Source organism: Urocampus carinirostris, chromosome 14 (assembly GCF_059441175.1).
Source record: "Urocampus carinirostris isolate Australia breed hairy pipefish chromosome 14, RoL_Ucar_1.0, whole genome shotgun sequence".
Classification (NCBI taxonomy): Eukaryota; Metazoa; Chordata; class Actinopteri; order Syngnathiformes; family Syngnathidae; genus Urocampus; species Urocampus carinirostris.
This window is the reverse complement of record NC_142362.1, coordinates 18,318,515-18,452,715: the sequence shown is the minus strand read 5'-3', so window position 1 is coordinate 18,452,715 and position 134,201 is coordinate 18,318,515. Positions and strand designations below refer to the sequence as shown.

Below are 134,201 nucleotides of genomic sequence, written 5' to 3'. Positions count from 1 at the left end.
CATTTCTGCTTTAAACAAACTTATAGTATTGTTGTCTTTTAAAATATTGTTTAGACGGTTTGAGTGTGCTATAATATCCACCGCTTTTTATGTCAAAACTTGGCATGCATGTACTTGAAATGTTTTTATTAAGTTTGCAAGAGTCTTATTTACTTTTCATTGAATTGCTATTATCAAATAACATTTGGTTCAATATAACATAGTTAAACTTAAGTTAAAAAAAACAACATAATTGCTACTAGGGCCAAGAATCATTTCTATTTGAAAAGTCAGAGCCTTGGTGTTAAAATTCAACACTGAGTAGTTGAGGGTTCAAATATGACTTGTGCAGTACTAAACCTATACAATAAAATCAGTGTTCATTTAAAACTCGTCAAAATGTCCCAAAATGTTTGGTTTATTCTTGGATTTCAATCAAAGTATTTTAACATTTGAGACTTTTTTTTAATTCATAGTGCTTTTTTGTTTATTTATGTGACTAATTTAAAATATATTTCTTTATTTTTTTTATTTCATTTTTTTATTCATTAAGTGATTTATTCATTTAAATATATAAATAATTGGAATATAAATACAAAAATATAACAAGCGCAAAGTCCTTCGCTGCTCAAGGAGCCTTCAATGTGTAACAAGATCAAATGACATAACCTCATCGCCACAAAATTTATTTGACTACAAAAATATGAAAGCCACAAGTGATGCAATGCATATTGTACAATGTGACTTGAAATTTGCAAACAAAATTGTTTTTCCTCAGTGATTTAGGATGTAGTATGAGAATTGTCTCAATCCCTTGCCCGTCAATGCCAAGATCTTGACCAATTGCACTGAAAAATAACGGCGACCAAAAGATTGAGATGCTGTATCTGAGTCAGATCAGATAAGGAGGCTTCTCCCGCTACTGGTAACCACGGAAACCAGTACCCAGTTGAGTTCAGTTTTGCAAAACTGAACCCAGTAAATCTATTGAACTTGACCCCTACCCAAAAAAAAAAACGGCCTGTAAAGGGATGGGCGCCGCCAGGCTGTATTTGCCCAAGACACATCACAGAAAGTGGCCCCCTTACGACCTAAGTGGTTAAGGGATCCATGAACCGAGCGGTAAAAGTCTACTTTTATCAACTCAATTACAAAGTACACTTGAAAATAACCAGTGTTAAATGAACACTTTAAGAATTCACTTTTAAAACTACCCATCGAACAAACTGTTCTTATTTATACGGTGTTACATTAGCACTGGTGTCTAATTTCAGGAAATCACAATTTAAACAATGAAGTAATACTACAATTATTTTCCCTTTTTAAATATCTTACACGCAGCTCTAATTTATTGACCCTCTGAACATAAACGCAATAAAGCTGATTACACTTCAATTTGTGTAAAGCGGAAGCTCATCAATGTTAAATTATGATACATTTTTTTTGCAGGAGTATGTTAGAACCATCTTTAGTTTGCAAATAATCTTCTTAAAATAACATTAGTCTGAAAACGGGCTATTCATCATGTATTTACCGGTACTTTAATATGTGGCATCTTTAGTATGATGTAATTCATTTCGGATGTGATCATGACTATGAAACAATGACTATGGCGTGAAGGAAATACAATTTGAAATCACTTACCGTCTCTTTTTTTTTCTTCTAGGGGCCGGGTTTGGGGGGTTAGTTGGCGAAGCAAAAGCGCAACTTTTCCACGACGTCTCCAAAAAGTGCAAAATCCAATTCACGTCTTTCTACTTTTCTTTCCACGCGCAAGTGACGCGCTTGCGGGTTAAGGGCGCTTATATACCGGAGACAGAAGGGAGGGGTCCTGGGAGGAGTCCTGGGGGAGACTACAAGGCTGATTTTGTGTGAACATGTAAATGAGGGAGTCCTGAAGTGAGGAAGGAAGGGGCATCATCTTCTTGAGTGACATCACAGACTGGCTGTGATGAAATAACTCCGCCCACCACTAGGGAGCAGTGTTCTTGTTTCACCAGGTGAGCGACTGTGCGTGGGGCTACTCGGCAGATGCGGCCTGGTCATGAAAAGTAAAGTGTTTTGGACCATATTGGTGGGTTTCATGTGCCAGAGGAAGGTGTATGAAATTCGACCACTAGATCAAGTGAAAATTTATTTTTAAAGCACTATTCAGCTCTTTAATTTGCACTGTATAAAAACATTCAGTGTACAATCAAAGAAAAAGAGAAAAAAAACTCCTTTCCCCCCACCCGAAATCTCAGAACATCAAATACACTCAGATGTCGCCTTATTGTGCAATAGTTAAAAAACAAGGTAGAACACAAACTATGAGAAGAAAAATTGAAAAAAGGACAGAAAAAGAAGTGTAAGGTGTCATGTCCTGCACGGTTGTCCTGGCGACCAGCTGGCCCCGCCCCTTGACACCGGCTGAGACGCATTGAACTGATTGCTTGTGGAGTAATTAAACGCTCCTTTTGGGACTGCCCGTTGCCAGACCATTGCTTTACCTTGTTGAAGACCAGTTCATGCCTGTTTGATCGGAGTATTGCCTTTGAACCTGTTTTGTTTTGTATTGTCTTGTTTTTGGTCCGTTTGAGTGTTGCACAACTTTCCTTTCCTAATTAAAGTGAAAGATCGTCTACGCATATGAGTTCCGACTTCCTGCTTCTCGGTCCGTTTCCTGACAGTAAGGAAAATGATAACTAAAAATACACAGAAGAAAATGGGGAAATAGTAAAAAAGCAAAAGAGAAAAAAAAAGAAAGGAAAAAAAGAAAAAAGACAGAAAATAATAAAAACAAAGATATGGAAAGGAAGAAAAACGCAAAAAAAGAGAAAATGAAGGCTAAGAGAAAAAGAGGAAAAACTCACTTTGTGCAGTTTTTTTGCCCCACACCCACCACCAAGTCCCAAAAGGGGACTCGCTGTCAGTCTTGTTTGTTGGCCGGCGACAGTGCTTAAAACGAAACCAAATGACGCTTCAGCTCTTTGAGCGTAGAGTCAGGTGGTGGGGGGGTATATCTGGGTGGGTCTTTGTGCGGACAGCAACTATTAGGAGCTAATTAAGTGGCAGGCGGGTAACAAGGGGTGTGCAGTCAGCTCCCCATGCGAACGACCGGCTTACAAGCTCTTTACACGTTGTGACAAATTGAAAAGGTTCTGGCCCGGCTCAACCCATTCTTCCAGCCGACCCATCTGGCCAACCAGTGCTGAAAAGGAGGATTTGAAGGGGGGGTTAGTTTTGAGGACAGGGGGCGGTTTTTGGACTTTGTCAGTCTCAGAGCCTCGCCTCATTTCCACAGGCTGGGATTTGCTTTTGCCAAATGTTACAAATGTTTCCACAAGATGCTCTCTGATCCTGCCGGGTCACCGAGGTGGGGGGACATGCTACACGGGGATGAATATATTCTTAGGCCTATTCAATGACTGAAAGCAGCCCCCACACTGTGTTAGGCTAGCTCACGCTCTAATCTGCATTTACACATTAGCTAACAACTTGGCAGCACGCACGGTCTAGCTAGCGCCAAAGTTGGAGTAGATTCAGAAGACCATTCCATAACTGGACTAGACTTAAGTCTATTACATTATAGCAAGACTGCTATCAGAGGACCATTCCAGGCCTGGACCAAAACGGAAACATGAGCTTTGAGAAGCTAGTCTTGGTCTGCTTGGAGCAGTCAGGAGATCCGTTCAAAATGAAAATATATTTAAAAATCAGGCCTGACCCGATTGACTCTCTCAACTTGTACTGTCAGGGATTTTGCTCCTTAAGTGCCCATTGCTGTCTTCAAGTCAGCCTTAGCCTAATAGAAAAGATGGAAATCTTTCCACAGAGCAGACCAGCATCCGGTAACACCGTGTGCTATGCTGGGAAAACCCTTTAGAGAGTCATCAACACAGGTCACTCAATCATTGGCTGCTTTCTGCCCAGTCTGAAAAGATTCCACCCTTTTCAAATACATATTTTTTTCCTAAACAAAATAAGGTCTAAAAATTAAAATAGTAAACATTAAGAATCCATATGGAAATCAATACATTATTCGGTAACAAATTAATCCATAATCGGCTAGGCCTGCAGTTAAAGGGACGGTGTGTATCATTTAGCGCCTCCTAGTTGTAAAAATGTCTTCTATTTAAAAAATAATATTGATTTAAATAATTAGGAAAATACATGACCATTTATAGATGTGAATTTATTTTAAATAATAGTAGGGTGAGAAATTTCAATTAATTTTACATAACCTCACTGAGATGGAGAAGACATATTGTCTGCCATCTTGCTGCTACAGGTAACCCCCAAAAAACTGCAGAGGCTAAGCAAAAACAAATACAAGAAAAATGGTGCTTTATGGTCACGTTAAGTCTCTGTAGTTTTCATTCTTACTTGAGATTTTAAGCACTCTTTTTTGTTAGATGACAGAATACTACAGCATGGTCAAATGATACGCACTGTCCCTTTAAATTTCCTATTGAGGCGGGGGCCTCAAACAATCATTCACAGGGCTGTAAATGGCCCCCTAGGGCCGGGAATTTGAGACCCTTGCTCTACAGCAATGGCTGATTTATTTTTAAAACTTAATATTTTTTTTGTTTACATTGCCAGACACACTAAGACTTCATGCACAAACCACTTTACCATGTCTCTGCGTGCAAATTAAAATTGGTTTGTGTAATTATTTATAGTTGTTTCATTTTTTAGGTTTGCAGGTCCAGCTCAAATTCTGTGCAGTATTGTACGTTTTAATGACCTCATTTTGTTGTTTTTAAAATTTTGTTTAATATTCCTCTTAGTCGAACCTTCCTGTGTGGAGTTTGCATGTTCTCCCCGTGCTTGCGTGGGTTTCCTCCGGGCACTTTGGTTTTCTCCCACATTCCAAAAACGTGCATGTCAGGTTAGTTGTCGGGTTCAAACTGTCCTTAGGTGTGAATGAGGGAGTGACTTGTCTGTCTCTGTGTGCCGTGCGACTGGCTGGCAACCAGTTCAGGGTGTCCCCTGCCCACTGCCCGAAGATAGCTGGGATGGGCTCCAGCACCCCCGCGACTCTACTGAGGATAAGCGGTGCAGATAATGGATGGATGAATGGATTCCTCATAGTTTTGAATTGCTTCGAAGTAGTCTGTCGCCATGTATCCTTGTTATGACATTAAATAATAGTAAGAGCAGCATCTGGTTTTGTCAACTTTCACCAGGGGCAAAAATTTGTTTTAAAAGTGAACAAAAATAAGATGATTATTGATATTGACTGATATGAAATGCTTCATGGTGATCATTTTTGTCATATTGCCCCAGCCAAACTTATTGTAATTTTAATTCATCTTGGTACCGTTGACCAAACACTCCCCCGGGCCTTCCGTAGAGACCGTGAACAGTTCAACTTCCAAAGTCAGACCAGATGCAGGATTTCAAGTTTAGGATATGTTAGGGGGTTGGCAGTAATATCTAACTTCATTAAGCTCAAGAGTTTTCAGCTTTCAAGCTTTCACCTGATGGGCACAGGTGAGGTTAACAAACCTGAACACAATAAACCCTCTGAACCTGAACCTGTTGAGAGGTTTTTAACATCTGTGATCCTGTCTAGAAATGGGGTCTGATATCCTTGTCAACAGACCTGAGCAAATGGGAACAGGTTGGATATTCAGGTTTTGACAAACCTGAATCTTCCTGATCAGAATTTTGAGCGTTTTAATCAACTGTCGTCTAGAAAAAAGTTCTGATAGCTTTGCCAACAGACCCAACGATTGGGAGCTGTTTTTCTTTTGGCGAATGGAACGGTGTCTTCCAGTTTTTACTAAACTGAACCCAGTATATGTTTTGAACCTGATCTTGATTACAAACTTTCACTGATTGTGAAATCAGTTCTGATATCCTTGCCAACGGACCTGGCAACGAGAGTTGTCGTAAGGAAAAGGGGGGGGGGGTATTTTGGCAGGCGGATGGGTGTCTTGGAGGGTTCAGGGGTTATTAGCGTGGTGGGTGCGGGGGGGCGGTTACAAGGGGGCGTTTTGTGAAAGAGGTCGGAGGCGGTTCACATCATCAGCCCATTGAGGACGGCCCCTCCCCTGTTGTAAAACAAGCTCCTGTGGACCCCTGAACACAGGGGGTTTTGTGCCCCCCTACACGCAAGAAACATACCACCCAAAGTGCTGCCCCCCCACTCCAATTCAGGAGTCGGGGCCGGCATCACTGGCCAGCAACAGGTGGGGTTAATGGGAGCGCGGTGGGGGAAAGCGGGGGTCCGTAAAGAGGGCGGTACCACCGGTTTCCGTAACAAGGGGGGGGCTAATGGTAAGATTGATGGAAGAAGACAGCAGCACAAAACCGCTGGGCGGTGATGAAATGTAGAGGGGCGTAGCAGTGGGTGTGGCCGGGGGGGGCAACCTGAATGGCGTCTCGGACTCGCGTCCGAGTCACACGGATGCCGTCGGCGCCTCCTGGGAGGCTAATTAGCAGGGAGGTCTCGGCCCAAAAAGGACCGGGATGTGGGGTCAGTGATGACCACCTACCAAGAGCTCCCCTCCTCAGAAGAGCCCCTTTTGCTTAAAACGCTTTGCTACTGTAAAAAAAAAAAAATCTGCTTTTACACATTAACTCACAAGTTGGCAGCACACACATGCTAGCTCGGATAAGTTGGTTGTGCCATCCCCCCTGCCCTAACCTCCACTACATTTTGGAGTTCAGGTCGGCTAGTGGATGCGTTTTTGACTCAGTACACCAAGCACCAGGTCGCCGTGTCTGAAAAACTCTTGGGGCAAGATCTTGATCCTTGAGTCAAAGGAACAGTACTGCCAGGCCATTGACTCAAGATACTGGCCAGAACCCAAGCTGGCCCAGTAGAGGCTATTGTTGAGATAGAATAAAGTCAGAAGACGATTCCAGACCTGGACTACAGTCAGAAGACGATTCCAGACCTGAAGTACAGTCAGAGAACCATTACAAACCTTAACTAGTCAGAAGACCATTCAAGACTTGGACTACAGTCAGAAGATCGTTCCAGATTTGGACTACAGTCAGAGGACCATTCCAAACCTTAACTAGTCGGAAGACCATTCAAGACGTCAATGTTATAAATTGACTAGAGATATAAGACTCTTCAATATCTGGACTAGAGTCAGAAGACCATTCTAGACCTGGACTACAGTCAGAAGACCTCCCCAAACTGTTCCAGGCTGTAATTTGGAGGCTGACTGTCCTCTCACCTCAGTTGCCAGGACGACAATTAAGTGGAGGACCTGACTTGGAGAGCAAGGGGGGTTCTTCTAGCAGGGTGGTTTCTCCTTGAAATGTTGAGGACCCTTCAAGTGGACGCATAAATTGAATTTGACTCTTGTTCCCAATTAAACGACCACCACTTGCTTTCACCTGCGCACGGTTACTTTTTTATAGACCTGGGGGGCAGCAGCAGGTCCAAGGATGATTTTTTTTGTTATACTTTTTAAAGTGCATCTTCCGGCAGCTTTAAAATAGCACAACCTTTTTTTTTACTACCGTTCATTGTTAAGGAGATATGGGGACTTCATGGCTTTTGGAAGACCCTGTAGAAATGCGACAATTGACAAATATTTTAACCAAAGTGACTACACCTCCCAATCCCCAATAAAACCTAGCCCCTGTATCCACCCAACCCCTTTTACACCCCTCCTATTTCAAGACCTTTAGCTTTTCTGAGCTCGAAAAAAAAAGTTATTGGTCGGCTTGCCAACGTTAGCTTGTCTGCTTTAGTGAGCAGGTGCTAATGAGTGAGTCCCGGCGTAGGCGGCCCCCATAATGAGGTGGGGGGGCTCCGGAGGGACATCGGAGGAAGGGGGCAGGGAGGTTGGCTTGTTTATTTGTAGATTTTGGGCGTAATGAGCACACTGCCATTTAATAAACACTAATTAGCTAGCTAGCGCTGCCGCACACTGACTATTAGTGTACGACAAATCCGCGTTAACACCCGTGAAATAAACATGCTTACCTGTGCGCAACACACAGAGCTCAAAATAGCATTCCAACCTGCACGTTATTTCGTATTATATTTTTCAGGAAGTTGGCAAGCTACGTTAGCTAATTAGTTGGAGTGTTGGGCGGTGTAAGGGCGACTTGTCTTCTCCAGCGCTAATGCTAATGCTACTAAGGCTAAAGATGTTAGAGTCTTGATCTTATGGAGCACAACTTGTCCTCTCCAGGCCCACCAGCTGGCACCAATGCTTATGCTGCTATGCTATGTTGGAGTGAGTGAAGTGTGACCTGTCCTCTTCTGTAATGCTTGCTAGCACTAATGCTACACGGGTAAAGGCTGTTTGAGTCTTCATATTCTTTGGGGGCCATCTTCTCTTTTTCTGTCCTGCCAGTTAATGCTACTCAGGGTAAGGCTATTAAAGTGTTGATGTCTTTCGGAGGCTGACTTGTCTACTCCAGTCTCACTAGCTATGACTAATGCTAATGCTACTTGGCTAGGACTGTCAAAGGGAGGATGACTTGTCCTCTTTAGTACTGCCAGCTTATGCTAATGCTACTCAGGCTACAGTTGTTGGAGCTGTTGGACTTTAGAAGGCTGACTTTCCTCTCATGTCCTACCAGTTAGCACTAATGCTAATGTTACTTGAACTACCTGCAGTGTTCATTTTACCTCTGAAAAGTGATGGGTCCCCGGGATTCGCATGCTCAAAAATCTATGGGTCCCAACAGGGATTTATGGGTCCCCAAAATTTAGTGTTATTGCGGTTGAAATTGTTAATCGGTGACAAATATATAATATAAATCTATAAATTCATTCCATTTTAATCATCACAGTTACCGTATTTTCCGCACTATAAGGCGCACCTAAAAGTCTTAATTTTTTTCAAAAGCTGACCATGCACCTTATAATACAGTGCGCCTTATATATGGCTCAATATTAAATTCGCAAGGTCTCGCAACTTACGCAACAGCCGCCGACTCGATTTTCCCCCGAACCTGGAGTAACTCGCAGTGTATGCTGGGATTTATATACCGGCGTTTCATTGGCTAACCAATGTGTCAATCATTATTTGAATCGATCGCTATTGGCTAAAGTTATTCGGAGCCTCGGATTGGCTAGAGGGCCAAAACAAACCCTGCAATTGGCCAAAAAAGATGTGTCAATCATCCGTTAAATCGATCGCTATTGGCTGAAGTTATTCGGAGCCTCGGATACGCTAGAGGGCCAAAACAAACCCTGCAATTGGCCGAAAAAGATGTGTCAATCATCCGTTAAATCGATCGCTATTGGCTGAAGTTATTCGGAGCCTCAGATACGCTAGAGGGCCAAAACAAACCCTGCAATTGGCCGAAAAAGATGACTGAAAAGCAAGCTTGCTAAAGTACGCCATAAAGAAACATGTTTCATTAGTTTGTATTTGTTTTTACTCTCCTGGATTTACTACACTCACTCAAGACCATGATTGCGTATCATTATTGAACGTGAGAACTTAGGTGAGTTATGCGGCTTTATATTTTCCCGGTATCTTGTTTTAGAACGATCTTGATGTTGCTGTGATGAGTTGAGTGAATTAAACTCAATTCCAAGTGTTTATTGTCATATGCACAGTAAAGTTGCGAGCGAAAAAGAAAATAGAAACTAAGGAATGGTTGGCATTTCTTGAATCTCAAGACTTTAACCTTCCGAATGATATTTGAAATGATGCATTTGAGTGACATTGTACGGACACTGCATCCGCACATGTCTACGACACGTATTTGCTTCTTTGCAAGTTTTGGGAATATTAAGGGGGTAATCAGTTGGACTGAATCATCTGACTGTTTTGTTCACCTTTCCATTGTAGCGCCTTATAATCCGATGCGCCTTATCTATGGAAGATATAGGACCAAAAACTATTTTTTTGGGGGTGCGCCCTATAACCCGGTACGCCCTATAGTACAGAAAATACGGTAATTGGTAATACAAAGCTGTTATCACTTCAAATTTTTAAGTTCATCTACTCTTTGTGGTTTGCTGTCCGGCCATAGTTGTAAGGCTTTCTTAAGGTCCAATCCATTATCATCCTCCTCATAGCGTCACCAGGAATATAATTTAGTCCATTTTGGCAGAAAAGTCCTTTTCTTGCTAGGAGTATTCTTTTGTTTTTCTTTCGTTGAATCGTTCGCTTCAAAACACATGTTTTCCTTGCCTTCGCGGTCTTCTGAAGAATTTCTCCGCCATTTTTGCGTGCCGGAATTATTGCCGTTGTTACCACTTTCTGTGTCATGTTTCGATTTATTACCAACAGTGAAGAAATTACCAATTTTTTGTTGATTTGCACCTAATACCAACTGTTTTTTCGGAGGCATACTTCTTTTTCACTCGACAACCGCCACAACAATGACGTCATCTCGAAGCAACGAGATCTCCTTTGCCGAGATCGGCCCGAGACCAAAACAACAATGGCGGATGGTGGATCTGCCTGACGAAAAGTTTGGAGTGCGGTAAATCTTTGTAGAAAAAAAAAAAGTAATTGGGTAATAATGACAATTTGGTGTCAAAAACGTTGCATCCCGGGGATGCACGTTGATTTGACATTATGCGTCCCCAGCAAAAATGATGCGTCTAGGACGCAGGGACACGGGCAAATGAGAACATTGCTACCTGTTTCCTTCAACTTTCTGTTCTACTTTGGTCCTGACGTTTTTACGGTGGGTCGAGGGGTCACGCAGAGTCTTTTTTCTTCCCGGTTGCTCCCTGTTAGAAGATCAAACGTACCAAAATGGGGTTTTCATACCTTCCCGTCTGCACACCAAGTGCCACTTGCTAGCGTTAGCGTGACAACAACACGAAAGCGATAACACTCGCCCTTGTTGGCACAAGGCTAACGAACGAGTGAAATTAGGCTTTTAAGGTCTTCTTTTGTTGTCCACTTTCCGCTATGTAGGTTAATACCCGTCCGGCCCACGCTAGCAGACGCTAGCAGATGCTAGCAAGCAGACGGCGGCCGGTTGTCGGGCGCTTTCACCCAACGGTGGCCGAGACGGTCGTCGCCGAGAAGCGGGCCATTGTGGCTCATTAATTAACGAGCTATGCTAAACGGGGATTAGCATATTCATAAGGGGCCTTAGACATCTTTCACACACATTTTTTTTGTCTGCGTTTGTCGCCGATGTGCGCCAATTGTGCGCCGATTGTGCACTGCTCGCCCCATTAACTCATGCACCAGCACACACACACACACACACACACACATGCACACACAAATATGCAGATAACCACGAATGTGCACATGCAGACACCCATTCATACCCATATACCAACTCGCGAAAACGCACATGAACACGCAAATGTGAACACAAACATGTTCACACGTAAAAGTGCACACTCAAATATGCACGTGAACACAAACGTGCATATTGACGCAAACGTGCACATGCACACTCAGACATACATTGCTATACAAATACGCGAAAAAAAACAAATTTATACACAAATGTGAACACGTACACAAACAAACAAAAACTTTCAGACGCACGCAAAAATGCATGTAGACCAAGGGTCTCCAACGTGGCGCTCGCGTGCACCATTGGTGCCCCCTTAGGACTGCTGAGGTGCCCATGGCAAAGAAAGAGATACAGCGAGAGAGAAATAATAGAGAAATAAAAAGAGAGAAAGGAAGTTCTGAAAATAGCTCCCCAGTGCTGGCTCGTTGTGATTTTCTGGCAAAATTATTTTTTAGTGGTCGACCGAGTTGATTTAATTCTACTTCCTACGTTTTTCTCGTTTTCTCTTTCTTTCTTTCTTGGTTTTTTTCTTTCTTTTTCTGTTTCTTTTACCCTTTCTTTTCTCTCTGTCGTACTCCCCTTTCTATCTCTTTGTTTTTGTCTCTTGTTCTCACTTTTCTCTCTCCCTCTTTCACTCTCATTTTCTTACTTCTTTCTCTTTCTTTCTCTCTTTTTATTCTGTCTTTCTTTTTCTCTTTCCTTTTCTCTGCCTCTCACCTTCTTTCTGTCTTACTCTCTTTTTCTGTTTCTTTTACCCTTTCTTTCTCTTTCTTTACTCTCTCTCGTTCTCCCTTTTCTCTCTATCTCTTTGTTTTTGTCGCTTGTTCTCACTTTTCTCTCCCTCTTTCTTTCACTCTCTTTTTCTTCCTTTCTCTTTCTTTCTTTTTCTTTCTACTTTTCTTTCTCTCTTTTTCTCTTTCCCTCCCTCTCTTTCCCTCCCTCTCTTTCTCTTCCTCTTTTTCTTTTCTTCTTTCTTTCTCTCTTTCTTCTTTCAACAAATCACCTGGTCATAGCACAGTAACAACACAGTAAGTGTTGCAAGATAAGTTATTTTAGAATTGCCATACTGCAGTTGGTGACCTTATTGCTATTAAGTAGCAAAAAGAAGCTCTCTGCTTAAAAAAGGTTAGCGGCCCCTGATGTAAACCCACAAACACGCCTAAACACAAACGTGCTTACACAAGTTAACGCACACATGCTCAAAAAGAACTCAATTCAATTCAAACAAACATACGTCAACACAAAAATGTACACATTCACACGAGTGTGCAAAAAAACACGGCAACAGCAGACACGCGCTAAAACACGCCAACACGCGCAAACTCATTTCAACAAACAAACGTACACAAAAAGAAAACAAAGAAATCCAAACATACATTAACAAACAAACATACACGTTCACGCAAACGTGCACACACACGTGCACACACACACGCGCACAAAAACACTCGCCTCAATTTTCACAGTCCAAAAAACACGACACCCCTCCCTTTGAGAGACCCCCCCCCCCGGATTAAATTGGTGCTACTGGTGGCGGTGGCGTAGCGATTAGCATACTAGCACGTCGTTTTTATACGTCTTTATTGTCACTTAAACGGGACACGCACGTGCACGTGACCAGACAAGCGAGCAAAAACAAAGTCCCACTTGTGTTTAAGGGACACTGTGAAGACTAGTGCAAAACGAGCGCTAAAAAAGAATACAAACTACAGAGACTCAGTGACCATAATGCACCATTTTACTTGTCTTTCTTTCTGCCTAGCATTTTGAAACAAAAAAAAGAAAAAAAGTGAAGGAAAAGTGAAGGAAATGGAAACAGAAAAAAAAGAAAGGAAAAGAAAAATAAAGTAAAAATGACAAAAAAGGAAAAATGCAAAAGAAAAAATGAAACAGATTTTAAAAAGGAGATAAAGCTGGGAAGCAAAGGGAGAAAAATATGGAAAAGAAGAAGAGAAGAAAAAACAAAAAGAAAACGCAGAAAAAGGGAGGAAAAAATAAACATTAAAAATTTAAAGAATGAAGAAAAAAAAGAGAAAAAATAAAGGTTTTCCACAAGCAAAATGGCCAAGAGACGCATTTTTGTGGATCTGTTACGACAGCCATTTGGCATGTGTTAAGTATTGCTACTCGCCATACAAGCTAAAATAAAGATGTCATCTCGATATGGCGTTCGCCACCTCCAATATGGCCGATCACCACCAGGGATTGTATTCGTGGGATGAATACGCTCGCCATATTAGATGTGGAAAAAATGGCCTGGTTGTAATCCACGCCAAATCAAATATGTCATCTTAATGACTCATTTGCCTCACTGAGTTAATTGCCGATTGCCTCTTGTTTTCGTGGGACGGACACGGCCGCCATTTTGAATGGGGAAAGAATAGCAGGCTCGCAATCCAAGCGACATCAAAGACTTCACCTAGATGGCAAGTTTGCCACATCCAATATGGCTGATCGCCACTGGGTCTTTGAATGCGACGAATGGTGTCGCCTCACCTAAAGGGGAACAACAAGTCTTTTAGCTGTGCCGAGGTCACGAAATAAGACTTGTTTTCTCGTTTAACGACCTCCCCCAAGGAAAGCGGCCATTCAAGGCGCTAGCTCGTTAGCCGCCGAGCTGTCAATCATCCCTCTTGGCTCATTTGTGGCTTCCAAAAGTAACTTTTTTTTTGCATAACGAGCTTCTTAATTGAGTCGCACCCTCCGAGGACACCTGGCCGACTGACCGCCGCCTCATTAGCATGCTAATGCTGCGCTATTGTGTTAACAATAAGGGGAGGGGGGGGCAAATAAATGCGCAACGTCAAGTCGGCTGGTGCTGAAAAAAGGGCAAGTTGGGGGGGCATCTGCCAATCAATTGCTGTGACCCTAGCATAGAAATGGCTCACCATTACGACAGCGCCCTCTAAACCAGTGGTCGCAAACTGCGGCTTGTGGACCACATACAGCCCATCAAGCTTTTCCCAATCGCCCCACACAACTGAATTGGAAGAAATAGAATAACAATGTATTCAACCAGGGGAATAAAACTCGTTTTAGCTCGGGGGCCACATGGAAAATACATTCTCACAGGGCCAGACTAGTACGGAGAGAGGGGGGGAGGGAAAGAGGTGGAGAGGAAGAAAAAGATCAAGAAAATAGAAGAAGAAAAAGAGACAAATTGAGAGAACAAAAGACTTAGAAAGAGAGCAAGAGAAAGAAAGAGAAAAAGAGAAGGGAGTGAAAAAAAGAGAGAGCATGAAAAGGAAAAAAAGTAGAGAGAGAATCAAAAGTGAGAAAATAGAGAAAAACGAGAGAAGGAGCAAGAGAAGAAAAGAGAACAACATAAGGGCATGGAAAGAAAAGGATATGGAGAGAGAGAGAAGGACAAAGATAAAGTGAAAGGAGAAAAAGGCAGAATAAAAGATAGAGAGTGAGGGAGAAACAGAAAGAGAAAAGGGGAAAGAAAGAGAGAAGAAAAAAAGCAGGAGTGTAAGAAAGAAAAAGAAAGGGAGAGAGAGTGATAGAGAAAAAATAGAGAGAGAAAAAGAGAGAAAGGAAGAGATACGGTGAAAGTTAAAAAAAATAACAAGAGGAAAACAGTGAAAACTTCACAACGCGAGGAGAAAAGACAAAATAAAAGACAGAAAGAGACAGAGAGAGGAAAAAGAGGGGTAGAAAAACAAAAGAGTGAAAGAAAGTAAGAGGAGGAATAGAGAGAAATATAGACACCGCAAGAAAGAGGCAGTGCAAAAAATACAGCTCCGTTTGCTTTACCAGTGGCGCCTGGCTTTGGCGACAACAAGTGGACATATTTCAAACTGCAGCTCTTATTTATCTTGTGCTTCGCTGAGCATTGCCTCGTGGCCCCACGCTTGACACCACTGTATTTGTAGCTAAAAACTTACTACGGAAAAAAAAGTTTCGGTGCCACCCTTATGCCCAGGGTACCTTAACGTTTCTTTTATTGTATATTTTATTTCTCAAGATATTTGACATTTTTATTGTTTAATATCTCGTGCATCCATTCATTATGGTTGGTGTAAAGCAGGGCTGTCAAACTCATTTTAACTCGGGGGCCACACGATAGAACAAACATTCTGTCTGGGGCCGTACTTGTAGATTAAAGAGAAACAAAAAGAGAGATAAAGAAATAACAGAAAGAGGGGGGAGAGGGCAGGACAAAGAAAGAAAAAGAGAGAGAGGGAGAGAGCGTGAGAAACAAAAGAGAAAAAGTCGTGAGAGAGGGGAAAAAGAAAGGGAGAGGAAGAAAGAAATCCAAATAGAAATAGAAAGACAGACGGAGAGAAAAGAGAAAATAAAGCACAAAGGGTAGGAAGAGAGAAAAAGAAAAGAGAAAAGGAAAAAAGGAAGTTAGAGCAAAAGAGAGAAAGTACAAAAAAGCAACAAAGAAAGAGAAAAACAGAGACACGTTAGCTTGTCTGCAGAGAGAGAGAGAGAGAGAGAGAGAGAGAGAGAGAGAGAGAGAGAGAGAGAGAGAGAGAGAGAGAGAGAGAGAGAGAGAGAGAGAGAGAGAGAGAGAGAGAGAGAGAGAGAGAGAGAAAATTCAAGTACAGTGTCTTTGTTCGAGGCACCTGGCTTTGGCAACATCAAGTTGATATATTTCAACCTGCTGCTTGTTTTTCTCTTGCGCTTCTCTGACTGTTGTCTCGCGGGCCGGATTCAACTCCTTAGCGGGCTCGATCTGGCCCGCGGGCCGCCTGTTTAACACCTGTGGTGTAAAGTGTGAAGAAGAGGCGAGCCGTTTCTTTTTAAATGAAGGTGGAATAAGAAAGTTTGATGCGGTTGAGAAAATGGTCGGAACGTTTTTTTTGGGCCACTTTTTACCACGGAGGAGGAAGTCGCCTAACTCTTGAAGCGCATCTTCCAAAAGTAAGACAAACTTAACTTTATCTTTACAGAGCCTATTATTTTATGAAATGTTTATTTTTTAGGACAAAACAATACAGGTTACTTATACAAGCCTTAAACACACTTATTTAAACCATAAACATACAAAATATAGCACTGAAGCAACTTAAGAACAAATCCAACTTTCGAAATATCGTCCGGAATCTAACTCGTTTGTAGGTCGTGCAGCGTAGGTCTTTATCACTCACAATTATTTAAAATCATAAAACACATTTTAATGTCACACAGATACAACACAAGGAAATACAAAATACAGTTTGGAAATGTGGATTAAATTTATCAAGGCACAAAAAAATGAAAACCTTTCTGGCTCTATGTGAAAACGTTTTTACCCCCCTGAACCTAATGCAAGTTGGGTCAACTTTGGCAGCGATTATATAAGTTTAAAAATATTAGAAAGATAGATAGATAGATAGATAGATAGATAGATAGATAGATAGATAGATACTTTATTCATCCCCGTAGGGAAATTCACACTTCCAGCAGTCTACCCCGTTGTTTATTAACAGATGAACATGATGCCCTAGGGGTGCTTGTAGCGGAGTGGATGACGTCACGCCAGTCCAAAAGTTCGACATCCCTGCGGCAGATGGAAAACTTTTCTTTGTGAAAATCCAGGGATACACCACCTCGTGCTAGCAAGTCCGCCTCCTCTCCGATTCCCCCCGGCTTTCGTGTCTCTGGTTAGCGGCGTTGAAGCCGGATAGCTCCGGGTAGCTCCGGGTGGCTACACGTTAGCGTCCGGAATGCTAAACGTGAGCCACGTTTCCGCAAAACACAGCAACTGCGCTCCCTGTGCGCTTCGATGTTTTCCACCAGCACTCGATGATCTTATTGGAAGTGAGTTCGCATTTACCATGATTACGGATGGTACCAAAGACTTATAACGCCGCTAGCCGCTTAGCTAGCTCCGGCTCTTCTTCCACGATAGGCCCCTTCATCACGCCGGCACGAGAATTCAGGGCAAGGAGTTGATTCCTTGAATAAACGCATTTTATGTGCGCTAAAACCACAATACATACATGTTATAAAAATGATATATGAATATATTTTATAGTACAGGTTTATGATCCTTTGTTGGGACCAATGGGACCATGGCGATTTTATATGGTATGGGAAACAAAGCTTTTTATTTCTTAACGAAGGCTCCTCAACATTTTGCTCCTCAATGTCAGAATTTTTTTTCCCGTTGTGGGTGCGAGCACAAAAAATAAAGTAGTAATCCTCTCATCAGTATGCAGGGAGTAAATTGGGGGGGGGGGTTTGATTGAGTGTCCCCCCCCCTCTCGTACTTGAACAACTCCCAACTTGCTTCATCAGGTAGCTAGGCGGGATTGAGCCCCCCTCTCTAAAATCCCTGCCACATTGCAAGGTTCCAAGAAGTGCCACGTTCAAGTCCCGTGGGACAAAAGGGCCCCGGACTCGGGGGGTCAGTGGAGGGTCCGGCCCGACTTGATTGAGGGGACTCACTTGACACGATAACAATTAGCACTTCACAGAGCACATGGAGGAGAGATTAGCAGGCCCCCCCCCAAAAAATTGCATTTGTCCGGGGGCCGCACCCAAAACTCCATCATGCAGGGTTGTCCTATTCCTTGAAAAGTTTTAAAAGGCATTGAATTTATTATTCTGAAAATAAGTCCTTAATTGGCATTAAAATGTCTAAAATTTAATTTTCGAACGTTTTTCGTGAAATGTATCATTGTCCACATCCCAGGAGTACATTTTTTTTCAAGCATGTCTTTTTATAGAGCTACACCAGGAGTGTCCAAACTTTTCAGAAAAGGAGCCAGATCGGGTCGGCTGAAAATATGTGAGGCCCGACTTTTTAGCCTGGTGAATATTGACAATTTCCCGCTTCTTCCTAGGACACATTTTCTCGACAATTTTCATGACACAGTCTTTAATAAAATCAATACCTCATAACTCGCCTTTGTAGCTTCTCCATTTGGTTCGCATCGTATTGGGAAAAAGCACTGATGTTCCGTTAAAACAGCATCCAGTTGCTTCACCTTTTCACAGTGTTCATTTTCAGTTAGCTCATGGTAGTCAGTATGTTTGGTCTGGCAGTATTTCTATATTCTTTGAAAACAGCCACAGTCTCTTGGTAAATTAGGCAGACGTAGTTGTTTCGGATTTCGGTGAAAAAATATTCCAATTTCCACTGTCAACTTTTTTTTTTATTTACAGTTTGTCATGATTACCGATGTGAATCACCTGTGCCCACTCATTTGGCGCCAACCGCTGCAGGCTCTGATTGGCTCCCTGTCTATATTTAAACTCAGTCCTGTCACTCCCCTAATGTCAGTCTGTCTGCAAACCTTTTTTGACCCCGACTCCTGCCTGTCCCGTTTTGCTCCCGTTTGTCTCCGGTACAACCTGTTTTGACCCAGACCACGTCTGCTCTCCCGTCCCGGCTTACGACCCATTTTTGATCTTGACTACGTCTGCTCTCCCGTCCTGGCTTACGACTCGTTTCCGACCACGACCACGTTTTTGCTCTCCCTGTCCCGGCTACCGACCTGTTTTTCCGTCCCCGACACAGCCATCGCTCGCTACGGATCCACTTCCGTACTCGGATATCAATCCGAGTGCGAGAGCGACTTGCTTCCCGCGTCCAGCAAACACCGGATCCTCTTTCTTTCAATAAAACTTGTGGTAAACGTTACGCAATTGGGTCCTGACACAGTTGCTCTGTCGGAAACGGGGTGGGCTAAAATTCACACTGAAAGCCAAGGTGGCCATCATCAGGTGAAATGGTGAATTGTTTTTTTTGTTCTAATGTATTTTATACTGCGGTCAACCATATTAGCAGGCCACATTTTCCTAATTTTATGCCAGAGTACAAATATGACCTTGGGCGGTAAATGGCCCCTGGGCCGGACGTTGGACACACCTATGCTGAACTAAAATTGATAATGATAACAGCACATTATGTTTTTCAAAAAGGTTTTACACTGGACTAAAAAGTGTGTTTTTTTCCCCCACTTGGACTTAAATCTGATTTCGAAAGGGGTTATAAAGTCTTGAATTTGACTTTTCTTAAGCCAGGGGTGTCAAACTCATTTTAACTCCCTCCAGCTACCGGACTACCTGTGCGGAGTTTGTATGTTCTCTCGGGGGCCAGACTAGTAGATTAAAGTGAAAGAAAAAGAGAGATAAAGAAATAAGAGAAAGAGGGAGGGAAAAGGAGAGAGGGAGAGGGCGTGAGAAACAAAAGAGATAAAAAGAGAAGTTGTGAGAGAGGGGGAAAGAAAAGGAGAGGAAAAAAAGAAATCCAAAGAGAAATAGAAATACAGGAGAGAAAAGAGAAAAGAAAGCGCGAAGGGTAGGAGAAGAGAGAAAGAGAAAAGAGAAAAATGAAAAAAAGAAGTTAGAGCAAAATAAGTTAAAAAGACACAGAGAGAAAAAGACAAAGAGCAACAAAGGAAGAGAAAAAGAGAGACACCAAGAGTGAAAGAGACAGAGAGTGGGAGAAAAGGGGTGGAAAAGAGAGAGAGAGAGAGAGAGAGAGAGAAATAAGTACAATGTCTTTGTGAGAGGCACCTGGCTTTGGCAATATCAAGCTGACATATTTCAACCTGCAGCTTGTTTTTCTCTTGCGCTTCTCTGAGTGTTTGACACCTGTGCCTTAAGCTGTAGGATCTCTGATCGTCTTATCTTTTATCATATCTGCCTTCGGTTAACTTTCACTCGGTGATAAGTTAATAGTGCTTTTAATATTGGACACCTGCAAAGAAAAGTTCATAGAATGACACTTCCTTATTTTGACTATTATACGTAGCTCACTATTTCTTTTGCTATGCATTGTTTACATCAGGGGTGATTTTAGGTTCAGAGCTTTGGGGGTGCTCAGCACCCAGAGAGCCTCGCTGGTTAACGACATTTTTTACTTTTACTTAAAGCAGTCATGTCCAAAGTCTGGCCCGGGGCCAGTTACTGCCCGTGATATAATTTTTCTGTCCCACATTCTCTATCATAAAAGTAATAATATGTGGCCCGCCAGCAATGTTCCCTCTAATTTTCCACGGGTCTGAGCGTTCACAGAAAGTCGGGGAGCAACGTTTGAAACAACAGTGAGCAACAGCAATCCCAAGTGTGGCAACTAAGTCATTATCATACATGTCCAAAACTTGACATCACGTTACATCTTGCTGAGTTTCGGGCAATGCAAAATTATTTTTCTCTTTTGAATGAATTGACTCATGTACTATTGCAAAGGTTGTACGGCCTACAATTACAATTCTTTCACAAGATATCCATTTCTTTTTTTTTCCTGATATATTTTGTCGCATAATATTAACATTTTGGGGGGCTTATTTCGTCGGTTGCAAGATACAGAACTGTACTTAGTCACATTTTTTAGTGGAAGTACAATGTTGGCAACAAGATTCACTTGATACAATTGGAAATTATTTGAATGCAACAAAAACTTTTTCTTCTTTTTTCCTTTTTTTAAATTCCTTTAAAAAAAGTCTCATTGTGTTTATTTTTTCCGAGCTGTTACTTTTTTCTTTTTGTTCTCCATGTACTTTTTTCCTACGTTTCTTTCTTTTTTTCTGGCTTTTTTCCAAATTTTTCCTTCTTTTTTTCTCTTCCTTTTGTTTCTTTTTTTCCCAGCTTTTCACTACTTTTTCATTTTGGTATTTTTTTTTCTTTTTTGTTCTATTCCCCCCTTCTTTTAAGTCATTTGGTGCATAGTTTTACATAATATTTGGTCATGTTGGGATTAAAGAAGCAAAAACAACCCGAAGAGCCTTTTAGGACCCGAAAGAGCTGGTTCCTTTTAGTGAGCCGAGCCGAAGAAGCCGGTTCTCGACCAACTCTACTAACTTTACTCAACTTCGTTCTACTTCGACTCGACTTCAAAATACCGCATTTAGGACACGGCGTCAGGGGAACCCGTCTATTTTGACCTTCATGCACTGTAAACTTGACTTGAGTCGCTTCTTAATTAGTAATTTTGAGCCCTCATTTTTGTGCGCTGGCTAGATTTTCTTGTGCGCTGAGAATGTGCGAGCAGTGCGCAATTGCGCACGCGCGCAGCATAGAGTGAACAGTGCCCGCCAGTAATGTTCACCACAGTATAAAATGAATATGTACCACCTCAAAAATAATAATAATCACAATTTCGCCAGAGCCCTTTGAGACTCCTTGTGATTAAGGGTTATACGAATAAACTGGACTTGACTTAATATAAAAAAGAAAATAAGAATTAAAACCGGCTTGGTGAAAGTTTTTTCCCCATACCACATTAAAAAAACACACAAGACTGGCAAAAATATCAAGATTAGGGGATGTTGCAGTTATGGCTAACGGCTAAACAAGGGGTATCAAACATGTTGTCCGTGTGTCAGTTCAGCTCCACCAAGGGTTTTATTCCAACCCGCGAAAACGCCAAAAAGCACAAGAGAAAAATGAGCTGCAGTTTGAAATGTGTCCACTTGATGTTGACAAAGCCAAGCACCACTCGCAAGGCAATTGGATGGGTTTATTGCTTTCTCTCTCTCTCTCTCTCTCTCTCTCTCTCTCTCTCTCTCTCTCTCTCTCTCTCTCTCTCTCTCTCTCTCTATCTATCTCTCTTGCTCTCTCTTTATTTTTCTTTCTCCCATTTTTCCTCTCTCTTTCCCTTTTCCAGCCATCCATCCATTATCTGCACCACTTATCCTCAGTAGGGTCACAGGGGTGCTGGAGCCCATCCCAGCTATCGTCAGGGCAGTGGGCAGGGGACACCCTGAACTGGTTGCCAGCCAATCGCAGGGCACACAGGGACAGACAACTTGCTTTCTCTCTTTCATATTCTCTTATTTTCTCGTGTTCACACTTTTCTCTTTCTTTCTTTTCTCTTTGATTTCTTTCTTTCCTTTGCCCTTTTTTGTTCTCTCTTTTTTGTTCTCTCTTTCTCACTCTCTATCTCTCTCTCTCTCATCCCCTTAGACCGCTCAGCCATCCTGACAACTGGGGCTGTGTGAGAATCTTAGCTTATTTAAGGTTAACAAAACATCTGTGACGGGAAAATGTCCGTTTCCTAAACTCGGAAAAAAACAAACCGAAAAAATAATCGTTTGATAAACATGTCAGGATCGCGTTGGCTGTGCGCCCCGCAGGGCAGAGTCTCGATTTAGCTGATAGTGTTGGGAATTGCGTCTCTTTTTAGAGAAGCGGATTTTTAGGCTTGGCCCACTCAAAAGACCCTGCTCTTTCGGCTCCTAAACGGCTCTTCAGATTTCTTTTGTTGATTTAATCGATTCATTTCCAACTATTGTGTAATATTACGCATGACAGTATTTTAAAAGGGAGGAAATAAAGCACGAAATACAGAAATAAAAACAAAAACACAAGGATATTAAAATTTAAAAAAGACAAAAAAAAAAAAAAACAATAAATAAGAAATAAAAAAGCTGGGAGAAAGATAGAAGAAAAGCAAAAAAGAAGATGGTAAAAAATAAAAAGAGAAAATAAACAAGGTAAAAAAAACAATAGAAAAAAAGAAGGGTAAATGGAAAAAAAAGAGGGTAGGCGCATGGAGCTGTTACATTCTCAAACCACACAACGCTAGTCTTGAAGAGAGCTGACTCCTGTCGTTCACTTCAATTGAGCTGTTATGTTCATGAACTGCACATCACTAGGAGAAGAAAGCTGGTTCTTGTTGTTTGCTTCAAAGAGTCGGCTCATAGAGCCATGGCCGTCACAAACCACACATCACACTCTTGGAGAGAGCGAGCTCCCATAATTCATTTTAAAGAGTCAGCTCATGGAACTCCTCCATTCACAAACCACACATCACTAGTCTTGAAGGGAGCCGGCTCATGGAGCTATTATGTTTGCGAACTACATATCACCCTCCTGAAAGCAAGTGGCTCCTGTTGTTTAATTCAAAGAGCTGGCTCGTAGAGCCGTTTTGTTTGCCAACATCCCATTATTATCTTGATGAGAGCTGGATCTTGATTCCAAGAGTTGATTCTTAGACCACTACCTTTCCCAACAAGACATCATTATCTCGAAGGGAGCCGGATCATCATTAGTGGGTATTTGGCTCCTGTTGTTCACCCGAAAGAGCCGGCGATTAGAGCGGTTACGTTTACAAAACCACACATCACGGTCTTGAAAGAAGCTGCTCCCAGTGCTCCCGATAAAGAGTTGGCTCATTGAGTCGTTGACTTCATGAACCACACATCACTGGCTCTCATCATTCATTTCAAAGAGCTGAACAACACACTTCAAAGAGTTTGCTCATAGAGCGATTATGTTCGCAGTCAAGATATCGCTATCTCGAAGGGAGTCGGATCTTCATTGGTGGGTATTTGGCTCATGTTATTAACCTCAAACCACACATCATTGGCCTTGAAAGAAGCTGGTTCCCAGTTCTCCCTTCAAAGAGTTGGCTCATAGAGCCGTTGACTTCATGAACCACACAATGTCCTTTCAAAGAGCTGAACGACACATCACTTGTCTTGGAGACGGCTCCTGTCATTCACTTTAAAGAGATTACTAATAGAGCAATTATGTTCGCCGACAAGATATCAATATCTTGAAGGGAGTCAGATATTCATTGGTGGGTAGTTGGCTCCTGTTTTTAACCTCTAACCACTCATCGATGGTCTTAAAAGAAGCTGGCTCCCAGCGGTCAGTTCAAAGAGTTGGCTAATAAAGCCGTTGTGTTCACGAACCACACATCACTGTCTTACAAGGAGTTGGCTCTCGTCGTTCACTTAAAAGACCTGACTCATAGAGCCATTACGTTCGCCAAGAACCCATCACGATCTCGAAGGGAGCCGGCTCTTGATTGGCGGGGAGCCAGCTCCATTTGTTTACCCCAAAGGTTGTCTCATTTAGCCATTTCGTCCGCGAACGACACACAAAGACGGTCAAGCGGGCATGGCGACGATGTCAGAATTGGATCCTCGGCTGCTCGCTTGACGGCGGGCGATGTTGTTTTGGTCGCCCGCCTTCACCTTCACCCGCCCCGCCGCTGGCTGCCAGGATGCGTCGCCACCCCGAAAAGGAATTCCCCTCTTCGCTTCCTTTTCAGTGGCTTCCTCCATCCTCCCGCACCGAGGCGCCTCGGGGCCGCCTCGCCGCTGCTAAGCTAATAGCGTTAGCACGACTGGATAGCAAAACAAGGTGAGAGAAACTGCTGCACACACGTCACAAATGTCCTTAAAAAGACACTTAAAGGGCACACACAATTCGGAATGCATAGTTCTAGTCACTAATACAAAAATAGAACCGAATTCAAAGTGTCTTTCTTGCCATTGATGACAACGTAAGGGACATTGTTTACAACGTGAATACTACGATAAACAGGTCAGAAAAGATAAAGCAACTCTTACGAAAATAAAGGAATATTGTGATGAATAGACAATATTTCTAAGCTAATGCTTGGAGACTATGAAGGAGCGATCGTGCCATATGTAGGAATAGGTAGATAAATTCAATGTACAATAAATGCCACATAAATAAACAGAAACAACACTAAATCACGTAACACCTCACCATATGACATGAATGCAATTAATTCATTTAAGTCAAGTCATATTTATTTGTATAGCCCTTAATTACAAAGAGTCTCAAAGGGTTGCAAAGACCACAGATTATTGCAAACCACAGACTATTATGACACCATCCCCTGATCTAAAACCTACATGAGGGCAAATAATGCACAGATATTGTCAACATAAAATATAGGTTATTCATATGCTATAGAATAGAAGTGTGTTTTAAGTTTAGATTCAAACATTTCCACTGAGGTAGCAGATCGAATCTTAGGGGGAAGAGCATTCCACAGCACCGGGGCCCGAATGGAGAACGCTCTCGAACCTGGGGATTTCTTCATGGCTCTTGGGATCACTAGTAGAACAGCATTTTCAGAGCGAAGGGTCCGGACCGGAACATAGGGGGAATTAAATCTGAACGATATGAGGGAGCAAGTCCATGCATGATTTTGTATACTACCAACAGAACCTTAAAATCACACCTTAAGCTAAGAGGGAGCCAATGCAGGTTAGCTAAAATCGGGGTCACGTGATCAAATTTTCTCGTCTTAGTTAAAAGCCTCGCTGCAGCATTTTGTACCAGCTGAAGGCTCTTGATTTTGGACTTCGGGAGACCGGAGAGTCGTGCATTACAGTAATCGGACGGGAGGTAACAAACGAGTGAATTATGATCTCCGCATCCGACTGAGACAGCACAGGGCAAATTTTAGCAATGTTGCGAAGATGGAAGAAAGCTTTTCTTGTAATATTCTTAACGTGTGTTTGAAAGGACAGATCGGAGTCCAATATGACACCTACATTTTTGACTGAGTCACTCTGGGTGATATTACATTTGTCAATGTTCAGAGCAGTTTTTGAGAACAAGACACGACATTTAGATGGACCAATAACTAGCATTTCGGTCTTTTCAGAGTTAAGGCGCAAGAAGTTGAGTGACATCCATTCTTTTATCTCAGTGAGGCAGGCCTCCAAATTTCCAGTTTAGTGTGGCAGATTCCTCCATCGGAAGATATGGTTGAGTGTCATGCAATGTCGTATTTTTTGTGTATTTTGAGTTTATTTTGTCATTTCATTTGTAATACATTTGGGTTTTATTTTGTTGTGTATTTTGTCGTATATTTTATTGTGTGTTTTATCATTAGTTATTTCAGCTATTTTGTTGTGTATTCTGTCCTTTTTTTATTCATTTCAGCATTTTCGATGTGCTGTATTTTAGAATGGGGCACTAAAACATCCATCCCGACCCAGGCCCGCGGGAAATGAAGTTCTACCCAGCCCGAGTACGATCAATTAACCTGATTTTAAGGACAGAGCTCAAAGAAAACCTGAATTTTATGATTTTATTTGTGAGAAGTAGGGGTGATTTTCAATTTCCCGGCCTGGCTCGTGCTTAGGATTTTACCTTTAATTTTTTTCACAACAAAGTTTTATTCGAATGAGGAGGCAACCAAGTTGCCTTTTGTTTGATCAGTGATTAACATCGACTCCTCATGTTTTGCCTTCCTCTATCTGGAAGCAAGGCATTGCATAAGATTGGTGCACTCTTTGACAAACCAATTTGACCCGCCCCCTCGTTTTTGTTTGTTGTGACAAAATTCACGACCCTTGTCAAATGTGATTAGAAATGATAGAAGAATTTTGCATGATTTTTCTTGATTTTGTTGTCATTGTCAGTGATTGGGTGTATACCCTGCCCCTGGCCTGTGGCCCCACCCCCTGGAGTGCAAAGTTCACCACGCCTCATACCATCCCGCATACCATCACCGCTTTTGCCGGAAGTTTCCAGGATCTGCAAAAACGTTTTGGCTCTTCCCCCATTTGTGCTTTTGTGGTGAGTATTGCTTATTTATATTTATTTTTGTGTACTTGGAGCGGTTGTTGATCTCATATGCAAAAAGATAAGAGAAAATGTCTTGCAGCTCAACTTTCAGACGCTTACCATCAACATGAGTCGAAAGGTCGCCTAGCGTTCTTGTAGACTGCCCATCCACTCCCAGTCCAGGGAAAATGTTTTTTTCCGTGACTGCTCCAATCCAGAAAGATCAATTCTGCGATATGTAGAAATAAATATTTACAAGTAAATGCCATAGAAATGAGTGAACACATAAATTGATCACGTAATATCTAATTATCTGACATCAATGCATTTTATTAATTTATTTAGTTATTTATATATGCATTTTATCATTAATATTATCATTTATTTATTTTAGTATTTATTCTACCATGAATTTTGTCAAGTATTTTGCTGTGTGTTTTATTTTATTTTTGTATTCACTTTATTGTGTATTTTGTCTTGTATTTTGCAGTGTATTTCAGTATTTTGACATGTATTTTCTCGTGAATGTTGTCATTTGTTCCTGTGGTTTGCCATGTGTTTTTTTCATGTATTTTGTTGTGTCTTTTGTTATTTATTCAGGAAAACTGTGAAGTCCTTTTTTCCTGTATTTTGTCACATCAAAATGTTATTCAAATTTGGGGGTAGGTCAAATTGCCTGATATTTTTTGATCAACAAGTGCAATCCCTTTCTTTACTGATCAATGCAATAGGTGAAAGGCTCAGGCAACTGGGACACCTTTTAATTTAAATAACATTTTGTTGTGACAAATTACTCACAAAACAAAAATACATGAGAAAATTCATGATAAAATGTACCACAAAAACAGGACAAAAGAAGGACTGAAATAAATGCCCAAGCTTTTACCCTACTCGACTCAGTTACTTTTTGGAAGAAGTAGTGAGGAATTATTTTGAATTACTTTTTTTAAGTAACGTGCCCAACACTCATTATTTCGCCATTTATTTCTGCATATGGCAGTATTGCTCCTCCAAAGGTCACGCCCTCCGGCATTGACACCTTTTAACCAATCCATTGTCTCGCCCAGAAAAAAGGCTTAATGGCCTCAAATGACATCCAAACAAAAGGCAAATTTCTCATTTTCAAACGAAGATCATATGTCCTTTGTTGAGATCCTAAAGTCTACACCTTTATGAGTATAGAGGGGCCCCTCTTGATTTCAGCATACATTCGACATTCACTTTTCTAAAATACTTCTTTTTTCGACCTAAATTACAGCAAAATCCTAACCAAAATGGTATTTTTATTTATTTGTTTAACCTGTGACAATGCAAAAGTGAATGTACTTGAGGAGAAAGATGTCTTTGGTAATTGGGCAACGAGTGGGTTGAGGTTGGCATTGCTTGTGTGGATAACAACTTTTTCTCTTTTTTTTGACGTGACTGATCTGCAGACGGATGGCGGCGTGCAGACAAGCTAGCGCGCGAGCTAGCATGCAACAGCCTTGAGGGTGCTAATTAGAGCTCGGCATCGTAGTCCGTCCCCCAAACCTCTTCCCCTGTCCTCTGAGATGAGTTGGCTTAGCAGGTTGACTCCTCGTGGCCCCTCTTCCCGTTCGGGCCAAGGGGCCGACCACCAGGAGGGGCCCCCGCCTGCTGCAGACCCTGAGACCTGCCTCATGGTCTTCGATAACCACTGGAGACAAGTCAGTGCTTTACTACCATTACCATCCATTTTCTTCCTAGAAAAAAAGTCTTCAATTTCTTTCCTTTTCAGGGAGAAAGTAAGACGCAATTATTTATTCTGCTGGTACTTATTTGGGAAAAATAATTAATCTAGAACATGTTTTCTTCTAGAATAATTTTCTTTTTATGTTGATGCTGCATAATGAGAAAGTGACACTTGATTATCTAGCGCCATCTGCAACATGCCTTGATAGTTCTCTGACTTAAAGTTTCAGTTTTTGACAAGTTTATAGTTTCATGGACAGTCAGTAAAAAAGAATACAAGACCTCAATTCATTTTCAGCTTGCAATAACAGGAGAAGAATGTACAAAAAAAACATAAGATTTAGAACATCTGTCTCAAAGGACCAATTGTTAAGATAATAGTGAAACATACACTTAAAATAAGTAAAGAAGACATTAATTTTTAACTTGCAAATGGAACAGTAGTGGACTGTACAATTATTCATATCGATACAAACATTCTAACATGTTCTAAAAGTCCTCCCTCAGCCCTTCCAATGAAATCTCTTAGGTTACAAAATCAGATCTGCCCTAGAATGGCCAATGTTGACAATGATGTAAACAGTGTCAAGAGAAGAGTACAATATAATTATTTTTATTGTCATTTATACTAACACAGTGGGGCAGCACGGCGGCGCAGTGGTTAGCGCTTGTGCGGCACAGTTTATGTCATGGGAACCTGTCGTGAGTTCAAATCCAGCTCCAGACTTCCTGTGCGGAGTTTGTATGTTCTCCCCGTGCTTGCGTGGGTTTCCTCCGGGCACTCCAGTTTCCTCCCACGTTCCAAAAAACATGCATTTCAGGTGAATTGGCCGGTCCAAATTGTCCCTAGGTGTGAATGAGGGAGCGAGTGAGTTGTCTGTCCCTGTGTGCCCTGCGATTGGCTGGCAACCAGTTCAGGGTGTCCCCTGCCCACTGCCTGGAGATGGCTGGGATGGGCTCCAGCCCCCCCGTGACCCCAATGAGGATAAGCGGTACGGCTAATGAGACTAACACGGTGAAACATTGTGTGCAGCAGTATTAGACATTGCAGTCCAGGGTAAACAAGTAGTATTGTTAAATTAGATTAATAGATATATATTTTAAAGGCTTTGAGAGTAATAAAATGTACAATAACAGTAAGCAATGGTAGTCAAAATAACGAACAATCCTAGCAAAAGATTCTTTATCGAAAGCGAGCAAACACATTTTTTTTTTTTTAACTGATGATGAACATGAGTATGATTTGGATATTCCCTCAATCCTGTTTGTGCCGTCACTTCTGTTATTGTGGTTTAGTTACTTAGAGCATCAATTAGCTGGAAAAAAAGAAGCTAATGTGCTAAGTGTGTGCCCCGCCTTTCAGTTATCGCGCATCCTGGACCAGAAGGAGGCGTCGCCATCGCGTTCTACAGACGACCTGATTGCGGTGAGGAACCACACGGACCAGATGTTTTGCCTGCTGGCAGAAGAGCGTCCTCCTCCCGGCGGGGCTCCGACAGGGGGCCCCATCCTGCAGATGGTCGAGCGCGAACGGGTGCTTGAGCGCCTGCTCCTCTGGCACCTGCATCGGGCCTCCGACGTGGACAGCCTGGCGGCCCTGCTCAAGCTCTTTGAAATGCTGATCGGGCAGTCGCCGCAGGGTCTGTTGCACCGCTCTGCTGTCCTGCGCCCGCTGCTGGGCCTGGTGGAGGCCTGCGCCCAACCCCGGAAAGGATGCCCTCCTCCCCTGGAGAACAGCCTGGTGCTGCTCCTGAATCAGGTGGGCATTGTAGTATATTTAGGAAAAATATTATTTTCATCAATAATCTTAATTAGTTTTAAGAGGAGAACTTAATTTTGTTTTGAGTGTGTCTCTCCTTTGGAGCAGCACACCTGTTTCTTTGGATATTGATATCAGGAAAATGGCTGACAAACCTCATAATCTAAATTGTGGCTCAGCTCTCAATGTAACTGACTTCTTTCAAGGTTATTCATATGTAAATTAAGAAACACACATTCAAATGTTCAAAGACATTCGAAACACAACTCTTTGGACCAATGTTCCCTCTAATTTTCCACGGGTCTGAGCGTTCACACAAAGTCGGTGAGCAACACTTGAAACAACAGTGAGCAACAGCAACCCTAAGTGTGGCAAATAAATCATTATCAAACATGTCCAAAACTTGACATCACGTTAAATTTTTCCGGCAATGCGAAATTATTTAGTCGGTTGAACGATACACAACTGTATTTAATCACGTTTTTTTAGTGGACGTACAATGTTGGCAACAAGATTGACTTGGTATGATTGGAAATTATTTGAATGCAACACAAACTTTTTCTTCTTTTTCCCTGTTTTTTTTCTAATTTTTTTTTTAATTCCTTAAAAAAAATCTCATTGTGTTTATTTTTTCCTAGCTGTTACTTTTTTTCTTTTTGTTCTCTATTTACTTTTTTCCTTTGTTTCTCTTCTTTTTTCATTTTTTTTCTGAATTTTTCCTTCTTTTTTTCCCAGCTTTTTACTACTTTTTCATTTTGGTATTTTTTTTCTTTTTTGTTCTTTTCCCCAATCCTTTAAGTCATGTTGTGCATAATTTTGCATAATATTTGGTCATGTCGGGATGTAAGAAGCAAAAACAACCTGAAGAGCCGTTTAGGACCCGAAAGAGCCTGTTCCTTTTAGTGAGCCGGTTCTCGAAAAACTCTACTAACTTTACTCAACTTCGTTCTACTTCGACCTTGACTTCCAAATACAGCATTTAGAAGACAACGTCAGGGGAACCCTTGTATTTTTACCTTCATGCACTGTAACCTTGTCTTAATTAGCAATTTCGAGCTCTGATTTTTGTGAGCTGACTAAATTTTCTTGTGCTTTTAGGCTGGGTAGTGCGCAATTGCACACACACGCAGCTTAGAGGGAACATTGCGCTGGATAGATTTTCTTGTGCGCTGAGAATGTGCGGGCAGTGCACGATTGCGCACACGCACAGCTTAGAGGGAACATTACTTGGGACTAAAGAATAATGGAAAACAGAAAGAGAGAAAGATACACTGTGAAGAGGGAGGAAATTACTGATGAGTTTAAACTTTGGAAAACAAAACAACAACAAAAAGAACTTTTAAAGATAAATTTTCTGTGCAGAAAATGGAGTGTAGCAATTGTGGAGTCCAACGGACTGGCTTAGACCAGAATCACAGCATCTGTAGGCAAAACAAGCTATAGGTGACTTCTGGCAGCATGTGTTAGTAGTATTTACTATAAATTTGTTCACCCCTCGGCTTTCGGGCAAATATTTGATTCGGTCCTGTGTCTTTTTGACTTTCACATGCCCGTTTTACATCATGCTGACTTGTTTTCTGTCAGGTGTGCGCGAGCGTTTCCCGCGAGCCGGTGCTTTTAGAGACGCTCTTCAGTGCGGCGGAGCCAGGCTCATTAGAGTCGGGCCCGTCAGACCTCACAGTCTTCTCGCTGCTGGTGCCGTTCATCCACCGTGAAGGCGCCGTGGGCCAGCAAGCCCGCGACGCCCTGCTGCTGCTCATGGCTGCCTCCGCCACCAACGCCACCGTGGCGCGCTACATCGCCCACAATTCCTACTTCTGCCCCGTAAGTACTCATCGTGCTACCTCACCACCTCCACTTGATTCATTCAAATACCTCCCTGCCTTCCCCAGGTGTTAGCGACAGGCCTGAGCGCACTCTACTCGTCCCTGCCCCGCAAGATCTCAGCGTTGGGGGACGATTGGCACGCTTTGCGGCGTGAGGACTGGATGGGAGAGTCCTCACTGGCGCTCTTCATGAACTCACTGGAGTTTTGCAATGCCGTGGTGGAGGTGGCGCACCCTCTGGTGCGCCAGCATCTGCTGGACTACCTGCACAACGGATTCCTGGTGCCCGTGGTGGCTCCTGCCCTCCATAAGGTAGACCCATTAAAAGTGAGAGAGATCTTTGAGCTTAAACCAACAACCGGGTTCTTGAAGACTAGACTAGTAAATTGAGCACTTAACTGAAACATTAAATCTTAATGTAATTGTGAGCCTCTGAAAAGACCTCAAGTTCTCCAGCTAAGGCACACTTTTTATGCTATTCATTTACTTGTCTGGCCCCCGTCAAAATGTTTTTTTCTACCATGTGGCCCACAGCTTAAAATAAGTTTGACAGCGCTATTTTAACCCAATGCGGCCCACTGGTCATAAGCGTTCCTACCCCTCCTGCAGTTCCATAGCCTAGGTTCACACTGCAGGGAAATCTGTTTTTTTGTGCAAAAACACGACCTGTATTCGATCTGTTAAAGTCAGTCTAAACGGCACACATCCGCTCCTTTCACACCAGACCCAGGCCATTCTCATATGTGGTCCTGAACCAAAAACATACCTGATCTTTTGGAATGCGACTTCTGTGTGAACTTTCGAGATGCTTCAATAAAACTTGCACGTCATCGATAGGCGGTAAACATCACTAGTCTGCCTTCAACAAGGCGGGAGGAAACTGATGAATCAACAACGTCGGTGGAGTGTCATGAAATCACACATTCATGGAAGATGATAACTTGTTTATTTTCTAACTCTTGGAACAGCCAACATCACTTACAACTGTATTCACAACATGTTGCCTGACATTGCTTGAACAACAGTGGCGTTTATTGATAAAGCGATAGTATCCTCAGTTTAGTGGTAGTTACAAGATTTACATTCAAATCACACAACGTGGAGAGCATTCAATATGGGGAAAGCAAGGTTTGGATTTAATGTATTTTTCGGGGGACAACACTCCAACGTTAACATCCATAAGTAATTTCGCAAACATTCTTTTGCAAACTCTCACATTTATGTGTGCAGTCATCTACAGAGGAGATGATTGCCAGCACGGCCTACCTGGACCTTTTCCTGCGCAGCGTAAGCGAGACGGCTCTTCTCAAAACCTTCTTGCGCTTTATCCTGCTTCATCGTTTGGATGACGGCGACTCCGTTTTGGACACGCTTTTGGCACGCATCGCCGGCAACGCCAGGGTGAGGATTGGCTTATACCCAGCGCGCGGTGAAAGCATCTCATGTTAACTTGTCTGCGTTGTGCAGCTTTGCATGGTGTCGCTGAGCCTCTTCTGGACGCTCCTGTCCTTCCACTGCGAGGACGTCATGCTGCAGCTGGTCCTCAGGTAGGCACGTGCTGCCAAGGGTGGTGAGGGCAAGGCTTCTCACAGGTTCCTATGCCGTCCCCTAGGTACCTGCTGCCGTGCAGCCACGTCATGCTGAGTCAGCGCCGCGCCATCCGGCAAAACGACATGTACGGAAAATGCGCCGACAAGTTCCTGTCGCTCATCCCTGAGTGCTGCCGGACCACCACGCGAGACGAGGATATCGTCTTTAAAGTCAAAGGTGAGCACCCAAGTCTTGAAGATGCCACAATTTAGTAAATGTCCTAACTCGAGGCTGTTGCCAGGCAGCCACGCGGTAGTCGTATTGTTTTCAGGAGGAGCACATTGTGTTGTGTTTTGACCGCGCGATGATCACTTCATAAACTAATTTGAATCAAACAACTGGCGAGTCCTACATTGCCTCACAATCTACCCACACTGTTGTTGTGATCAACCGGCAGATCGCAATCGACATATTGGGTACCCCTGCCTTAACCCTAAACCCTCTAAACAGTGGGCTATCAACTGGTCTGACTTGAGGAGCTAAAATTCCACCATAAATACAAGCCACCACCCAATTTAAGAAAAAAAAATCTACTTTTTAAATGTATTAAATTAAAGGATCATGCAGTGTAAACCAGAGATAGTAGTATATAACAATTTAATGCAAAAATATTACCTTTAGGGAAATCCAAACATTTTACTTCCATAGCTTTGACTTTTAGATAATGAAATCCATCTCTTTTATTATTTGCAGTATGTGTTTTTGGCTGTACTTTTCTATGGTGTGTAACGGTTGGTGTCCACCTGTATCTGCAGGGCATTATTGGCATTTACTGTTCAAATGTCGGGAATACACTCAGGGTGGTGCAGAAGCAAAGCGCAGAGTCACAGATTAGTAGAGAAAGCGGTGCTCTTTTATGTAGGCTGGGAAAGTAGGGTTGCGAGGCCACAGTGGTGATCCAGGAGCCAGGCAAAAGGGGTGGTGTTCCTGTAAACAAACAAAAGGCTGATGCGAGATTGCTTGGCTTGACACGGAAGACAACAAACTAGCACAGAGCCAAGGGGACAGAGAGTTTAGATAGTGTTGAGGGAGAGTCGTAATAGGGAAGAACTGACCACGTCTGTGAGGAGAAAAATTCAACCCCAAATTAAGTGGCCAAATGAGAAAAGGTCGAGAGAGATATAAAGTGATCTACAGCGAAACAATACTACGAGTGCAGTTACTCATTTTCACCACCTGCCACATCAATTTAATGGCTGTCTCGAAGGGGCTTATGTAAATTATAAATGTACCTAGTCTTTAAGGTAAAGTAACTTTGAAGGTCTAACTTAAAATGTTATTAACAATACATTTATTTTTGAAAAGATACAGCATGTATGTTATTAACTTTATAAAAGAAAATCCTCGATTTTCGGGATATTTTCTAAATTCAAATCTTTGGCACATAATATGGAAACACTGCATTGCAGTGACGCTGAGCTGTCAGTCCACAGATTGTCGACAGGCATTGTGGGAACTGTAGTTTTTGGTCAGTTTTAAACCATGTATTCCCTTGTTGCTCAGCCACATTAAGCCCTAGCCTTTCACATAAAATGATGTGGTTGGCCACATCTGGCCCACACGCCATTAGTTTGACCCATGTGCACTATTGCTGTAACACTTTTAATGAATCTGTCTTTCTCCTGCCCATATTAGCCAACGCCAGCATTGAGTCGCCGGCGCCGCTCAAGCCCAGCACACCGTCGCGCTTGTCCTTTTTCATGCGCCAGCAAAGCGCCCCGGGGGTTCCCCTTGGCTCGGAGTCCCCACGCTCCGCCTCCCCAAGCGTCTCTGCGCACCCCCCACCAGAATTTCTCGCCTGGGATTCAGGCTACCTGGAATACCTCAAGGATGCCCGCCGTGCCATCGAGCTCAGCTCCTGGGCGTGTCGAAACTGGTCGGCACCCTACGACAGCGAAAACCCCTCCCCGGGCAGCGACCTGCTGCAAGCCCCTTCCCCGCCCCTTGCTGTGTCTTCCCAGCCCTCCACCCAGCAGAGGGCGGCGTTGGCCCGGGCCCAATGGAGCGCCTCCGACCACGACAGCGGCGAATGGGACGTCCACTTTGGCCAGAACGACTGCATCAGTCTCACGCCGCGCTCCAAAAAGAGAAGCCTTCGACTGGAAGCGGTGCCAAAACCTTTGCCCGCTCTGCGGCCCACCCCAAACAAGACGGCCTTGCACAACGGCACCGCCGGACCAGGCGAGGGGCCGGACCGGGACCAAGAGCTTGAGGCCAAGAAGGCCAAGCGCAATTCCGAGCGGCAAGAGACCAACGTCACTACCCCAACTGCGGTGGAGAATCTCATTCAAGAGATTCTGGAACAGTCTCCCGGCGACGGGGAGGGCATCAGCGTTGAGGCCTTTACCAGGGAGCTCAAGGAGCTGGAGGAGCAAGTCACACCACCCGCCAAGGCCTCAGAGGCGTTCCCGGGTCGACTCCACGAGGACCCGCCGGAGGAACTCCAGGATGAGGCTTCCCAGACGGTCGTCTGCAGTCCTGCCAGGCCTTTTCAACCGGCGCACGGAACATGTCACCCCTACACGGGTAAGAACCTGGCTGCGGCCCCGGTGTGAATCAGTGTAAGGGCGTGTTAATGAGAAACATTTGTTAGTTTCAGTTTCTAATATAGGAGAATAATTCATCTTAAATGCTGCTAAAAAAAAGACACATTAGGTCAGATGTAGTCTTGAATGATCTGGCCAGGAAAAGCAGCTGAAATTATTGGTGGAAGGCTAATATATACAAGATCCAGTTGTATATCAGTTTTACCAAGAGAAAATTAAAATCTCTGCACATCACCAAACTTGGAAAATCGGGGTGTTTTGAAGATCAGTGGTTTCATGACCGGTTATATAATTAACCAACTGCTCTCTTTTAAAAGAGCACTCATGGTTGACTGGTTTTCTCGACAATACTAGTTATTTCATTTAAAAATTAACTCTGTTATACCCAAAAGTGGTGCAATACTCCAAAAGTATATATTTAGTCACAAATAACCGTATATACTCGCACAGAAGCCGACTCCCTAAAACCTCTTTAAAACAGCCACATCAGAAAAGAAATATAAGAAAAGTTGTACATAAACCTATGGGGGAAGTGAACCCTTTAAATTTCTTGGCTTGTGCAATTTTGTTTGCAAACGAACACTTTGCAGACATTCAATTTTGGCTTTAAACTACTCAAAGATGTCCTCCATTTCTTGCTACTGTCCTAGACATTCTCTTTTTTTTCTTTAGTTATGATGTGTTGCAAAAATAGTTTGACCAAGGAAATGACTGAAATTCCGGCACACTTTAAAATTCTGTATTCACGTTTTACCCATTGATTTTCATTGTTCCTGTATAAGCCACGCCCTCTCCCCAAGCACTGCCTACTATTTGCTACGGGTGACACACAACCAAATATGTGTACATAAGCTGACCCCATGGTTTCTGTATTTGATTTTATAATTGTAAATTTGACCTAGATGCTCATATATACAGTAAGGAGAATATCTCCATTAGGAGAAATTCAGTGTTCTTGTACTCTGTGCTTGAGACAGCACCACCGTAACTCTAATAAGTTGTACTGTGTAGATTGTTATAAACATGACCACTCTTAGCTAATGACTAATGAAGTGTTTGTGACAATAAGATATCAGCGATGCAAAATTATTCAGCAGTTGAAGAAAATCACAATTCATGATCTGCATTTAATGAGCCACGCAGTAACGCTCCATGTAGCAACGACAGTTGAATGACATCCACCCATTATCTGCACCGCTTACCCTCACTAGGGTCGCTGGGGTGCTGGCGCCTATCCCAGCTGACTTTGGGCAGTGGGCAGAGGACTCTCCCAACTTGTTGCCAGCCAGTTGCAGGGCACACAAATACAGATAATCCACTTGGTCATTCACACCTAGGGACATTTTGGACGGGCCAATTAACCTGACATGCATGTTTTTGGAGTGTCGGAGGAAACTGGAGTGCCCGAAGGAAACCCACGCTAGCACGGGGAGAACATGCAAACTCATCACGAGGAGGCTGCAGTAGTTGGAATTGAACTCTGAACGTCCGCACCGTGGGGCTGCGTGCTAACTAACCAGCCGCCATGCAGTTGAATAACAAAATTTTTTTTTAAACGCATTATATTACTCATTACAGATAAAAAATGTATTTCCCAGAGCATATTCCTTCTTAATGTGTAAGTTCCAACACTGTAGGGCCGCAACTAATATCTAATTTATTAGTTGACTAATTATTGATTATTGAAATGATGATTTGAATAATTGAATAATTTTGAAAACATTTTGTTTAAATTTAGCATGAACTTGACTCAATGATGTGGCAAATGACAATAAACTCTAGAAAAATTGGTTCGATGACAAATGCATCTTTAATTAAACATACTGCAGATTTGTACATAAAAAACATTAAAAATCCCTATCTAAAACCAATTCGACACATTGCTCGGTCAGTAGAGATTTAGATCCATACTTAAACAAATGTTTTTTTTTCAGGGACAGGCTAATAAATGATGAAATAAAATCAAGCTAACGTGTTTTCTTCCTTGTAAACTAACAACAGGCTCATTAGCAGCAGTAGAACAATAAATACAACACATATGATGTGTATTTGGTCAAATATATTGAGTGGTCAACTGCAATGTCTGTAAAAGAAGAGCTTAACGATTCTCAACTGTCCAAATTGATGCTTTTAACAATTGACGTTTGTCTTACTGAGGCGAGTCAGACTGTGTTTCATTCAACTGAGTTACTGCTGTGATAAGCAAGGTCTGCTTTGCTAACTTTGTAAATAGTCCTTTAATCTATGCTAAATTGCTCCCAAAATATACAAGTTTTGGTCCTTAAGGTTGATGCCAATTTTGTATGTTAGCGCTGGAGACGGAGATGCTATTGCGCAAAAGTGACTTTCAGAAGATTAGAATTATGTGTGATGCCTCACACTTTTGGAAGAACCTGTGTATTGCAAGATCCATTGCAGCCTGGGCATTCAGGAAGGGTGATTACCTCATGTGAAAAATATTGACACACGTATTGATCAGATCTACAAATATATTTGCGATTTACTCAAGATCTAAAATTCATATGTCTTGATAAATGCACACACAGGATTAAAAATCTCATGTGGATTGCAGATAAATTTGTGGCTCTGCAAAATATATGCTTCACACTGGATTTCTTGTTTGAATGGTACTGGAAAAATGAGTTAATTGGCTGAGAAAGTTCTTGAAAGTGCTTCAATTTGGCTATAAAAAATGTGTAGCGGACAATGGAATTCAATCATATCTATTTTCGATTTTTCTTGACATTGTCGACTAATTTTTGCAGCTTTTGTAAGAAACTGCCGGCGTCCTTGATTCTGATATTGTTGCTTGATGATGTGTGCAGGTCCTCTGATGGCGGCACTGTTGTCCAAGATGGAGAACATGCCACATAATTCTTTGTATGTCAACATTTTGCTGACAGGCACGCTGGCACAGCTAGCGTGCTACCCACAACCTCTGCTGCGCTCCTTCCTGCTCAACACCAACATGGTCTTCCAGCCCAGCGTCAAGTCTCTCATCCAGGTCAGTACAAACTAGGGATCTACCGATATGGGTTTTTCAGGCCGCTACTGATTATTGGTATTGAGACCCCATTATCAGTCGACCTCTAGAAATAACTAGCTTGGACTAGCTGTGTCTGTGATAACAAAGACGTGCACATATTTACTACTGCGCCGAAAGAAAACGCCAACGAGGGCTACCTGTCGTAAAATGTGAGCCTTATGGGAAACCATATCGTGGAGGATAGTGCCATATAGCAACAGAGACGTGAGAAGTCGTTTTTGATTTTGTCATTGTTGGTTGCCCCAGTAACAACGCAAAATTGCATTTGCTTGTTCCTCGAAGATTAAAGGAATCTCCAGTCACTGAAAAATGATTCTGAGAAGGAATTTTATCGTGTTTGATATATAACTCCCTTTTCTGTTCAGTTTAGAAAAAAATAACCTAATTTAGAAATTGAGGACTCGATTTGTGAGTGAAAAAGTTGAAATATCATGAATATGCCAGAAATTGACTTAAATCTCTTTATTGACAATGATAACAAACATTCATAATGACATAGTGAACTTTGTTTGGGAAGAGATTAGACGTGCTCTTTTTGTTCTTTTTTCTTTTGTGGATTTTTAGGGGTTTTTTGGTAGGGTTTTTGGTAATTTTTGGGGTTTTTTGGCCCTTTATCCCTTTTCTGAGGGAATGTGATTTGGAGTGTGTTTATGGTCGTTTTTATTGTCTATTTTGGTGTTGGTTGGGGTTATTTTTTTTTTGTCGTTTTGGGCCTGTAGGTCTTTGTTTTTTGGATAAGTTTTTGGATATTTTTTTTGTCTTTTTTTTTTTTCCTTTTTTTTTTTAATTGTTGGTTTGTTTGTTTGTTTTGTCGGGATAAATAGGCAGAAATATTTACAAGATAAGTAAGTCAAAATACTGACTCAAGTCGTGTCCAACCTCAGGCTATGTAATATTTGAATTGTATTTGACACTGAGCTAAACCACCAAAAAAGAATTGTCACCAAAGGGGACGTGTTATTGAAGCCTTCATTTCCTTGCTGTATAGTGCAAACTGCAACAGTAGAATACAATGCATTGAAACTATTTGCCCCCAAAATTTGCGAAAGAGTACATACACAACCCAAGAACTATTGTTTCGCTACATTTTTTATCTTAAAGCTCAAATAAAAACAAAATACTTATGTATAAGACATCGAAATGAATTTATATTCACTATTAGCCTTGTATTATGTTTCAAATGCAGTAACTTATTTATTAAAGAAAAAGGATTGCCTTTAGGGCTTCACATGAATAACCTTGGCATAAAACAAGAACTCACTTCCCCTCTAGAAGAGCGTCTGAAACACTTTCATAAATGTCTTGGAAATGTGGAAAAGGCCAGCTTGCCGTTTTCCTCTTTTTGCCTCTGTTTTGAATAATACACACTGCCCTTTTACCTCTGCGTCCGCAGATCCTGGGCTCGGTAAAAAACCAAATCGAGGCCTTCGCCGCTTGCCACGAGGACTTCCCCGTCATGCTGAGGAAGGCCCAGATGTACTTGGCAGCCCGAGGGAAAATGGACTGGAGTGAGACCCCCGGGGGCGTGCCCCCCCTCAGACGATCGGATTCTCTTGGTAAGCCATGTTTTTCGGCGCCGTCCGGCTCTGGTGCAGATGAACAAAAGGAATCTAAAAGCATTTTTATGCCACATTTTGTCGTTGATGGCGACAAAATATCATCTGAAGTGAAGTGTATAGTTTATGTGCGAGTGCATGTTATACGTAAATAAATACGGTATACACCAGTGATGAGCAATCTACAGCCCGCTGAACAGAAATGGTCAAATTTGGCGTGTGTGCGTGCTTGCACACAGTATATATACATACACAGAGGTTCATCCTCTCAACAAAAAAATACATTTAATTTAAAAGTAGATTAAAATAATCTACGTAAAATCAAATGCTTTAATAAACAATAAAATAAAAATAGTATACATAAATAAAAGATTTAAGCTCATGTAGCACATTTAAAGCCCCACCACTTATCTTAATAGGCTCTGCAAGCAGTACAACAAGCCAACCCATGAACTCGAACAAAGGAGACATTGCATATTATAGCTGGTGTTCTAAGGGGAACATGCTTTTGATGTAAGGCCAGGGGTGCTCCTCCTCTTCAGTGTTTTCATCGTCGGTATCGTTAAGCAACATTTTCGATCTGTTTTATCCGTAAACAAAATTTCCACCGCTGAAGTTGAATTTGACGAGGCTGCTACGTTCGATTGGTTAACCATGGTAGAGCCTGGCGAATTTCTGCATCAAAATTAATGCACCTTAGCGGAGACAGACAGACGCATACTGACGTGGAGGGGATTTGTTAAGTAACGAAGAAACAACTTCAATTTTGCCTAATGTAGCAGAGTTAAAGTACCGTTTTTTTCTTCACAAATTTACTCAATTCAAAGTAAAAGTATAGGGATTTCAAAGTACTCCTAGAAGTACAAAATTTCCCATAACTTACTCAAGTAAATGTAACGGAGTAAGTGTGCTCCGTTACTACCCACCTCTGTATACATATATATATATAGACTCTGTATACTGTATACACCCCATTTTCACGGCCATAGTGTGCGTATGCAGATAATGAATGAATGAATGAACTACAGTAATACTGTAATATAGAAATACTACTACATTACTAAAGTAATACTACAAAGATGAAGATAAAGTTTTATTACAAAAATACTGTTATGGAAATATTACATAAATACTACAGACATACTACCAAAAAAACACTAGACATACTTCAAAAATACTTTTACATAAATACAAAAAAAAACAATAACAGTAATACTATAATGCAAAAGTATGTCACAAATACTACACAAAAACTACTTCTAAAGAATGATGACAGAAACACTTAAAAATGCAACAACACTAACACTACGAAAATGCTACTGACATACTACAACAATTGTACTATGGAAATGCCACGAAAATAATACAGGATTGCTAGGAAAATAAGACTGCAGAAATCTTACAAAAATACTCCAAAAACTGCTACAAAAATATTCAAAAATATTACTATAGAAATACTACAAAATAGTACTGAAGAAATGCTACAAAAAATATAAACATGCAGGTACAGTAAAATATAAATACTAAAGAAATACTTCAAAAATACTTCTACATAATTACTACACAAATACTACAGATATTCTACAAATATTCTACTATGGAAATACTACAAAAATAATGCAGACATTCTATGAAAATAAAACTGCAGAAATGTTAAAAACAATAATACAAAAACTGTTGTGATACTTAGAAAATACTAGAAAACAATCAGGTACTTAATATATTATTTAGCTTCGAATGTTAGTGTTTTAAAACAAACTTTCCAAAAATAATCGATTTCAAAACAAATACAAAGAAATATAACATTTAGATGTCTGCATGTATATTTGTTCATAAATAAAAAAAATGCGATAGGTCTCCAGGATCGGCCCCTTGGCCACATTTTTCATCCCGATGCGGCCCGCTACTCAAAATAGTTGCCCATCCGTGGAATATACGGTCGTTCTTTTTGAAATGAAGTAACTGGTAAGTGTCTTTTGTGTTTTTCTTCAGTAACGCGGGCAACACCAGTGAAAAGTCGCAAGGCGTCCCTGAGCGAGCTGCTGCTCGGCCACGCCCATAGCCCCGCCCACAGCCCCGCCCACAGACGCAACGCCGCCCAGACGGCATTGGCCCACGTTCGGGTGGGCGGGCAAACCCTGCACGGCGCCTTATTCGGAGTTAACTCGACCTCCACTTTAGAGAAGCAAGCCAAAGCTCTTCGGGTCAAAAACGCCGTCTACTGCGCCGTCATCTTCTGCGAGTTCCTCAAGGAAATGGCCGCCCTGGCGCAGGAACACGCCGTGGCCGTGCCCTTCGATCAATCACACGCAGAGGAGTAGGGGACCCCCGCATTCGGGGGGAGGGGCTTAAGATTTTGCAGGACCGGCCTGGATAAGACATTCATTGTGAGGAGCAACAAAGACTCCTCTGAAGGATTGATTCATTCATGTTAGCAGCTAAAGTTCAAGTTTGTTTTTTCTGTCTCTTTCTACATTTTTCTCTCTTTTCTTTATCTTTCTGGATTGATATCTTTACTTGTCCCGCTTTCTTTTGCACTCTTTTTCTCTTTTTCTCTTTCCTTCTTTTTCACTTCATGTCTCATTCCTCCTTTGTCTGTTTATTTCCGTTTCTCTTTTTTCCCGTTTTCAAACTTTTCTCCTCCCTCCCTCTCTCTCTCTCTTTCTGTTATCTGTTTCTTTATCTTTCTTTCACTCTCTCTCCTTCTGTCTTACTTTATCAAATTTCCCCTTCTTTTTCCTTTCCTTCTATTACTCTTTCCAATTTTGTTTTATTTCTTTCTGTCTCTCTTTCTCCCCCTTTTTCACTCTTATTTCTCCTTGTATTTCTCTTTTCTCTCTTCCTTTATCAGTTTCTTTTTCTGTCTTCAAGGTAAGATCTTTTTGTAGTTGTTGTTTTAATTTTCTTTGTGGAGGATCTGTACATCATGCACTTACTTTTAGACTGCTGGATTTTAGACTGCTTTTTACTTCTACTTGAGTAATATTTTTCTGAAGTAACAGTACTTTTACTTAAGTTACATTATTTTGATAATTCTACCATAAAGCTTACCAAACCGGTAAACTCCAATCAGGAAATCCATAGACATTTTCGTCCGAGTCGGGCTGGGCTGGATTTTTGGGACCCGATCTCACCTCTCTTGTTTCTATCCTTTTTTCTTTCTTTCTTTCACTCCTTCTTTTATTTATTTTTTATTTATTTTTTTGTCTTTTTTTTTTCTCACTCCCCCTTTCTTCCCTACTTTTTCTTCCTCTCTCCATCTTTTTTCTTTTCTTTTTTCTCTATCTCTCTTTCCTGCTTGTTTTATCAGTTTATCTCTATTTTTTTCTTCTTTCTTCCTCTTCCTTTGTTTGTCATTTTCCCTCTTTTTCTTTCTTTTTCATCCTTAATCTGTTGTTTCTTTTTCTTTTCCTTTCTTTTTTTATTTATCTTTCTCTCTTTTTCTTTAATTCTCTTCCCTGCACTTTCTTTCCCTCTTTTTCTTTATCAGTTTCTCTCTTTGTCTCTTTCTTTCTTCCTGTCTGTCTTTTGTTCTTTCTTAGATATGTTTCGGAGATGGGCGTCTGTGCTCAGACCCACGATAGCACTAATGTAAAAATGTAAATGGTCCTTTTTCCTTTGGAAGAGACGTCTGTCACCAGTCACAATGCAAAACACTAACAATTTCCTTCCTGGGATTATTATTATTATTTTTTTTTTGAAAAGCTGCTCGACACCAAGCGTGACTTTAACTGACAACTTGACTTTGGACTATTCTGCCTCACTTCAAGGTCAAATCCGGGACTGAACTAGTCCAAGACCAGTTCTATGTCGGATTAGAGTTCTCGGGGCCAGTCAAGGAATTTTTGATGCATTTTTGGATCTTTTGGGGCCAGTAGAAAAGCACTTGAGACCAGTTCTGGTCTCTTCCCTATTGGTCAGTTGCCATTGAAGCCAGTTTGTCCAACCAGGGCCAGTTGGTAGCAGTTTTGGGGGGTCAGGATGGTTTTGCACGCTCCCCTCCTACTGGATTTTGGTGCTCACAGCCAACAAGGCCCTTTTTCAAGGGACAGTGTGTATTATTTAGCACCACCTAGTGGTAATAAATTCTTTTTTTTTCTTTTTTTAAATTACTTAAATTTTTTTTAAAAAATGCATGAAATAACTAATGAACCTGGATTTGAGATATTTTTATTTGACATGAGGCTCACCTATAAGGACCTGACATGATTGCTTGCCATCTTGCTGTCAATGGTACCCCAAATTAGTAATATTATTTTTTTTTCAATGATTTTCGCTTTCGTTATATTCTTCTTTTTTCTCTCCATTTTTTCCTGTTTTCTATTTTTTTTAATGCAGATTTTTCTTTTCACTTTCTTCCTCTATTCTTTTTCCTTTTTGTTCATTTCTTTCTTTTTTGATGTTTTTTTTCTTTTAACTTTTTTCTTTGAGTATTTTTTTCACCTCTTTTCATACTTTTGTTTCTTATTTTTAGATTCTTTCATTTGGAAAATGCTCGGAAAAAATGAGAAGACAATGTTGCAGTTTGTCCGCTTTGCGTCGTTTGTATTCTTTCTAGTACTTTGTGACACTTGTTACATTGACATCTAGTGGTCAAATATTACACATTGTCCCTTTAAAGTCACACCCTCTTTCTTGCGTAGTCGGGTTATGGCCGCCAAGGGCGAATGTCTGCCAATCAATGTTTTGTCTTCCTCGTTTTGTCTCCTTTGTCATTTTTTTCCAGATGCCAACAAGATTCTTTTTTTATGTGAACAGGAAAAAATGGTGCATTTGACTCTGCCCAAGGTTCTGTTGGTGCCATGGTTAACCACCCATCAAAAGTTACTTCCTGTTTGCAACTATGTACAAAAAAAATCCAACAAACAAAACCATCTCATGAGGACTGACAAGGAACGTCTGTACCTCTATTTTCTGCACTATAAGGAGCACCCCCCAAAAATAGTCTTCTGTCATATATTTTTCATTTATAAGGTACATGGACTTAGAGCTAGGGTTGCGTACAAAATACATTTAAATTTAAATGATTTAGAAAATGGAAAATAAAATAACATCTGGTTGCACCACAAAATTAATTTTAGCAACAAACACAATGAGTACGAGGGCACTCAAAGACTAATCTTTGTTTCTCAACGGCAGAGCAGTTACCATATGCAGTATTATTTAACACCAATTCCAACAAGGTATGTACAAAACGTTACCATAAACAAAACAATTCATTCAGAAAAATCACAATGCGATTTGCAATGAGTGTTCAAAGTTCTGCGCTTCTCTTCCATTTAGCAACGAACAATAAACATGTTAATTACAAGCGGTCACTTTCATGTTTCTCAAAAGTAGAAGTTACCATATGCAGTGTCATTTCTTTATAACAATGCATTTCCAATTTTATTTTTTTCCAGTAGGTCAGGCAAACTTTTAAGTTTCTGGACAATTCAGGATTTTTAGGTGCACCTTATTGTGCAGAAAATAGTAATATTTTTTATGTGATTGTCATTGCACGTGTGTTGGTTGGGAAAAAAATAGTCAGAAAAAAACACTAAAAGGAATGTTTGTATTAATTTATAAAGTCTTTGTCAACAACAAGCTCCGGTTCTGATGTCTGATCTTTTTAAGTCAATTCAGCGATTCCAAATCGTGGCCCTAAGTAAGCCGTAGCGACTGCTATTGTAATGCTAACGATAGCATTGCGTCATCAAAAACCGGACGGTACCGGATCAAAGAATGCATCCTACGAATGTGTGATCTTATTCTTTGCAGGAAAGCCAAAGGAACAAAGTCCTCCAGGAAACGCATCATCGAATATTGCCTTGTTTTTCACCAGAAAAGTTAACTCAGTCCACAAACAGTAGATTTGCCTGAAGTTTGCCATGGAGGACTACGAGGAGTCTGTGTCCTTTCTGGGGTCTTGGGGCCCTTTCCAGAGGCGACTGGTCCTTCTCCTGTGCCTGGGGGGTCTCCCCTCAGGATACAACCTGATGTCCAGCCTCTACCTGTTGGCTGTTCCGCCGCACACCTGCCGCCTTCCACTCAAGAACCTCAGCCAGGAATGGTTGCAAGCTGCCATCCCTCTTCAGGTCAGAACCGGTCTTCATCTGAAACATTGGTTCTAAATGGTCCTGGATCCAGTCTTGTTTTTTTGTGCCAAATCAATGGGACGAATGTTCTATTCCACTGACTTGTGGCACATTTAGCCTCAGCAAGTCCAAAAAGAACTTCCTAATTACAGTTGAAAGTTTTTTAAAGGTCTTTATGTATTAATGTTTCCATCAGAGGAAGCTCTGTCCTTAGCAAGTACAAATCGGGCCTCTTAAAAATGTAATAAGGTGCTGGGAACAACAAATCCCCAGTTAGCAAATGATTGTCCACCTGAGTCCGAATTGAACCCTGTACCAAATTGGAAGCGATCTGGAGACACGCGTGTCGGACATTAACGTTACCTCTTCCGCTCAGCCGCTTTCCGGGGTGCCGAGCAGCTGCAGCCGCTTTCGACTGGACCTGGCTCAGAACCTCAGCGACTGGAACCAGAACCTGAGCCAGGTCTCAGACCTGCCGCTGGAAGGCTGCAAGGACGGCTGGACCTTCAGCCAGGAGAACTACCAGTCCACTGTAGTCACTGAAGTCAGGCGCTTACTTTATTTACCCGTTTCATTTAGCCTGCAGTACTAGTGTGGCTTTTGTGGTTTCTACAGTTTTTTCTGGTTTGCGAGGACCAGTGGAAAGTGCCTTTGAGTACGCTGGCTTACTTCCTGGGTGGACTTTGCGGATGCTTCATTTCAGGCCAGATCTCAGATAGGTACCTACCTGCTCATCGTCCTGGATAGGGCAAAATAAAATCACGCTGGACTTGGTGTTTGTAACCCTTTAGGTTGGGCCGGAAACCGGTCATTCTGGCTTCCGTGGTCATGTTAAGCGTCTCCAGCTGTGTCTTGGCTCTGGCACCGTCCTGGGAGGTCTTCACCACGCTCTTCTTCATGCTTGGCCTGGGGCAAATCGGTTGCTACGTGGTGGTATTTGTTCTGGGTTGGTGCTTCCTGTTTTTCAGGGGTCATTTCTATCACCTGACTTCTTTGAATAATACACACGAGACGTCAGTTTCAGCCTGTGGGGATGCGATCAGCTCAAGTCCTGGTCAGCGCTTCGACATCTGCCCTTTATTATAATCCAATTCAAACACAAACTCGTGAAGGTGTATCCAAGACATCAAGGGTGTAAACAGCCAGCGCAGGGCAAAAAAGCTACCACAATTGACTCCAACATCCAGGTTAACAAACTGAAATTGCTCCTCTCAGTCAAAGGTTGAGCTGCTTGAACAAGACATCCCCCACCCCCCAACCAATGGCAAGGCCATCTGGAGCACGACAAATCTTATTCAACTGTTGGATCCCTTTAATTTTTAACGTTGAAGCAAATGCATCATAAATTTACGATACAGTGGAACCTCTGTTCTTGACCATAATCCGTTCCAGAACCCTGTTCGAAAACCGATTTGTTCAATCACCGAAATCGTTCTTCCCATTAAAAGTAATGTAAAATCGTTTTAATCCGTTCCAACATCCTGAATGTTTAGCATGAACGTAAACATGAAGCTAACCCAGGCTAATCGTACGTTCGCGTTAGCGTAATCTTCTGTACGAAAGATAACACTAACATGAACGTGTAAAAACAAAAAATCAGGTCGTTTACACGCCATCTAGCACCCGGGTCTCCACAAAAAGTGGCTAGCGCTTCATTGGAAAGGGAGCTCCGTTCCAACACCCTGAATGTTTTACGTAAACAAAGCTAACCCAGGCTAATCGTACGTTCGTGTTATTGTAATCTTCCGTACGAAAGATGATGCTAACATGAACGTGTAAAATTTAAAAAAAGGATTATGAATAGGATTTCTTACCTTTGTGGTGGATGGTGGGGAGAGAAAAATCAAAAGTTTTTCAACCTCTTCCAAAACTTGCGGCAGTTGCTTGCTTATAGTGCTAACTTCCTTAGCCGCATCACTCAATTTCACAGCCTCCTTATTCTTTACTATCGTACTGATGCTGGCTGTGGGAATCTAACTGTACTGGTAGGAGTTGGTTAGGTCATGCTATTTGCAAGGCTTTAATGCTAGGACCTTAGCTTGGCCTTTGATGCTAGGTCCTTAGCTTGGCCTTAGATACTAGGTCGTTAGCTTGGCCTTTTGATTTTTGCATTCCGGAGATGGAATAAGAGCTTGCTCTGTCCACTCCACGCATCGGCCCGGTATTGCAGTACCTCCGGGAACGGTGCATTCGCAATGATCGCAACAAGGCTTTAGGGCTAGGACCTTAGCTTAGCCTTTTGGCTGAAAGTAAGTGTCCCGGCTCCTAGGCTTTGTAGCATATAATGAACTGACCGATAACGGATAATGGATAATAAATAACAAAGATAGATCAATAACCCTTAAAAACCCCAAAACCCCCCCGTACTGATAGTAGATTTAGCCATGCTGTATTCACTAGCAAGATCGGAAATTCGTACACCTCTTTCATATTTAGCTATTATGTCTTTCTTAAAGGCAATAGTTGTACGAACAACTTGTCTTTTTTCACCAGTCCTGCTTGCACCGACCTTCTTCGGAGGCATAATAAGGGGCTAAAACACCCGTATGTCGCTCAGCATCGCACCCTAGCGTACGCACTCACACATTATCGGCGTTCGAACTCCGCTTTTTTGACTGAACAGCGAAGCAAGAATTTCTCAAAAATTTTGGTCGAACACCGATTTGTCCGAACTGAGAGGCGTTCGAAAACCGAGGTTCCACTGTATTGGAATCCTAAAACCGGGTTTCAGTAGTTCATGACTTGAGACTGAAAATATTCCAGAAAATGTATTGGGTCACCATACTAGCTTTGCATTTTACATCTTAGAGGATCATGACCTCAGTTTAATTTGGGTCATTACAAAAACTGGGTGTACCAAAAACTGCATGCAGGCAACAACTATTTTTAATCCACAGTCGGCTTCTACATTTTCAGGCTCTGAGATTTTGACGGGTTCTACCAGAGTCCTCTTCTCCAATCTGTGTTTACCTTTCGCTTACGTGGTCGGCATGCTACTTTTGCCCGCTGTGGCCTACCTGGTCCGGACATGGCGCCTCCTGGCACTGACTCTGGCGCTTCCTGGTCTAGCCTGTGTGCCGCTTTGGTGGTGAGCTGCTCTCTTAAAGCTGTATGCTTCTTTGGCATCCAAGTCTACACAGAAACTTTACATCAAGACCTCTGTGAACCTGGATTTTCAGTCAAGACTACCAAGCTCTCGTGTGTCACAGGCTTCTTCCAGAGTCCCCCCGGTGGCTGGTCTCTCGGGGACGCTTGAGACAAGCTGAAAATGTCTTAAGATCAGCTGCTCGGGAGAACCGCGTGGAAGCTCCACAAATCATCTTCAAGAACCCCAAGGTGAGTAAGCAGACAGACCTGAACCTGGTTTTGAGGGAGTCATAACTTGAACTGAGTTTATGGTCCTCAACATGTTTTCACGCAGTCTGCTCTGGGTCTCAGCAGGTCTGGAATCCATCCACAGACCAGTCGGATTCGTTGAATTTTGTGGACATGCTCCGGATCAGGAACATTCGTCACATGTCGCTGGTCCTGTGGATGGTCTGGTGGGTTTTTGTCCTGGATTTTTTTTCGTTTTGTTTCTAGAATTAAAAGTCAACTCGGTCCCCTTCTCGTTGAGTTCAGGTTCTCCCTGAACGTCAGCTACTTCGGCATGTCCTTCAACATGTCGTCTCTGTCGGGAAACCCTTTCCTCAACTACTTCCTTATGTCGGCCATCGAGATTCCGGCGTATTTCGTTACCTGGTTGACTACTCGCTATCTCCCTCGTTATCCGGCCTTTGTGGCCTTCTCCCTGCTGGGGGCGCTAGCACTGCTTCTAGTCCAGTTCACCGTGCAGAGTGAAGTCCGGCACAGTCCGTTCTGAAAAATTTTTGAGCGAACTAACGGGCCGTTGTGGTGTGGGCTCCCCCTGCAGCCTATCCGGTCTTGACCCTGGTTCTGGTGCTGCTGGGGAAGTTCGGAGTTCTGTCTGGCCTGAGCGTTTTGTACACGTACACCGGAGAACTTTACCCAACTGTCATCCGGAACACGGCGCTGTCATCCTGCGCAACCTTCTCCAGACTGGGATCGGCGGTTTCGCCCTACATTCTGGAACTAGGTCGGTTGCATTTCTAAGAGGAGTTCTTCTATATTCATTACTTTCCTGTAGTTTTTGTTAAGGTCTTGACTTGTTTCTTTTTGATAACCATCAGATGTTTTTCAAGCTCGAGTCTTATTCAGGTCCTGATCTCTGCTCAAGGGAGTTTTCTGCTAAGTTTCGCTATTGTGGTCTTCGGTGAGGTCTTGGGTCCATCCTTCCCTTAGTTTATTGTGGTCTCAATTAGATCTTCACGGGGTCTTGGTTGATATCAAGTCAAGTCAAGTCAAATTTATTTATATAGCCCTTAATCACAAAAATGTCTCAAAGGACTGCACAGGATTACAATTACAAAATTACACAATTACCTGATCTTAAACCAGCATGCGGGCAAGGAACAACTCAAAAACCTCAGTGTGAGGAGAAAAGAGAAACCTTAAGAAAGGACCTCACATGTGGTAATCCCCCTTCCAGGATTGACCAGGGTGAATCACAGTTAGCATTACTGTTCACATAATAGTAAACATTAGGTAAGATGTTGAAAATGTCCGGAAAGTGCATGACATCAACGACGCCCCCAGCCTGCAAACCAGTCCAGAAAGTATATGACGGCCACGACGCTGCCTCCCGTCTCTGCCAGCCGGTAAATTCAGGGGTTGACATGCTGCAGGTCAGACGCCGGTCCGCTGACCCATCCCAAATCATCCTTCTCCTTCGTATCAGCCAGGCAGGCGTCGGAAAAAGACAGGACAAAACAGAATATGACGTGGGCATCAATCATATGCTTTGGAATAGAAGTGTGTCTTAAGCCTCGATTTAAAAACTTCCGTTGAGGTTGCAGATCTTATCTCCAGAGGCAGGGCGTTCCATAACACCGGGGCCCGGATGGAGAACGCTCTCGAGCCTGCAGGCTTCTTGGCTCTCGGAGTCACAAGTAGACCGGCATTTTCCGAGCGCAGACTCCGTGCAGGAACATAGGGGGAAATCAAATCGGAGAGATAAGAGGGTGCAAGCCCATGCAAACATTTATATGTTAATAAGAGAACCTTTAAGTCACATCTTAAGTGGACTGGGAGCTAGTGCAAGTTGGCCAATACAGGAGTAATATGCTCAAACTTTGGTCTTAGTCAAAAGTCTAGCTGCCGCATTCTGAACCAGCTGCAAACTTTTAATGCTAGACATCGGGAGACCAGAAAGCAATATTAGTTCTATGGGGAAAATGCGTGGATGATTTTATGTCAAGCAAGGAAGAAGGAAACAAAGTAAAGAAGGAAGACTGCAAGCAAGCAAATAGGAACATGGAGAAGTACAAAGTAAGCAAGGAAGAAAAGAAGTAAGAAGGTAAGCGCGAAAGGAAGAAAACAAAGGAAGAAAATAAGCAAGGAAGAAGGAAAGTAAGTAAGGGATCACTTGGAAGGCAAAAAAGAAACCAGGAAGGAAGAAAACAAGGTTAGGAAGATGGCAAGGAACAAAAAGGGAAGTAGTGAAAGAAAAATGAGGAAGGAACACAGTAAGGATCAAAAAAGGAAGTAAGACAGGACGGAAGAAAAAAGTAAGCAACAAGGAAGAAATAAAGCAAAATTAGGAATCAAGATTGCAAGTAAGTAAATAAAGTCAGCTTGCATGCAATCAAGCAAGCAAGGAAGGAGGAAGGAAAGCAATAATGGAAACGAGGAAGTGAGGAAAGAAGAAAACAAGGAAGTAGGGTACAAAGATGGTGAAGCAAAAAGGAAGTGAGGGAAGAAAAGGAAGTCAAGAAAGCAAACCAGGAAGCTAGGAAGGAAGCTAGGCTAACTTTAACCTTCCTACAATCCTTTATCTGCACTGTTGTTTTGATTGTTATCCTGTTTTTGACTTATTTTAGTTTATTATCAATATCTTTTCTTTTCTTGGTCTTTCAGACACATGGTACAAACTGCTTCCGTGGATCTTATTGGCCACTTTGTCCTTTGTGGGTGTGGCCCTCAGCCTCTTCCTGCCCGAGACCTTTGCCCGGCCGCTGCCTGACACTGTCCAGCAGATGGCGCCCATGCGCAGGTGACATTTATTAATTTTCTTTTATTCATTTAATTCTATTCTTGCGCCGTCCTAATTGTCATCGTCCCGGCAACGCATTTTCTTCTCAGGTGTCCGTGCTCGTCTTCGTCCACGGACAGAGACAAAAAACAAAATTGCGATGTGTCTGAACCGGAAATCATCTGGACAGAATCCTTTTAAAGGAACTTCAGAAAAAAACTTTGTTGATCTTGTTTAATCTAGAACCACAACAAGACACACAAGAACTTTTTTTCTTGAGGAAAAGCACAAATCTGTCCTGTTTAAAAAGCTGTACGGAATTTGGAAATTGTTGCTCTCTGCCACCATCTCCTGACTTGTGTCACTATTGCGACCTCAGTCATCTCATCCATTCTTAGATATGTCCGAATAAACTTATTTTCTGGAGTTTAGGTTGGCAAACTGACATATGATACAGGCCTTTTCTTACTTTCACATTTTTAATGCTACACTGACAAATAGAAATAAAATAAAAATCTGCAGAGATGAGCAGCAGTCCCCTCCTCCCCCATTCCTCCTACCTAATGTATTGCATCCCAAACAGCTTTGCTAAAAGAAAGATAAAAGCAAACAGGCGCGGTGGGAAAAAAAATGGAAGTGATTTTTTAACTAAGTTGGACATTATTAACACATAGCCTACATATTAAAGAAAATATTTTACTTTTATGTTTTTGAGGACACCTGAAACAACGCACCCCACTTTTTAAAAAAAAATTGCTGGATTGACATGTAAGGGAAATTATAGTTTGATTATAGTTTGAATGTGCCTCTGTATGATTTTATCTTTAAAAGTTCCTTAACGAAGCCAAAGATTATATCCAGGTGCTGTTTGTATTCTTGCAACAATTGTTTCCTCTTGGGGCCCGCTAACTAGTAATCAAGATGGCCTTCGCTTTGGTGCTGGAAGGTCTGGGGAAGAGCTTACAATTGTATCCTCTTGGGGCCCGCTAACTCGTAATCAAGATGGCCTCTGCTTTGGTTGCTGGGAAGTGCGGGGAAGAGTTTGCCTCCCTTTGTTATTGCCTTGACTTCTCAGTGACGCACTGTACCTTTTTGTGTTCCAAAGTTTCACTTTCCTTACTGCTCATTTATTCTGCTCACACGCCATCTAGCGACCAGCATTATTCACTTCATTTAAGCATGTGATTTCTATCTAAACCAATCAGATTTGTTTCTTGTATTCATGTGACTCTGTGTAAGCCAATCATAAGTGTTGTTCAATGCCCAAGTTTTTTTAATAAATGAGTCTCTAGCCATAGGGGGAGCGTGGTTTCTTCCTTGGAAGTACGACCCTCTGAGTGTGTTTCGTTGCGTTTCTTGTATGTCTTTTATTTTACCCGTGACAAATGAAAGATAAGCCATAAAAAGTTGCTTTGTTTCAAATCCGAAATGTATTGTTAGGAATTGAATATTAAAATGTGCTGTTTACCAAATTGTTCGAATTAGTTATCATTAACCAAACACAAGCTACATACCTCAACAATTTATGCGCGCTCGTTTCTTGATGGAAAAGATGAACAAGAGAACCGACATTTTCACACGGGGGCCAATGTAATTTCATTAACAATTTAACTAAGTGTACTCCATCGAAAATGGCCAAATTAGTCGAATTAGTGTCGCTGGCGTATGTGGGAAGCCCCTTCTGAAGTCCTGTAGCTTTTCCCTTCTCGGCCGACGTCTACCCGCAAGATGGTGTGCCGGCTCCTCCCATGGGCGCGCCAATGAAGCCCAACGTGAGCTTCATAATCCCTGAGACGAGTGTCCCGATGTCTGTGGTTCCTCAAAACAATGAAGAGCGTTTCTCAAAACAATGCCTGCCATCTTCCGTCATCAGGGCCTTTCTGCGTCTGGATGTGCTGATTATCTTATCAGCCTTACGTTCCGTTCCCGCCATTCCTGTAAACAATATTTCCTATCAGGGTGCCCTGAACTTTCACTGCTTATTGAATAAAGGCACAGTCAGTAAATAACTACAGCATTAAACTCAATAAATGTAACTTGTATTCAATCGTATGAAATCCTTTATAGTCAAATGTATAAAATCCTTCAGTATGTTTTTCTAATCCAGGTTCGATTTAGGGCAAAACGTTAAAAATCCAATTTTATAGACGTCTCGTTTCCTTCCCAAACCGGATATATATGTTTCCCTCGTCTGCGTCACCAAAATAAGAGACAGACGTTCCTCTCCGCGCGTTTGTGGCGGTTTAACGTTAATATATGAACATGGGAATATCAAAATATATTAAAAATAATGTTTACCAAACAAAAGATGAACGAATTAAGAAGCATATAGACAAGTCTATCATAGTTTACTTTGAAATGAGCCGAAAAGTGGTCGCAATGTTGCGCATGCGCGCAGCATCTAGCTTAGCTTTGAGTTAGCAAGTCGAAAGATGCAAAAGTGTCCCGCTGCTGAATGATCAAGAACTATTTTTTAAAAAAGACATATTTAAGTGTTATAAACTTGTTTGGAGCTGCGTGATGACAAATATTTGACTGAAAGGTAAGAAACGTTAACGAAAGGCTGCTCGCCGAAGGTGAGGGAGGCTAAGTGGGTCATTGTGTCTGCGGGCCGAACAGAACTGATGCCGAACAATCTTTAACATTTCCAAGATATTCCAAATTTGAACTGCTGCTCGCCCCACTTTTCCACCGGATATCTAAAGACCAAGCCTAAATTTATTTTCATTTGCGTTATTTTGAGGGAATTAATGTTGTGCTTCTGCGCATACATTTTTGCTCAAAATTCGTTCAATAAGCTCCTCTAATATAGTTAAAATTGTTCCTTAATATAAAACCGTAAAAGGGAGTAGAGTAGAGCCCCGGGATACGGTATGAATCTGTTCTTAGGTGGGGATGAAACACCAAGCGTATTAGCTGCGAACTACTGGTGCAAAATATTGTATTTTCAGGACTATAAGGCGCCTTATAGATCCGAGTTTTCCCTCATTGTTTCTATCCTCACTCTTAAAGTACTGTATTTTCCGGAAACGAAAAAGGCCAGAAAATTATATCCATTATCTGCACCGCTAATCCCCAGTAGGGTCGTGGGGGTGCTGGAGCCGATCCCAGCCATCGTCGGGCAGTGGGCAAGGGACACCCTGATCTGGTTGCCAGCCAGTCGCAGGGCACACAGAAACGGACAATTAAATCGCTCATTCACACCCAGGGACAATTTAGACCAGCCAATTAACCCAACATGCATGTTATTTGAATGTGGGCGGAAACCAGAGTGCCCGGAGGAAATCCACGCAAGCCCTGGTAGAACATGCAAACTCCACACCGTAGGTTCAATCTCATTACCTCAGAACTGTGCCACACAAGCGCTTACCACTGTGTCGCCTTGCTGCCCTCAGAAAATTATAACTTCACATTATAATCTAGCTTTAGTGAACCAGAAATACGGTTAATAAAGTTGGAAATGCATAATTACAAGGAAATAGTTCTACGTACTGTGACCATTTATGAATGATAATAATAATACATTGCATTTTGAAGCGCCTTTTAGGACACACAAGGTCGCTGTACATATGAGTAAGACACAATAATAAACAAAGAGTAAAACAAAAAAGTAATGAATAACCAATTAGTCTGGAGAGGTGAGTTTTGAGTCCGGATTTGAAAGTGGACAGGAATGAATCAGGTTTATTTTTTAATATTTATTTTATAGTTTATTAAAAAAAATTTAACTTAGATTTTTTTTTAATGCGACCTTCACTCTAAATGTAAATTCAAATTCATGTGCCTTACATTTGAAAAGTTTTTACGAAGAAGACACTATTAAAAACCAAATGGAGATAAATGCATTGTGGGAAGTAGTTCTGCACTATTAGCTATTGACATATTGATGATACCGTGACACACACCAATAGCAGAGCAGAATTTGATAATGACGTGGACCAATAGCAGACAGGCAGCTCAAAGACTAACTTGTCTCATGTATCAACATTGCAAAGAGTTACTGGGCATGCAGAATCATTTTGTCAATATGCTATTAAGGGATAAAATTCCTCAGATCAGGGCTGAAAATCATCTTATTCTGCATTGTAAAGTGACAATGTTTTAAGTAAAAATTGCTGTATCCCAGGGCTTTTCTGTCATTGTAAATTGTCAGTCAACCTTCTGCAAATCAAAAGCTACCTTATCCATGTATTACATCACCCCCATTTAAGAAAAAACTCGCTATAAAATTCGGTTAAATCTTTTCTTAGCTCAAACTTTGTGGTTTGATGCAACGGGAATTTTACCCGCATCACAGTGGGGAGTGCACCAAATCTTTAACAGGTCATGAAAAGGCAGTACATTATATCTCGCTATCACTATTTTTGGTCACGGTACCAAAGACGAATGCTAATTGTATGCGTTTCACATGTTAGAATGATAAAAAAATTGTATTCTTATATTCTAGGCTTTGTTAGTGAGACCCTGGTTTTATGACTGTTGTTTGATTGTGGTCTGCAATATTATTTGACTGCTCAAACATTGCACGATTATGACAATATGATAAATAGATAAATAGTAAGACCTCATGTATAACCTGCACCCAAACTTTGAGATGTGTTTAGGTTAAAAACAATTTCTTCATACACTAATTTGCACAGTACTTGACATTTTTGAGTTGATCTGAATGAATGCTTGCACCATCCGTCTTGTCTGCATTGAGGAGCGGCCATTGCTCCGTCTTAAAAGAATAAAGTTGTTTTCCAAGATGAATGAAGGTGACAAGGATGTTTGTATGTGACAGGAAACATCATCAGCTCGCAGCCATGGAAGCTAGCGGCATCATGGACGTGCTCAACAAGAAGCTGGCCTTCCTCTCGGGCAAGTTTTGCCCATTTTCGGTGGTGCCCGGCTAACGGGCAAACTTTTTTTTTTTAAAATTTCTTCATTTTTGTCGGGCACAGGTGGGAAGGACCGTCGCAGCGGTCTTATCCTCAGCATCCCGCTGGGCTGCGACACCACCAACATGGATGAGCTGGGAAGAACCCTACACTACCTGCTCAGCATACCCAGGTATGCACCCAAAAAGCCAGAGAGACTGACAAAAAATGCCTATAGGATGCCCAATGGATGCCCAATAGACGCTCAAAAGAGGAAAAAACAATGCACAAAAGAGGGCCAGCATGCCAGCCAATCCGACTGGTTTCGTTTCTCTGCATTTCTCTGGCTCTCCCTCTCTCAGTTAGCCAGTCAGCATAGCTTTGATAAAATCACCCTTTAAAATAGGGTTCGCACAAGTTTTTGTAAACCTTGAAAATGCTTGAATTTTAACGTTGAGTTTTTAAGGTAAAAACATGCTTGAATTTTGGGGAAGTGCTTGAAAATGCTTGGAATATTTTTCATTGCTGTGCTTCCTGGCAGTCTGACTCGATAGACTATGCATTTAAATGAAGAAAATGTTAAAAAGTGCTGTGTGGCTCCAGGCCTTATAATGTTGTCATGTAAAGTGTTACTGCCCCCTACTGTCCTATCCAAAAGGACAGGTTAATAATAATAATAATAATAATAATTTCCTTTGTATTGTCATTCTTTGTAACAATGTACACAGAACGAAATGTCGATACACCTGACCCGTTGTAGCGAGCCGATGCAGCCGCAGCCAACAGAGGGCGCCGCCATTTTACCAATGTTATAAGTCTTAGGTATGACTCGGCCGAGGCGCGAACCAGCGACCTCCCAGTCTCAAAGCGGGCGCCCTACCATCTAGGCTACTGAGACTAGTCATGGCAATTCCGGCTCTTTTTCTTAAAGCGGTTCATTCAGCTTCCCTCAGTTTTGGCTTCAAAAGATCTCCAATGCACCAATGTATTTATTTCTTAATTATTTAATAAGTTTTGCTGGGGATTCCTGAAAACCCCATGAAATATGAATTAAAGTAGATCATAAATAGGAACTCTTTTTTTTATCAGCGCTGGAGGTACTGGAAATATTGAAAAAATGTCCATAAAAGTGCTTGAATTTGGTCATGACAAAGGTGTACGAACCCTGTCTCTCTTGCTCTCTCATTCTCTGTTGGTAAGTGTGCAAGTCCGCTCTTATGAAGGCCGCCCCCAAAAAAGTGCGATACTACTTTGCAGATTTTCACTTTTCCCAGTAGGTTCTTGTCCCCATTAACCGCAAAAACCGAGGGATCTCTGTACTATTCAAATGAGCACATAATAAAGATTTTAGCAGTGCTTGGATGGCAGACATTCGTTCACCATTTTTGTACTTTTCAGTTTTCTTCCTTTTTCAACTCAATTGTTTTTCACTTGACCTAATCACTAACTTTCTCAGAACCCATTATAAGCGGCGATAATACGTATTACGTCACAATAAACCAAATCGTTGCGGTGATTGACTGAAAAGGGAGAACGAATCAGGAGAAAGGCTGCACGAGGACAGTACATATGACACATCTTTTTTTGTTGGGGCTGCTAGGTTTAAAAAAAAAAATTGTTTTCCTATTAGAGGCCATTCGCTAAGCTTAGCGATGATCTTGTCTTTTTTGTGCTAGCGAGAAATGTAAAGCACGAGGCTTCACAGTGATTGTGGACGGTCGTCGCTCGCAGTGGAACACGGTCAAGACAGTGGTGCTGATGCTGCAGGTACGGCTAGCTAGCTAGCGGTTAACATTAGCAGCTAAAATTAATGGATAATATCAATTTTCAGAACGTGATTCCGCCGGAGGTGTCTCTGGTATGCGTGGTGAAGCCGGATGAGTTCTGGGACAAGAAAGTCACGCACTTCTGCTTCTGGAAGGAGAAGGACCGACTCGGATTTGAGGTTCAATTAGCTTCTTGCTAATGCTAACTTCTTGCCAATGCTAACTTATTTCATTGGACTTAACAATGTTGTCCAAATTGAGGATTGTCTCTATCCTTTCTATAATTGCATTTTCAATGTTTGTTATTCCTATCGGAAAAGTGTTTTCCTTCATAACCACTGCTAATTTACTCGTTCCTCCCCCTCGTCAGGTGATCCTGGTATCGGCCAATAAACTGACGCGCTACATCGATCCTTCGCAGCTGACGGATCATTTTGGCGGCACGCTGGACTACGACCACTCTGATTGGCTCAGCAAGCGACTGGTCGCCGCCTTCTCCTCCCGTTTGGTGTTCCGGTTGCCGAGGCGACGACACTCACTTGTTTTGTTTTTGTACAGGTTTTCGAGAAATTCACCAAGGAGTCCACGTCGCTACTGGACGAGCTGTCCGTCATCAACGACAGCGACTGCGGCGCCGCCCTCGACCAGTACGTGCACGACGCGCTTGAATCGTGCACGTTACAGTACGTTTTTGTTGTGTTCAATTTTGTTTTTTTGCTGTTCAGTTCGGCCGACGTCCTCCTGCCGTCCTTCGACCCAGAGACCGTCCTACAGACCGGTACTTTATCTTTGTCCGCCACTAGGGGGCTCTTGATACTGGTATCAGTATTTGCTTGTTTTTGTGTGTATTATTATAGTGTCTTTTTTTGTGTGTTCTTTTTAGAGCAGCTTAATACCACATTTTTTATACATATATTAAAATTAAAAGCTAATTCCAATAATTTAGCCACTAGAGGGCAGTTGATACTGTTATCGATTCCTGTTGCAACTATCAATACCTGCTATCAGTACTGCAAAGTTTTATTTGTGTGTTTTTTTTTTTGTGTATTATTTTAATGTCTATATCATTGTGTGTGTGGTTTTTTTTTTGTTGGTTGGGCAGCTCGATACCCCTTTTATATATATTTTAACCGACCTTTCAATTATTCAACAGTTCCGATACCCGATACATATACCACTAGTCGCTAAAATTCCTTATTTGCAAAGAAACATGAAATCCCATCATTAGATTTTTTCCTAATTTTTGCAATCCTGCTTCTTCTCCAAGTAGTATAGCCACATACGGCAATTAACACTGGTACCGACCCTTGCTGCAATTGCCGATATCTGTTATCGGTATTTTCAATTTTCTTGTCTGTTTTTGTGCATTATTTTAGTGTCTTTACTGTTTTGTGTGTTATTTTATTTATTTTTCTTGGGCAGCTCGATACCAGGTTTGTTTTAAATGATAACAATAATGATCATCTCTTGAGAAGTCAACAATATTGATACCCGATTGTGACACCACAAGTCGGTAAAACTCCCTGCCCTATTTATTAAGTAACATGTTTTTCCTTTTATTTAAATGTTGTTAAATGAAATCCAGATACATCTAATTTGACCACTAGAAGCCACTTGATATTGGTATCTATTCCTGTTAAAATGGATACTAATACCTTGATACCTTGTATCAGTATCAGTTTTTTGTTGTCGTATCTGTTGTTTGTGTGAGTATTTTCAGTATTTCTTTTTTGCCTAGGTCACGAGTTGTTGTCGGAGCTCCAGCAGCGTCGTTTTGACGTTTCGGAAGGGGTTGGAGTCGGAGGAGGCGGGGTTACGGGGGCAGGCGGGGTCCAAGGAGGTCAGAAAAAACTGGTTATGCTATTAGCAAGCTCATGTTATCAAGACCCAGCGTCTTGCAGTTTGCAATAATTGTGCCTTGTTTGTTTTGATTTTAGCGCCAACATGGCGTCCGATGGAGGAGGAGCTTCTGGCGCAACCGCAAGTGGCGAAGCTTCTTGATTCACTGAGAGAAAAGTACACTAGATACCAGGAAGTGTGCCGGCAACGTAGCAAGCGATCGCTAATACAAGACGTGCACGCTAAGGTCGCACAGGTGAGGTTACTTACTGATTTTTTTTTTTTTGTGTTTGCTAACTTGGCTAGTGCTAGTGTAGCATTTCCTAGAAAGAGTGTTGGCAACGTAGCAAGCGATTCATAATATACCATGCTAAAGACAGCCAGGTGAGCGCTAGCTAGCAGTTACTTATGGCCTTTTTAGTTAGAAATTACAGTGTTCAACATGTTTGTTATTCGAATAGCTACACTTCTTTTCTAATATAGCTGACATGTTTGCTTAAAGTCTTATCAGTTGACCTTTTTAACTAACTATTCAGATCTTGCATAACGCGTTGGGTGTTTTACGTGTGCCTTAGATTTAGGAAATTATAGAATTGAATTTTGGGGAAATTAGGGTTGATTCACTTATTTGCTATTGTAGCTAGCATGTTTTACTTGGGCTTTTTAGTTGACTGGTTTAGCTAACCTAGCTAGTGTTTGCGTGGCATTTTTTGTTTTTCTAGGTATGCCTAATGATCGAGGTAAATCCGGTTGTTATTGTAATAGTTTAATTTCTTTGTAAATGTACCTAGTATATTCTATATTTTAGTCTACTGTATTAGCTAGCGTAGGCGGAGTTTAACAGGTGTGGCCCCGCCCCCAGGTGGTGACTTGGCTACAGGGGCCGGGCTCAGAATTGCTGAAAAGTGAGCGCACGATCGGCGACTCCACACGGGCGGCACTAGCGCTACAACACAAGCACGAGGAAATCGAGAGTCAGCATAGCGTGAGTACCTTTGACACTAGTGTTGTTGCTAACGTCACTAATGTTGCTAACTCTCCTTTGCTAGGAGTGGTTCGCGGTGTACGTGGAACTGAACCAGCAGATCGCCACCCTGTTGGCTGGAGGGGAACAAGACGTCGAAGAGGTGGGCCAGCTAAAGACGCTACAACGCCAACTTAGCGAAGTTTGCTACCAGCAGGCGGCGCTCTTGGAGAGCCGGCAGAATGTCCTGAGGGATGCGCAAGCCTTCCACACTGCCGCACAAGAGGTAGAGACACACACTTGGCTTAGGTTCATTAGCACTTAACATTTACAGTCTTACTTACTTAGCCTACCACCTAGCCACACCCACTTAGCTTAGCTTCATTTGCATTTAGCCAACATAGCCTTACCTACTTAGCCTACTACCTAGCTACACCTACTTAGCTGAGCTTCAATTGCACTTAGCCAACTTAGCCATACTTACCTACTTAGCTTACTTAGCCTACTACCTAGCCACACCCACTTTGCTCAACTTCATTTGCACTTAGTCTACTTAGCCTTCCTTACAAATATTAGCCTTACTTACCTACTTAGCCTACTGAGCAGCTTTGTTTGCGCTAGCGTTGATTCAGCTTATTTTAAGCCGTTTTGTTAGCATGTCTTCGTTTGATTTCTACTTACAAGCATTAATGCATTAAAATGATCCTGAAAATTTGATTATTATTCTGCATATGCGTTAATTGTATTGGAAATTATGAATATTGAATCAATAAATAAAAAGAAAAACAGATGGGGGTGTCCTAGCTAGATGTCATTCCTGCTTTAGGAGATTGTAGCCAAATTACTGATTCTGTAGTTTCAAGAATGTCTAATTAAAATGTAATATGCGCCTTAAACCTCTGAATGAACTTTTCACAAATGTTTTATTTATATTATCAAGTGCTAATGTTAAAGTAGACCGAGGGTCTCCTGCGTGGTGTTCGCAGGCACCAGGTGGCGCTCTAAAACCAACTGAGTAGCACGTGGACTGGTATTGAAAGTATATCACGGGTCATTGTGATTTCTAATTGGTATGATGTTTAGGGGTGGCTACAGTTTTGATAACGCTTGCATTGATAAGTCTTACTAAACACATTATATAGACAACGATCACTCTTTTTGTTTTAATTCCGTCAATCGCTATTTCTGACTGCAGACAGCGCACAGTGTGGGCAGCTTCCTGTTTCAGTGGCTCCGCCCCTGGTCACTTATCCAATCAGAAAACGCAGGGTCTTGAGCGTCAGGGACAGAATGCAGGAAATGGAAGAAAACGCTTGTCTGCTGCTCTGTTGTTCTTAGTAATCTGCCGGTCAAATAAAAAAAATATGCTGATACCCATCAGTCAAAATCCAGCATATCAGTTCCGATAATAGGCCCGCCCATTAATCGGTTGACTTCTACCGCTAGCATTGCATTTTGTGTTTGTGCCTTGTAGTCCAGAAATAATAGTATTGAATTACTTCTTTGCTACCATAGCTATCTTATTTTCATTTAAGACTTTAGCGCTAGCCAACATAACATTTTTCGTTGCTCGCTGTCACAGCAGCGGGACACACTGGGTTAGCCATTATTACCACGTGTTTTTTTGGCCCTGCCTTGTATGATTCCGCCTTAGTACTAGCTAACATAGCAAGTTTGCTTTGTCGCTAGCTGTCGCAGCAGCCAGACTTGCTAGGTCGGCCAGTATTAGCACATGTTTTCTTTCACCCTTGCTTGTCAGTTCTTGCCTTAGCCCTAGCTAATGTAGCATGTTTGCATTTTGGCTAACAGTAGCAGCAGGTGGACGCACGAGGTTGTCCATTATTAGCACATGCTTTTTTTTGCCCTCGCTTGTCTCCTCCCGCCTTCGCGCTAGCTAACGTAGCATTCTGTCTTTCAACTTTGCTAGTTGTCGCAACAGCTTGACGCACTATTGGGCATGCTGTGCGCGGATGTAGCGCCGGGCGATGGCGCCCAAATCCAGCATAACCTCAAGCTTTTGGAGGAGAAGCTGCAGAGTGTCGGTAGGTCCCATTAGTTAGGTTGTGGCTCTGCCTCCTGCATTGACGCTCCCCTTTTTCAGAGGCGGGTCTAGCATCGCTGCGCCAAAAGGGGGCGCTGCTATTGGAACAGATGAGTGAAGAAGAAGATAATGACGACGGCGAAAAAGCAGCGGCCGAAGAAAGCGAAAATGCCAGGCAGGTCCGAGACATCATGGACGACATGCAGATGAGGAAGCAGAGGTTGGTGCTAGCTTGAGCGTGCTAGGTTTAGTGCCCTAGCTTTAATTCAATCTGGAGGGCCATGTCTAAGCTTGTGCTATACAATGTTTCACTAAGTTGTTATCAATTACAACAGAGAGAATTCAATTTTGTGTGCTAGATATCCTGCACTAGCTTTAGCTTGCTAGCTTTATTGGGCTAGCTTTAGTGCGCTAGCTTCACCGTCCAAGCTTTATCCTAACCGGGAATGACACGTCCAATCTTGTTCCATACAATGTTTCACGATGTTGTTATTAATGATAACAAAGAGAATCCAATTACCGTATTTTCCGCACTATAAGACGCACCTAAAAGTCTTAATTCTTTTCAAAAGCTGACCATGCGCCTTATAACACAGTGTGCCTTATATATGGCTCAATATTAAATTCACAAGGTCTCGCAACTTACTCAACGGCCGCCGACTCGATTTTACCCCGAACGTGGAGTAGTCCGCGGTGTATGCTCGGATTTATATACCGGCGTTTCATTGGCTAACCAATGTGTCAATCATCATTTGAATCGATCACTATTGGCTGAAGTTATTCGGAGCCTCGGATTGGCTAGATGGCTTAAACAAACCCTGCAATCGGCCGAGTTTAGCAATGGCGTAGCAAGCTTGCTACAGTACGCCATAAAGAAACATGTTTCATTAGTCTGTATTTGTAAATATTCTACTCTCCTGGATTTACTTCACTCACGGTTGTAAGAAGACCATGATTGCGTATCATTATTGAACGTGAGAACTTAGGTGAGTTATGCGGCTTTATATTTTCCCGGTATCTTGTTTTAGAACGATCTTGATGTTGCTGTGATGAGTTGAGTGAATTAAACTCAATTCCAAGTGTTTATTCTCATATGCACAGTAAAGTTGTGAGCGAAAAAGAAAATAGAAACACAGAAATGTTTGGCATTTCTTGAATCCCAAGACTTCAACCTTCCGAATGATATTTGTAATGACGCATTTGAGTGACATCATACGGACACCGCATCCGCACGTGTCTACGACACGTATTTGCTTCTTTGCAAGCTTTGGGAATGTTAAGGGGGTAATCAGTTTGACTGAATCATCTGACTGTTTTGTCGACGTTCCCATTGTAGTGCCTTATAATCCGGTGCGCCTTATCTATGGAAGATATAGGACCAAAAAATATTTTTTGGGGGTGCGCCCTATAACCCGGTGCGCCCTATAGTGCGGAAAATACGGTAAGTGTGCTACCTTCAGTGTACTAGCTCTAGTTTGCTAGCTTTACTGTGTAAGCTTTGGCATGCTAGCTGTAGTGTGCTAACTTTAGGGCGTAAACTTTGGCATACTAGTTTTAGAGTGGTAATTTTAGTGTGCAAGTTTTGACAGTCCAGCCTTATAATGCGAGCTTTAGCGCGCCAGCTTCAGTGTACAGTTCCAAGATGTCATGGACGACATGCAGATGAGTGGGCAAAGGTTGTTGCTAGCTTTAGTGCACTAGCTTTAGTGGTCAGGTCTGAGATGTCATGGACGAACGACATGCAAATGATTACAATGTGCTTATTTTAGCACACTAGCTGGAGGGCCATGTCTAATTTTGTTCTATACAATGTTTCATTATGTTGTTATCAATGACAACAAAGAGGATTCAATTGAGTGCGTTGTACCAGCTTTAGCGCGCTAGCTTAAGCGTGATAGCTTTAGAATGCTAGTTTTATTGCACTCGTTGTAGCATGCCAGCTTTAGAGGTCTAGTTTTATACTGCTTGCTTTAGTGCGCTAGCTTTAGCGTTCAGTCCTGAGATGTCATGGACAACATGCGGATAATGATTACATGCTAGGTTTAGCGCACTAGCTTTAGTTTACAAGCTTTCGCATACTAATTTTAAAGTGTTTCATCGCATTAGCTTTTATGTGCTAGATTTTGCGTGCCAGTTTTATCTCGCTATCCTTAGAGCGCGATCTTTTAGCATGCTAGCAAATGTCATCTGAAGGATTTACACAGACACTTAAATTCCTTCTTCAGTCATTTCACAAACGATTGAAAATATATTCGAACGCATTTTTAAATATCATCACAAATATACTTGACATTTTTTTTTATACTTCCTTGCTTTTTTGAGCACAATATAAACTTTTGATTTCTTTTCATATCAGTTTCCTCATGTTTTCCTACTAAACTAAAATGTTATTTTTTTAGTACATTGAAAATATATATATTTTTTTAATGTTATTTTTTTATTATTTTATAGTGCGGTAAAATAATTTTTAATATTGTAGTTCTACAGTAACGAGCATATAAACATTATTTTTCTGATCTTTCTCTTAACAATATTTCACTAGTGCAATAAAAATTATTGTTATTCATCTAATGAATAGCAATATTAGCAGTATTATTTTTTTCCTCTTTTGATATTATTAAATGTTCCGTCAGGTGCGAGGACATGGTGGATGTTCGTCGGCTGAAGATGTTGCAGATGGTCCAGTTGTTTAAATGTGAAGAGGACGCCTCTCAGGTGAGTCACCTTGACCTTGCACTGAAGGTCACGCCTCTCAGGTGTTCCATACCCCGCCTCCTTTTCCTTCTTCAGGCCGTGGATTGGCTGTGCGAGCTTCTGGACGCGCTGCTGAAGACGCACGTGCGATTGGGCGAGGACCAAAAGGACACCAAAGCCCTGCTGGACAAGCACGCCAAGTTTGTGGATGTGGCCCAGGTGAGCCAATGGAGCTGGACCAGCTCTCCTGCAGAACAGCAACGACAAGTCTAGTCTATTATTTAATAATAATAATAATAATTTCCTTTGTATTGTTAGTGTATTATAGTATTATTTAGTGCCTTTTGGTGGTAAAAATCTTCCATCGTTATATAAAACAATATTGAATAATAGGCAAAAAAATACATAAACTATCACAGAAAGGAGCAGTTTTAATAAATACTTGAGACATTTTTATATATTTGACATGACCTTACTGCTACAAGCGCCCCCTAAAGCCAAGAACAGTGTTTGAAATAACATCTGCCCGGACGCCCGGGGCGCGCATCTTTTATGTCGGACGTACAACTTACAAAACGTCTCCGTCGCTTTAAAAATTTCGGAATTTCGGTTCGTATAATAATTTGTATGCTCGGCAGCCAATCAGAAGCCTCCATCGAATAACTTTGTGCTTCCACCGTTATAAGGTCATGCATTAGAATATTGTTTTCCAAAGTAGACGCACAGACAACACAAGAAAAATGGATAAGTGGTTAGGAATCAAGCCAAAACCTCGGCCCCAGAAGAAAGATTCAAAAGAAGCTAACAAAATTTTATTACGATACATAACGTAAACGTACATTAAAAGCATCGTGGAAAGAGAAGTTCACGTGGCTTGTAGCAGACGACGCAACGCAAACGAGATATTCTGATTATCAATTCTTAATACTTTGCAACAATGGGGTTTTTTTGGCAATTAGTGGGACCTCGGTTATCGCGGTTAGTGGGGACCAAAACCACCCACGATAAGTAGCGGCGCACCTTCCCAAAAAAAAAATTTTTTTTTAATTATTTTTTTAGACCCAGTTAATGGGGACCAAAACCACCCGCAAAAAGTGAAAATCTGCGAAGTAGCGACGCCCCTTCAAAAAGGAATTTTTTTTTTTTTTTTTAAATTATTATTATTTTATAGACCTGGTAATGAGGACCAAAACCACCCGCAAAAAGTGAAAGTCTGCGAAGTAGCGACGCCCCTTCAAAAAAAAAAAAAAAAATCTCGTCTCATCTCATTATCTGCACCGCTTATCCTTATTAAGGTCGCGGGGGGGCTGGAGCCTATCCCAGCCATCTCCGGGCAGTGGGCAGAGGGGACACCTGAACTGGTTGCCAGCCAATCGCAGCTGCAAATCACATTAGTTCTCACAGCTAGCTGCGGAGACAAATTCATGACTGGGTTTATACTTGCGCCGCACCGCGGGTGCCGTTCGGTCGCTCCCGCGAGCGAGCCCCTAACCCGCGGCGCGGGTACTTTCGGGCGCGATACGCACGACACCGCGACAAGCCGAGCAGGTCAGGTGCTCGGCGCGGACGCCGGCGCCCGGCGTCTCCTGCGAGGGCCGCGAGGGCCTTCGCCTCGGCGACCGGACTCGCCGGTAGGTCGGGGGCTCGGCCAAAACCACCCGCAAAAAGTGAAAATCTGCGAAGTAGCGACGCCCCTCAATTTAAAAAAAAAATGTTTTTATTTATTTTTTTACTATTACAGGCCGCGAAGCTCTGAAGCCACGAACGTCGAAGCGCGAAGTAGCGAGGTCCCACTGTAATCGTCTTATTGTGATTCAAGTTGTGAAAAATGAATAATTTGTATCCTTGCTTTTGCTTTGTAGCACTTGTTGCATAAGATATGACTCGTTCTTCCTGCGACATGTATACTGTTCATTTAACCTTGCTTTCTCGATTTTTAGAGCACCTACGAGTACGGTCGGCAGCTGTTGCAGGCGACGGTCGTGTTGTGCCAGTCTCTACGTTGTTCGACGCGGTCTTCGGGCGACACGCTCCCGAAACTCAACCGAGCTTGGAAACATTTTGCGGTCGCCGCCGACGAGCGACAGAGACGACTGCAGCTCGCGCTTGTATTCCATACGCAAACGCACAATGTACGTACTTTTGGTTCTCTCTCTCTCTCTCTCGCTCGCTCCCTCTCTTTTTCTATCTTTTTCTCATATTTTTCCATTTGCTCTCTGTTTCTCTTGCTCTGTCTCTCCCTCTTTTTTGCTCTTTCATTCTTCCTCTCTGTTGCTCTTTCTCTCTCCTCTCTTTTGCCCTTTCTTCCATTCTTTCTCTTGCCTTTTTCGCCTTTTGCTGTTTCTCTCTTGCTGTCTCTTACTTTTTTCTTCTCTTTTGCGCTGTCTCTCATGCTCTCTGCACTCCTCTCTCTCTCCTCTTTCTTTGACTCTCCTTTCTCCTATCTCTCTCTCTCTCTGTCTCTCTCATCAGTCTTTCACTCTCTTTCTCCTTCCATTGCTCACTCTTCCTATTATTCTGATCTTTTTCAATTTGCCCTCTGTTTCTCTTGCTCGTTCTCTCTCTTCTCTTTTGCTCTTTCTTTCTTTTTCATCTCTCGTTCTTTCTCCTTTCTCGTTCTGTCTTTCATTCTGTCTCTCTTACTCCCTCAAACCTCTCTTTTGGTCTTTGTTACGTTCCTTATCTCATTCTCTCTTGTTATTTCTCTACTCTTTTTTGCTCTCTTTCACTCTTTCTCGATCTTTCTCCTATCTTTGACCCTTTCTTTCATTCTTTTTCTCACTCTCCTATTATTATTATTATTATTTTTGTTGACACACCCTAACACATCCACGTGGCCCCACACCCACATCAGCTATTGGAGGAGGAGGTGGTGGAGGCGGAGACTTTGGAACAAGTGGACGCCGCCGCCAAAGCTTTGCTGGAGCGACTGGCCACGCCCGTCGTCTTCCCTGACGGGTTCGTATGGAACTCTCGCATAAAAAAACACAAAAACAAAAAAATACATATCAAAAAATTTGTGTGCAACGCCAATTATTGTTAATACCTTGATACTGTTTGGGTTTTTTTCAAGAATTTATAGTTCCATGTTTGTGAGGTGGGTGGTGGTGATGGAGTGTTAGGCTAGCCAGAAATGTCACAGTTCGGGTTCTGACGGCACTTGCCAATCAGAGGCAAATGTTTGTTAGGGGGCGTGACTGTCTGTGTGCCCCATTGTGAAGGTGTATGCTGTCAGTCAAAGAGCTAGGCGCACAACTAGCCACCAAAGCAATCGGGACAGCTAGAAGCCAAGTGGCTTGTTTCATTAAAAAGAAATTCGTCAATTAAATCGGGATTTGAAAGTTAGAAGAGCGCAGACAAATGATAATCACCAGCAGGTGATCAACAGGTTGTTATGGGGTTCGGGAAGTAACTAAGAGAGAGAAAGCAATTGCAGGACTTCAAGTTCAGCTTATCGCTACAGCTAGGCTAACAACTCTCACAAGCAACCCTTCCCGAGCCTGGCTAGTCCCCAACACCAGATCCGTTACCCATTAATTTGATGACCTGGAACTACAACTCGTGGGAGATTTCTGCATTGGGGAGTCTTGTACCTTAACCATCGCGGAGACCTGGGTCTATTCGAGGATACTCAAGCCAGCATGCAGCTAGCTAGCTGCTCTGAAAATCGCTTTCTTACTCTGAAAGGACAATTCTGTTTTACTTTTGTATAATGATGGTCAGGACCGTTCATTTAACTGCAAATCTTTCTTCTGTTTTTATTTGTAGATCTATAGTTGTTGTTTTGTTGCAGTTGTGTACGCTAAGTCAGTAATGATGTCACCTCTGTTTGACCCTTGTCGAAAAATAAATAATGGTCAGCAGACGGGGAACTTTTTCCAAGATTAAAGCTTTTCACTATGATTAAGTACTCATAAGAAACAGAACTCGCTCACAAATAGCATTTTTTAAATCAATAATTGCATCGAAATTGATTTATTGGTCCGAAAAATCACAATTGGGCTTTTGTTCCAAAATTGTTTTTAAATAATGAAAGTTTTTGAGACTGGCTGGACCAATTTAACTCTGGCAGCCTGTCATAGACTTTGAATGGTTTGGGAAACACTGGCTGCACATATTCAACCACATTTGTCCCTTACTTGCTTAGTTTTAGCTGAGAAAAAATCCAATAAGTTGTATACATTGCACATTATACACTCAAAAATGTTATATTATTTTTCCTTCAGGAGCGAGCATCGCTTTGGCAGCTCAGCCAATGATGCGGCGGCCGAGTGCGTTCAAGAGCGCCTCCTATTGGTGGAAGAGCGGCGTTTGCAGCTGCAGGATGCGGAGCCAATTGCGGAGGAGGGAGGACCCCACGCCCCATTGGACGTCATCGGGGAGGAGCCTAACGAAAAAGAAGACGAAGAAGCTGACCTGTTAGCGCACCATGCTAACTGATGCTAAAGCTCGGTTTTCTTTGTTCGGAGGGTTTTTGCCCAGCATGCTTCTTGTTCCTGCTTGTGTATTCCCAAACAAGACTGACCAAAACGAAAAGTTTTTTTTACTTGCTGCTGCTGAATTTGTCAACCATTGCACCTCACAATCTCAAATATTTCCTGTCCTTGCCAACAACTTCCTGACCCCTTCAAAATAAACTATTTCAGCTTTCATGTCTGAGCCGCGTTTTTATGAGGAGATGAAATCATTTGAATAAAAAAATCCATCAACCAATTCATTTTTAGTAGCCAACTTAATGTAAAACTGCCTCGCCATGTCAGTTTTTTCGATATTTTTATTAGGAAGAATGTCTGACAAACTAATCAAATTTATAGCCTAAAGCAAGTGTCAAAGGTGTGCCCTGGAAGAAGATTTTCTTCTGCTCCTGAGATAATCCTAAAAGATGTATCATACACCAGGATTGCATATCTGTTTACTTCATTATTGTCATTGATGGTGATAGGAATGAGTGGAGAGGTGCTGTCAAAGGATAGTGGGATGTTTAGACGCGTTCTAAGGGATGGGCAGGGCACCCATATGATGCGGCAGGGGTAAACCAGTGAAAGCTGTCAGGCCCTGCTGTTGAACAGAAGAGTGTTGTGTCACCCTGACCCGAGTGACATGGCCACTTTCTTGTGTCCCGTTCCATCTGGAGGGACGAAAGCATGACTGACTTAACTTGTTTGGGTGTTTGGGCATTTGGGTTGGCCATGGTCCAAAAATGTTTGTGTGTATTTTTTGCTACTTTTTCCCTTTTTTATTTTCTTTGTCTTTGTGTATGTGTTTGTCTTGCTGTCGGTCACCCCTCTCGAGGGATATGACCAGGGTAGCTAGATAGATTTTTGTCACATGCTGCTGCCTGTCCATGCCGAGGTCCTGCTTATTTTGGAAGAGAGGGATAACGTTTTCACACCGAAAAACAACAGCAAGAAGGCTTATCCTGCTACCGGTAACCATAAAAACCAGTACTAACTGTTTTATGAGGGGGAACAAACCCCTGTTCAATTAAAAAAAAAAACAGCCTGAAGAGAGATAGGCACTAGCAGGCTGTACGTGCCCAAGACAACCCAGGAACTGATACCCGACGACCTGAGCAGTTAAGGGATCTGTGAAGGTCAACTTCTTTAAGTTGTTTTTGGTTAATAGGTTTTTAAACTTTGATTATTTTTAGAGTTCTCAACAAGTATTTGTTTGAACATTAGCTGTAAAGATACACCGTCGAACAAAAAGTTCTGAGGTTCACAACACTTTATCTTCATAGCTCTCATGTCCCCAATTCCGTGCATCCAAAGATTTGGGGTACCCCTTCGATAACTACTTCAGGCCTGCAGTGGCAGGAAAAAGTATTTCCTGATTTCTGAGATTTTGCTTATTTTTCACTCACGAATGTTTTAGATCATCAAACTAATTTTCATATCACACAGAGACAACCCAAGAAAATACAAAATGCAGTTTGTAATGCTGATTCCATTTATTGATGGGAATTATTTTGATTGACAGCGCTTTTTAGAAAAAGGGTGTGACACAACATAAATAGCATCTTGTCATTATTACGTAATGGACAGGTCTCTCGACCAATGTACGACAAGTATAAATGAGCGTGGTCATTCATCAACCAATAGGATCGATTACAATTTAGAATAGGCGGTGCTAAGTGCGTCTTCTCGCATAGCGGTGCTGCTCTGGTATGAGCGGTAATGGCTACGAGACGGCGGATTTAGGAATTTTGCCTTGAGAAACACTATAACCTATTCTGCACGGTTTATTGGAGCCTGCTGTGCGACGGAGAAGGAAGAACCCAAGCATTTAATTCAACTTGGATACGTCGCCTTGCAGTGTTTGATTTCGTCGTAGGCCGCAAAAGCCTCGGTCTGGATTTTACTCTTATCCCGAGTGCACATCCATCGCTATTTGGAAATTCGTTTGGGGTCTGTTCGTGACATTTACCTTCGCGGTGTTCCCGTATTTATTTAAATACAATTATCGGTTGGTTTAAACAGTTTAGTAAACAACACTGTTACGGTGTTGTATTTTGCCGAGGTTGTTCACAGGAGGCCATATAAGCCGCGGTCTGGATTTATTTCGCTAGCCTGGACGATTTGGATAGTCAATTTAAGCAAGGTTGTGTTAGTGTTTACATTTAACTAGCCTGACTCGGTTATCGTCTACTTTTAAGAGAGTCGAACGTTCCGCGTGGGTTTAAAGTTCCCTGACTTGGCTAGTTAGCTAGGGACACGAATGAATGAGGACTAGTGACGAGTAATACCACAATTTATTTCACTTCGTAACAACGCTTCCTACTTATAACTAAATATAATTTTGAGGGGAGGGGGGCAAGTTCTCCATCCTTGCTGGTCGCCGACCCCCTCAAATGGCACAAGAACGCCGTCGCTGGGAGTTGGCGGACGGCGGCTCTTTAGCATGACAAGCTAATAGGATGCTAACACTTTGTGCTTGAGAGGAGAGCGGGGCGCCCGGCCGGTAAAAGCGCAAAAACATTCGGACCACTTTGGGGACACTGAACACAAAGAGCCCCGTCCGGGTATGGGGAACACGTTGTCATGCTGCGTCTCCCCGGAGTCGAGCCCCAAGTTGCCGTCCAGGCAGCCGGCGGAGCGGCTGGAGGAGTTCCTGACCAGCACGGAAGTCAGCGACGACAACAGCGCCCCCTACCTGCAGCACATTAGCGACAGAGAAGTCCCAGACGGTTTGTGTTCCTTAACACTTTTGTTTTATGTTGCTTGTCATAAATATTTCGTTTGTCCATCATACAAGCAATAAGCCGACTGAATACTGAATTGTACTGAGAGTATTCCTTTTATGTAAAGCCCTGTAAACACACACAATAATCTTGTGAACGTCTTAGTCCGGTTAAGAGTATTCCGTTAGCAATGGTTTAATTAGTTAAATGGTAAATGGTCTGCATTTATATAGCGCTTTTCAAGTCAATGAAGACCTCTCAAAGCGCTTTACAATGTGCTTCACACTTACCCGTTCACTCACACACTAATAGGGAGTCAGCCATGCAAGGCGCCTACCCGCTAATTGGGGGCATTAGGGATTCAGTGTCTTGACCAAGGACACTTCGACATAGGGACATGGAGAAGCCGGGAATCGAACCTGCAACCCAGCGCTCTACCTCCTGAGCTAATACTGCCCATTCTTTCCATTTCTGATTATTCTTACACGTATACACATTGGAGTAATCCGGTTGTTTGTGTGCTCCAGCAGATTCCCTTATTCGAGATTATAATATGCTTAAAAGCACTGTGGCACTTGTAGTACATGAACAAAAGATACGCAGAAATGACGCTTTATCTGCTAAAAAAAACACATTGGTTTATTTTTCAGGCATACAGTGTAAATACCACAGGTGTATCCATATTTATGCAGTAGATGTCGTAGTTGTGTCCATCCCTGTGTAGTGTAAGTCTATGCTTTCGCTAAACTACATATAAGCGTGTCAGGTTCAGTTCCTTTATCCTTACTGCTCATTATATTACAAATAACCAGGAGACTGCAAATTTTCGTAACTATCTACTTGATGCCAGAAAGATTGGATACACAACTGTGGAGCTTTTTTTCACCCTGATGCGGAAGAGTTCTGTCTTATCTAAAGTAGTCCCTATTTACATAGTGTATTGGCCGCCCACCCATGCAGGGTAAGGGGACACCTGAGCCTCATCAATGGCCAATGTGAGACCCTATGGTCTTACCTGGTTCAGACTGGATAATGTGTGCAAGAGTGGGTTTAGATAGCAAGGACAAGTTACTGCAACCTAGAAGATCAACTCAACATGACTTCTCAAGTCTTCTATCTAATATATGAACTGCCTAATCTAACAAGCTCAACTTACAAATATACTGGACGCAGCATTGAAGTTCACTTTTGGAGCAAACGAGAACGTGTATTGCCCATACTGTACTGACTTGTGAAGATTCTTAAGAGGTCAGTACTAATAATCCCATGTCAGTAGTCTTGAGAAAGTCATCTGATAACATATGATCTCCAATTGTTATGTTGCTGTAATGTTTCATTTCTGTTTCTATGGTTATCGTCACGCTGAAGGCCAACTGATTTCTAGAATGATGACTGTGCATCCAAGCCTTTCTCAGTATTCTTTTTGGCAAGTTGTGTTTGCACGACATCAATTCACTTGCTTTCTTTTTAAACTGAGTCAACGACGACATACTCCATTTTGAAGTAAAAAAGGGTGGCCTATGTCAATTGTATAGATTCGATGAGGAAATGTTATAAGGTCGGGAGGATTTGTTGTGAGATTTCCTGAAGTGAAATGGCATTTGAGGTGACTTGTTCTAATTTAAATCAGTGTAATGCATGTGGGCTGGAGTATTGTATTAATTAATCTGTAATGCGTATTCAACATTCTTTATTACACTATTTTTATTCACTGTACCAAAGATGAATGATGGAAAGTCATCATGAACGATATAAACACAAAAAAGCACGACGGGAGGAACAACTGTTTGGTGTATCTGATTTTGACTCGTACTTTGAAGGACGTGAAATAAATACATTGCACGGGTTTTGTTCGGGTGCTAGAATTTCTTTAAAATGCTTGAATTTTAATATTTTTGAGGTTTGAAAAGTGCTTGAATTTTGGTTGAAATGCTTGTAACTACTTTAAATTGTTGCCAAGTTTCTCAGCACGCCTGCTTAAAAATGATGCTGACACTGCTTTCTGGTGGCTTCGCTTTGCCGTTGCCTTTTTTATTCCCTCGTGATTGACTGCAACAGGCATTAGTTTATACGGCATTGTCATATGAAGCATTGCCCTCTTTAGGTGCATGCTGTTTAGGTGCATGCTACACCTAAACAGGGCACTATAAAATATGTATATTCGTGTAAGGATTAGGTATCAATTATGGACATTTGTAATGAGCCGTGCAAAAAGGTAAATTTTAATAGGAAAAACTTCCTGCAACTTAAAATGTAAGCTCCACAATACTGTCATTTTAACCAAACTGGTAAAAATGGGGCGGCAGTAGCTCTGGAGGTAGAGTGATCGTTTTAGGATTAAGGGATCCCAGTTCAAATCCCGGCTTGTCCCGTGTTACATGCCGAAGTGTCCTTGGGTAAGCCACTGAAACCCCAATACCCCCAATAAGCAGGTTAGCACCTTACATGGCTGCACAGATCACGGCCGCTGTTGGGAAATGTGAAGCACACTGTAAAGCGCTTTGGTAAGTCATTGACCTGAAAAGCGCTATATAAATGCAGATCATTTCATTTCAAACACCTATATGGGGAGAGATTTATCTCCAAAATATTAACAAACATATTGTGGATTTCTTCTTTCAATGGTACTGGAGAAATTAGTAATGAAATTCCTTAAAAGTGCCTGAATTTGGCCATGAAGAACCTATATGAACACTAATTGTAAATTCTTCTTGACAAACACAACGGATTATAAAAGACCTTAAAAATTTTAATGTCAACTGTACTTTTTGGATATTTTTATGGTAAACAGGAAATACTATTGAGTTAAAGTAGCATTGAAGCTTAATTTTTAACGGCACTAATAATTGGAAGGTTTTCACCCCCCCAAAAAGTTTTTTTTTTTTCATTGTAATTACTGTTAAAAACCCTGTTTTTGGAGGCTGATAACGATAACTTTTTTTCAAAACTGCGTGTCATGTTTGGGGGTTAAACATGCAAAATTCAATTAGTTTTATGTGTGTCTTTATTTTTGTTTCCAATTACAATAACATTATAATTCAGAAAATATGTCTCTTTAAAAGTAATGTTGGAGAGAGAATAGCTTGACTTAATCAATCAATACTTTGTCAGTAAAGTACTAACTAACAATAACAGTAAATAGTTCATACGATAATAGGTTTATCCATCGTGTGAATATACTTAAAAACATACAAGTGCTCCAATAATTAATGTCACAAAAATTCACCGATTTTTCAGTGGTATTATCTTAACTGTGCACATTACAGCTTTAATAAAAGAAATCCAAAATATAAAATTGCTGACGCTTGGAGGGGGAAACTACATCTATGCTTTCTGCCAAGCCTTACCCACATTTGAGGCCAAGTTGTGGTATTACTTATGTACAAAATCAAAATATATTTTAAGATCAGGGGATGAATAATTGTAACCAGTGTAGTTCTTTGAGACATTTTGTGATTAAGGGCTATACAAATAAATGTGAAATGTCTAACAAGTAACCAAAATGCCAAAAATTTCTGACAAGCAGTGTCAAGTGAATGAATATTATAGCGTTGCATCCAATGACTATATATTTCGGGTATTTTATTTTTTAATATCTGCAATCTGGGCGTTATAGATCTGATTGCTATCAAGCTGATGATTATCGTGCATCCTTAATGAATTCATGATTATTGAGGGGTTTTTTTTTTCACTATCCTTCAGAGCTGGCCTTAGAGTCAAACCCGTCAGACCATGCCCGGGCTAGCACCATCTTTCTGTGCAAGTCGCAAACGGACGGTGAGATGTCACATGTTTTAACTGTATGACATTTCTAAATTGATTCATCTTAATAATAAAATGGTGTTGTTTTGTTGTTAGTGCGTGACAGGAGGAAAAGCAACCATATCAACCACATCAGTCATGTGAGCATTTTTTTTTTTCATTTAGGAAATATTGTCTTACGGACCCCACCTGTTTTTTTCTTTAACTTGACTAAAATCATCATGTTTTGTGTGTGTCCAGGTGTCTCCCGGCCCGCTGTGCAAGAAGTACAGCTCGTGCTCCACCATCTTTATTGACGACAGCACCGTCAGCCAGCCCAACCTCAAAAGCACAATCAAATGGTAACAACGTGCGAATGGATTATGCACAATATTAAAATGGAATTAAAGATGCACCTTTAACTTCAACGTCTGTCTGTCTCCAGTGTCACTTTAGCAATTTACTACCACATCAAGAATAGGTAGGTTCATTTTTATAGTGTACGATGTAAGGATCGACCGATATGGGGTTTTCAGGGCCGATACCAATATCTATTATTAGTAGTAGTTAGAGCAGGGGTCGGGAACCTTTTTGACTCAAAGAGCCATAAAAGCAAAATATATTAATTTTATTTTGGGAAAGAGCCACACCATATATTATGAGACAAATTTACTAAATTGCTAAACCCGCGCCACAGACAAAAGCTTAGTCTTCAGCACATTTATTTTTGATGATTTGATAAAAATTATGAAAAGAGAATAATGCCAGAGCCCCTGTCCCAAAATCAACAAACATACCACTTTAAATTTGTCTTTCTTGCAATTACTCAAGATCGGTTAAACTCATTTTGACCCTTTTTTTTCCACACATATTGGTTTCAAAACCAGATGTAAGCAGTTATTTTGTAAAAACGTCACAACATTCTGCAAACAGGGAGCCTGATGTGCTTATCTATGGCGCAGACGGCGTAGGGCGAGAGATGGGAGGGAGTGCTTGCACTTTTTGCATAGCTCCACCCATCCCTCCCACTCACCCAATCAAAAAACTTTAAATTCTCTTCCGGTGTTTTGGCGTATTTACAGTGTGTTCTGTGGATTCATCATAAGGTATCTGAACACTGAAGACAGATAATATAGTGAGGTTTTATATAACGGATTCTTTAGCGATGTACAGCCAGAACGAGTTTTTTTTTGTTGTTTTTTTTTTTTGTTTTTGTTTTTTTTCGTGCAACACCTTGACTGTAAGTTGTAGTGAAAAACGTGCCCTATATATAGTGCCAAGCACAACTTTCATGTCAGCTTTGGTTTGGCTTTGTGAGTCTTTGAACAGGATTAATAGCTTACGTTTTGGACGAGATGGAGAAAATTTGCATGCAATCAAATTTGTCTCCGAGCCACAGGTACTCATAGAAAGAGCCATATATGGCTCGCGAGCCATAGGTTCCCGACCCCTGAGTTAGAGGATTCTTATTACTTATTCATTCGCTGTAACAGCTCAAAATTTGGCATAAGAAATTAGTAAAAATGCGAAAAGAAATAAAGAATATTTGTTATGAATTCATTTAAACTTAAAAAGCTCCCTGAAACCTTTTATGTGAAATGAATTAGAATTTCAACATAACTAATATTTTACCTAAACCAAAAATGAACATTGCAGTAAATCGGCTTATCAGCAATTTGTTTAAAGATACTTACAAACTTAAATAGATTCCCGATTCTTACTTTTTTTATAATATATAAAGAAAAATGTCAATACAACCGTCATGACTTAAATTACCTTAAAACAAAATTTCAATGGAGCCCACAAATTTAATAGAAATGTGAGAACTCCTGTTCAAGAGCCAGATTGATGAACTAATTATGGTAATGGTAATTATAGTTATGATAATAGCTAATCACTCACCCTTCCACTTTAGTGCGTGCGTTTTATGCTCTCTCAATCACAAGCACACACACTTGATTGATGAACTTATGTTGTGATAAAAGCCAATATATCAGTCTCCACCTAAACTTGCTTCCCCACAACAAGTTAACTAAACCTTTTCTGTTGTCTCTTAATCACACACATGCTTTTCTACCGCATACTTTTCAAAATCTCAATATTATCAGCAGTTTTGATTCAAAGACCTGTTGGGGCTCAGACTTAGCAGAGCTGTCGCTGTTTAATTGGCCCTAATGTTACTCTTCCTGCTGTAGCGTCCGAAGCCGGGAGAGAGAGGCTCACCGGCATCCGAGCCAATATCGGCCTGTTGAAAAAATAAAAATGCCAATATCGATTATCCGTCAAATTCCCAAATATCGGTGCCGATGATCTGCCCGCCCGATAATCGGTCGACCTCTAGTACGATATCTGTAGTAGTATTTGTGTGCATCCACTGACAAGTGTGTTCTGCAGGGATTCTGACCGCTCCCTGGACATCTTTGATGAGAAGCTGCATCCTCTATCAGTGAGTCCCGTCAGTATCTCAATAAGCATTGCAACATTCTTCTTGTGAATGGGTTTTTTTTTTTTTGTTACCTTCACACAGAGAGAGGCGGTCCCAGACGAGTACAGCTGCATGGACCCCGAGCACAAAGTCATCTATCGCTTCGTCAGGACACTCTTTAGTGCAGCACAACTCACTGCCGAATGTGCCATTGTCACACTTGTAAGTATTGTCGAAACAAAAGAATAATCAGACTTTTGAAAATGATTATATTGGGGTGGAGGCAAAATATTCACTGAAGTTTGTTCTTTCTACATTTTAAAAATTCAAATGCAGTTCAAATTTTATGATGAAAGTTTCATGCTTTTATAAGGAAAACATAACAGAAAATTTTAAATTTTGAAACGGCAATTACCTAAACATTTCATGTAAAGGTGAAAGGCTGAAACAATTGGGTTGAAGTATTGGAAACAGGACTGAAAATGTTACATGAAAGATTTGAATTTGAGGGATAAAGTAAGCAAGACAAAAAAAAAACCATGTACTGAAAATACCGAGAATTTTAAAGAAGCTACTGAAAAGTACTTGAAAGTACAAAAAGTATTTAACGTCCTAAAATGCGTTGTACTGTATGAAAAAAATGCCCAAAAGTGCTGGACAGTACTGAACAATATAAGAAAAAGTACTGAATGATGATACAAGTATTCAAATGTAATAAAAGTTTTAAAGTATGAAAAAGAAATCAATAGTTCAAAAAAAGTACTACTAAGATAAAAATGTAATGAAAAGTATGGAAAAATTACTCAATATTTGGAAAATTTAGTGTAAAGTATGAACAAATACTCAATAGTTTGAAAAATATAAAACAAAAGCTGAAAAGTAGTCAAAACATTGAGACAAAGTATGATAATATTTAAGTACTAACACATACAAAAAGTAGTGAAGATGTATTGAAAAATATGAAAAAAAAATAAAAATACTGAGGGTACTCAATAGTGTTTAGAAATTACTAAAAAGTATGAAAACGTACTATCAAGTGTGGAAAAATAACTGCAAAAAAATCCCAAAGTATGAAAGAAAAAACATTGAAAAGTGGTTAAAAAGTCCTGAAATGAAAAGTATGAAAATATACAAAAAGTACTCAAAATAGAGGTATGATCGGGCCTAAAAAGTCCAGCCTGACCGGCCCGCAAGTATATAAACCTGACTAATTACCTTGAATGACAGGACTGTGCCAGAAGCAAACCCAAATGTAATATTTTTGTCAGACCAATTCACTTTTCCTAGAATGAGCGAGTGTGTCGTCTGTCCCTGTGTGCCCTGCGACTGGCTGGAAACCAGTTCAGGGTGTCCCCTGTCCCCTGCCCGCAGATAGCTGGGATGGGTTTTAGCGCCCCCACGACCCTACTGAGGATAAGCGGTGCTGCTAATGAATGGATGGATCACACTGACTAAGAACAGGCAGGCCTGCTGTAAAGAATCATTTAACATGATAAATGAACAAACAATCTGGATAGAATACAATATTACTAATTTAAATAAATAAGAAGAAAATAACATGTTAAGACCACTATTAAAAAACTAAATTAACCAAACAAAGTTAAACTTGCTTAAATGACTCCAACACAAGACATTATCATGTTAAAATAAAATAGCTAAGTCTAATACACTACATTTCAAACACGAACAAGAAAATAATGGTGACATATTGTGCAAAACATACATAGAATAAAAGCGTTGACTCTGCCGATGGTTTGCAAATTAAGGCCTCCTTTCCTGTTCCAGTGAAACAAAGGAAATAATTAAAGCCTCAAGCAATAATCAAAATGTCAATTTGACAAGCAGGATATTATTTACGCTGTTTAGCTGTCATGCAGGAACAAGATCGCGTCTACTGAGCAAGGTTTAAAGGATACCCACCACTGATCTATCGTACGCCCTGCGCTAAAAACTCGCTCGCTGCTGCTGGTTGCGGATATGTGAAGCGCGGATCAAACTAACTTGGCAGGTCTGGGGTATGAACTTGAGTTTTTACTCCTGTGTGGATTTAAAAAAAAAAAAAAAAAGGACCCGAAATTCGCATCGGGTTTATAATCTTGCCTTTAACTCAAGCGTATGAAAAGGTACACAAATTACAAATGTTGTGGAAAGTCTCATAAAGTACTGTAGTGAAGTATGATAATGTACAAACATACAGAACGGTAATGTACAGAATAAAAAAATATGAAAATGTATTAAACAGTTTGAAAAAGTATGAAAAATTCTCAGTTAAAAAAATTAAAAATGACTTCAGGTTTCAGGACCGGATATTATCACGATTGGCCAACAGAGGGCAGCAAAAGATTTTCTCATTTCGGCATAGTGTCGCTGTCTGTTTTTCTACATATTGGTCTCTTCTCGTCATTTTTTCTTTTTAAATAATGTTATTGTTCAAGTCACTTGTATACATAATAGAGTGTGGATTTTCCTCTTTCTGGACCTCAGGTGTACCTGGAGCGTCTGCTGACCTACGCCGAGCTGGACATTTGTCCATCCAACTGGAAGCGCATCGTGCTGGGAGCAATCCTGCTGGCTTCCAAAGTCTGGGACGACCAGGCCGTTTGGAACGTGGACTACTGCCAGATCCTCAAGGATATCACCGTAGAAGACATGTGAGTCAGGAACCTTGTTTGAAGAAGTGATGCTTAGCCCATTGACACGGAGGGTGCGGTACGGTTTTGAGTCAGAGGTGGCGGTTGTGAGAAAGAAAGGGACAACCTCTCGACCTATCGCTACAGGTGCCAAGTATAGACAATATATTTAACATAAATTATTGTAAAAGAACACTTATTCGATTTAAGGTGTTAGATGAGAATTCATAAATTTGGTTAATCTCAGTTTACTAACCCTGTTTTATTATCAATTTTAATGTAATGACGGGAGTTCTACTCTAATTTCAGTTCATAACCTAATATTGTTAGTCGCAAAATATACATTTATGCGCACTAACAGTGTTTTAGAATCAATCTAAATCCAGGCCTGGGCGATAAAACAAAAACAATAATTATCGTCATATATAGTTTTTGCAAAAGTAAATAATAGTGTTCGGGCGATATTTTAAACTGTGATAACACCGGATAAAATGGGGGCGGTAACGCAATGAAAACACAAGTTCAGACCAACATTCAGGAGTTGAAGAAGGTGACGAAGACCAGCCAATTATATCTCTGCAATTTAGGGTGTAGCGGCTCACCGAGTGAAATCGAAAGGACTACAAGATTGTCAAAATGAAGGATAAAGAGGCGAAGGACACCCAGCATTAAATGTCTCAGCAGTGAACCTAAAACGGAGTGTTTTGGTGTGAGTCAGTGACTGTAAACTGTAGTGGGGAGTATGCTCTTTATATACTGGACCAAACTATTTGTGCTAATAGAGCTACACAAACTATGCGTGCACTTGCATAACAGTATTGAAATGCCAAAGATGGAAATTGCACAAGTGTTCGAGTCATATGCAGTCATAATTAGAGCCATATATGGCCCGCAAGCCATAGGTTTCTAGCCCTTGCCTTAGTAGGAGGTGGCTAGAGTCAAAAACACACTCTCACTTACCAAGCATTCATTCCACTTGGCTCATCCCAACCTGACACCGAACATTCGGCCGACAAAACAACAAGCGAGTGAGTTGCTGCGCCACGCAATCCTTCATCAGCAGAAAGGCCAAACAGCACACAATGGTTTACCAACTCCGTATTGTATGGTTCAACCCCGCCTTGGCCCTGCCGCTGGCCCTATTAGGCCACCTGGTAGCCCAGGTTAGCCAGTTTGAGCTGCGTCTATCAGTCATTCTTGACTATCTTTCTCCATTCACATCCATCCCTAGCACACACTCTTGGATCCATTAAATGAACCCGGCTCACATCCAGGGCACGTTTCACCCCATTCGTCCAACTATTTTTAGTTTTTCTCCTCATTCGGTTTCCCACCTTTTTATATTTTAATACTTTTGCGAGACACTGTAGAAATAGTTCCAATGTAAGCACTTTTCTGGTCTGACAAAAGTAGTAAAGCTACAGCCCTTGTTCGTTTTTGCAGTCGGCCTTAAGGCAGGTTCCCTTTAAAAAAAAAAAATTGTGTCTGCGTGTTGCTTCTGCTTCATCTGAGAGTCTTTGTGGCTGCAGGATGAAGAGGGCGGTGGGTTGTTTTGAGATATTTGTAGGGGGGCTCTCAAGTGCTCTTACTGCTCTCCCATAATGGGCCTTCCTCTCGCCTACTCCATTAGTAGCCCTGGGAAACCACACACACACAAACGCAGAATGGCCCCGCTACACCATTTTGGCCCACAACAAAGCAATAACCTGGATGCGGTCTCCATGGCGACTGCTGCGCTGAGAGGCTGTGCAATGATGAAGAGGGAGGACCAGGGAGCTTGCAGTCTCAACTTTGGATTTTTGATTTATTTGTTTGCTTCGTTGCAATTGGGAGGGTGTTGCACAAACAGGTCTTTTTTTTTTTGTAGTTATACAAATTAGAAATGGATATGTTTTTTTTTAAATGATGCCTATAACGATAAAGTCCTGCTTTAGGATCTTATAACTTTTTTTGAAATTATTTTATTGCATGCGATATTTTCAGCCAAAACGCCCAAAATCCATTTAGTTTTGTGTGTGTCTTTATTTTGTCTACAATTACAATAACATTATAGAGCTTCAGTATAGAAAGGGAGAGACAAGCAAAAATTAGAAGGTCAAGAAAAAAAGAGAGCAAAGAATAAGACAAAGCATGAAAAAAAAGAGAAAAACTTTCTAAGTGAAAGAAATAGAGAGAAAATGTGTGTTTTCATTTTTCTCATGTTGAGGTTTTTGAGTTTTTCCTTGCCCTCGTGTAAGGTTTTAGATCAGGGGACGCTGTAATGATAGTCTGTAGTTTGCAGTGGTCTGTGCAGCCCTTTGAGACTCTTTGTGATTAAGGGCTATATAAATTAACATGGCTTGACTTTATCATTCGATCAATACTTCATTTCAGTAATTATTATACAGTAATTACAAGAGATTTTTTTAGCACCATAACACTGACATATAGATATTGTAGAAAATGCTGTGTTCTTCATCTGAGAATACATCATATCTAAACATTGTACAAGTGCTCCAATCCTTACCGTCACACATGCCTTGGTCGAGAAAATATCACCCATTCTTATCAAGTGGCATTTTATCAGCTATACACATTAATAACGAATAAATATAATATACTCACTAAGGTTCAGAAGCCAGTAGTATCACTACATTGTGAGCCATGCAATCGACTATGGCTAGGTTCTCCGGTGCCACAGGCATATTTTGGAGAAGTAAATAGGTGACACAACCAGGTTGTGGTACTACTGCTATAAAAAGTGAAAACATATTTTAATAGGGAACATAAATGCTCGGAATCTTTCTAACAAGCCAAGCTCTCCGGTGCCATGCAGAAATTACAAAGCGGTAAAGAGGAGACACAACCAGGTTGTGCTACTACTTGTATAAAAAAATGAAAACGTATTCTAATGGGGAACATAAAAGCTTGCTATCTTTCTAAGAAGTAGTGCTGGCTGTTTATGACTGAGCCCTCCGGTGCTTTACGGACAATATAAAGTGGTACAGAGGCGACACAACCAAATTATGCTACTTTTTCCATACAAATTGAAAATATGCTCAAATAGGGAACTGAAATGCTTTGCGTCTTTCTAACAAGTTTCTCTCCAGTGCCTTGGGCTCAATATAAAGAGGTAGTGAGGAAACATAACCAAGTTGTCCTGCTACTACTGTAGAAAATCCATATAATTTATATATTCTAATAAACATATTCGCTAAGTATCTTTCGAACAAGTTGTGTCAGCTGATCGAATATTATACCGTAGCATCAAGTGACTAATTTTAGCCTTTTTTTTTTCCTTCTCTCTTTGCTGTTCTCTCAATTCTCAGGAACGAAATGGAGCGCCACTTCCTGGAACTTCTCCAGTTCAACATCAACGTGCCGGCTAGCGTCTACGCCAAATATTACTTTGACTTGAGGCAGCTCGCCGACGACAACAACCTCAGCTTCCCGTTGGAGCCGCTTAACAACCAGCGGGCGCAGAAACTCGAGGTGACTGGGGACATTTTCTGTCGTTTGTCAAGAAATGACAAAATCATTCCAATATATACTAACACTAACACCTTAATTCTAAAGACAAAATAGGTCTCGTGAACGTGGTTCTTTTCCCCTAATCCTTTACTCAGGCATTTTTGATTTTATTTTTCACTGTTTTGTCCTCTAGCCACTCATATTAGCTGTTTAAATTCAGGCTATGGTTTGCTGTTAGACGCTCTTGTTATAATTATCTGCTCTGTTAAATAATGCTACAATCAGTCTCAAGTAATCCTTATTGAAGAAGCTAACATGGATACTAGCGGCCCGATCTTATTCGCTATGCGAAATGTCATCGTTTTACTGCCATCTTTGATGGTTTTCCGTGCGTTTTTTGCAGGCCATCTCCAGACTGTGCGAAGACAAGTACAAAGACCTGAGCCGAGCATCAATGAGACGGTCCCTCAGCGCCGACAACCTCATCGGAATCCGCCGCTCCAACGCCGTTCTCTCCTAAGACCACCGGCGTTCCGTTCTCCCCCAACTTCGTCGCCAATGTTGCCAACTCCGGTCGAAGGCAATTATTTTTGTACTCTTTAATTTATGCGCAACTCGCCCTGGTTACACGAGCGCCTCTCTGATGCCGCATAGTCATTACTAAAACTGTTGAGAACGTCCCAAACGAGGACTTGGACCGGGTCTTGACCAGAATCGACTTTACTACTGAAACGATATCAAGCTCAGTATTGAGCTCAGTATTCCCACATCCCATTTCTTTTCTCCCTTACTTAGTGAACAAACTACAGTGCATCCACGTAAAGCCACTGAGGGGACTTAACAGCAAAGTCATGAAAAATCAAAGGTTGGTTTTGCTTACTGTGTAGGCTACTAGCTGCGAAATGTCTCATTTTTCAATGGAAAACCATTTGCAGATGGAGTATTTTAAAATAAACACTAATCATGATACAATGGGTGTTCTTCTGTCAAAAAAAGGTGGTGCATTTGAATTAGAATCGGTGTAGTTTGCGCGGGGCACAGTATCTATAGCAAAGGATGAATCAAACCAAACATCTGGGTTTTAAGCCAATCAGGATAGAGAATGGTTGGATTGTGGTTTTGATCAATTAGGACATCACTGGTACCTCAACTAAGAACTCTCTTTCACTGGGTTGTGGGTTCTAAAGTTGGACTTATATTTGCTCACATGACAAGGTGCCTGTATTACACTACATATTCTTCAAAGCTCTCATTGCCATTTGACAACCATTCTTAGTATGCATAGCAGTAAAACACATGACAGAAATAAATTTACTACATAAATTGTTATGAAATGACACCTTGAATTATAAACTCAGGAGAGATTGAAATGACAATATGGCTTCCATGTTTAATCTTAATTCAAGATCATTTAAATAATGCAACACATGAAGAAAGTCTATGAAAATTCTATAGAAACCATGAATTTTTCACGGTGGGCAGTAGGGGAGCCATATGTTATCTCTGGGTATAATTTTAGCCTTGTAGTTAGTAAGTTCAGGAGCAGGCTAGCTGTAGAGAATAAATCACCATAGTAACTGAGACAAGCCAAGTTCAACCTGGTTTCGTGCAACCGACTTGAGGCCACTGTAGATTCTGCCAAAATAAACATATCCAGGCTTAATGACGTAACCTGGCATCCTTCCAACGGAGAGCCATAGCCTGCAGTCAAGTCTCGAACATGAGTGTCACACAGGTGGCCCGTGGGCCAGATAAGGCCGGCTAAGGGATTGAATCCGGCCCACAGGACAACGCTGAGGGAAGCGCAAGAGAAAAACGAGCTCCACTTGATGTTGCCAAAGCCAGGTGCCTTTCACAAAGATGCTGTAGTTGTATCTTTCTTTCTCTTCCTTTTTCTCTCTATCTCCCTCTCTTTCACCCTTTCTCTTTCTTTGTTCCTTTTTGTCTCTTTCTGTGTCCTTTTACCTTCTTTGGCTCTCCCTTTTTTCCTTTTCTCCCTGTCTTTATATTATTTTTCTCTCTTCCTTTTTTCCTTTCTCATTTCCTCTTCTCTCTTTCTCCCCTTCTATTTCTCTTTGGATTTCTTTCTCTCTCCTCTCTCACTTTTTCTCTTTTTCTCTTGTTTCTCACATTCTGTCTCACTCTTTCCTTATCCCACACTCTTTTTCTCTTCGTCTTTTTCTCTTATTTTTTTCTCTCTTTTTCTTTCTGTCTAATCTAGTAGTCGAGAGAATATTTGTTATATCGCGTGGCCCCTGAGTTAAAATGAGTTTCGCGCCCCTGGTCTGGAGAAAGATAACAAGCGTCATGTGCCTGAATCACTGATCTCAGTTGACATTTTCTTCACACTTAAGGATGAAGCAAGCAACAATAGTGGTTAGCGGCAGACAACAGTCTTCAGCCAAATGTTAGTGTTGGTGGCTAGAGAAGGAAAGAGTGGGGGGAAGGGGGAAACCGCCATGAGCCTGAATCACTGGACTAGGCGACGTTCGCCTCATGTTTAAGAATGAAACAAGTTTTATTTAGACGGAGCAGCTAACAATAACAAGCATAACGAGCATTAGCCTTAACCCAAATGGCTAACTTGAATGGCTAGATAAGGAAACTGTCATCTTTTTTCCCCCAATCACCATGTGCCTGAATCGCAGAACTCGATGATGTTCCCTTGACACAAATAAGGCAAGCTTTTTGACATGGTAGCAGCCAACAATAGCGGCGAGCAACGCCCGTAGCCTGCTACCAACTGGCTAACGTAACTGGCTAGAGACAGAAACTGAAGGGAAAAAGTCTGAATCACTGGACTCAACCATCATGAAAGAGCAGCTCACGATAACAGTATCACCTCGCGGTGAGCCATAACCTGTGATCAAGTGGCCAACGTGAGTGGCTAGAGAAGGAAACAGTGCAGAAAAAAGTTCAGGTTACCTGAATAACAAGACTCGGCGACCATCACATGCAGGGCTCTGCTGTGGAAGGTAAGTCTGTTAAATGCTAAAAGCCAGGAAAAGCTATTTAGGCAAAACAATCATTCGGGCTACCGTAGTAACAAGATGGCATAGTTTTTGTTTTTTAAGGCTTGTGAGATAATTGTTTTTGCTTCTCATTTGAATAGATATCTTTATTTAAATGAATGAAATATTTGTACACCACTAGGGGTCGTGTATGTAATGCACACAGAGTACCCTACACGTATTCCTCTAAAAGTTTTGTCATGTGATACTACAAAACCTCTAGAGGGCGCTAAAGTGCAGTGGGGGATTAATCTACTCTGTTACAGTATTTTCCTTTTTCTTTTTGGGGGGGAAAGTTCACAAAACCATACAAAATCCAACGTGATATTTAAAATAAAAAGAATAGCAGATAACAAAACTCTCACCACCCAAAAAGTGACACAATCCAGTGGTTGCAAACGTATCCCGTTTAATTCGCTCTATTAACTTCAACTGCCAGCAGAAAAAGGACATTTCAAGGACAAATCAATAAAAAGGAAAGTCGTTTAGCCATTTTTGGAGTTTGGGGGTAAAAACACCACAAAATGATCAACTAAGTGCTCTTTTGTGTACCATAGTTCGTACATTTAAAACAATTGAATTCAAAACAAAAATGGTCCGTTCAGGTGCCTTCAAATTGAGAGGGAAAAAACAGTTTTTCCCCCCAACACAACATCAATGTGAACAAACATAATAAGAAACAGGAAATTGACATAAACCAAATTAAAACATACATGCCAACCATTTAAAAGCGGTACATTTTATTGCACACTTTTGTTACGTGCACAACAAAAATAGTCTCCAAAATCATTTTAAAAACAAAGTGTGCTTGTTTAAAAGCTGAAATGGCGGACTTTTACCAGAAACGGAATTCTAACGCGGTCTTAGTCTCGCTGTTTGTTGTTTAGATTTTGAAAAACCGAAAGATTTATTTTTCAATCGGTGGGTCTTTTTAAGAGTGGTAGCGCGTAAAGCAAAAGTGTGGGCTGATATAATTTGAACATTAAAAAAAAGATATAAAAACGAAAGTCCGTCAAGGTGCTTTCGAATTTTGAGTCACACACATTTTACCCCAACACAAATTTAAAGTGAACGAGAAAGAAACCGCAAATAGACCTAAAATTGGCAAATAAATGACGTTTTCTCATGTATTTAAAAAGCATATGACTTCTGAATCGTGAACAAATGTCTTGTGCGTGCTTGATATGATCCATATTATGTAATTTTATCTGTAATAGAACATTTTTAAATTTCTCCTGCACGTCATAAAACGTATTCGGCACAAACAGTACTGCTTTTCACCAGCAGATGTCGCTGAAAAGCCAAAGCCGATAAGGAAATTTGTATTAGAAGTCCAAGGTCGAAAGCATTTATTTACATTTAAGTACACGGGAAAACAATTAAAACATCGAACCTTGTCAGAAATTATTCCAATATTTACATCAATAAATAAGTGGAGTCTGTGATAGTATGTCAGGAAGTGCTAGTTCCAGTAGGGGGGAGGGAAGGTTCCCCAAAGCTGAAGCTCTGGATCGTATTGTCCCCGGTTTCAGTGTCCTAGTCCTATATGAGATGGAGTTTTATGGTACAATCCAGGGACTGGTCCAGTCAAAGCTTCTGCGTACACCGGAGGTGGAGTTGCCCCCTTCTGGGGCCACCAGGGGCAGCATCGCACAAAAAACCTGCGCCAGGTCTCCAAGGTCTTCCCAGACCAGATCCAAACCCCTGAGGTTATCCCCACTACCAAGCACATAAAATACTTAAGCATGAAGACCGCGTATTCAGGTCCGCCCCCTAGTCGTTGGCGTTCAGCTGCACAAGAACAGGCCAAAACCTGGTCCCAGTCTGGACGGCGGTGCTGCTCGTAAACCAGGCAGGCCACCACCACTGCAGCGGGCACCGCGTAGAGGACCCCGAAGAGTCCGATCCGGATCATGAGGCGTTCTAGTTTGTCGGTTTTGGTGCCGCCCTGTTTTATGATGCCACGGATCCGGAAGAGGGATACAAACCCCGCTAAGAGGAAGAGAGATCCAGCGAAGAGGTAGACAACTAGGGGGGCCAGGACAAAACCTCGAAGGTTCTCCAGATTTTGGTTCCCGACGTAGCAGATCCCGGCCACCGGATCCCCATCCACGGCACTGAGCGCCAGAACCAGGACGGTTTTTACGCTAGGGATCAACCAGGCGGCCAAGTGGAAATAGTGACAATACCCTGCGATGGCCTCGCTACCCCACTTCATACCCGCGGCCAAAAACCATGTAAAGGACAAAACCACCCACCAGATGGCGCTAGCCATACCAAAAAAGTACACCAACAAAAAAACCAAGGTACACAAGGCAGGACCGCCTGTATCGTACAAAATGTGGGCTTGATCCCCAATCGGTGCACAGGCTACCCGTTCATGCCCTGCTACCAACCGGACCATGTACCCAAGGGACACAAAAAGGTAGCAGGTGGCCAGGAAGATGATGGGACGCTCGGGGTATTTGAACCGATCCATGTCCAGGAGGAAGGTAGCCACTGTGGTTAAAGTGGATGCAAAACAAAGCCCTGCCCATAGCCCTACCCACAAAACCGTAAAAGTCCGTTCGTCTTCTGAGAAGTACGCTTGGTGGCACGGCTGGGCGCAGTTCACGACGGGTCCTGTTCGGACTCTACCGTATAACGGGTGGGATTCTCTTTTAATCTGGACTAGTGGCTCCCGGCAGCGGCACTCGCCTTGGTTCAAGGCCCGAAGTCGGGTTTTCGGTGTCGGTTTGAAAAAAGCTGGCATTACCGGCGGTAGGGTTGTGGTCTCGCTCCGGTTGTGGTCCATGCAGAGGACCTGGCCCCCATGTTTAGGGAGGCGCTCGCAGCTCATCCTTTCGGGCCACTCGAAGCCGTACTGGCTCATCAGTGGCGAGCATCCCCGCTTGGCACGTTCGCAAACCGAGCGGCACGGCGGTAAAGGTTTTCGGTATTCCGGCAAACAGATCGGGGTGTACATACTGCACAAGAAAAACAGCAGGTCTGGGGAGCAGCGGATCCGGACCAGGGGCCAGAACTGGTGGACCTCGAGTCCCACTTCCTCTTGGGTGTCGTGGTTGAACTGGTTGGGCATGTAGGTCAGGTTGTAACCGATGCCACGACACATGGGAACCGTGATGGGTTCGCAGGAGATCTCCTTGGAAGCTGCGTGGACTTGGGACCCAATCTGGGTCACCAGGAACAGCAAAAGCCTCATTGTTGAGGCCATTAATCCAAAAAGAGGACTTTAATTTGTTTTGGGCTCCATTTTAAAACAAACCAAAGGGATCTTAAGCTCTTGGGGTGTTGGTATCCATTCCTCCTATTAAAAAAAAGCTTAAAATATTGTGCGCATCAGGTCTTCTAACATAAAACCAGAAAACAATTCAAAGTAATTTGTTATCGTTCCTATTGAATCCATTCTCCTGCACACAGTTTAGGATTGATATGAATCCGCGCAAAGAGGAAAAAAGTCCTACATCCACGAAAAGTCTCTTGTGACGTCACCACGTCCACTTTGCAAACAGAAGCAGGCCATAAAAGTCTTCAGAGACAAAAATGTATTCGTTTTAACTCTTTTCAGTTGGTGGTTCTATGGCATCCCGAACGGGCCACGCAACCCCTCAGGTGGCGACCCACGCACGGAATGAAGCGAATTTCCACGCACAAACTGTCTCCGCGAGTGTGGTGCCTTCAGGGATCCTCGGAGATTACATTACATTGTCACGACGCTCGTATGAAGTTGGCGGACATTACGTTGAATTCAAAGATACAAGTACATGGTTTTCGCTGAATTCACGTCATTTGTAATTATTATTGGAAGAAATTAATGATACTAACTATAAATAACTGAAATTGAAAGTTAAAAAAAAAAATCACAACTCCTAAATCCACAAAAAAGACCATACGACGCTCGTGTGATGTTAGCAAATATTACGTTAAGTCGAAAAAAATGAACCATTTCGATTTTTGATTACAATGTAAACAGTATTTTATGTTTCTGTCCAACCATCAAACACACAAGCATCTCTTTAAAATGCTTTAAGGTAATCCTGAACACACCCACTTCTTGTATGCCAACTTGGAGTGAAATGACCGAGTGTCACCTGAACGCACCGGTTAATGAGTGATGAATAATAGCGGTCAGTTAACTTTGTCATAAAAAGTGTTGTCAATAAATAATAAAAAAGGCTACAATTACGATTCATTCATCACAGAAAAGAAATATTGTGGATTGAGTTGAGCACTTTTATGTTTGAAAAAACTAAAAAGAGTAGTTAGTAGTTATTTTTTTCTGCGATTTTCGGGAGGTTTTAAGCATTTCTGTTCAAAGGTTACCACACCAAACCTTCGAAAATGAACAATACCCTCACATGCTTGAGCAAAGGCTCAAATTCAGAATTTTCATTGTCATCGACAAAGAGCAACGAAACGTTGCCAGTTTTTTTCCACTCTCGAGGTATTTGATAAGCTAAAACAATGAACACGAGTATGTTGACTTTCAAATTTAAGGTTTGATTATCGATCAATACTAAAATGTTCCGTTTTTACAAATTACTCTTGTGTATCTTGCCAACATTGTGCAGTGGGTTTGTGCATGATGTCAACATTAAAGTTACACCACAATAAGTATTTATTTTTTTTAATCAAAAGAATGTTTCGACCACACAAAAGATACACACCCACATTGATGAAAACCAAACCCCCTAAACCTTACCCTAACCCCAACAGTTAAACAGAAACCCTCACCTCTAACACAAACTCCAAACCCTGACCTTCAAAACCTATCCATAAACCTTAACCCTAAACTAATGAAACAAATTTGTCGACAAAATACTTTTAAAAGCAAAGACAACAAACTGAAAATACATTGAAACATGTATGAAAATAAAAACCCTAACACTAACTGCCCCCCCTTCAGTTATAACCTCGAACTCCTAACACTAACCCCCAAAGTTCACTTAAACCCTAACCGTAGCCCCATAACCTCCTAAACCTAACCCAAACCCTAAAACCTAAGGCCTAACCCCTCCAACCCCAACATAGATATAATTAACCCTAACCCCCTATCCTTAACCCTAGACCTGACGCGAAACCCTAATCCAAAACCCCCAAAAACTAACCTCTAACCCAAACCTGAAACTCTAGCCCAAATCCCTAACCCTAGCCCCCCAAGCCCCTACAACAGTAACCTCTAACTCTGACTCCCTAACCTAAACTACAAAAACCCTAGCCCCTAACCAACAACCCTAACTCCCTAACCCTAACCTTTAAAACCTAGCCCTCCTAACCCCAACCCTAAAACTTAAGGCCTAACCCCTCCAACCCCAACATAGATATACTTAACCTTAACCACTTAACCTTAACACTAGACCTGACACGAAACCCTAATCCCAAACACTAACCTCTAACCCGAACCCGAAACTCTAGCCCAAATCCCTAACCCGAGCCCCCAACCCCCTACGACAGTTACCTATAACCCTGACACCCTAACCTAAACCACTAAATCCCTAGCCCCTAACCCTAAAACCTAGCCCTCCTAACCCTAACCCCAACCCTAAAACTTAAGGCCTAACCCATCCAACCCCAACATAGATATACTTAACCTTAATTCCCTATCCTTAACCCTAGACCTGACACGAAACCCTGATTCCAAACCCCCAAACACTAACCTCTAACCTAAACCCGAAACTCTAGCCCAAATCCCTAACCCTAGCCCCCGACCCCCTATGACAGTAACCTCTAACCCTGACACCCTAACCTAAACCACTAAAACCGTAGCCCCTAATGAACAACCCTAACTCCCTAACCCTAACCTTAAAACCTAACCCTAACCTAACCACATAGCTCCCCAAACCCCAATCCTGTAGCACCCTAACCTTAACTCCTAAAACTGAAACACGAATCGCCTCATCCCAGCCACTAACCACGAACTCTAAACCTAGCCTCCCAAGCCTGACCTTAAAACCTAACACTAAGCCTGAACCAGGGCTCAGGGCATGGTGAAATTGTAGCCTGTGAAGTCTTTTGAGACATTTTGTGATTAAGGGCTATACAAATAAATGTGACTTGACTTTAGGCTAAATTCCAACCCTAGCCCCCCTAACCCTATAAATCCTATACATTTTTGTCTTTTTGATAAACATACATAAGTTTTTTTGGGAATATTTAAATGTAAATTTGGTAATAGTGTTTTTTTTTTTAAAATATAGCAGTTGACAAATACGACATTAAAAAACGAATACAAACTATACAGACACATTTTCGGGGGGAATAAGTAAAAAAAAGTCGCAAAGGAATAAAAGCAAGTAAAAATACCTGACACACAAACGAACACACACGCCGTCACTCCCGCATTGTGTTCCTGTTCTCCTCCCTCCCTGTTTTTTGTGAGCCTTTCCCCCTCCTTAAAGTGTCTTTTGTTTTGGTTTGTGTTGGCATGCGGGGGTCCCCATCTCTCTCTCTCTCTCCTACCTCCAAATGAGCGGCGAGGGTCCGCGGGCCACTGGAGCAGCACAATAGCCGCGATGCTCCGGCTACACTTGCCGCTTTGTGGCCCCTCTCGTCAGACATAATTGGCCCCGACAATTACGGGGCCCGCGCTGCGCCGCCATTGGACGAGAGCCCACGCCGGTATGCTAGCTGCTCTCATGCTAAAGGAAATGCTAGCGCATTTTGTGACGCTTAATCGGCTTCAGGCGTCGTTACTTTAGTCCTCGGGGTCTCTGTTTTCCATCCATCCATCCATCCATTATCTTCACCGCTTATCCTCAGTAGGGTCGCAGGGGTGCTGGAGCCCATCCCAGCCATCTTCAGGCAGTGGGCAGGGGAGACCCTGAACTGGTTGCCAGCCAGTCGCAGGGCACACAAAGACATACAATCCACTCGCCCATTCATTGGGCCAATTAACCTGACATGCATGTTTTTGGAATGTAGGAGGAAACCGGAGAGCCCGGAAGAAACCCACACAAGCACGAGGAGAACATGCAAACTCCACACAGGAGGTTCGAGCTCTCTGTTTTGCAAAATTTTAATTAGAAAATAAATGTCGTAATGAACTATTAGTGCTCTAGCTGCACCGGCATTGGACGAGAGGGCACGCAGGCATGCTAGCTGCCTCCATGCTAAGTGATGCACTAGCATTTTTTGTCAGTTGATCCGCTTTGATATGTATGAATTGAAACACTGAATTTGCTAAATACAAATTAAAGAAACAAATTTTACAATTAACCGTTTTGCAAAACACTTGTTTTGCTAAATTTAAAATGTTGTAATAGCACCAGTCAAATTATCAAATGTTGTAATAAACTGCTAGCGCTCTTGCTGGACGGGCGCCCACGCGGGCCTGCTAGCTGCACTTATGCTAGCACGTTTTGTCACGCTTGATCTGCTACGGACAATGTTGTTTCGTTTAAGTTCCATAAACGTTTGGTTTTGCTAAATTCAAATGAAAACAAATGTAATCAACCATAAGCGCTCATGCTGTGCTGCTATTTGACAAGAGGCAACAGGGGCCGGCCAGCTGCCCTCATGTTGAGCAACATGCTAGCATGTTTTGTCACTAATGTGACATGTTTTTCAGCCATTATCGTTATGTTCCGCAGAACACCAAAATGTAAATTTAAGAAAAAGTTGTATTTAACTGTTGCTAGTGCCATGCTGCCATTGAACAAGAGCCCACGCCGGTATGCTAGCCGCTCCCATGCTAAAGGAAATGCTAGCACATCTTGTTACGCCTAATCGGCTTCAGACGTCATTACCTTTAAGTCCTCAAGCTATTTTAATTGAAAAATAAATGTTCTAATGAACTGTTAGTGCTCTATCAGCACCGCCATTGGACGAGAGGGCACGCAGGCATGCTAGCTGCCTTCAAGCTAAGTGATGCGCTAGCTTTTTTTGTTGCTTGATCCGCTTAGATACGTTTGAATTGCGTGAAACATTCAATTTGCGAAATTCGAATTAAAGAAACATATGTCATAATTAACCGTTAGCGCTTGTGGGTGGCGGGAGCCCACACGGGCTTGTTAGCTGCCCTCATGCTAAGGGACATGCTAGTTGTTACGGACAATGTTGTTTCGTTTAAGTTCCATACACTTTTGGTTTTACTGAATTTAAATGAAAAATAAATGTGATAAATAACTGTAAGGGCTAGTGCTGTGCCACTGTTTGACAACAGCCGGCAGGGGCTTGCTATCTGCCTCATGCTAAGCGACATGATAGCATGTTTCATCACGCTTGATCAGCTGTGGACAATGTTGTTACATTTAAGTTCCATAAACCTTTAGTTTTGCTAAATTCAAATGAAAACAAAATGTAATTAACCATAAAGGCCAAAAGCCAACAAGGGCCCGTCAGTTGCTTTCATGTTCAGTAACATGCTAGCATGTTTTGTCACCAATGTGACATATTTTTCAGTCAATATCGTTACGTTTAAGTTCCACAAAACACAAACACTTTTCTAAATTTAAATTTTAAAAAATAGTTGTATTTAACTGTTGCTAGTGCCATGCTGCCATTGGACAAGAGCCCACGCGGTTCTGCTAGATTCCTTCATGCTAAGAGACGTGCTAGCACGTTTTGATACGCTTAATCGACTTTAGACGACGTTTAGATTCCATGAAAACACTCTAGTTTGCTAAATTTGAATTAAAATACTTCAAATGATGGCACTCAAGCTGTGCTGCCATTTGACGAACCTGTTAGCTGCCCTCATGCTAAATCACATGCTAGCATGTTGTATCGCGCTAAACCTGATTCGGACAATTAGGTTACATTCAAATTCTGTGACAGAGTTTTTCTAGTGAGCTGTAGTGGTCGATTAACACATTTTTATCTACTTAACATTTAAAAAAAAAAAAGATTTTGCTAAATTTTGATTAAAAAAATGTCAAGCAATTGTTAGCGTTCTTTCTGTGCCGCCATTGGACAAGAGGCGACACGTGCCTACGGTGTGTAAAGTGAAGTGTTAGAATGTTTTGTCACGTTTTTTTCACTTGGGACGAAGTTGTTAAGTTTCAATTACGCAAAATGCTCTATTTTGCTAAATTATAATAACAAAATGTTATAAAAAACTGTTAGCGCTCAAGCTTTACGCTATTAAACGAGAGCCCATGCTGGCTTGCTAGTTGCCCACATACTGAGTGATGGGCTAGCATGTTTTGTCACGCTAAATCCGCATGGGAAAATATCTGTTTTGCTAAATACTAAAAAATAAAAAATGTCCTATTTTACTGTTAGCGTTCCCGCTTCACTGCCATTCGACAAGAGTCATGCGGATCTGCTAGCTGCCCTAATGCTAAGTGACATGCTAGCATCCCAGGACTAGACCAACAAAATTCTCTAAGATTTTTTTATTGGCCATCAAAAAATCTGAACAAAGCAAAAAAAACAAACAAGATTAATAGTGCAATTTCAAAATAAAGTGCATCATGAAACAATTTTGGAACACACATTTGTTGGGAATATAAATAAGACAAAAATACAGGAGTAGTCAGTCTTTTTCCTCTTTTGGACAGCAAAAAATAACTTAAAACAAATGAAAATACATAAATATTTCAGAATAAGTACAATTTATTTACTCCCTGAACGGTGACACAAATAAAAAGAAAAGCCTGTTTGTATTTTATGGCTCAAATACTGACATAATTTTAACATGGGTTCAAAAATAAGCCACACTCTAGATAGGAGATGCTAACGGCGCTAATTTAATTCTGTTCCTAGTAACAATTCTTTGTTAATTTTGTCACTTAAAATTTGGTCATTTCTGACAATGAAAATGGTGTCCAGAGGCAAAACTCGAGCTAACATATGCTAACCGCTAACAGCGCTACTTAGATTAAGTTCTGAATAAGGATCTTTATCGTATACAATTTGGTTATATCCGACATCAAGACATCACACTGCAAAACTAGTTTCTATTCTTTATTTTTAATAGCTACATTTAATATGTTTAATTGTACTACGTGTCACGATTTGTTTTGGTTAAATTTTGAAAGTAAAATTATACCGTTTTAACAAACTATGACTTGGAATAGAATAACATTTAATTTAATTTAACAAGTGAGCAGCTAAATAATTGGCTAATAGGAAAGAGGAACTATTGCAATACAATCTGTGTTACGTTTTATGCTAACATGTGCTTGTCATCAATATCAAAAGTTAGCTTGTTCGATAACAGACTCTAGTTATGAATGCGGAAAGAATGCTCGTCAGCTAACATGACTTTGTCATCAATGTATAAAGTTAGCATGTTCGCTATGTTATTGTAATCTTGTCGTTTGTGTCAACTAACATATGCTCTTTGCCAATGACAAATGCAACCTCGTTTGCTAATGTGATTGTCCTCAATTTGAAATTAGCTTGTTTGCTAACAGATGATTGTCATGAATGTCAAAAGTACGCATGTTCACAAACAGATGCTTGTAGTTTATTTCAAACGATAGCTTGTCTGCTAACAAAGTCTTGTTGATATCACATGTTAGCTTGTTAGTCAATATTAAAAAAACAGGTCGTTCTCCAGCAGTCTGCTAACATGTGCCTGTTATCAATGTCAAAAGTTAGTTTGTTTGCTAAAAAACGGCTTTTTGTAGATGTCAAATGTTAGCTTGTTTGGTATCAAATGCTTGTTTTCGTTTTCAAATGTCCGCTTGTTTGCTAAAAAGCTTGTTGTCAACAACAAATACTAACTTGTCCCTTAACAGATGCTAGTCATAAATGTCAAACTTTAGCTTGTTCGCTAATAGGTAAGAACCATCAATGTCAAGTTAGATTGATGTCAATTACATGTTAACAGACAAGTTAGCTTCTCCGCTAACATGTAATTGTCATCAATGTCAAGTTAGCTTGTCTTTTAATGTGTAATTGTCATCAATGTCAAAAAATAAGCAGTCTGCTAACACGTAATTGTCATCAACGTTATAATTTTGCTTGTTTTAACAACAGATAATTGTTGTCAATGACAAATGCTAACTTATCCGTTAACATGTGCTTGTCATTGATGTTCAAATTGTTTTTGATTTTATTTGTGTTCTACACAAGTTTAAAATTCACCCGCCATATTTATCCTAAGCTAAGTTGTAGTTAACGCTTAAATTTAAGTAAAAGTCGAGTAAGTTATGCAAATTCTGATTATAATAAACAATAAAAGGCTAACTAGCTAGCAGCTAATTCATTGGTTCGACCTAGAAACACTTAACCAGCTCACTCGATTGTCTCACATCACAAGTCATAGTTTGTCTAGCATATTTGTCTTACGTAGAACTCACTGTTGCAGTAATAAAACGAGTTGGCAACATCCTCTTGAAAAACTAGGGGGCGCTGTTTGGCAAAAAACTAAATTTTTTAACAATACCCCAGACTTTCCACAACATGACTGAGCGATTATTAAGATAGTTAGCATGATTTCACATGTTAAAAACGCAGCTGCCACAATTTTGTGAAGCAGTACAAAGAAGTTGTGCAATATTTATGTTCCCCGAAGCGTCGCAAGAGTTGCCCCTGCATTGTCTCGTTTAGTGGGCGTGTCTCTCTTTCTTGGGGCGTGTCTCAGGTGTCCTGGTAGGGCAGGTCATGGTCGTCGTCGGGCGACCAGAAGGATGACGGGCGCTTGGCGTGGTGGAGTTCGCGGCGGACGCAACGTGGGCACGGCTGCCACTTTTGACGGCACTCGGCGTGAAATACGGCGTCGCAGCCCGTGCACCTGAAGAAAAAAACAAATGCCAGGTCAATTGTGTAGAACAGGGCTGGGGGAACTAAGGCTCGCGGCTGGCTTAGAACTTAAGTGGACCAAGGAATCCAACGGTTTGATCAAAACAAAGCATCATGAGGGCACGCAGCGGGTGAAGACGTGATGTGATTTCTGCCAAGTGCTCTGAATGTCAAAGTGAAGATATTTAATGAAGCACGTGTAAACCCCTATGATTCCCTTTGTTAGCCAAATGCCCTGTCATCTAATTAGTGACATGCATGAATGGAATAAGATTACCACTCTCCCTATGGAGTAAGATCGTTATCTTAGCTGAATCAGCGGGAAAATGTCTAGTACGGAAAAGTAACACGTTATGCTGCAATTAAGACACTTATTTGTAGCTGTCAATCTCACTCAACTAGCCCAACAGTCTATATTAAACAAATTGGTATTAACATATACGCAGGAGTGAGACAAAAACATTCTCATTTCTTCTTCATGCCATGAGGCTCTTTTACTCCACCCGGGGGAGTAAAAGCCCACATTAAACCCCACCCCCGCATTTGCATATTACCCTATTTTTATTAAAGTGTGTATTTTATGTAGCACTATTTAAATACTGTATATCAACACGTTACATTGGGTATTTATGTATTCCATTTATTTTATTTTATTATTATTGTATTTTCAACACAAGGATACTGCTGGAAGTGTGAATTTCCCTCCGGGGATGAATAAAGTATATTCCCATTCCTAGTTGCTGCCACTATCTATCTATCTTCTCAAAACAAATCTTAATGTACTGTACTGATTAAAACTCATTGAATGTGTTAACTGGATTATTTTAACATTAAAGTGAATGCAGTTTTACACCTGAACCAACAAACCGCGCTTTACCAAATCAAGCGGGAGCTCTTTTACACATTTACTGCTCTTTCGCTGATAGAGCATTTATTTGAAAAAAAAAAAAAAATCACAACTTTTGATAGAAATTACCTACGGATTCACTTCTTTTGTTGACATACTCAGAAAAGTTTGGTGAGACGGATTAAATCCAACAGGCTGGATCAAAGAAGGTGAAAAAAAACCCACATCTCTATAGTCATGACTGAAGTACTGACCTGCGGGTGGCGCTGTCCTGAAAAGGGTAGATGACGTGTCCGCTGTGGCACAATTCGCAGATGAAACCTTTTTGTCGGCACAAAGTACAACTCAACACGTGAGTGCTGGCAAACTTGATGACTTTGGACAGGAACGGCGCCAAATGGCCATCAATTACCTGCAGGGGGGGGGGAAGCAGGGAGTGGGGTCCAGAAAACATAAGACATAAACCACATGTCGAAAGCCTTACCCTTATTTTCAACTTCAGATGCTGATTTTCCACCTTACTTAGAAAATGTAATTCTGATAAAAACATACCTGGAAGCCCTAACCCTGTGTTGTAATTTTGTTTTGGAATCTGAACATGAAGCCCTAGTCCAGACTTGAAACCCTACCAGCCCAGTGTTGAATTGGGTCAAGGAAGTGCATACAAAACGTAAACTGTACATCAAAAGCCTTACCCTCATTTTTAACATCAACTTAAAACACTAATTATTTATCCTACTTTGAAACCATAAATCTGTTGAAACCCTACTTGGAAACCCTAAGTGTTATTTAAACCCCTAACCCTATGTTGTAATATGATTTTAGGATATGAACCTTAAGCCTTATTACGGGCTTAAAACCCTATCCCAACTCGGCGTGGGGAGTGGGGTCAATAGACCAAATCAGACTTAAACCATACGTCAAGAGTCTTACGCTCAAACACACTGGAACTTATAATGTTTAACTATCCCAGCTGAGAATGGGGTTGAGGAAGCACATTCAAGACATAAACCATGCATCGAAAGCCCTACCCGAACATTTACACCAACTCCAAAACTTATTTTTTTTCACCCTACTATGAAATTATAAATCTTATAAACCCTGCTTTTAAACCCTCAGGATTATTTAGAACCCCAATACTATGCTGTAAGCTCCTTTTAGAAAATGAATGTAAAGCCTTATTCCAGCCTTGAAACCCTATAATATTCATCTATCCCAGCCTGGTGTGGGGTGTGGGGTGAAGGAACCAAAATGTTTAAGTAGAGAGCCGTACCCTCATTTCCACACCTTAAGCACTATTTTTGTGCATTATCTTTAAAACCGTACATCTATTAAAATCCTATTTTGAAACCTCAACCCTTTTTCCTTATCTTGAAATATGAGCATAAAGCCCTTTTTCAACCACTAAACCTTAAGTTTATTTTTACCCAGGCTGTCTTTCAAGATGACTTGAAAAAAAAACAACTGAAAAACTTATCTTAAAACCCGAACATTAACCCTAACAAAGTAATCAAATCAGTTTACAAATTTTTATCTTAGATCCGTTCTGTTACTCTAAATTAGAGCCTTAACTTTCTTAAAATGCAACAATTCACACCTTAATATCTAACCTGACTGTAAACTGCATCCAAATTACAAATCAAAATCTTTTTGAAACCATAATCAATCCAAAATGTACATGCAAAAAAATAACACAAACTTTCAGCTTGAAACCCTAACCCTACGTTGTAATTTGTTTCACAATATGAACATGAAGCCAAATTCCAAACTCAACCCTATCCCGGCCTGTCTTGAATCCTTAACCAAGTGACTTGAACACTGAAAACCTTATCTTAAAAGCTGAGAATAAACCCTATTTATGGAGTCTACTTAAATTAACATCTCAAAACCATTCTACAACTCTAAACTAGAGCCTCGACTTTTCTGAAATGCAAATATTATTTCAAACCTGAGCGTAAACGGAAACCATAACAATTCCAAACAAAAAAACTTCAATCAAGCTAAAATTCACACGCAAAAGTTTCACCTTGGAACCCTAACCTTTATTAGAACTCAGAACCCTTTTATTTAACAAATCTAAAAAGATTTGAAACCCTAACCGCCATGTGTTCGAAATTGCTGTTGATGAAGGTTTGGGTTGGTGACGCCGTGGTCTCCCTGCCTCCCCCAGTGTCCCCCTTTCCTCTCTCATTGACGAATGGGCGTTTTGATGCGTGCTGACAGGCTCCCTAATGAACACCTCGTCTCTAATTAGGGCGCAAGTAAAGCCGGGAGTGGAGGACGCTTTCCCGATGCTAATGCACTACAACAATAACTTTTGGCTTGAAGGGATTCCCAAATTCTAATACATACCAAATGTGAGAAAACACTCATGTTTACTATCCATGTATATGTCATTGGTATACTCCAATTATTTACAGAGATAATCAATGGTGCAACAAATGGCGAACGGCAAAAATGAGGCGAACATGCAAAAACAACACACACAGAGCTAACACGGGCTAAACAAGCTAAAACAGGCTACCCGGCTGCCATAGAGGACGAAACGGGACGGATCAGCAGAAAATAAACAGAAGGCCTCCTGGCCGAAAAACATGCAGTAAGCAGCCAGGATAACCGTGAGCCACGTCAGGAAAAACCATGAACCCAGCTGGGAGAAGAAAACTATGATTACAGCAGGCTGGCCAGCTCTACTAGACCTCAAAAAATAGAAGCCGTTGGGAGCCCGCATGCTAATAGGGAGCTATCTGGACAATATTATATTAATTGCAAAACAAGCGGCGAAAAACATGAGATGAAAAGTCACAATCACATACCTAAAATGAGGCGAAGTCAAAAAAGGAACGCACGCTGTACACAACAGCAGGTGAACTTACTATTTTGATGATCAACTCAGACATAATAGTCAAAAATTCCCCAGCGACACGATAAGCAAAGTTCCAATTTCTACTACTTTTCGTACTCATCCAGTGATGTCACAGCACAAGGTGATATGAGGTCAAACTGTGTACCGTGAAAATGAATTTCTCGGGTTCCATGGCGGATGCAATATTACGGAACATATCTGCATGATTGTGAGGAGGAACACTACACGTTCTGTACCCAATTGAAAAATAATAATGATGGTCTTTTATAATCCTTTTAAAGGACTCAAACCCAAACCACGTCCCGAAAACCTGCAAACTAAGATGAGAATCCACAGCTGAAACCTGACCGTTCTTTGAAAACCTAAACTGGATTTAAAATTCAAACTCTGGGTTGATTTAGAGCAAAAAAGTAGGTTAAATCCTGAACATGTAAATTAAGCTTAATTGGAACTTCTTTGAAGCACAACTTTGATTTGGAACCATAACCATGTTTAAATCTTACCTTTAACTCTTTTCTGAAGCCTTCTTTGAAACAATTTTCCATTTTAAACCCTACTTTTAAACCATTAAGCAAATTTGAAACTCAACCCCAATTTTTGGACTAATCAATTTTTGGGGGCGGCTTGTTCACCAACATGATCTCCCCAACTGCTCACCATTAGTTTTGACACTTCCTTCATGTGTCAGAGGTGGTGTGGCTGATTAATGTTTTATAGTCATAAAATAGTTATTGAACGTTGGATTGATTCAAAATAGTAATGTCTTGAAATTAGGGGAAAAGCAAATAATAAACAAAAGAATAAAAATTTCTTTAAAAAAAAAGTAAAAGAGTAAAAAAAATTGGAAAAAAGCTGGAAGGGAAAAAATATCAAGACAAGGCGTAGGTATAAACCGCATGGTCCGCCACAGCTTCTTACAAATCTATTAAATCTAATTCTGCAGAATGTTTATCCAGTGAAACCGTGATGTATTCAAAGACCTGTTTTTTTTTCCTGGCCGAGTGCCGTTACGTCGTTGAGCCCTACGCAGTCATAAAAACATTAACCTTTGTCGTTTCTGAATAGTACACACCCGCTAAGCTCCGCTTGTAGGATTTGATACCGACCTGCATTCTGGGTTGGGTTAAAAAAAAAACAAGGTTAAGGGTTGTCCTCTTTACTGCATGCAGAGTCTTTGTGCAGCCTTCTAATCCGTTAAAACAGACGTTAAACAGCAGCCAGCCTGACCTTGACACACACCAAATGTCGACGAATATATAGGTAAAAAAATACAAATGTCATAGAAAATGTATGCTTGAAAAAGAAATGATGATAACGTGCCATGTGTTCATATGAAAAACATGTTTATTAAAAAAAAAAGACAGTATTAGTGTGGAATTTCAAATAAAAGGTTTCATAATCTTCATCGAATACTACTACTAACTTAATATCTAACATTGCACGAGTTTATTATTTCATTTTAAATAGAAATTATAAGTATCATAATCATTACAAATGTAAAAAATAGTATAATTAAAAAATACACAATTTAATAATATAATATATAATGCGAATAAAACATGAGCGCTTCGAATAATTGTAGAATATTTAACAATTGTATTTGTAACTTAAGTAAAAAATAGATACAATTTAAATATAAATGATTAATATGACATAACATTGTGCTAAGAAAAAGATAAAAAACAAAGAAGTAAAAGAACACACACATATACATACACACACACACACACACATACATATATATATATATATATATATATATATATATATATATATATATATATATATACATACAGTTTGAAATATTAGAAGCAGTTTTAAATCTTTATAATTAATGTCAAGGTTATTTAATTTCTAATTTTAAAAAATTGTTTAAATATATCTTAAATATAAAATGCTGGGTTTGACATAACATTGTGCGAAACTATAAAAAAAGGGAAAAAATATGAATATTCACAACTGAAATAATTTGATTTTAATAATTGTGATACTTAACATATTTGTTTAATATTAAAGTGAAAAAAAAATATTACACATCTGTTACACTCAAAATACAGGACGTACATTTGTTTGTTTGTTTTTTTACTACATTTTCAAATAAATTAATAACTTTTAATGTAATTTTTTAAATATTTCTACAAGTAAATAGACCAATCTAATAATAATACATTAAAAAATGTTTCATTGATCCATCTAACTGCCCGTGTCTCGTTCGATGAAAACTGTTTGAAACATTTGAAATACATTCCGCGTTCCGGACGGACACAACAATCCCTGGATTGCTATTTTATGCATCCAGCGACAGAGTGAGTGGAAAAGCGTGCCAAGTGGATTACATTTACACTGACTTTTGACATTTTTATTTGGTTGACTTCGTCAATAAAGCTTTCTACTGTACAGTGGCTTCATCTTTTGGATTACTTCAGCCTTATTTCCTTTATACTATGTAGTATATTTATGAACATTGACTTAACATTACTGTACCTCCAAGACAGTTGATTTAATGGGGGTCTGGCTGCATTTGATGACATTGGAACGGATTCACCCCGTTTCCATACATTTCAATGGGAAAATGAGTTTCGATTTACAACGGTTCCATTAGAAAGCGTCACAGCTGGAACATATTAAATCAATTAGTAGAAGTAATACTGTAATTTCTTCTTCCTTCTCTGGCCAGTAAGCATCCACAGAAGAGCATCCTCCAAACAACATTGATGACCAAAGATGCGCTAACATGCTAACATGCTAACTGACATGTATGTGTGTGCAGGCCGGTCTGTGCGTGTGTCCGTGTCACACTTTGTTTTCCCGCCTGTTGCTTCTCAATGCGAGCAATAAGCTGAGCAGAGCCACACAATGTGGGAGCCGAGGAGGTTGGGGCAAATGGGGGAGAAAATAGAAGGTCTGGGGGGGCTCTTTTTTTTCTCTGTGAGAGCGGGCGAGCGAGGCGAACAACCCACCAACCCCTACCCCGTTAAAAAAAGGAAAAGAAAAGAGGGGCAGGGTGCAACATAATCACCCACAAAAGAACTTTTCACTCATTTGTGGAGCCTTTTCCTCTAACTCCCCCTAAACCTGACCCCCTTAGACCCCCCCATGCCAATTTACCTCCACTTCACCGCGGCCATGTTGGCCTCATTTTGTACAAAACACGCACTAAATGTTAGCGTGCTCCGTAATAACCTTACAAAGAAAGCTTTTATTTACATTGGAGCAAAAGTATTGGGACGCATGAGCATTCTTTAAGCATTTGAATGGCAAATATGTGCTTGTTTGTACCTGCTGCAGGTCAGCAATAGAGTAGAGATGGATGTGCTGCAGCAAATACTCCCGAGGGAAAATTCTGTGGGCGACAAAAAAAAAAAAAAAAGAGTGGGGGTGAGTCATTCATCTCTGTCACATTGTTTAAACATGGACTCTGTGAGCTGGTCACATTTTTGTGTACGGACACTTGTGAAAGAATTTGTTTCAAATGTGAACACACCTTGACAAAGGAAATCAATAAAGTGAAGTGGAAAGTCACTGCAGTATTTGAAAAAAGAAAAAAATGCAACCAGTGTGTTTTGCAGGTCAAATTGTGGCACAAAGAAGTAACACTTTTTATTTTATTTTTTACATTAAACCCCAGGATAGGTATCTAATCCATTCTGATGTGGAGATCTTAAGGTAAAATTGATGTATGGCAGGGATAAAAACCTATTGTAATTAGCTGATGCAATCAAATTCCCCGATAATAACATTATAAAAACAACACAGTCTATAATAAGCACTAATTAGACGTAACAAATGATTAAAAAACATAAATGGATATACAGGTTAAGAAAAATTGACGTTGGGTGTCCTTTGGTGTGACGTGATTGAGCTGGTCGAGCAAAGTAGCGGGTGGATGCAAAATTCAAACTGTTTTCAAGACTTCCGCACACCCTTTGAAGACTTTGTTGCTTTAAGTGCATCCTCTAAGAGAGCCATTCATTTGCAACCTAATACAGGATACCTAGGTTACAGTGTCCCCAGCTTATAACGTTTTTGGTTGCACTGTGGAATATGATATTTTATTGGCTGAGCTCCCACCCATGATGCTCCCTTCTTTCTTCATTCAATTCAGAAACTCGTCTAAGAAACTTGAATTTGTTTAGCTATGGGTCCCAAGATTTGCATTTATAGTAGAAAGAGAAGCAAAGACCTGATAACGATGGAAACGAAATATGAAAAGCATACGAATTGGTACCTTTACTAAGGAATATGGCCATAACCAATTGACGCTTGGGACAAATATTAAGAATGAGGTGATTAAGGCAACTAAGACTTGTAAGGGCATGACAACTCTCATAGGTGGAAGATCTAAAATCAGTTTCATTTTCAATCCACCCTTTGCTTACACCCATTAACTCCACTGGTCCAGCTCTAGTCATGTCACACAAAAGGCAATTTTAAAATTTCCTCTACACGTGTGTATTCATTTTATATATGGAGGGCTGTGGCAAATATGACATATTGGTCTAATTGCATATAGTTTTCATATTCACAAATATTTTTCACATTCGCGGTGACTGTCTATTTTTCTCTCCACCCCCCTATGTGACCACCCTTGAGTGATATGTCATGGAAATGACATCAACGTGTAACAACGCACAATTCAAGTCAAGTCACATTTATTTGTATAGCCCTTAATCACAAGATGTCTCATAGGAATGCACAGGTTGCAATTACACCATCCCCTGATATTAAACCAACATCCGGGCAAGGAGCGAAGCAGACAACATCCGCACTCTTAAGTGGTCATCATGAAGGCACATCTTTTAGTTTTGAAACCCCGCACCACTTCCGTATTTTCCAACGCATTTAGGTTTAGGTGCCAGTGACAGGAGCTAACACAACTAATCTTAAGCAGCATTTGGAGTCTGACCTGGTACAATTCGCCTAGCGAGTTGGCACACAAACTAGGAGTTGCGGCTTGTCAATTGGAAAAAGGTGGAGCTGGTTTTGATACTGTCAACCACAACATAATGCTTGTCCGTCTGGAATGCATCTGTATGTCAGGAACCGTACTCTCGTGGTTTAGACGCTATCTGTCAGACTGGCGTTCCACAGGGCTCTGTACTTGGCCCCCTTCTTTTTTGGACTAGTTTACAGGCTTGAGGCGTCGTTGCTGTCATGCACTTTCTGGAAAAAATTCAACTTATTGTTCTCTTTTATTGATGTTCACTATGTTTTGTGTAATGTGACCCAATGATAAATCTATTCCACCCTGGTCATCCTGGAAGGGGGATTACCACTTATGAGGCCCCTTCTCAAGGTTTTTTTTTTCCTTACGCTGAGGTTTTGAGTTTTTCCTTGCCCGCATGTTAGTTTAAGATCAGGCGAGGGTGTAATTGTAATCCTGTGCAGTCCTTTGAGACATTTTTGTGATTAAGGGCTATACAAATACATGTGACTTGACCTGAGCTTACACAAAAGTCACAACATAAAAACAAGAGGCACGCTAACGGATTGTGTGACACGGTACATTGCAACTGAAATGCTGAGGTTCAATAATCCAGTGTTCAGAGACATGCTGTACAAGTTTGATAAGCCAGGCAAACAACTTCTAGTTTACAAGTTTGTTTTCAACTTGATGTCATGTTATCAGAGCCTAAGATGTGAATTTTTTTTTTACAGTTTCTGAGAGAAACTTTGTGTTGACTTAGTTACATACCTCTTTTTACTGTTTATCAGAATTTGTTTTCAAAGCAAAAGAACTTGAAGAGTCACGTGTCTGCTGCTGTTAGCTGCATTCACTTTTAATGTGTTGAAAAGACTTTTATCTGCTCTGCTACTGTATTCACTTTAAGTGTGTGTGTTCAAATTAGAGTACTTTTTTCTTATCCGTGCTCCTCATTTTTGCACTTTGTTCAATTTCGCACTTTGTACTTAAAAAAATAGAGGGAAAGATCCTTAGGACCTGTAACCTCACTTGTGCATTGTTCCTCAAAAGCCTCACAGGCTAAAATCCTGCACAGTTGCATTTGATTTAATAAAAAGAACAGAATGTTAAGTGAATAATTATTAATTATTTTTTGGCTCAATTTCTTGAGGAGTAAATTGCTCTCCTTTATTAAAGTGTACATTACATGTAATATTAGACTGATATCCTCATAGTAGCATATAATGCAGATTTTTTTTTTGAGGGGGGGACAATATATTTGTCAATTGTCATTATTTGTGGTGACAATTAATCATCTCCAGAAATTCCTAATTGTGACAGCCCAGTATACACATATATTATATATAAGTAGTATTTACTACAGACGCTGCCCTACTTGCGAACGTTCCGGACGATCGTTCGTAAATTGAATTTGTAAGTTGCTTCACTGCTATATTTTGTATGGAATGTATGTTTAAGGCTTGTATAAGTAACCTGAATTGTTTTGTACTAAAAAAAAAAAAAACTAACACTTCATAAAAAATTATGCTCTATAAAGATAAATAAAGTTGAGTTTAACTTACTTTTGGAAGATGCGCTTCAAGCAGTCCTCCTCCGTGGTAAAAAGTGGCCGAAAAAAAAGCATTCTGACCATTTTCTCAACCGCATCGAGCTTTCTTGTTCCACTTTTATTTCAAAAGAAATGGCTCGCCTCTTCTTTACGCTTTACATTAACCATATTGAATGGATGCACAAGATATAAATAAAAACGTCAAAGTTCTGAGTGCGCTGGAGATTCAGTACACATAGCACTGTATGTTTACACACGAACTAGGAAGAGGAAGCCGATTTCTTCTTCAGGGTGGATGCTGGGTGACCTCTCACAGCGTCACATGCTGGTAGCGGCCGAAAGAAGCACTACAGTACTGTCCTCTACTCGGAAAAAGGTGCACACAATACAAAATCTAACATACAGCAATGTCCAGATATTTTTCGACACCCCGAAAAAAATGCTTGTTCCACGTAAGTCGAATGGTCGTAAGTAGGGGAGAATCTGTATATGCTAATTTGTGATTTTAACGTTATTACCTGGTGTACCGGGGTTTGAAATGCATCAACTAATTACCATAGATTTCTATCCCACATGACAATTTTACCTTGCGATCCTTACTTCAGAACCAATTAATGTTGTATCCCAGGGTCGATAAAACAATACAATAAAAATAGTTGTGAAGGTATAATGGAATTTAAAATAATGTTAATTAAGTAAACTGACTTTAAGGGACATTGTGTCTTATTTAGCACAACCTAGTGGTAAAAAATGTAATTCATAAAAAAAAAATACAGGGAACTGACATGATTTTCTGCCATCTTGCTGCCAAGAGTAATCCCCCAAAAATCCAAAAATCTGAAAGGCTGGACAAAAAATGAAAACAAATGGTGCGGTTTGATCACTTTGAGTCCATGTAGTTTTTTATGTTCTTTATGCCTTGTAGCACTCATTTCTGGTTGCACGACACCATAAAGTGACATCTAGTGGTCAAATATTACACAATGTCCCTTTTATGCAATAAAAGTGCAACATTTTTTTGTTAGAAATAAACCAGTGTTAGGCAGAGATAACAAGTTGTGTGTTTCCCATGACTATGCCCCTACCCCGACCATCCCCCAAAAAAGCAGATTAATGGCTCTTTATGTGTTTTAACTCCACGGCCATCAATAATTGTGCTGTGTTTGGACGGGTGCAAAACTGTGCACTCGTACATGTAAACACAGACGTGCGTGCGTGTTAGGTGGTCCACTCGTGGCCAGGAAGTGAGCATTTCCTTTTACCGCGGTGACAAAATGGCATACCTTCGGCGCAGGTCCTCTGCGACGGTGGCACGACAGCTAAACAGGTAAGCACGTAGCGACTGTAGCTGTTGGCGGAGGCGCAGGACGGCGCTGAGGGGCTCGCAGTGCTCGTACAGACCCCCGTTTAGCTGCTGCACGTCCAGCAGGGGCTCCTCGTACACAAACTCCAGGAACTCCTTGGCCTGCTTGGACACCTAGTGACTCACATGAGGAGATTTTGTTTAGTTTCGTGGGACAGCCTAGCAGACGGGTGGGCAAACTAGAGTGCACGGGCCGAAGTACGAAATTAGTTTTCTCCGTAACGAGCATTGTAACGCTTCATTAATAAGATTTTGTAACTCAACTGTCGTTATTACACATTCTGTTACTCAGATACTTCAGATTGCAAATTACAACGTCCTCCGATTGCTAACTGTTCACCTTCCGCTCACGACAAAAAATACAACTCTTAAGCCTCTCCCAACGATTAAGATGGGTGGTTTTGTTTATATTTACTTATATAGTACAACTAAATATAGTAACAGTGGCGCTGTCTCGAGAACAGAGTACAAGGACGCTGAATTTCACCTCATCACCGTAAATACTCGAACCCAAGCCGGATTTACAACTATAAAACCAAATAGTGAAATCAGGGGTCAGTTTATACGCGCATATATTTGGTTGTGTGTCATTTATAGCGAATGGTAGACACCGCATGGGTAGGGGGCGTGGCTTATACAGAAACAAAGAAATCAATGCGGCAAACGCAAGCACACAATGTGCTGGATTTTGTTCTTTGTTTGTAAAATTACTTTTGCAATACACCATGCCTGGAGGAAAAAAAAATGTTTTGGACAGTACGCAGAAATGGAGGAAGAATTCTTTGAGTGATTGGAAACCCAGAGACAAAATGGATATGGAGTGTCTCGGCTGAGTGTTCGATTGCTGGACTGGATTTAGCATATTTAAGTAATTATAATAATGTTCTCACAAAACTTAAAATAAAATATTTTTTGCAAAAAATTCATTTTCATCTCTGATGGTCTTCTAGAATAACTACATGGTTAAAAAAATGGTTAATATTACACGGTTAATATTCTTTTAATTACGTATTTTTCTGTTTTTGTCCAATTTTAATCATGTATTTATATGATTTATCAAGACATTTATCAAATGTCATGCAAAAGAAAACAATTTTAAGACTTTTTGGTTTTTATTGCACACTTCCATAGTTACTGCTTAAAAATGAGCATAATCTATGAATTAGTTTTAATTGTGTTTAGTGATAAAAAAAGTCATTTAAAATGATTTAAATAACCTCACCGAGAGGGAGCTGATATAATGGTCCACCATCTTGCTGCTACGAGTACAATAAAAAACAGGCAAAAGGCTGGGCAAAAAAATGTGCTGTTTGGTCACTTTGAGACTCTATAGTTTGTATTCTTTCTTGTGCTTTTTATCAGTGGCTTTGGGTTGAACTACACAATACACCTCGTGGTCAAATTATACACATTTTCCGTTTAACTCCGGGCTTTGCAATACAGCTTTTTGAAGCAGGACAAACCAACTCTTTGACGCCAACAACGCTCACTGGTTTAATGATGTAGGAGTCACGATCAGCACAAAGACCTAGATTTGGGCTTGGCATTAGCGAGAAGAAGAGGACCAAACCATAACAAAACACAAATCTCAAGTGAAATAGGGGAGAGGCGCTGCCAATACATTGGTCCTATGCGTCAGCGCTTCAGGACAGAATGTGATTTAACCCTTTCTATGCTGCTTTGATCAATCAATAATTTTTTTTAAAGTGATTAGATCATATTGGTATTATTATGGAGGGCAAATGTAAACAAAACTAGCTGCCAAAAGAGTAACACTGCTCCTCTAGTGTAGTGGAGGTGCAATTGCACTTGATTCTGGAAAAGCTAGAAAAAAAAAAAGTTCCTCTATGTCAAACGTGCCCGCACTGCCCCTGCCGGAAACTCACGCCCCGCCCCAGAACCATTAGTTTAACTCAATGCGGGTCGCAACTCAATATGTTTGCCCACTCATTGGCCTATAGCTAGTCGCTGCGTCACCTTATGCTTGCTGGTGTCCCAGTTGTGCAGCAGACGTGCGGGGATGAGGAAAGTGTTGTCCTGGTGGCAGTTTTGGCAGTAATACAATCCGCTGTAGTGGCAAACTTTGGCTTTGCCCCTGGAGGCGCCAACTGGACGCTGACACCCTGTACACAATAAAGAGAAACCGGAATGCCCTCTTAAGCCAAATTTGAACAAAAAAACACAGCAGTGGCTTTGTTTATTCAGATATGACCGGTTCAGTTAGACAAAAAAACGTAATATGACAGTTTATAGCTGAATTGGATTATTTTACATTAAATTATTTTTAAGTGTGATTTGATGTAGTCGATCTAAAATAATGACAAAATAAAAATATAACCATAATGACATTAATATACATTTCTAAATCATTTAATAAGACAGGTTTACACAAGTAGTGAATAGGTCCACTTTTGACCCAATTTTTGTTTTCACAGTACAGATATTTAAAATGGCTCTATGAAATAATGACATAATTCAAGAATAAAAACACAATAATGCGATAATTATTATTTCTATATTGTTTTAATGTGATGTGTTAATTTAAGTAGTGGAAGGGTTCGCATTTGACCCAAATTTGGGTGGATACTTTTTCCACCAAATTGATTTGTTAGACTCATTTGATGTAGTTTCCCTGAACCTATAACATAACACAAAATTATATTCATAAATATTTTGAAATAATTTTAAGAATGGACTTATTTGAACAAGAATGTTATTTTAACCTCTTATTTACCCTCTATTTGAGAACCACTGACCTCAACATATCTAGTTTAATGTTTGGTTTCCGGGTCAAACGTTCTTTGAAATCTGCTAATGCTTCCGACCCCCAAACATCCCCAAGTGCTGTCTCGTGCCGTCACGCCAAAAGCCATAGACACAACACGGCAGTTGAGACGCAAATAGACCTTTTCCTGTGTTCGTTTTGATTGCTTTATCCTATTTTGGCCCGACTCGCAAGAACCCACACACACAGGTGTGTCATATCCAGCATACATCAGAGATGGCGTGAGAGAAGAAAAGAGAGATAACCATCAGGAAGTGATGGCGACAACATCCACGTGCCTGGACGTGAGCACACTGTGTTATGTCAAAAAGGATAGGGTAGTGTTAAATGAAGTCTGAGATTTTTAAGATTTTAGAAAAGGTGTGAAGGAACAAAGCTGTGGGGTAAATGTAGAAAATATAGTACAGAGATCCCTCAGTTTTTGCGGTTAATGGGGACCAAAACCAATCCGCTAAGTAGTGCCACAACTTTTTTGGGTGGAAGAGGTATAGAAAGAGGTATAGAGAAAGAGGTATAGAAAGGGAGAAAAAGACAGAGAGAGAACAAATTGAAACCCAGTACATTTTTGAAGTTAGTTTTGTTTTTTGTTTTTTAATTGAAGGGCCAATTGGCTTGAATCTTGGCTGCTCGAAACGTTCTTCATTGGTACATGAAGCACCCGTTGTTGTTTTTTATTCAATCTTTTTTTATCCAAATTTTTTTCCACGTGAACCAGCAAAAACGTAAGCGTCTCCGTTTTCCCTCGCTATTTCGCGGTCCGACTTCTGTGTTGCCAGTACGAGATTTCTTTTAGGCTCTGGGGATAATTATGTACTTTGCAGAAGATGAAGTCACTTTATAAGCGCCTTTACACGCAAACAACTCTGAGAAATGCTTTTTAGCTGCTTATGGGAGCAATCCAAATGAGTCTTTCACATGTTATAAACAAAACAATGAGGCGAATAAATATGTTGAAAATGATGGTGAAAAACTAAACAAAAACTAAATCAATTGAGAAACCATCACATAGAGATAACTTTTAATAAGAACACAAAAGAGACATATTTGCACAACTCATAGTTAGGGCAGACAAGAGGGAGTTTTAAGACTGGAGATATCTGGCTCAAGCTCCCATGTATTGTCTTCTTAATGCACAGATCAGGACACTTAGCTATGGGTGATCCTGCTGCTTGGGGGTGGAACCCTTCTAGCATCAGGTTCAAAGATACTTTGTAAGATGGACAACACAACCTTCAAAAAAGTCAGTTGTCACCGTGTACACCAATGAGAATTATTGTCATTATAATAGATACTATTACAGACGCTCTCCTACTACAAACATTCGACTTACGCGAAACGGTAGATACGATCATTTTTTTCCAGGATGTCGAAAAATATACATGCCGTTTGCAATCAATATGATCAGGGCGGGAGCATCAGCGACCTCATTAAGTGAATGACATTGATTTCCGCATTTAACTTTTGACATTAGATAAAGGCTGTACTTGCCCAAGACACAGCACAGGAAATGGTGCCCCTACAACTCATGTGGTTAAGGGGATACAACCAACCAACCAACCAACCAACCATATATGGTTCCTACTTTCCAGAAATTCACTTAGAACAGGTGGTTATGGAACTGTATACGGCAAACATCGAAGGAAATACTTTTAAAATTTGATAAATTACTGAGAACTTTTTGTTTTAATGTTATTTTGTTGAAATATACGTTCCTAAGAGAGTGAAGAACCATTGATGCAATCAACAAATGTATGTGGATTTTGTATGCATTTAAAAGATCAAAACTGGTCGGTGGTGACCCTAACACAAGAGGAGGGATAAAAGAACCTGCAGTTTGGATGAGCCTCCTTCACGTTTTTAGTCGATGCCTTTTTATATCTACTGTATGTATTTATTTATTCATTTATTTCTCTCACATTTGTGTGTGTTTTGCACATTCTCGGCTTTTAGGTGGGGAGAAAGGGTGTATTTTTATTTTCTTATTGTACATTGAATGTGTTATACAGAACTTTGAGTTGAATTTTGGTCTGCTATGTAAATACATTTTGATTCGGAACTGAATCCATTCCAAACAGAACAGAATAACGTATTTTTATGTGCACCAAATATATAACTCCCATTTTCTGAAAGACACTCGACCATGCCCACCGTTTTGCGAATGTTACTTGTCCATTAATTGTCCCTGAAGCTTCTAACAGTTTCCGCTGCTCCTCTCTGATCTTTTATTGCAGGGATGAGAAAGATGAATGGGAATTCAAACGCAGCTCAAAAGGTCCACCGATTGTACCTCAGCGCTGCGGTGGTAGGAAGGGGGAGGAGGGGTGTTGTAGGTAGGGGTTCACTTTGACCTTGTGGAGGGGTGAATGCAGGATGGAGGGGAGACGGCATGAGGGCCGATACCGAGCTTTCATCTTCCCGCCGCGGGTCTGGACCTGCACACCTTTCAGAAGAGCAACGTTTGTGTGTGTGCGGGCAAAAGAGCTTTGATGTGTTTTCTTTCACACTAACAAAACACTCCAGAGTGCAAGATGGGTGACCACCAAAAAATAATGTGAGGGGGCTTGCGTCCCCGGTAGAATGAACTCCAAAGCTATGGTTGGACACACCAAGTAAGGCGCCATACAATTCTTCCATCAAAAGAAGAAATTGCATGAGTGATAATAGAGCTCAAGGTACAATTAGATGTGAAGTAGTTTGATTAATATGCTATGCAATTATTTATGTGTGTATATGTTGTGCAAATGCAAAGTAAACACATGAAAAGGGTTGAAAGAGAAAAACAAGTTAAGTTGATTAGTAAAAAGTGAAAATCATTTGCGCCTCCGGTGGAGAAAAATGAGAAGTGCATCAATAACTCCAAGTATACAGACGTTCCCCTACCTAGGGACATTAGAGTTACGAAAAACGGAAGATACGACAACAAATTTCGGGATGTCGAAAAATATCGTGACATTGCCGTTAGATTTTGTGTACCTTTTTCAGAGTACAGAACAGTACTGTAGTGCTTCTTTCTGCCGCTACCGGCATGTGTCGCTGTGAGAGGTGTTAAGTGTAAAAAAGAGGCGAGCCATTCCTTTCGAAATGAAAGTGGAATAAGAAAGCTTGATGCAGTTGAGAAAATGGTTGGATTGCTTTTTTTCGGGCACTTTACCAAGGAGGAGGAAGTCACATAACTCTTAAAGATCATCTTCCAAAAGTAAGTTAAACTTAACTTTATCTTTATAGAGCATATTATTTTATGAAATATTTATTTTTTAGTACACGAAAATACAGGTTACTTATACAAGCCTCAAACATACTTATATAAACCTTAAACATACATTTCATACAAAATATAGGACTAAGGCAATTTACGAAGTCAACTACGAACGATCGTCCGGAACGTATCCCGTTTGTCAGTTCGGCAATGTCTGTACGTAATAAATGTTTTCCATCAATTAGATGTACACATAAAGACACGATAAAATAAATAAATAAAAACGGACTGATAAAGAGAATGGAGAGAAGAAAAAGAGAGAAAAGGACAAGAGAAGAAGCATAAGTATATTTTCCGTGTAAAATATCAAGTGGTCTTTTTTTAACTTGATTTTTTTCATAAATTGTGGGTTGGAAAATGTTCCAATGCGGAATTCTGAACATGTTCATACATTTTAAAGTCAAATGTTGATACGATTTTAATTGTAAAGTTATGACAAATAATGCTTTATCGAATAAATATTTTGGGGGAATTTTTTAAATCTTTTATTATTTTTTTGTTTTTGAAATTGCATTACATCAGGGGTCCCAAACACGCAGCCTGCAGTCCAACTGCAGGATGATCGTGTGTGCACCCCCGTCTCAAATTATTTTTTTATATGGTTTTGTATGTTTTTGGGGTTGTTTTTTGGGGTTTTCCAATTCGTTTAATGGTCATTTTTTATTTATTTTAGTACTTTTGAGTAATATGTACTTGTCTACGACTTTCTGAACTACTACATACTTTTCGGCACTTTTTCATGCTTTTCAGTACCTTTTCCAACTAATCAGTTCTGCTTCAGTTCTGTTTCGTAGAAGCAATGGATAGGGAAGATAATGCATGTTCATAACAGTTCATGTGCACTACCCATTCATGTTTAGAAGGTTAAAAGTTGAAGGGCAATTGAATTGAATACAAAGAATTTTTTTTTCTACTCAGTAACTACATGTGGTTTCTTTAGTCGTTTGTATCTCCTGTATTATTATTTCATTCCTGATTGATCGATCGATTTTCTTATTGTTATTTTTAATATATTTTATTTTGTTATCTTATTTTGTGTTAAGGGGCAGCACGGCGGCGCAGTGGTTAGCGCTTGTGCGGCACAGTTCTAAGGTCTTGGGAACCTCCTGTGTGGGTTCAAATCCAGCTACCGGACTTACTGTGCGGAGTTTGTATGTTCTCCCCGTGCTTGCGTGGGTTTCCTCCGGCCACTCCGGTTTCCTCCCACATTCCAAAGACATGCATTTCAGGTGGATTGGCCGGTCCAAATTGTCCCTAGGTGTGAATGAGCGAGGTAGTTGTCTGTCCCTGTGTGCCTTGCGATTGGCTGGCAACCAGTTCAGGGTGTCCCCTGCCCACTGCCCGATGACTGCTGGGATGGGCTGCAGCACCCCCGCGACCCTACTGAGGATAAGCGGTGCAGCTAATGAGATGAGATTTTGTGTTAAAAAGATAAAGATATTTCAGAAGATTGGAATATTTTTACAAAATCTCTTGTGAAAAACCTGATGCGAACAAGCATCCCCCAGGTAAATAGAATTCGAGACCCGTGCTGTATAATGACCAAATCCTCACAAGATTTGACATTTTTAAAAAAAAAATCCATATGCAGTATTTCTTGGATAAGTAGAAGAGCGACTTGCAATTGACCCCAAAAAATAAAAATGTGGACTTTTCTGACCTGCACATGTGAATCCCTGCACGGTGAGTCCTTTCTCCAGGGCCACACAGGTGAGCAGGCCGAGAAAACTGGTGGTGACCGATTGCCTCTTAGCTTTTTGCTCCCTCTGCTTCTTCTCTTTGGACCTCAGGAGGACGCCGTGTAACGCTGCAGTATCAAACTCCTCTCGGGCGGACTTCTGGTTGCTTGCTGCCGCCCTAAGGGCTTCTGTCCACTCTAGAGCCTTGGCGGAGGTGTCAGCTCTGAGTCGGAGATTGCCTTCCGTGAAAGTAGCTTGGAAGTGCTCCCTCCGATCTGGCAAGACAGGATCCGGCTGGACGGCCAGGCAGGACGCCAACAAGTACTGTCTGACAGGACGCAAAACGGGGCCTTGCCCTTCGGCGGGGAACGCCTGCAGGGTGGTTTTGCTCAAGACGAAGGTGAACTGGCACCAGTTGTTTTGATCCAAGAGTTGGTGCAGAACCCCGGATTTGAGGACATCCTGGCAGTAGGGCTGCAACGATTGTTCGATTATTTTTTTTAACAGACTGAGGCATCTCGACATGAATATAATCTCTGCCGAGTTTCGCGCATGCACAAAAGCCTATGTCTTTAACGGTAACATAGACATACAGAAATGCGGCATCAACATCAAATACAGACACTCCCCTACTTACGACCATTCGACTTACGCAAAACGGTACATACGAACATTTTTTTCAAGATGTCGAAAAATTTTTTGGACATTGCTGTAAATTAGATTTTGGATTGTGTGAACCTTTGTAGTGCTTCTTTCCGCCGCTGATTGTGATGCTGATTGGCCTTAGCATCTATCATACTGTACAGTGACTGTTCACTTGCTCTGATTTCTTCTTTCCATCTCGCTGAGAAAGATTTTTGTCCCGCGCCCTTCGCGTCATGCTGCGTAATCGATCCATCTGCCGAACCATTTGTTCTCTCTTTCTTTCCCCAAAAACATCAACTTATTTAAAATACGGTTTGAATTTAAAAATCAAAATATCTTCTATTCCCCCCTTGCAAAACCTCACTTTCCCACCATTGAATGCTTTCAGTGTTTTTGTCCTCTATGTTGACTTCTACGCTACACGGAAGATCATGGAATCCAAGCAGCCGCGAAGGATGTGCCTAAATTCGACTCCCCAGCAAAATCTGACTCCCTTTTGCATGGACGAATACTATGCTTCGAACAGATCGTGTGTGGCAATCGTAGTCTGTTTGGGGCGGCAGTAGCTCAGGAGGTAGAGCGATCGTTTTAGGATTAAGGGATCCCAGTTCGAATCCCGGCTTGTCCGTGTTACATGCCGAAGTGTCCTTGGGTAAGACACTGAACCCCCAATACCCCCAATAAGCAGGTTAGCGTCTTACATGGCTGCACAGATCACGGCCGCTATTGGGAAATGTGAAGCACAATGTAAAGCGCTTTGGGAAGTCATTAACTTGAAAAGCGCTATATAAATGCAGATCATTTCATTTCATTTCATGTAGAATGAATTTATGAAGGAATATTGATTGGCATAATGAAAACAAAAAACGATCGTAGTCTAAATACTTGGTTCAATAAGACATATGCAAATGTCACCAACAGTGCAGCGCTGAGAAGCATGGTTCACGTAATGGGGAGTCGTATTCAAGCGGAACATAAGGCACCAGCACCCTATAATGCAGTACACCCCACCCGGTGTAGTGTTAAATACGCTACGGAGACTGCGCCTTTTAACAGGGTGCGCCCTATGGTCGTGAAAATACAATACTGTTTACCTTTGAAATCAAACCATTTTCTATTTGTTCTCTCTCAGTTGAGGAGTTGGCAGGTCCGCTCTAATGACGGCTGCCCCCCAGAAAAAGAGCGACATTACTTTGAATATTTTCACTTTTTGCGGACGGTTCTGGCCCACTTTAACGTGAAAACCGAAGGATCTCTGTATTCAGAAATTTATGGTGGGCTGGATTGAATCACCCAACAGGCTGGATTCAGCCCGTGAGCCGTATGTTGAAGAAAAAGACGTATATTTCATTGTACCAATTTCTCTTGTGTTTATCATAATTTTCCACATCAGTTTAGAAGTTCAATTTAATGAAGAAAATAATATTAATGATCCTATAATTCGACGAATTGTATTTATAGTCATTAGGTACATCATTACCTGGCAGCGAGGGCTGAAAAGAGGCAAGGTGGTGGGGCGGCTCGGTGGCGGCTCACTTTCAGAAACCTGGGCGTCTGGGAAAGTGACTGCTTTTTCCGTGGTTTTTCTGGGACGAGTGGGCCTCACAACTTGGACCTTCTCCCACATGAGTCGACGCCACTCGGTGGCCTCCCACTGGGTGGCGGCCCTCAGTTGCAAGCGGGTGTTGTTGAAGAAGACTGCCTGCAGGGTGCGAGAGTCAGCGGGCTGGCAGGACGCCGGTGCCACTACGCCCTGGCAGTGTGATAGCGAATAGGCGGTGCCCAACTGCCGGTTGGCACTGCTATCCAGCGTGTAGAGGCGAAGTTCGCAGGGCGTCAACTCCACGTGGCACTCGGTCCAGCGGCCCCGAGGGCCCTCACGGTACTGCATCTCGGCTTGCTTCGACACCACACTACTACTGCTACTCATCTTATCCCCTGCAACCGTATAAGATACTATAATCAGTGGAAAAATTCCAGTTAAAAAAAGTAAATTAAATAAAGTTTTGTATTTACTTATGTATAATGCTCTTTCTTTTTTTTACCTGAAAAAGAACTTAAGTTTGGGTGCACGTTATACACAAAGTTTTAATGTATAATCAGTTGTATCAGGATTCAAACCAGGGTCGCAGTGTCGAGAGCGCCAGAGATAAAGATCACTGGTTCTCAACTGGTCTAACTTCAGGACCCACCAGTCCAACCTAATGACAAGCTGCGACCCAAATCAAGAAAAAAAATCTACCGGTAATTCTCAAATGAAAGTATTGTGCTGTAAGATATAGTAGAATATGTTCCATTTCCCCCCCCAAAAAGATTTTAAATATCGGATATATTTGCATATAAACCTACATCACCTGTAAGCAACCCTCTAAAACTGCTTTAAAATAGCCGCATACTAAAAGAAATTCAAAATATTTAAACAGTGGTAAATATATAATGATGTAGTTAATAAAGATTATTATACTGATAAAAGGCTAAAAATATAACATTTTAAAACCATTTGAAGTACTTTCTTGCAGTGCTTCAGTGGCAGACACTCGTACACCATTTTCATTTTTTAGAAATTGTTTCCTTCTTCAATTCAATTGTTGTCATTATTTTCCACTTTTCCTTCCCTTTATCACCAACTTTCTTGGAACCCATTACTATGGACAAAAAGAGGAAATAAAACCGACAAAATGACATTAAAATGAGATGTGGTCCCTCTCATACACGTCAAGTAACAGAACCAGAAGAAGAGATCGAGCAGGGCAATATCACCACCTACTATTAAGGAGTGTGATTGACCCTCCGCTTTTTTCAAGCATTATTTAGCCACGGCAAAGGCCCCCGACCCACTGAAAATGGGTTCGTGACCCACTTTTGGGTCCCGACCCACCATTTGAAAAACACTGATCACATGATTCATGACGATCTGTCCAGACGATGACGAAGTGACGTAGTCATCTTTCTTAGAAAGAGTTGAGCTTTGACTATCTGTACTTATATCTTTGATTTTCTCACCACACTGCAAGTACTCGGCATATGGGCCGCCAACACACTGCCATTCAATGAGATAGTGGATACAGGAAGCAGACCGGGGCAGATAATTGGGCGCTCTTTAAATATCTTGAAATTATTTTGAGAATTATTATCAACAAGAAAAAAAAAACATTAATATTTTGCATTTTAATTACATTCTATATTTAAGATTTCGACTAAAATTAGGAAAAACATCGGATGAGCACATTTTTCTCCTTATTTTTTATAATTAATTAAAAATACATATTCAAAATGACAAAAATTTGCAATCTATTTTAGGGATTTTCATCAAATATGTAAAACAATAATTAAATGTTAAACATATGAACACAAGCAGATCATTTTGCTCGTTTGAAATGAATCATTTTAGAAAGACCATAATTGCGCTTGTTTAAAATATTATTTTTTTGACTCCTGGATCATATTTTGCCGTGGGTTCCTGAGATTTTTCTGTGCGTCCACTACTGATCCACATTTCGACGCACAGTAGTATCATGTTCATTGGCAAAACCGTTTCTTCAAAGTCATCAATCTGCAACGGTTCGCTTCCTGTGCACGGTAATTGCAGTTTAAAATACTTTCATTTCTGTTGGCATGTGAATGAATGAAGGCGTTTGAGCTGCATCTATTCATTAAGAACAACCGTTTTCCGTCAGGAGTAATCGATCAGAGTTAGGGGGGGTGCAAAACAAAAAATCGACCTCATCGATCTTAACAAAGACATTCTGCCAGCGTGTTAACTGAGCCTGCGTGAATATGTAAATGAGCTGCGGCACGGAGGGACCTGATTGGGCGACATCACGCTCGGGCGGTTTGAGAAAAGGGCTTTTGTCCATTAGTTGCGACAATGCTCGAACATGAACTAGCTCGGAATAAAATTTAGGATAATTGAATAATATTCATTTAGAGGTACAGTGTGTATTAGTCCCACCTAAAAGTAGAAAAATAATTTATATTTAAGAGAAAACAATATTGATTTAAATAATAGGCAAAAAAACATTAACTATCATAGAAACATGTTTTTTTAAATAACTGTAGGTTGAGAAATTTGCATTTGTTTTACATATAATGATCCTCTGCTAAGGGTACCCCAAAACAAAACCTGTTTTTTCTTTCTTTCTTTCATTATTTTCATTTTTCTTCTTTTTCTATGTTTGTTTATTTTACCCCATCATCCATTTTACTTTTTATTTTTCTCATTTTGTCTTTTCTTCTTTTGCTTATTTTTTTTTCTTTGTTCTCGTTTTTCAGTATTTTCACCTTTTTCTTTTGTTCCTTTTTTCCCATTGGTTTCCTTTTCTTTTGTTCTTTTAATTGTTCTCTTTTCTTTCTCTTCAGTCTCCATTTTTTCTTTTCATTTTTCTTTTGTGTCTTTTGTTTCCTTATTTTCTGCTTTTTTTCTTATTTTCCTCTTATTTATTTTGGTTTTTACTTTTCCATCTTCTTTATTTTCTTTTCTTTATTTACTTTATTTCTGTTATATGTTAAAGTGTCCTTGGGCAAGACACTGAATCCCTAATGCCCCCAATAAGCAGGTTGGCACCAATGGCTGCACGGCCGCTATTGGTGTGTGAGTGTGTGTGAATGGGTAAGTGTGAAGCACGTTGTAAAGCGCTTTGGGAAGTTCTCATTGACTTGAAAAGCGCTATATAAATGCAGACCATTTACCATTTATTTACCCGGTTTTTAATTTTTCCAAGGTTTTTTTCTTTTACGTTCCTTCCCCTTTTTCTTTGTTTTTCCTTTTTCCTTTTTGTACTTTGATCCCTTTTCCTTTGTTTTTTTTTAAATTTCCCTTCCCAATTTTTCTCTTTTTCTTTCCTTTTTTATTTTTCTTCGCAAAAGGCTGGGGAAAAATATTATTAGCCACTTTGAGCCTCCATAGTTGTATTCGTCCTTAAGGTTTGTAGCCCTCATTTTCGGTTCCACGACACAATACAGTGACATCTTGTGTTCATATATTACACACTGTACTTTTAATTTTACTTTTATCATGGTGATTAAAGAAAATGGCAGGTTTGACATAAAAAGGCGAAGAAACACTGGGTCTCCTCGGATTGGTCACACTTAAAATGGGGCTTCATTGTGGTGATGCTAACCAGCTGTTGCTAATGAGGAACACAAACATGGCGCTTTGTCCTTTTCAATTCCCCCTACTGCACTTTCTTTCCTTTTTTTGATTCTGAACGGGCTGCCATCTTTTCATGCGTATGCTAATAGGGCGTAATCCCGCCCGTGTCGGGAGGCGTCCTAATTAACTTCCCGTGCTCTTGCCTCATTTAAGTCCATTTGCCGACGGGATTACCCGCCATTATCCAGCACACCCACGGACCTGCGGACACTGCGCGTCTTTTAAGGTTATCATCATTTTCTATCATTACATGGCTCCTCTTGGGAAAGAAAGTCATCAAACACTTAAACGGAGACAGCATGGGGATAATCGATATCCATACTTTAGCACCTTACAGAGGGTCATCAACGCAGCATCCTAGAAATCAGCTGATCTCTGCCCAGTCTGGAGGGTATTGCCGACTCGTGCAGCTGCAGCTACAACATTATTAACTCATTCAGTGCCAGACATTTCTCTCAAATAGGAAGTGCCAGTGCCAGCCAATTTTTGCCATTTTGACCTATTTTTGAAGATCAAAAAATTATTTAGCTCTGTAGCTATTCAGGCATAGCTTGAACCCTTATATTTCAAGTATGCTTCTAGCCTTTACCTTTGCTTAGTAAACAACAGTTGATGAGTTTCTTGAAAAATTAAATTTCCAAGAAAACCTCTAAGAAAAGCGTCTGCACTGTACGGTCTATTGCGAACAAAAACGAGTGCCACAGATAACAGCGTAGCAGCAAGTTGCTAGACAAACATGGCTGCGACCTTGGGTAGGGATTCCATTGTGTAAAATAAATACATCTTTCTTCACATATGATTTTTTTCTAAACTGAGGTCATGGGATCGAACCTTCCTGCGTGAAGTTTGCATGTTCTCTCTGTGCCAAAAACTGGCATGTCAGGTTAATTGGCCAGTTCAAATTGTCCTTAGGTCTGAATGAGCGAGTGAATTGTCCGTCTCTGTGTGCCCTGCGACTGGCTGACAACCAGCTCAGGGTGTCCCCTGCCCACTGCCCGAAGATGGCTGGGATGAGCTCCAGCACACCCGCGACCCTACTGAGGATAAGCGTTGCAGATAACGGTTGGAAGATAATGGATGCTATTGCAGGTATTTTTGCTAAGTATTGAAATCAATGTTTATTTTTACTGAATGCATGTTTTTTGTACCACAAGGCGGCACTAAATATTGCACACTGACCCTTTAAGTGAGCCTACTTCAATTGTTAGCTAGACAATATAGGTAATTTTAGTAGTTGTTTGGACGACTACAGCGCATGTTGGTGTCATGTCTGCATACTAACCTTCAATCTGATGGTTCAGAATTGTATTTTTCAGCGTGTCCAAAGCAGGGAACCCGTTGTCAGTGCAGGCGGTGGTTCGGTAGCTGACGTCTGACCTGGACCGGTTGTGTCCCCTTTTGAAGGCAGCGTTGGAGGCCAGGGAGGTGCCCTCTTTTCCGTGGGCAACCAGATCGTTTGTGGAGCGTGCCCGGCTTCTCTTGCCCTGCCGCAGGCTCACAACGCTCAGGCCGTCAGCCCAGGCCAGTCCTAATGGACCCACCTCATGCTGCTGGCCGGCCAGAAGACTCCACACTCCGCTGGAGCTCAGCTTGGCCAGAGCAGCACTCGACACCTCCTGGAGCTTCTTGGGCTGGCCGGAAGTCTTGTCCTTGGGGGGACTGGGACCACCCGGGACAGCAAAGTCCTCTGTGGCCTCGAGAGCAGGGCTGATGTCGCCCATCGCATCCACCTGCCTCAGGCCCTCCATCTTTCGGTCAAGAGTCACATGAGTAATGTCCAAACATCTCGGCACGTGGAAAAGGATCCTTATGGAGTTAAATCCTGCCTGAAGGGTGTAGGTTAGAGGATCTCTTGCCGTCAAATGGTGGAGGTCTGAAAAAGGAGGAAGCGGTAAAAAGGAAGTTCAAGTGGAAACGCATATCTGGGTGGATGTGAGTCAATTCAGCATGCGTTTTCATAGTAGCACAACTTGTATCTGCTTTCTATCTATTTGACGTCCAGTATGGCACTCTTCTTCCCTCTAATCTGCGCTATGATTGATTTTCCAGCTCAGCTCAGGCTCTTTGTCTGCTCAGATGAATTATTTAAAAAGCCATTAGCTCATCCCAGGTCAACCCATACACACATCAAATGCTTCTTGTTCCTCTGCCCCATCTCATTTTTACGAATTATTTCAATGATCACTTATCTGCAATGAAATACTAAGGTCTTTTATAGATAAAAATCCAAATATTTATTAATAATAAAAGGATAAATATGTAATACATAACTCAAAAGAGAAAAATAGGATAAAAAGAATGTTGGTGAGGGAAATATTTATAAAGTGGTGCTTGTAGACTGCCCTATGTTGTTAGTGCATCAGAAAGGAGTTCAATTAATATGCTATACAATGAATAATAATAACTGATAGTATATTAAAAAAACAAAAACAAATTTTAAGAAAAAAAAAAAAAAAAAAAACAGTAAATTCAACAGATCATTTTTTTATACTTAAGAATTTGACACTTTTGGGAATAATACAATTATTCAGAAAATTCTTGAAATATTTCTTTTAGAATATAAAACAATATATATATATAATCTTTATCAGCAAGATACATCGGTTCAACTAACACATCATAAAAACATTTCTTTAATAAAAAACCAGGGTTTTTCTATCAGGGTATATAGTATCATCTGTTTTTAGGCTTTTTTTCCCCCCTTCAATAACATCACACTAGTGCAATTGAAGTTTTAGAAGCTTGTGACATTTTTCTAAAAATATATGAAGATTTATAGAAACATATGTAGAGATTCACATGTTAATGTTGCTTCTACCTTCTTGGAAGATCAATTGTGAGCGTGGGGGGAAGGTCTTTGCCAGTTTTGAGTTGTTAAGACGATTATATAAATCCAAATTGCATGTGTGTGTTTGTATGTGGCTTATAGGCTCTGCAACGGATGAACCGATTTTAATGAAATGGTACACCGTAATACATTAGGCCTCTGGGAGTGTCTTTAGCTAGGTTTCATGTCAAGGCATTCCCATTTGATAACAACAAAATTGATGGCTTTCATGCATACACAGCTCTGGCGCTGCATGCGGCCATACTGGCGCTTTTTCAACAAACCACATCTCCAACAACCTCGCTCAAGTAGAATACCCTGCAACGCCCAGCCCGGCAACGCCCAGCCCGGCAACGCCCAGCCCGGCAACGCCCAGCCCGGCAACGCCCAGCCTGGCAACTTTGGGCCAATATGCTTGTTATTTGAAAATCAATCTTACATTTGTTTATTCTACGTTACAACTTGAGAATTATTTCAATAATTTATAAATGGTCAAAAATATATATGGGAAAAGCTACATTTTTATGTGGGTTTACAATCGAGGTTCACAACTTAAAGAGATAAAAAGAAGCAATTTGTACACTGGGTCTTACCAAATTCCATGCTTAAGATTGCCAATATAATTCAACCATCCAGCATTGAGTCCATTACATGGCATATAAATAGTCATATGTTGCAGTTAAATGCAAAAATAATAATATATAGTGACTAAGTATATACATACTTGTCAACCTGTACGTTTTTGCCGTACAAAGTACGTTTATTATGCATTTTAAGACGTGTACGACGTACAAGAAAATCTGTACAGAAAAACGCAAATTTGTCAATTAAGGGTACCATCCGGTATACACCGACTATCACGAAACGGCAAATCAAGTCAAACGAGTTCGCCGCGGTAGCCTCTACATAGGTATTGTTTTTTTCCCGTTGCAAACGAGGGGAGCGGTTTGATGCTACTGTGCGCATGCGTCTGCCGCCTCGGATTTCATGTGGTAGTTATGTAGTGAAAGGAAGTCCTTCTCATTTTAGAGAACCGGCTTTTTCGGCTCAACTCATTAAAGAGAGCCAGCTCTCAATCGGCTCACTTGCTTTGATGCATTATATTACGAACCATTATTGTTGTATAAAGAGGTTAAGAAAAAAAGGAAGTATTAAAGGAGAAAATGAAAAAAGACAGGTTTGTAGTTATCCCTTTGATCAGTATATTACCAACATTAATTTAATTTAAATGAATATATAGTTTGATTCTAATAAGAAAATGTATTATTCTACTTAAATATATTTTCATGTATTTTTTCCTTCTACAGTGCACGTCCAAGCTACTTAATTTTTGAACTTTTTTTATAATAAACCTCATCCATGTCAAGCAACTCAGTATCTCACTACAAAATGTTAATTAACAATAAATATGATATAACGAAACACATGTACAACATAACATGTTAAACTACATAAATAAACATGTTTGAAAAAAATATGGTGTAAGATTATTTTGTATTTTGTAAGGGAAAATACAACATTTTGTAAGGGCATTGAGCCCTGGAGGTTGACAGGTATGTAAATATAAATAGCAAAGTCAGCATCCTGTCAGTCAAAATGACGTCACTAGTAGCCTCCACGGGATGCTCGGCTAACGGACACAAGACGTTCAAAACGGCCACTTCAGATCCTGGCACAAAAATAAATCAATAAAATAACACACATATGCTTTGTCTGTGCATGAGGTATTTTATTCTGTCTTGTTCTCGGTTGTGATGAATGCCGGTCATGTTAGCCGTGAGCTAACAACTTAGCATGTCTATCCAACCGTCGAACAATGTAAAATGAGTGTCTGTTTAATAGCATCGTTAACGGTTGCGATTAAATAATATAGACAGTCGTCATGTTGTATGATAAGGTGACATAAAGAAAGAAAAAAACGGGAAAAGGGAGATAAAACGTCGACTCACCTGAATGTTTACCATCTTCATTTGGCTGTGTCTCGAAACAGAAGTCCCGAAGAAAACGGAAAGCGGAACTTAAAATTGTCCACCTGGGAACGTTCCGCTTATAATTTTTGTATTAATTTTCCGCAGACTTTTTTGTCATTTCATATCAAACAACACAGTCATTTTATATCTTACAATACAAGAGTAATTCTAGAATGCATAACACTGATCAAGTTATGAATTAAATTCAGATCAAATGATGAATGGCTTTAGGTTCCTGTAATATTCGCCTAAAATACCAATCCAAAACGTTACCAAAGTAATTTGATGTCTGTGCTTGATCTGTTTGAAGAATATGGAAGGTTTTGGTCTCTTTTGAAAGGTAAGACTCTGAAACTTTGTCCCAAACTGAAAGATTTGCTGAAAGTGCTACTAATATTGAGTAATCTGAATTGGAACACAGAAATAGAAGAAAATGATCTGCATTTGAAATGATCTGCATTTATATAGCGCTTTTCAAGTCAATGACTTCCCAAAGCGCTTTACATTGTGCTTCACATTTCCCAATAGCGGCCGTGATCTGTGCAGCCATATAAGGCGCTAACCTGCTTATTGGGGGTAATTGGGGGTTCAATGTCTTACCCAAGGACACTTCGACATGTAACACGGACAAGCCGGGATTCGAACTGGGATCCCTTAATCCTAAGACGATCGCTCTACCTCCTGAGCTACTGCCGCCCCAAAGAAGGTTTTTATTCTCTCCTTAATTTTTTGGCAATCAAATGTCTGCAGATGAGTGTAGCATGGGCATCTTAGGTAGAAAATAAGTGAGACAATAAAGTATCGCCTTACCTTGTACTTATACAAATTCAATCACAATCTGAAAAACTTAAAATTGTATTTTACATATTTTTCTAATAGTAGATTCGGGCCTTTCCAAGTGGCCAATTGGAGACGACCGGTTTAAACTTTTGCAAATGTATATTTTACTTAGGCCAATTTTTTTAGACATTTTTCAAGAGTTGTAAATGTTTGACTTCTCTTTCCAGAAGTCAATCAATGATTGTGCACACATGCGTGTAACGAATGCGTGTAAAAATGGTTCCCAGGTTGCATTTATGCACGTTTATTTTCAGCTATGATTTGAATAAACCCTCCGGAAAATGGCCCCAATTTATGGTGGGAAGATTACTGGCTAATCAATGTGTCAATCGTCATTTGAATCAATTACTACTGGCTAAAGATATTTAAAGCTAACGAAGGCGATTTGTTTTATCAAACACGCCGGTATATGCTAATGCAGGCTGTGGACTGTGAAATAAAGCCTACTATTGGCTGAGAGTGGTGTCAATCAAAATGTCAGAGGCTACCGCCCATACATGGATCAATTCTATGAGTGTGTTTATTTGTAAACGGAAATTATGTGGCAGACGAATGCATGACAACAAATTAATCGCGTATGTGCCAGGCCGCAAGTCACACTGTGCAGTGCAAAAGGTCTGCATGTGGGAGTCCGCGTGTGTATGCGTGTGAGTGTGTTTGCGTGTGTGTATGCGTGCCCCACGCAAAATGGAAATGCATCCCACTGTCATCATGAAGGCAATTCCTTCTTTTTTTTTCCGAAAAGTGGATCTTCAGCTCGGCTCACTAAAATGAGCCGGTATCTTTTGGCTCCCAAATGCCTTCACGGAATGTTTTTGTTGCTTTAGTCCATTTATTACCAATTCTTATGTAACATTGTGCACAGAATGGCTCACAATGAGGCAAAAAAAGAAAAAGAAACAAGACACCAACGAAAAAGGCAAAAAAAGAAGAAAAAAATCAAAGAAAAAAAGGGACAGGGGGAAAAAGCAGGAAAAAAAAGGGAAATTAAGAATAAAATAAGTAAAAAGTAAAAAGCTAGGCAAAAAATATAAAAAAGAAATGAAAAGAAATGACAATGAAAAAATTAATTTGCCCCCCCCTCTCCCCTATGCATTTGATTAGGTGGCACAACAGCACCACTGCGTTATCTTCACCGCTTATCCTCAGTAGGGTCACGGGGATGCTGGAGCCCATCCCGGCCGTCTTTGGGCAGTAGGTAGGGGACATCCTGAACTGGTTGCCAGCCAATCTCAGGGCACACAGAGACAGCCAACTCACGCGCTCATTCACACCTAGTGACAATTTGGACAGGCCAATTAACCTGACATGCATGTTTTTGGAATGTGGGAGGAAATCAGAGTGCCCGGAGGAAACCCACGCAAGCACGGGGAGAACATGCAAACTGCCCTACACCCTTCTCCTCTTAAAATTTTGTACTTGAACAATGCACTTTACCAAGTTGGTTTCTCCGGGATAAAAAGTGCAGTAGGGAGTAGAAAATTGCCTTTTCTAAGGCAGAGCTTAATGCTCAATTCCAAATTTTGGCGAAATACGATGTTTAAATTGTTCCTTTTGCTCCTCTAAGTGAAACAGTAGACAAAAACACATTTCCCCCACAAAATCCTCTCCAGAAGCTTTCAAGCTTTGAGTGCTTTCTCTTCATTATCCTCCATCTTTATTTGTCCGGCTGATGACTAAATGATGATGGCATTGAAGACGCTTTCATCTTTCACGGGTTGTGACCCCCCTCTCATTTGTGCAAGCGGCGCCCTGACCACCTCCCCCCTACCCTGAAGGAGCGAGTGTCGCACAATGGCTGCCTACCATTCAAGTGGCAGGAGTGGTGGGCTCCGTCTCCATGGCAACGCGGCGTGTGTGTTTTTTTGTTTACGGAGTATTGCAGTATAATAAAAATTTTGGATATACAAGTACATCATTTCCATTATCATCGACAAAAACAGACAAAATGAATCCACAATCCAAAATTAACGGTTCACTGATCCTTCGTCCGGTCACAACTTCCTTTGGTGCGTTTTGGGCAAGTGCAGCCAGGTGATGTCCATCCCTCTCAAGTCAAGTCAAGTCATGTTTATTCATATACCAGCTCAGAAGCCTAGATGGTAGTGTGCCCGCTTTGAGACTGGGAGGTCGCTGGTTCGGGCCTCGACCGAGACATACCTAATTGGTATAATGGCGGCGCCCTCTGGCTGCGGCTGCATCGACCCGCTACAACGGGTCAGGTGTATCGACATTTCGTTCTGTGTACATTGTTACAAAGAATGACAATACAAAGGAAATTATTATTATTATTATAACCCTTAATCACAAGGAGTCTCAAAGGGCTGCACAGACCACAGATTATTGCAAACTGCAGACTCTTATTACACTATCCCCTGATCTAAAACCTCCATGAGGGCAAGGAAAAACTCAAAACCTCTCCAGGCCGTATTTTTGGGTATGGGTAGGTGTTTGCTCCCCCACATGAAATAGATAGTGCGGGTTTCCATTGGCAGAAGCATCCTGATCCGACTCAGATACACCACCTTCATCATCCGGTTTGCTGTTGTTTTTCGGTTTAAAGCGTCACCTGCTCTTCAGAAATAAGCCGGACTTCGGTATTGACGATCGGATAC

At 41.0% G+C, this 134,201-nt stretch overlaps 7 protein-coding genes and 1 pseudogene across 9 annotated transcripts in view; 5 read left to right on the top strand and 3 right to left on the bottom strand.

Moving 5' to 3' along the window:
• Positions 1-1,753, bottom strand: part of olig2 (oligodendrocyte lineage transcription factor 2) — a 3,993-nt gene extending 2,240 nt beyond the window's left edge. The window contains exon 1 of the mRNA XM_088352796.1: positions 1,624-1,753. The gene's annotated coding sequence lies outside the window, so the exon portion shown is untranslated. The remainder of the gene's footprint in view (positions 1-1,623) is intronic.
• Positions 1,754-23,928: 22,175 nt separating this feature from the next.
• Positions 23,929-46,010, top strand: fhip1b (FHF complex subunit HOOK interacting protein 1B). Of its 2 annotated transcripts, none has more exons than XM_088352640.1 (13): positions 23,929-24,201; positions 26,247-26,403; positions 27,825-28,076; positions 29,465-29,860; positions 31,445-31,684; positions 31,753-31,998; positions 32,917-33,087; positions 33,154-33,233; positions 33,299-33,453; positions 34,912-35,802; positions 38,648-38,826; positions 40,262-40,424; positions 42,417-46,010. In XM_088352640.1, the coding sequence occupies exons 3-13, from the start codon at positions 27,942-27,944 to the stop codon at positions 42,743-42,745; spliced, it is 2,985 nt and encodes a 994-aa protein (XP_088208766.1). In that variant the 5' UTR covers positions 23,929-24,201; positions 26,247-26,403; positions 27,825-27,941; the 3' UTR covers positions 42,746-46,010. The 2 variants fall into 2 exon arrangements, with proteins under 2 accessions (XP_088208766.1, XP_088208767.1); XM_088352641.1 differs by lacking the exon at positions 23,929-24,201 and adding an exon at positions 25,482-25,586.
• A 123-nt stretch (positions 46,011-46,133) lies between these two features.
• LOC148352850 (solute carrier family 22 member 4-like) lies at positions 46,134-53,889 on the top strand. Its single transcript, XM_088352642.1, has 11 exons — positions 46,134-46,501; positions 46,878-47,045; positions 47,117-47,220; positions 47,293-47,447; positions 49,418-49,589; positions 49,711-49,837; positions 49,943-50,043; positions 50,123-50,337; positions 50,415-50,597; positions 52,478-52,613; positions 52,703-53,889. The coding sequence occupies exons 1-11, from the start codon at positions 46,295-46,297 to the stop codon at positions 52,791-52,793; spliced, it is 1,659 nt and encodes a 552-aa protein (XP_088208768.1). The 5' UTR covers positions 46,134-46,294; the 3' UTR covers positions 52,794-53,889.
• Positions 48,533-48,696, top strand: LOC148352851 (U2 spliceosomal RNA; annotated as a pseudogene).
• Positions 53,890-54,971: 1,082 nt separating the features above from the next.
• On the top strand, positions 54,972-71,407 carry sestd1 (SEC14 and spectrin domains 1). Of its 2 annotated transcripts, XM_088353134.1 has the most exons (19): positions 54,972-55,134; positions 57,376-57,452; positions 57,536-57,644; positions 59,128-59,218; positions 59,283-59,396; positions 59,588-59,701; positions 59,776-59,864; positions 59,943-59,995; positions 60,956-61,057; positions 61,155-61,312; positions 61,919-62,041; positions 62,106-62,306; positions 63,948-64,062; positions 64,122-64,281; positions 66,695-66,776; positions 66,852-66,974; positions 68,696-68,887; positions 69,610-69,713; positions 70,982-71,407. In XM_088353134.1, the coding sequence occupies exons 2-19, from the start codon at positions 57,398-57,400 to the stop codon at positions 71,193-71,195; spliced, it is 2,199 nt and encodes a 732-aa protein (XP_088209260.1). In that variant the 5' UTR covers positions 54,972-55,134; positions 57,376-57,397; the 3' UTR covers positions 71,196-71,407. The 2 variants fall into 2 exon arrangements, with proteins under 2 accessions (XP_088209260.1, XP_088209259.1); XM_088353133.1 differs by having other exon boundaries at positions 59,776-59,995.
• A 1,466-nt stretch (positions 71,408-72,873) lies between these two features.
• Positions 72,874-87,153, top strand: ccnyl1 (cyclin Y-like 1). The gene is made up of 10 exons (XM_088352340.1): positions 72,874-73,941; positions 77,638-77,712; positions 77,794-77,837; positions 77,938-78,038; positions 78,122-78,157; positions 80,071-80,122; positions 80,204-80,323; positions 82,586-82,752; positions 86,040-86,202; positions 86,585-87,153. The coding sequence occupies exons 1-10, from the start codon at positions 73,779-73,781 to the stop codon at positions 86,699-86,701; spliced, it is 1,038 nt and encodes a 345-aa protein (XP_088208466.1). The 5' UTR covers positions 72,874-73,778; the 3' UTR covers positions 86,702-87,153.
• A 2,192-nt stretch (positions 87,154-89,345) lies between these two features.
• Positions 89,346-92,809, bottom strand: fzd5 (frizzled class receptor 5). The gene is given in 2 exon segments (XM_088352339.1): positions 89,346-90,838; positions 90,841-92,809. Coding segments are annotated over 2 exon segments (1,653 nt in total). The 5' UTR covers positions 92,407-92,809; the 3' UTR covers positions 89,346-90,751.
• Positions 92,810-98,512: 5,703 nt separating this feature from the next.
• plekhm3 (pleckstrin homology domain containing M3) lies at positions 98,513-130,761 on the bottom strand. Its single transcript, XM_088353336.1, has 9 exons — positions 130,726-130,761; positions 127,232-127,822; positions 122,278-122,735; positions 120,134-120,626; positions 114,410-114,555; positions 112,353-112,546; positions 107,876-107,939; positions 101,985-102,142; positions 98,513-100,875 (listed from the first exon to the last, which is right to left on the bottom strand). Exons 2-9 carry the CDS (start codon positions 127,695-127,697, stop codon positions 100,722-100,724), a joined length of 2,133 nt encoding a protein of 710 aa, XP_088209462.1. The 5' UTR covers positions 127,698-127,822; positions 130,726-130,761; the 3' UTR covers positions 98,513-100,721.
• Between the last annotated feature and the right edge of the window lie 3,440 nt (positions 130,762-134,201).

Coding starts and splice junctions, on each gene's coding strand:
- LOC148352850 (XM_088352642.1), top strand. CDS start 46,295: ATGGAGGACTACGAGGAGTCTGTGTCCTTTCTGGGGTCTTGGGGCCCT. Junction 47,046..47,116: donor AGTCCACTGTAGTCACTGAA/GTCAGGCGCTTA, acceptor TGGTTTCTACAG/TTTTTTCTGGTTTGCGAGGA. Junction 52,614..52,702: donor CAGATGGCGCCCATGCGCAG/GTGACATTTATT, acceptor TTTTCTTCTCAG/GTGTCCGTGCTCGTCTTCGT.
- sestd1 (XM_088353133.1), top strand. CDS start 57,398: ATGGAAGCTAGCGGCATCATGGACGTGCTCAACAAGAAGCTGGCCTTC. Junction 59,702..59,775: donor ATTGGCTCAGCAAGCGACTG/GTCGCCGCCTTC, acceptor GTTTTTGTACAG/GTTTTCGAGAAATTCACCAA. Junction 61,313..61,918: donor TGCACGCTAAGGTCGCACAG/GTGAGGTTACTT, acceptor CCCCGCCCCCAG/GTGGTGACTTGGCTACAGGG.
- fhip1b (XM_088352640.1), top strand. CDS start 27,942: ATGAGTTGGCTTAGCAGGTTGACTCCTCGTGGCCCCTCTTCCCGTTCG. Junction 29,861..31,444: donor TGGTGCTGCTCCTGAATCAG/GTGGGCATTGTA, acceptor GTTTTCTGTCAG/GTGTGCGCGAGCGTTTCCCG. Junction 40,425..42,416: donor CAGACGATCGGATTCTCTTG/GTAAGCCATGTT, acceptor GTTTTTCTTCAG/TAACGCGGGCAACACCAGTG.
- ccnyl1 (XM_088352340.1), top strand. CDS start 73,779: ATGGGGAACACGTTGTCATGCTGCGTCTCCCCGGAGTCGAGCCCCAAG. Junction 77,838..77,937: donor ATATCAACCACATCAGTCAT/GTGAGCATTTTT, acceptor GTGTGTGTCCAG/GTGTCTCCCGGCCCGCTGTG. Junction 78,158..80,070: donor TACTACCACATCAAGAATAG/GTAGGTTCATTT, acceptor TGTGTTCTGCAG/GGATTCTGACCGCTCCCTGG.
- plekhm3 (XM_088353336.1), bottom strand. CDS start 127,697: ATGGAGGGCCTGAGGCAGGTGGATGCGATGGGCGACATCAGCCCTGCT. Junction 112,547..114,409: donor GGGACACCAGCAAGCATAAG/GTGACGCAGCGA, acceptor GTGAGTCACTAG/GTGTCCAAGCAGGCCAAGGA. Junction 107,940..112,352: donor GCAGAGGACCTGCGCCGAAG/GTATGCCATTTT, acceptor TGTCGCCCACAG/AATTTTCCCTCGGGAGTATT.